This window comes from Dermacentor albipictus, chromosome 8 (assembly GCF_038994185.2).
Source record: "Dermacentor albipictus isolate Rhodes 1998 colony chromosome 8, USDA_Dalb.pri_finalv2, whole genome shotgun sequence".
Taxonomy (NCBI): Eukaryota; Metazoa; Arthropoda; class Arachnida; order Ixodida; family Ixodidae; genus Dermacentor; species Dermacentor albipictus.
Genome location: NC_091828.1, coordinates 26,684,817 through 26,821,916, shown reverse-complemented (window position 1 = coordinate 26,821,916; position 137,100 = coordinate 26,684,817). Strand labels below are relative to the sequence as shown.

The following is a 137,100-nucleotide window of genomic DNA, read 5'->3' as shown; positions in this document are numbered from 1 at the left end:
CGCACGAAAGCATTTTAACGGAACTATCGAACATGAACTGCGGACAGCGCACTTATGAATACATAAAATCCTTTCTAGACAACCGCACCGCCACGATAGGGCTAGGATCCACCCGCTCAGATGTTCTACAGACCCCCAAAAGAGGAACGCCGCAAGGTTCAATTCTTTCACCACTACTCTTCAATATAGGGATGAAAGGACTAGCGGTGAAACTACAACGGATCCCAAACTTAGGACATGCGATTTACGCGGATGACGTAACTCTCTGGACCGCAAAGGGGTCTTTAGGGGAACGTCAGGAAACCCTCCAGAAGGCAATTAGCATTGTTGAGGATCATGTAACAAAAGCTGGCATGAATTGCGCCCCGGAGAAGTCCGAACTAATCCGAGTAAGAGCGCCTTATACACGAAAGGACGATAGACTTCCGATAAAGCTTGCTCTGGGAGGTCAAACAATAGAGGAGGTATCTAAAGCTCGAATACTCGGACTATGGATACAGGAAAATGGAGCAGTAGGGCACACGATCGCAAATCTCCGGAAAACGGTTAACAGCGTGTCTAGGATGATAAATAGAGTAGCAAGAAACAGAAAAGGCTTCAAGGAGGAAGAGACGATAAGGCTCGTACAGGCATTTATCATAAGCCGTGTAACCTTTGGCCTTCCTTTCCAAAAAGTATCAAACTCAGAGGTAACTAAAATAAACACCCTTATACGCTCAGCTTATAAGGCGGCGCTTGGTCTACCGCTTTGCACTAGCACGACCCTTTTTAATGCAATGGGTATTACCAACACATTTGAAGAACTCGTGGCTGCAACACTGATTGCACAACGAGAAAGGCTCAATTCCACGAAGCAAGGTCGAACACTTCTTTGTCGATTAGGGTATCCACTCAGACCGGCACATTGTAACGACCAAACAGAACTCCTCCCACCGAACATACGAGCCCAGATCTCTGTGTCCCCAATCCCTAAAAACATGAGCGAGAAATACCACAGACAACGGCGCCTTGCACGGGCCAGGACACTCGAACGCAGGTTCGGTAGAAATCCGGAGGTTTATTACACGGACGCGTGCAAACAGGATAGCAAAACTTTCACTTTGGTAGCCACAAACGCACAAACTACTATTTCCGCAACAGTCAGAACAGGGTCGGTGGCCACAGCAGAGGCTACTGCGGTGGCTCTGGCTATACGTGACGCTGAAAATAGAGCACGTTCTGCGGTAATACTAACCGACTCGCAGTCGGCATGTCGCCTTTTCATGGCAGGCACCCTGCCCAAACTCACCATCAAAATCCTAGGAAGAAATCTCACGGAACACCACGCTATTACGTGGTGTCCGGCGCACGCCGGAGTGACGGGTAACGAGAGGGCGGACCGCCTCGCTCGAGAATATAGCATCCGAGCGACGGAACGCACTCTCGTAGAATCCCCGATCACAGCAAAAGATATCTTAGAGGCACAGAGACGAGGAAGGCAACAATATAGCTTTCCAGACACATCCTTGGACTCAGCGCAAATGCGGGACTGGCGCCGACTACAAACCCGTACATACCCACACCTACTCCTACTACACCACATGCACCCCACCCGGTATCCCAACACTTGCCCTTGGTGCGGAGGGCGACCATCTCTTGACCATATCACATGGTCGTGCCAGAGTCGGCCACAAGAAATCCAATCACCCCTTATGGGGCAAAACTCCAACAGTAGGCAGTGGGAGGTGTGGCTAGCCAGCACGGTGCGGGAGGACCAATTGGCCCTTCTCGACCAAGCTCGGCGTGCCGCGATCGCCAGTGGGGCCCTGGACTGTGGGACCCACCCACTGGACCTGAATGTGATTTTTTTTCTTTTTTTAAATAAAAGTTTTATACTACTACTACCCTTTGATAATGTGGGCTGACCGTCGCTCTGACCACTGGCTTAGCGCAAAAAGCCTGAAAAAGCATAGAATAGGAAAAGGCATCGCTACAAAATACCGGCCCTGTGTCGAGGGGACGCTCTTGGGTCAGCGCGCGTGATGTCCGCACAAGCTACGAGTGGCCCTCTATGAACGCGACCAACAGTTCGCGTTGGTGCGGCGACACGTGCGGGTCAAGTCTTAGATTATTGTGCGACGACATAACGATTCGCAGTCGATGAACAATGATCGCCAATTGAACTGCGTGCTCCCGCCAATTTGTTTTGGCGTGCGCGATACCACCTAGCGGACTAAACCAAAATATATGCCGCTTAAATTAGTTTTCTTCTCTCTCATCACATTTCGGACGCAGATTATTTGTTGCCACAGTAAGAGTTTTTTTCTTATATTACGTGTTTAATTATTAAAGCATCACAAACATTCTGCACTTAATATATCGTCCCCGATCGAGACCCAAATTGGTGACGCAAACTTCCGGGGCTGGGCTCGCTCGTTTATTGGCTGTGCTCTACCTCTCGTTCTCACAAATCTTGCGGACGGCGCACTTTGTGACGTCGCAGCCAGACCGAACGAACGGAAAAGCGAGCTGTTTGCGCGATCGCACCCAAGCTTTCGGCGGCACACGTTCGCTGTTGTATTGATAATAAAACTGTGAACTGCTTGCCGTGGAATAAACAGCATTAAGAGGAACCTATTTAGCTCGGGTGCTCTAATCTAAATACATGTAAAAGGAGAATTCGTTTTTCTGGGCAAGCAATGCACCAAGTTTGCTGACGTTTGTTGCATTTAAAAAGAAGATTAAAAATCTAGAGACTGTTGGGTTCGAATTTTTTATTTAGGCCGTCAATTTCTTACTATAAAGGGGCAATAATCGAATATTTTCAGAAAACCACAATATCAAGTTTGCAACGCTGTAACTCAGCAACTAGAAATGATGTAACAAATATGTGAATTGCATCTAATAGTTGATCTAAAGCGAATAAAAACTATTGCATACGAATCTATAATAATTTAGCAATATGTAAATACAGCCTATGCCGAACCCTCGGACACAACGTAAAAAATTCCCGTAAGATGTCAAATGACATCAAATTTGTCCGCTTTAAATGATCTAGGGGATATCGTTTTTAGAACCGCGATACCTGCTCTTGATGCACAGTCATTAATTTATAAAATTCGTGCTTCTATGTTTTTCATACTTTCGAATTTTAGAGAATCCTTTTCTTAACATTCTGGCCCTAAAGCGAAATTCCGCTTTAGCAGTTACTAGAATATAACTTTGTCTCTAAAATGCAACACATTTCTTTAAAATCGGTCCAGGGGTTATCTCAGAAAAACGTTTTGCGTTTTACATGTATTTGAATAGGCCGCGTCGGAGGTGGGCCCGAGCTAAAGCTTCCTCTTAATAAAAATCGAAAGCGGACTGTCCGCCAGGAACACGCTTACGGAGCCATATTGCTGACATCACAAAAGGCTACGTGCGGTCAGGTTGACTTTACAGACCTTCTTTTTCTGCGACAGTTACGCTTTCCGAGACCGTTTAATTGGAAAATGTTTCTTCGCATAGCTCTTACAGAAGCATGTTTAATGAAAACGTCTTCACCTAGATATTCTCGAGGACGGTTTGCAAATTACTCATTTTCTTTAGCAATTGAAGATCAATATTTGAAGATATAATTAACGTACCTTCGTTAATTACGCACACCACGGCTCAACTTATCCGTATATAGAGGTATAGAGGCAAGACTTATATTGGTAAGTATTTTTATTTGGTGCTAAACTGGTTAACCTCCCTGCCTTTCCTTCTCCACTTTTCCCTTCCTTTCCTCCTTTTTGGTGCAGTTAGAAACAGTTGGCATATTGACAGTGCAGTAGGCTTCCTAAAAAGCAAGTGTGAAAGCATGTTCACTAGGGTGGAGGATTGGGCGACTTGGTATTGTATTCTAAAACTGGTACAGCGCAACATAGAAATGAAGAAATAGTTGGAAGTCAGCGCTCTGTTCCTGTATCTGGCCGGCTCGGCATGTTTCTTCCTTCCTATGTTGCGCTATACCAGTTTTAGAGTGTGAAAGCATGGACAGGTTTTCTCGGTGCAAATCAAGTTCATGAGCTTAAACGCACGTGCCCAGCCGTGCACTTTTGCCTTTACAATAGATTCTTCTACATCACACAAGAAACTCCTCAGCACTACGGTACATCACAGATTATGTGCGAGAACATTGTGTTCGCTCCCAACTGCATTTGTGAGCATCGCTGGCATCAGGCTCGATTTCCTGGTGTCATTAGGAATGAAAAGTCAGGGGGACGCTTAAGCTTTGCCTTTAAGAGTGGGACGCGATAGCATTCAAAGATCCCGACTGCTTCTCACGCTTCCCGGCAACTGCAGCTTATGTAACTGTAATGTTCACCGGAAAACGCCGGCGGCGAATGCTGTGCACGAAGGCGAGTGTTCTGGTAGAAACGCGGCCTATTGCGTGCGCCGGTGCCGGAGATCGTGCACAGCCGCGCCAGGAAAATTGCATCATTTTCAGGTTTCTAACGTTGTTTCGCACTTTTAATATTTCAGTTTCAGAAGAAAGAAAGGATTTATGGAAAAAGAGAAGCAGAAGGCAGGGAGGTTAGCCAGAATGATGCCCATTTGGCTACCCTACACCGGGGGAATCGGAAAGGGGAAAACAAAGATGCCAGGGAGCGAGAGGAAGGAAGGAAAGAAGGAAATTAGCGATGAGTTCGCTGATGCGTGTGGTCTGATAGTAATTGCTCTAATAGTAACAGACGTTCACACAAGTCCGTCATCCTCAAGAAGCACGAAAGCGCCTTCACCGCTTTATGGGCCGATGAGCGATGGGGGCGGTGTTCCAGCAGTACCTGCAGAGAAAGCGGCCGATTGTCCAATTTTTGGAGATCGTTAGCAAGTTCTTTTCTTTTTGAGGCATATCGTGGACAGTAGCACAGCAGGTGGTCGATATTTCCTTCTGTGCCCCACACCTCACATGCTGCACTGTCGGTCACTCCAATTAATGTAGAGCATGTCTTTCTGAAGGCAACTCCTAACGAAAGGCGACAGAGAAGCGTAGCTTCATTTCGAGGAAGTGCGGATGGAGGTCGGAGTTGCAGTGAGGGGTTCAATCGATTTAGTCGGGTAAGTCTTCAGTTTGGCGAGTTCCACTCGGTCAGTGAGAGACTACGTGCCAGGCGTCGAAGCTGCCTTGCGGCGCCTGCCCTCGAAAGCAAAATTGGAACGCCGTGCTCTTCTTGAAGTGACGTGCGAGCAGCGTTTTCGGTGGAATCATTGGCGCTGATTCCACAATGGCCAGCTACCCATTGAATGACAACCTCGTCAACTTTTCGTTGGACGTGATGGCAAAGTTTCCCGATTTCGTATGTCAGCTGTTCATGGCGACTGCGTCGGAGAACGGACTGCGTGTACTGTATGCCTGTTTTGAGGCAGCTCCTTTTCTCAGTTTTAGAACATATAACATACAAGGTATGCGCTGTCGATTTAGCGAGGCATGGCATATACATATGCCCTACACCGGACAACCCAACCCGCTAATGGACGAACCTATTACCGAAAACGAAATGAGAGCGGTCATCGCAGCCACCACCCGTAACGGCGGGCACGGACCAGATCACGAATTCGATGATCAGAAACCTGAGCGACAAGTCTATCTCCGCGCTCACGGCCTTTGTCAACCAACACTGGGAACAAGGTACGGTGCCGGCGATGTGGAAACACGCACGAATAATCATGATCCCCAAACCGGGCAAGAAATTGGCAATTGAAAACCTTAGGCCCATATCGCTCACGTCCTGCCTCGGCAAGGTGTACGAAAAAGTTATAAACGCAAGACTACAGAAACACTTGGAAGATAACAAACACCTGCCGGACACCATGTTCGGTTTCCGCGCAGGCCTGTCCACACAAGATGTGCTACTCCAAATCAAGGAAGAAGTCCTCAGTAACGTTTCCCGCAGCGGCGAACACGTCCTCCTAGCAATCGACATCAAAAGGGCTTTCGACAACGTCAGCCACCAAGGAATCCTAGAAGGGCTGGCCAACACCAACTGCGGCGAGCGAACGTACAAGTATGTTCAGATCTTCCTGAGCCACCGCACGGCGGAGTTGAAGATGGGAGAGATCCAGACTCCAGTGTACCACCCTCCCAACAAGGGCACACCACAAGGTGCTGTCATCTCTCCCATGCTGTTCAACGTCGCCATGATCGGTCTGGCAAACAAACTGCAGGACGTAGCAGGTCTTCGGCACGCAATCTACGCAGATGATATAACACTCTGGACCAGAACAGGGTCCCTTGCTGAAAAAGAAGAACGGCTGCAAACTGCAGCAAATATCATCCAGGAATACGTCAGCCAACGGGGACTACAATGCTCCCCCGAGAAATCTGAGCTCCTACGAGTCTGGCGAGGCCGGGGTAACCACACAGTCCCCACAGACCCAACAAGAAGACTAGAGGTACGCCTCAACGGGGGCCTCATACCAGAGAAGCCATTGCTGAGGGTGCTGGGCATGTGGCTGCAATCTAAGCAGCCGGCCACACACACCCTTACACTCCTCAAAACCAGTGTCAAGGCGATATCACGCATGATCTCCCGCGTAACATCCAAGAACAGAGGCATGAAGGAAAGCGACACCCTGCGACTGGTCAGTAGCCTGGTGGTGAGCAGAATCACATACAGCCTGCCTTACTACCACCTCACACAGTCCGAGACGAAGCAGGCCGACACACTTTTAAGGATGGCTTTGAAGACCGCTCTCCGCCTGCCGATGAATACATCGACTGAAAAATTATTGGCGCTAGGGTTGCACAACACCCTCAGCGAACTGGCAGAAGCCCATTACGTCTCGCAACAACAGAGACTTGCGCGGACTCGCACGGGCCGGCAGGTCCTACAATCATTGGGGTTCCCAGAAATAACAACACGAACCCAAGAAACCTGTTACATACCTCGTCACGTTCAGGACAGGTTTCACGTTGCCCCGATACCGCGCAACATGGACGCTAACCTACACTCCGGCAGGAGGAGAGCAAGGGCCCAGTACATGGAGAAAGTGTTCAGATTCAATACCACGGCCCGTTTTACGGACGCTGCCATGTATGGCACGAACAACAAGGGTGCAGTTGCGGTGGCATGCGACTACCGAGGCCATGTTACCTCCGCTGCATCGACCCGCCCCTGCACGATTACGGAAGCCGAGGAGCTGGCCATCGCGTTAGCCATCCGCGAGGGCCTTCACGCAAACCAACCACTGACGATCCTCACGGATTCCCAGCAGGCCTGCCGCAACTTCCTACAGGGAAGAATTGGAAGACCTGCTGCACAAGTCCTAGCCGGAATACTCAAGGAGGACCCTGAGGACTTCACCATCCAAACCATCATCTGGATACCGGGCCACACAGGCATAACGGGCAAACTGCAGGCCGACAGAGCAGCTCGAGGATTTGTACATAACCGAGCACTCAACACGCCGGCTGCAGAAGACCTGGACCCTGTTGACCTCGAGTATTCAGCAATCGTCAACTACCACAGAGGGCGTCGTCTGATATATCCACCACCCCATCGAAATCTAAACACAGAGGATGCCGCTGCCTGGCGTAGGCTCCAGACAGGCACTTACACGAACTTACACATATTACATAGGATACACCCCACAGCCTACAGGGACGAATGCCCATGGTGTGGGGCCACACCAACCCTATACCACATTACGTGGGAGTGCGCACTACACAACATAGAACACCCAGACACGAACACCACGAGGGAGCAATGGGAGGCACTGCTGTCCAGCTCGGCCCTCGACGACCAGCTCAAGCTGATAAAGAGAGCTGAGAAGATGGCAAAAGCCAGCGAAGCCCTGGACTAAGGGCCCCGACCATTAGCTGTTTTTTTATTATTATTTTAATAAAGTTTATCTATCTATCTATCTACCCAAATATGTACGAAAATGTTTGCTCACTGACAACGCCGCCGACACTGACACGAAATTTTCTGAGACGCGGGGCCCTTAACGCTTTCGCGTTAAAACAGCTGCCTGGGGGAAAGCATTGAATATATTCTTCAGTACTTTGCAACAGATGGAGCAGTTCCCGGACATGTGCGTTAGAATAAAAAGTACTAATGTATCAGGATGAATTCTTGCGATATATATTTTGGCTGTCTAATGTTAAGACCTAAAAAAGTAAATACCGTGATTTTGTGACAGTTATTGCTGACATATGTAAAGTAACGTGAAAGATGAGCTCCGGCACAGTTCCCGTGATGGAACTTTCTCCTGGATTACAGGGCTTCATTGACACGCGAAATACTGGTTTAATAACTACCAGTAATCTCAATGTGTTTAGCTCTGGAATTTTTGGTATGTGTGCACCACTGTGACGTCTTGGGGGCCCCTCTTACCACGCGCAGTATTTGAAGCAATGGTACGTAATTATCTTTTTTTTTACAGGTGAGCTTCCTTTAGCTTCTCACCACACTTCCAAAGTTATCGCTTAGCTTGAGAGGCGCCTGCATGTATTTCAGGTATCCAGAATGTCATCACGGGTTCAATAGCGAGAGTAATCTAATCAGATTGCGCGCGTGAAGCGGACACTGGCGCATACATGCTCGATCACATTTCACCGCCCTCGATCGCGCTGCAATGCTCGGCCATTCCAACCTGATGAACCGATACCTTGATTCGCAGATGAGATTCAGAGGAAGCACTATTTTGCGCGCCATCGTTGGGCGTTGATTGTTATTTTCTTTTGCAGTGCCAGCTCGCCTTGTAGTGAGTTAAACTTGTGACTCACTCTTTTTGGAACAGCCTTGTTCTTCACATCTCTACGACTTGACAGTGTAGACGTGGTACATTTTCTTGAGTGAATACTGAGATATGGACTAGGATTTTTGTTGCGTGTGCGTTTACTCATTTATACAAATAATTTATCATTCACAACTAACTTCTTTATCTAAGAAGTTTCAAATGACAGCAAACTGGACACTCACAGAAGGTCTCAAGAAGAAAGAAAATTTAAATGCTTACTAGCCTGATTTCGCCTGATGGCAAGGAAGGAAATTGTAATAAAAATATAATCAAGATAATTAAAAGACTATCCACTTGAAAACGTTTGATCTGAGTTCCCCTTTGTAAGCCGATACCGACTTGAAGGTGTTTCGTATTGTGGGTCCTTGACGTACGTCCAACTTTCGAAAAAGGGTCATTCCTAATTTTTCGTTTCGGGAACGCGTGTTACCCTCCTGCTTTTTACTCCGGTTCGCAACCACGCTAGAGACAAAAGTTCCGCGTGAGTAGCATCGTTAGTTCAAACCCACGAGCTACTGTAACTCACCTCGCCTGTGTCGTTGTCATTTAGGCTTGGATATGAAATGTATTTTTTAAATCGCGGCATCAGGAATAAGAAAAAAAGCTGCCCTCGACTAGCACAGCAAGGTTTCTTTCATATCGTACTTCGTCCTGTGAGAGATCAGGCAGGCCACCGAAAAAAACAGAAAAATGTGCAACATACTAAAGAAAAAATTGCAGGACGCTTAAGCTTCGCCTTCAAGAGTAGAACGCGACAGCGTTCCCGTCGACCCGCCTAGGGGTGTAAGACTATGCGCTACGGCGCAGCGATCACTTACGAGGCGCCCCGCATCGGACGCGGTGAGCGTCGAGCAACGGAGCGCTCGGCGCGGCAAGGAAACGTGCGCCTGAGCAAGCGGAACGAACCAAAGAACTCTGTGTCTCGGAGCCCCGGGGAAACGACGCACGCCAGCCAAACGTCGTGATCGGCACGGGCACAGAGATAGAGAGATAGTGATCTAAAGAATGGAAGGACGCTTGATTCTGCAACCCGTGTGGGAGCAAAGAGAAACGTCGTCAGGGGAGAGGGAGTCCGGGACGCGACGCGCCTCGCACCTGTCCTCGCACAACCCCAATGCGCGCGTGACGCACCACCTGTCGGGGCAGCACCGTACATTGAGAGGAGGGGATCTTCTGTGTTTGCCGCAAGATGGCTCTGCGTGTGCAGAAAGCGCAAAAGAAATGTAGCCGAAATGCACTTCCCTACTCGTGTAACTGCAACTTCTGTAAGTTACATGTTCATAATTACCGATATACACCGCAGTATAACTTTCTACGGCTCGTTTCTAAGGCAACACCGCATTAACTAGAGGCGCTTTTGCACGGCTTTGAAGCATGGAACTCATGGCTGAGTAGTAGAGTCTCCGTCTCACACTCCGGAGACCCTGGTTCGATTCCTACCCAGCCCGTCTTGCAAGTTGTTTTTCATTCATGAAGTGCCTGCCGGGATTTATCGCTCACGGCAAACGCCGCGGACGCCGACGACACTGGCTTTTCTGCGACACGAGCTCCTTAACGCTATCGCGTTAATAGGCAGATGATGGAAGTGCGAAAGGGAAGGAGTTTAATTATGGACGTGATGCTCAAAAGACGAGACGCCGTGAGACCGACGAAGTGGGTCTGTGCCCTTGGCGCGAGCGAATGTCGGCCTGGTGCTCTGGCTCCAGTGTAAATAACCTGTAAATAGTTTCTTCAGTCTGTGTCCGTCTACACGTAGCATTCTGGTGGAGGTGAATGATCCCCGTCCTCGCCACGGAACTCTGGAGTGGTCGGTACATCGAGCTTGTCACCATGCCTCCCGGTGGTGAGCCCGCCTCTGCAACGGCTTCGGCTGGTCCGACTGCTCCAATCGTCATGGTTGCTCAACATCGCGACCCTGGTGTGTTCTCTGGCCTGGAGGGACAGGATGTTGACGAATGGATCAAGCTATATGAACATGCCAGCGCTAATAACAGGTGGGACCCTACCATTATGCTGACCAATGTCATCTTTTATCTCGGCGGCACCCCACGCGTGTGGCGCCAAACGCATGACCACGAGATAACCAGGTGGAACAGTTTAAAAAAAAAGCTACAGGAACAGTTCGGCGACCCCATTGGGCGCAAGGTTGCCACGAGAAACGCTCTTGCGTCGCGTGTTCAGACACTTGCAGAGCCATACGTTTTATATATCCTCGACGTCTTGGCTCTATGCCGCAAACCTGACCATGCTATGTCTGAAGCAGATAAAGTGGCGCCTGTGCTAAAAGACATCGCCAACGACGCTTTCAATTTGCTTGTTTCCGGCAACGTCTCAACTATCAATGCAATCATAAAAGAATGGCGTCGCCTTGAACAAGCTAAGAGCCGCCGTATCCCACACCACATCACGCGGCTACCCAACACTGCTGCTACGTCGACATGTGAGGCTCGACCGCGTCAGGCCTGTGACGACGTCACCTGTGACGACGTAACCCGTATTGTTCATTGCGAACTCAAGGCCGCCTGTTCGCCAGCTTTCTCAGCGACGCTTTCCGATCCACCAGCAACCACAATGACATGATTCAGGCCGTCATCAGACAGGAATTTGAGAACATGGGTCGGAATTCCGTGTGTTCAACTTCTCAACCCAGCATTCCCCAGTTCTCTAGCGGCCTTCCTCGTCCCCGGCAGTCTTTGTTGGCCACATCTCGCCGCAACCCCTCCGAATGGCGTACCCCTGATGACAGGCCGATCTGCTTCCACTGTTGTCACATCGGCAACGTCGCTCGTCACTGCCGCAACGGATGGCCACCACCTCCTCGGACATACACCGCCGCTCCCCCGCACCTTTGGACCTTCTGTTCCCTATAATACCCGCCATCAACCCACTGTCGCTGATGGTCCTGCTCCGAAGATTCACTACAGCCGCTTCCCCTCACCTCGACGCCATCAGTCTCGTTCGCCCCAACCCCGTCGCTTCTCTTCGCCGCCAATCGCCTCCCAGATCCAGCCGGAAAAACTAGGCACTGCAGCTTCTGGAGGTGAAGCTTCGTTGTCGACCCTGCACTCAAATCCTCTGCTCCAGTTACCTACGAACCAAACCTTTTTGACGTTGACGTTGAAGGCTGTTCTGTCACGGCACTCATCGATACAGAAGCTCATCTTTCTTTTATGAGTGCTGGCTTCCGACGACGACTGAACAAGCTGCTCACTGGAGCGTCGGCAGTCGTCCGCGTTGCGAATCGCGGTGCTGTGCCTATCACCAGAATGTGTACGGCACGTGTCAGCATCGCCGGCCGCCACACTCCTGTGCTCTTCACCGTGATTGCTCATTGCCCCCACGACGTAATTCGCAGGCTTGATTTTCTCTCCGCGTACTCTGCTCTTATTGACTGCTCTGCCAGTACCCTTCGCCTTGAGTTACCGATTCTAGCAGAACCTTCTGACGCACCCCAGTGCCGCTTATGCTCCGCCGGCTTTCTTCGCCTGCCGCCAAAATCAATAGCCTATATTGAACTGTTGTCTTCCCCACCAGTTCCTGATGGCGAGTACCTCGTCACTCCTCTGCCCGACATTCCACTGCAGGTTGACGTAACTGTGCCTCACAGTATACCTACTATTACTGCGAACCGCACTCGCATGCCTATCTTTAACTTTGGATTGGTAAAGCAAACTCTGCTGCAAGGTACTTGCTTTGCCACGATTGACTGTCTCGGCGACCGTCACGTGGCAGCCTTGCGACGCAGGCTGCCACGTGACGGCAGCCTCGCCCCCCCCCCCCCCCCCCGCATCAGCCTCCGGCGCCGATCCCAACATAAAGAAAATGGTTGCGACGGACCTTTCCTCTGCGCACGCTGAAAACCTTTGCCATGTATTGTCGTCCTACTGAGATATTTTCGACTTCGTATGATGGGCTCCTTGATGGACTATGATGGACTCCTTGCTCCTAGGTTTCAAACGGTCCACATGCCTCTGCTACCTTAAGGACGTCATCGTCTTCTAGCCAACGTTCGACACTCACCTTGAGCGTCTAACAACTATACTTCATATATTTAGAAAGGCGAAGCTGCAACTTAACTCGTGCAAATGTCGTTTTGGCCACCGCCAAATTACTTTTCTGGGTCATCTCGTTGACGTTTCCGGAGTGCAGCGTGATCCCGACAAAACACGCGCTGTACTATACTTTCCGGTTCCGAAGACAGCCGCAGACGTTCGATGTTTTGTAAGGCTATGATCGTACTTTATTCGTTTCGTTCCAGATTTTGCGGCCTTTGCTAGACCCCTCACTAATCTTTTGAAGAAAGGCGTACAATTCTCGTGGGGTACATCGGAAGCCGCCGCCTTCTCTCGCCTCCTCACTCTTTTGACCTCACCGACCATTCTCACCCATTTCGACCCTGATGCCCCTACAGAATTGCGTACAAATGCCAGCGGTCATTGCATAGGTGCCTTCTTAGCCCAGCGTCAGCAGGGCCAAGATCGTGTTATTGCTTATGCGAGCCGTCTCCTAGCACCATCGGAGCGCAGCTATTCCATTACGGAACGAGAATGCCTTGCTGTTATCTGGGCGGTTGCGAAGTTCCGTCCTAACCTTTACGGTCGCCCTTTTTCCGTAGTCACTGACCATCATGCTCATTGCTGGCTTTCATTGCTAAAAGATCCTACAGGCCGGCTTGGTCGATGGGCTTAGAGGCTAGAGGAATTTTCATATTTCGTGGTGTAGATAGATAGAGAGATAGATAGATAGATTTATTTCTCGCAAAACAGAGTACAGAAATGAGAGAGCACGGAAGGCTAAAAGCTGCCGAATGCAGCTTGAAGACCACCTACGCCCTACAGAGCAGCAGTGTGGTGAAAACAAAGGCATTGCGACAGGTTGCAAAGTATACACAGAAACAGAATTCAAAATTACAATACTCGTAATCTATTGCATAATTGTAATTTTACACGTAATCTCTTACATTGTCATGACTAATTTACAAAATTAACGCGAATACACAATTTCTTCGTCAATTCCCATTACACAATTCTAACGCCAACGTAGACAAAAATACAGATAAATGCATTGAAGTCCGCTACAATGCATTGTCATACAGTTACACAGGTGAGCTATTCGTTTGAAGGCCCGAAAATATTTATCAATGCCATGAAAGTTTGTGTAGAAAGCAACCTAAGAGGAGAACGATTGTCTTCGAGAACATTCAGGTACCTAGGCAGATTGTACGATAAAGATTGTGTGTGGTATTTGGTGTGACTTAATGGCAGGGTCCATGACAAAGAGTGACGTACATCATATGTAGGTATGTACATGACGTACAAGCTCAAACATTGTTAGCATAAGGTTATTGTTCGTTGCTACAGCAGTTTTGTAAATGGAAATCAGTTTGAACACATACAAGGTAGTTATACTTATACTATTGAACTGCCTGAAATATTCTCTGGTGTGAGCATTCCACGGTATATTAGCTCTCAGCCTTACCGCACGCTTTTGTGCAATTAGAAGGCGCGGTTGATTGTGTTGTGTCTTTGTACCCCAAACTGTGTGGCAATAAGTAATCACTGGCGCTATATATGAATTATAAATGAGGACTTTAACCTGTGTGGGAAGGGTTAACCTATGTTTACATAACACGCCATTTAACCTGTTCATTTTAGCACGAATATTTTCAATTTGTATGTTCCAATTGAGAGTCTCAGAAAATATAACACCAAGAGATTTTATACTGGATACAATATCAATCTTGTCATTACCTAATAATAGTTCGATATCACCACTTACTTTATTTTTTTTGTTCTATGTATCACAGCCTTTGTTTTATTCGTATTAACTTTACCACAACTTTTATTACACCCATGACGCAAATGTTCCAAAAATTCTTTGCCACGGATGGATAATTCAGCTAGTGTGTTTCCTGTGGCAAGCATTGTAATATCATCAGCGTAAGCTATCGTAAGCTATACAAGTCTGGCCTCCGGTACCAAGACGCTGACAGCTTGTCGCGTTACCCTGTTGACGACTCTGATTCCTCCAATATTACCAGTGCTGCATGCGTATTCTCTCGATCACACCTGCTTCAGTTCGCCGACGAGCAATGTCGTGACGCCTACATCAAAGCACTCATCGACCGTTTTGAACACTCTCCAGCCTATGCTACTCTACGCCTCTTCGTCCTCCGTGACGGTACTCTGTACCGTCGCAACCTTCATCTGGACGGCTCTGAGTTCCTACTTGTAATACCTAAACAGTTTCGCTCCACCGTTCTAGAAGGACTTCACGACGCAGCAATGGCAGGCCACCTCGTCATATCTCGAACCTATGACCATATACGTTGCCGTTTTTTCTGGCCGAGCCTTGCCCGTTCCGTACGACTTTGCGTCACCGCTTTTGAACATTGCCAACGACGCAAGAAGCCTTCCCAGCTCCCCGCTGGTTAACTGCAGTCGCTCGACATCCCTGCCGAGCCCTTCCATAGTGTCGACTTGGACCTTCTCGGCCCATTTCTGGAATTTACATCAGGAAACAAGTGGGTTGCAGTCGCGGCGGACTACGCGACTCGCTACGCCGTAACCCGCGCTTTTCCGACCAGCTGCGCCACGGATGTTGCAGACTTCCTCCTACATGATATAATATTGATGCATGGTGCTCAGCGTCAATTGCTAACAAACCGTGGCCGTATGTTTTTGGCCAAAGTGATTGACTACATCATGCGTGCCTGCTCAATACAGCATAAATTTACCACCTCCTACCACCCTCAAACGAACGGCCTCACTGAGCGTTTGAACCGCACCCTTACAGACATGCTATCCAGATACGTTTCAGACGACCACCGTGACTGGGATCTGGCTCTACCTTACATTACCTTTGCGTAGAGCTCTTCCCGTCTCGAAACTGCTGGCTTTCCTTGTTTTATTTATTCTATGGCTGGCAACCGACCCTACCACTGGACACTGTGCTTCCGTCCACCACATGTTCAACTAGCGATTATGCCCGTGATGCAATCACCCGTGCTCGCCAACTTGCGCGCTCTCGTCTACAAGTGTCTCAAGACCAACAGAAGCAACGTTACCACCTCCGCCACCGTGATGTCCATTTTGCGCCCGGTACCCTTGTGTTGCTTTGATAACCATCGCGTAACGTTGGCCTATGTGAAAAACTGCTGTCCTGTTTCACAGGCCCACATTGCGTGCTCCGCCAAGTGACCGATCTCACCTATGAAATCGTTCTAGCCACGCCGACTACGTTCCCCGCTGTGACAACCAGTGACATTTTCCACGTCACCCGACTCAACCCTACACTTCCCCACGCACGCTGGACCTGGATCTTTAACAGCACCATGATGGCGCTTTTGCTGGAGGGGGGGAGTAGTATTACGATATTATCGCGAGAAGCTCAAAAGACGATCCGGCGCGAGAACGACAAAGTGGGTCTGTGCCTTAGGCGCTCAGGGATGAGATCGTGAGAAACCGAGTCATTAGAGTCATAGGTCACTGCATGCGCGCGTAATACGGATTAGCTCAATCAGGTAAGTTCTCTGTCTCCACCTTATAGTGAAGGCGCTGGTAATGCCCTTCGCCCATAGCGGGAGTTGCAATAAGGCGTGTTGGCAGGGCGACACGAAAAATTCCGCAAGCGCAGCAGAAACCCGGCCAAACGAAGACACACGCATAATCAGGCCGCTTTAAGCACCTACTATTGTTTATTGCAGGGAACCAGGCGGTTATACTTATACCTTAGACGTAGCAATCACGTGTTAAATGCTGTGAACAAAAAGATAGTATTCAAAATTTGTCATCAAATGTTGAAATCGACGTTTACGCAAAACAATTACCTTCTTTTTCACGATATTCCTGCATGTTTCTTGATACACTCCACTCTTAAGCGTTATATCAGGCGGCGTATTCCGTGATTGACTATATTATGGCTGTCTATGTCAACTGATGCTGATTGGCTGGAGCTGTACGGGCGAGAATCGAACTTACTTAGCGCACCTGTTTCTAGCTGGCACACCAGCCCCGCCAATATGCACTTCAGAAGCAGCTGAAATTGACAAGTATCTACATGCACATTTGCAGAATAACCCCCCTGTCCTACGTTCAAGTATCTGAAAGGATAGCTCGGGCTTAAGTTTGCACATGAAGGCCATATCATTGATGAGGGCGAGCATTTGTCATTCCTATAAGTGACTTGCAGAGAAACCATCTTGCTTATACTGGTCTACTTAGTTGCCAAGTTCTCGCGACCTACCATTTATTCCCCTGCCTGCTTGACCAATGATACATTTCCTGCAGGTTAGAGGAAGGCGGTAGACCATGGAAGCTCTGCAATTGGGTCTCCAAACAAGCCGCGAACGAGATCTTATCAATTATTAATTATTCCTTAATATTCGCAGACCTGAAAGTTTGCTTGCCATCCACCCCTACATATCCCATATTTCTTTAATATGCAATCTTCTTTGTACTAGTTGTGTCGGAAAACCACGAAAACAGCACATGATATTATTAAGCGCTTCAGCCGTACTAGCACCTTCCCGGCAAAACCAACAAAAACGACAAAGAAGATAAGTAGGTCTTCCAGTGTTGCTCTCTCTTTCTCTCTCTCTGTTTCTTTTTAATTTTTGCTCCTTGCTAGCGTGTTATTTGTATTACAGGCCCTTTTAGTCGCAATTTTTCGTCCTCTTGCAGTAGTCCAACTTCTCCGCCAGAGTCGCTTTCTCGCCATCACTGGTGCCATCGCAGTGCACATTGTCGTTCGGGGCGAGCCAGGACACGAGGGGCTTCTTGGCGAATATTCCACTGGCCGTAGCCTGCAGTCCCAAAGGGGGCAGTTCGTCAAACGCTGCTTTAAGACTTGAATGAAAATACTCATGTATTGATTGGATTTAATACACAGCTATATCATCTATCTACAGTGCAAATATATTCATGCGGTGGTGACGTGGATTTATTATTTGTATTTTGCAAGTTATTTACAATCACGCCTCTCGTCTTGCCATCTGCCTTGTAAGAGTTTCAGGGCCCTGTAAAGTTGTCCGGAAAATTTTCTAATTATTCTTGGTTCCTGAGAATGATGACCCATCGTAGTGTGCTTTGTCTTATACAGTTGGTGCTTCATGACACACAGGTCAGTCAGCATGGAGTGGTGCTCCTTGGAAACTGCCTATAGGTGCAAGAGTGTTAAAGTGCAAGAAACGTCTACATCATGTTTAGAAGTTGAAAGTGTTATTGCTGGCCTTATTCGCGCACAGCGAACTAATCAGTCAAGGAAGAATGATGTGCAAACTGTCCATCAACGTTTTGAGATCTGTGCTTGTTAACCACGCAGTGTACAAGTAATTTTCTTGGCCAAATTTTCCATTACACCACATGTAGAACGCGTGCATTGCTTGCACCAGCCGGACACTTTAAACACAATTCTTGCTTCGTCACTGGAAAAAGAGTTTCGCTGTTTGCGTCCGTGCCTATCTACGAGTTAACCTAAATTCAGCTTAATTCGCTGAGAGGGTTCAAAGAAATAGAGTAAACCGCTTCATGTTTAAATAACGCTATTATCTATGCCACACGTTTCTCCAGTATCGACATCTTGTGACTTGTTAACGAGATTTCTGGGCTGCCTCTGTTAAGATATTTCGTGTGTCAAGCAAACTCGTACATCGATAACGCGATATCAATTCTGTTGTCAGGAGGGGCCCCTTTTCCTAATGTAAACGTTTTCGTGAAATACAAATTATTTGGGATTCGTTTCGCAACTGTACTTATCTGATTACACCCAACTGACTCATCCACTGCAATGGTGTCATCGCGCTCTCCCACTGGGCTGGTGCATTGAACCATGTGAACATGTGAACCGTGAACCATGTGAACGGGCAGTGTATCAGATAACCTGTGTAATTTGAGAGCAGTGCCAAAAACATCTTCCTAGACCGGCTATAAGCAGTTTTCTATGAGCGCTCTAGCGTACTTGCTGCACAAACGTACAGTAGATAAAATACGAATACAGGACCCCAGAAAATCCGAGCTGAGCCAATTTCGTTGCTCAGAAGCGGATGGAATATGAGTCACTTTTCTTTACTACCACAAGAATAACAAGCTCGGAATGCAACATGAATGCACTTTCAATTTTATTAGAACTGCAAAGAGCCCATAGATGACCATAAAAGGTTATAAAAAACAGGCAGAATGTTTCTCTTAAAATGGATAACGCGAGAGCTTTTCGAAGTGCCAGATTTATCAGTCAGGCGAGAATATTCTGTAAAATTTTACTAATTGGGCGATGATTTGTTTTTAAATTCCCCGAAAGTTGGCCAATTATTAGTTTTTTCGGAAATTTGGCGCCTTTGCGATTTTATTACGAAAAGTATGAGTAATGTAGCTTCCTCATAGTTTATTTCATTTTCCAACCAACTGACTTCTCGAAAAATTTTTAAGCCTTCTCCTTTAACCTAAATTACGCCACAAAGAAACCTATTCGGTATCAGTGACAGACGCCTGCTGAAGAAGCAAAGCTCGCAAATTTTCATATAACACTTTGATCGAGATCAGCCCAAGTTTCGGTGAACCAGTAGTTTTCATGGTTTTTGTCTCGTACACCACCAAATTTTTTTGGTGGTGTACGGCGTTTTATTTTCGCGTCAAACATTTTAATAATGAGAAACATCTGCAAGTAATGCAAACATACAAACATCTGCAAACATAATGCACGTTTGGTGCATTATGCTTTCCTGCTCGAAATCTCCCCAGCTTTTTCTAAAAAAAATACTTGATTCCTTTGTAGAGACACATTCGCCTACAACAAATAAAATGTTCTCAGATAACACAAAATATTGGGGACCCCTCAAGTGTATCCTTATCTGAACACGCCCTGCGCATCAAGAACCAGCAAGGGACCGACAGCCAACGCTACATTCTTCGACGAAGCCACGTAGCACAACCAGCGCGGGTGACCACATTCACTCTGAACCAAATTACGCCAACTTGGGCTCAGTCAAAAGCCCTCAGACGTTCTTTGGGTCCTTACCGAGTCCTCCTACGTATAAGCACACCGGACTCTGAGGCCTTGCTATAAGGCATTACGCAATCGCAGCGACGCCGCGCCCGACCTGAAGTCGTTCGCGTGGTGCCGCTTGAATAATTCTACGCGCACTAACAAACTCTGGGACTTTACACCTTTCTTAGCTTAATTTTATGTGTAGTACGTTTGATTCTTTTCGCCTTCTTGTGCTATTTCCAACATCGAGACGACACCTATAAAAGGGAGACATTCCCACAATTACTTGTTTCTTTTTACGGTGTCCCTTTTCGAAGGCCTAAACAAATTAGAAAGTCGTCGCTCAGCGCAAGAAGCGCCTTCCTGTAGACGAATTCTTTGGTATGTTGTTGCCGATTTGCTCTATTGTTTATGCAGTCGCTAAACCGTGTGCTGTACATTCTGGAAAGCACGTGAGGACCAGTGATGGCAGTGTAATGTGCTAGTAGTCATGGTTGGGCAGCTGATGCGCTTAGGCCAGGGATACGATTTCGACGATTGACAACTCAACTCACTGCTATCGTAGCGCTTGAGCGTTAGTTGCCTTTCTGGGCAAATGTTCGCCGTCATAAGAGCTGGTTTTGTGATACGCAGTTCTGCCGTTTGGTTCTTCGCCGTCATTGAAACGTGACACTACATGTTCCTCGAGAATATAAAGTCACCGGAATGCGGAGCTGCTTGAAAGTTATTGATGTTCTTGAGTTTATTGACGTTATTGCAGTCAACACACGAAAATTAAATCTCTCACAAATTTGGCCTATTCCGTTGTGGAGGCTCACTCGCCGAGAAACCAGTGAAGAACGTTTTGATAACAATAGAAGGCATAAAAATACAACATGCTGCATCAGCTTCTGCACACAACTCATTGTTCCATCTTAATCACTGTTCTTAGGCAAAATTAAAAGCATGTGATAATAAATTCATCCAAGCTCAGCGATGTATACGAGTGCCGTTTGATAACTTTTGGTGGCGCTAAAATTAAGGAAAATCTTGCACATGTCATCAAAAGTAACACAAGTACTTCAGAACACATATGAACATATCTTTTCTAAGGAAATCATGTATGCCTAATTTATTCCGTATAATAAATTTTATACCATGTTGTGCAATAACTTGCGATTCGCTTATGATATTGCCTTGCTTAGTAACTCAGGGGACCAATTGCAATGCATGCTCACTGACCTGGAGAGGCAAAGCAGAAGGGTGGGTCTAAAAATTAATCTGCAGAAAACTAAAGTAATGTTTAACAGTCTCGGAAGGGAACAGCAGTTTACGATAGGTAGGGAGGCACTGGAAGTGGTAAGGGAATAAATCTACTTAGGACAGGTAGTGACCGCGGATCCGGATCACGAGACTGAAATAATCAGAAGAATAAGAATGGGCTGGGGTGCGTTTGGCAGGCATTCTCAGATCATGAACAGCATGTTGCCATTATCACTGAAGAGAAAAGTCCATAACAGCTGTGTCTTACCAGTACTCACGTACGGGGCAGAAACCTGGAGGCTTACGAAAAGGGTTCTACTTAAATTGAGGACGACGCAATGAGCTATGGAAAGAAGAATAATGGGTGTAGCGTTAAGGGATAAGAAAAGAGGGGATTGGGTGAGAGAACAAACGCGAGTTAATGACATCTTAGTTGAAATCAAGAAAAAGAAATGGGCATGGGCAGTACGCGTAATGAGGAGGGAAGGTAAGCGATGGTCATTAAGGGTTACGGACTGGATTCCAAGGGAAGGGAAGCGTAGCAGGGGGCGGCAGAGAGTTAGGTGGGCGGATGAGATGAAGACGTCTGCAGGGAGAACGTGGCCACAGTTAGCACATGGCCGGGGTAGCTGGACAAGTATGGGAGAGGTATTTGCCCTGCAGTGGGCGTAACCAGGCTGATGATGATGATGATGATGCATAGATTTGAACAACAATATTGTTACGCGAACGAAGGATTAAAACTGGAGGCTACTTACAAATTACATTTACAAGGGAGAATGCAGTACTGGCCAGTTCATCCCAAAGCATCAGAGCCAGTGAACGTTCTTCCTCCTCTTTTCTCGAGTGATGACGCCCACGCGCCTCGCTCAAACAATCGAACATCAATGCGTGTAACAATATGTATAGCATTAATCCTCGGCCTACGAATTACTTCATGAAATGCCGCACTTTCCTTTTTGTTTCTGCATTTATTGTTTCCCCAATTCAATGGCATGGTGTGCATACAACACATTATACTATAATTTACAGGTATGTACTAGTTTTTGTTGTTGATAGGAAATACCCTGTTCATTCCTATGTGGTGAATCATTTGTAACCGTTTTTTTGATCTGTTCTGCGCCTGACTCGGAAGTCCGCTGTCGACGACGATTTTACGAAATTATCTTGTGTCCAATAGAAGGAAGACAATGAAATTTAAATTATGTTGGTCTTTTTTTGAGAAACAGACAGTCGCCTCTATAATGGTAAGGATAATGCGACTGGTTTACTTGGAGACATTTCTTTCAGCATCACGCGGCGTTATTTTACCGATTATTTCTTCTTCAGTTTCGTAACATAATAGGTCATGAGAACGTGCCTGAAAAGTGAGCATGACCCTGAGCTTTATTGGAGTCACCTAAGGTTATGCGGATCCGCGTTTTCTAGTTGTTAAGGCCATATGCCGGGTCTTCGAAATTAGGCGTTACGTTTTTCTTAAATTTAGGCACTGGGAGGCGCGCGAAGACCACCTGTGCAAATAAGTTACCTGGCCAGGAGGACACAAAGTGAGATGATAATTATCGCTGTCAGCAGCCCAATTAACTAAACTTGAGCAATTAACTTTTTGTTGACTGCAGTAAGTGAATATATTTGCATTGAAAAGTTAGGGGCAGTCGTGTTTCTACACAATATTAGTTGGGAGAATTCTCCTAGCGTGCCTGCGCTCCAAGATACCCGACTCCAATTTTTAATTGTCGTTCACGGGATTACGCAAGCAAGAGAGTTAGGATGGGCGCAAAGCTCCTCCCTCATTTGGCGCGGCTGTTGCGTGCGGCCTTTCGTCTGACAATGGGGCGGAGGCATTGGCAAGGATGATGACGGTCACCTTTCCCCTCTCGGCTGGCGAAATAAAAAGGAGAACCCGGAACCTCTGTCCTAACACGCGACCGCAAAGCCGGTAACGATTGCGGCCGTTGCCATGAACAGATAATGGCCCGAGCGAAGAACCCGGAGGGTAGTGCGGGGCGTAATGGTGACTAGACGAGCGGGCATGGTCCTTGCCTCGGCTACACAAATAAAGGGACTGCAGATCAGCGCAATGCTCCTCCGTGACGTGACGCGGTAGTTGCATGCGGCGTTTAGTCTGACAAAGGGGCGGAAGCATCGGCAAAGATGATAACTGTTCCCCTTCCATTATCGGCTGGCGTAGAAGCTGATTAAATGGCGCCATGTTCTATGCGAAATTCCGAACAAAACGCCGGAAATATGAGCATAGGCCCACAAATCTTCAAAGTTCTTTGATGTTCTTAGGCTACGGAAACTCAGCGACTGCTCGAAGTTTTTCAGGATCGGGTAGATCACCGTGCTTGGACACAACTTAGCCTAAACTAGTGAGCTCTCACGCGGTGAAGCAGCACTTTATGATGTTGAGTTGGAGGCAAGCGTTCGTTAAACAGGTCAAAAAAGGCGGAGTAGGTGAGTCGGAAAATCAGGCGAGAAAACCACGACATTGTCGATGTAACGAAGACACATACACCACCTAAGGCCCCGCAGCAAGTTGTCCATGAGTCGTTCAAAAGTGGCAGGAGCGTTCCAAAGCTCGAAAGGCATCACGTTAAATTCAAATAAGCCGTCAGGCGTATTTAATGCGGTTTTCTGGTGATCGGCCGCAGCCATAGGTACCTGTCAGCACCCTGAACGCAAGTCGAGGGACGAAAAGAATTCTGCTCCCGGAAGGCGGTCACGAGCATCGTCAATGCGCGGCGAAGGACAGATGTCTTTGCATGTTCCTTTATTTAACCGACCTGAGTGGACGCAAAGGCGAATAGACCCGTCCTTCTTGCGAATGAGAATTACAGGAGATGCCCAGGGACTGTGCGAAGGTTGAATAACGTCAAGGCGCAACATATCTTTGACTTGGGTGGCAATAACACAAAGCTCTTCAGCAGAGACGCGGTATGGTCGTTCACGAAACGGCTGATCCGAACTGATGTCAATGTTGTGCTTTACTTCCGACGTGCGGCCCAGTTGAGGTTGTGAAACGTCGAACGAACTTCTAATGTGTTGAAGGAGATCAAGAAGGTCGGTGCGTTGCGCGGGTGTAAGCGTACCGGTGATGGCAGTGGCAAACATATCCCCGGACGTCTCCTCAAGCGCCGAAATCGCCGATGGTTGGCCGGTGTCCGCATCAAAAGAGTCTACGGGGACTTCAAAGACCCAGAGTCGAGGTGTTCCTCGAAGCCAAGGCATTCACCAACGAGCAGCGTAATAAGCGCACAGAGGGGATTCTAGAAATATATATTGCTACAGCCGCCGGTGATGTCAAGCGTTGCGAAGGGTAGTGGGAGAGCTTTACGGCTCATGAAGACGCCGGACGATGTGAAGAGGAACGTTGCATCAGTGTTGACATCGCAGAATACGGGTACGAGGGCAAACGAGCCAGGCGCAATATCTGTGTCCTCGCGCACGGTAAGTTCAGAAGGGCAATCACGATCTTCGTGTAATGGGGCATCACACAGAAGGCAAAATTCAACTTCAGCACGTGCGCAGTTCATTACCGCTTTATGGCGGGATAAGAAGACCCATCCGAAGATGACATCATGCGAGCAGGCGGGAAGAACAATACACTCGACTATATAAACAATGCCATGAATAATCACACGTACAGTACAGGCTGCGTGCGGAGTGACGTGCTGCGGTACTTGCGGTATGAAGCGACAGTCCTGAAAGCAGCGTGGTCACCTTGCGCAGTGAGTAGCAGTTTGACGGCTGTGACAGAAACGGCTGCACCAGTATCCACAAGAACGAATGCAGGAACACCTTCCACAGAAATTTCCAACACGTTAGCAGGACATGCGCGAGGACTTAGACAGTTCGAACGGGGCAGAGTTTTCGCCTCTTCAACTCCGACGTTCAGTTTTTTTTGGGAGGTCAGCACGACGATATGGTTGGGGGGAAGGAGCGGCGTACTGGCGGAAGGGGTGACTGTTGTACTGGAATGGCCGAGAGGCGTCGCCGAATGCTTGAGCGCGACGGCGGCAATGTCGGGGGACGTGTCCGAGAGAGCAGCAGCAATAACAGATGGGACAATTGTCAGGCGTCCTCCGAGAATTAGCTCTCGGTGCGGTCTAAGATGCAGCATGGGCTTCTGGTGGCACCGGTTGGGATTGGGACGAGAAAGGCGCCGGCAGAGGCCTGCGTACTGCCTGTGCATACGTAAAAGGAGGGGCCACAGGCAGGACTGGCTGCGCATAGGTGAGAGGCATGTTGACAGGCTGCACTGCCAGCGTAGAGTTGAGATTAGTGGTGGTAGGCGGCTGGTGGTGTGCAGAAAGGATAACTTGAGCGACCTCTTCGGCAATGAGGGTGCGGAGCGTGCTTGGAATAGGGGAGGTGCGCTCGTGAGAGAAGGGAACTAAAGAAAGTTGACGGGAAACTTCCTCACGCACGAAGTCCTTGACCTGCTTAAAGAATGAGGATTTGTGGTACATACTGTCAAGGCTCTCCAACGAGTCGTCGCCTCACGGAGGATGCCGAGTTGAAGCGCGTTGCTTCTTTAACTCATCATAACTTTGGCATAGGCTGATGACTTCGGAAACGGTGTGCGGATTCCTTGCTAGGATCATCTGGGATGCGCCGTTATCAATGCCTTTCAGTACGTGGTGAATTTTCTCAGCTTCGGGCATGGTGGCGTTGACTGATTTACAAAGATCGACGACGTCTTCAATGTAGCTGGGGATCGTTTCTCCCATATGGTGTGCTCGGGCGCGCAAGCCTTGCTCAGCACGCAGTTTGCGAACAGTAAGTAGTTCGGCCGAACGCATTCGCAAAGGTTGTCTTGAAGACGGACCAGCTGGGTACGTCACTCTCGTGGTCGTGAAACTAGAGTTGCGCCACGCCAGCCTGATAAAGCATGACGTAGGTTAACTTGGCTGGGTCATCGCACTTGTTCCTCACCCGTTCATATGACGTAGGCCAGTCTTCCACGTCTTCGTCGTCTGCCCCACTGAAGATCTTGGGGTCCCGCCATCGTGAAGTGACGGCGCACGTGACGGACTGTAGCGCCGGCGCCGTTTGGGCTTAGCTGTCGGTCATGGAGGGCGCTAGCGTTCTTGATCACAGCTCCACGGTGTTAAGCGACGGGGTTTCAAGACCAGCAACTCCACCAATCGAGAAGAGGTTTATTTGCGGCACCTTATGCGAAGGCACAGCAACCGGGAATGGCGAGGCAGCTGTTTTATCAGGGTTTCGAAATAGAAACCGTATCTGAAGCGCCCTCGGGGGGGGGGGCACTTACGTACCGACGCCGAGCCTATTTAAGGCGTGTGCTCTACAATAAACTCTGTCTGCCTTGGTCTCCTTCTGCGTCTCTGCGCCTCTCTCCGGCCGCCGTCCAGGCGTGCCCGGCGTGGTGCTCATGGCGGCCGCGCCGGCGTAATAGTTTGGCGACAGGGATCCAACTACATCCAGCCTACCTGTGAGTGGTGGCTGCCAACTTCTTTTTGGAAGGCATCTTTTGCTTCTCCTGCCGTTATGGCAAGGAGTATTTTTCGCACTTCTACGGTCGCCTGATTTTTGCATAATACTGCTGCTAGCCCATTGTCCGACATTACTGCGGCGTCACCTAGCACCTGTCCTTATGTTCGGCTCAGCATGAACGCGACAATGACCCCTACCCCACCTTTCTTCTCATGCACCGGTATGCCGGTTAATCCATGGCGAAAATGGCGACGTGTCTTACAGGCATACGTCTACGCCGCCTCCACGAACGCTACGCCAGAACACAAGAATGCTTCTCCTCAACGTGCTAGCGGTGGAAGGCGTGAGCGTCTACTATAACAGCGTCGAGACGCACACTGAGGCCGACGAAGGGACAGGGCACGCGGGGCCATGTAACGTTTATGAAGAGGCGCTTGAAGTGCTCGATAAACACTTTTCGACTAAAGAAGATTAATTTTGCAGCCGCGTCCAATTCAAGTGCATAGTCCAGAGTCAGGCAGAGACTACTACCACGTTCATACAGAATGCGCAGCGGCTCGCCAAATCCTTCAAGTTCGAAGCCGCCATTGACCTCATGGTCCAAGATCAAATTCTCTGCGGCTTGCAGTCGCAAGAGCTTCGCAGCAGGTGCATCCAACTCGGCGAGTACTTCAGTGTTAAAAAGGCATTGGAGGTTGGGCAAGAAGAAGAATGTACTGATGAAATCATGGAGAAGCTCGGCGCTCTACATGTAGACGCCATTACATATCGCCGTCAACCTCAAGATGGCGGTCGCGGACAGTCCCGTCTTCCTCGGCACCTTCAAGATGGTGGTCTTCCCCGCCCTACTGCATTTCCAGAGGGTAGTCTTCCCCGTCCGACTGCATTTCAAGTTAGCGGTTGTCTTCCCCATCCGACTGCATTTCCATATGGCGGTCTTGTCAGCCCTGTGCTGTTCCAAGATGGCGGTTATCCTCCCCATCCGACAGCATTTCAACATTGCGGCCAACGGACAGACGCTTCCCCCGAACCCGCTGAGATGGCGGACGTCGAGAGCGAGGAGGTGGGCCTCCCCGTCAGGGATGGAGACAATCGGGCGCCTCCTCTGCCTCCGCGCCGTCAGCTCCGCCCGGCGGCAGTTTCCGCTGCGGCTCGTCGCAGCACTGGGCGAATTTTCCGGATTGTCCTTCCCCCACAAGTTCTGTCAGACATGTGGAAGGTGGGACATTTTTTCAAAATGTGTCGTTCGTCAGAAAGTACATCGGTATTAATGGACGAGCTGGAAACGCAAGAGAATACTACTGTAATGAGAGCGACCACTCTACCCTTTGAATACACTCTTGGCTCCCTATTCCTTATGCGCGTTCTCCTACAGGTTAACAACGTAGCTCTTCCCCTGATGATTAACAAAGGAGCAGTCGTCTCATTCATGAATGTTCGTGAGTACAAGAAGTACTTTTACATATCCGACTCCTGCGATCGCATTTAATCATCCAGAACTACTCGGAGCAAGAGGTGAAGAATTTAGGATTTTTCTCCGCAACCGTCAAGTATCAAGACAAGTCAGCTTTGGTGAACTTTCCCGTGACTGACCTTGGTTCGTCACTTCCGGGACTCGATGCTATTAAGGCACTCAAGCTAGTCATCGATGGAGCGACTTCGTCTTGCAGTCAAGCCTCATCTTCACCACCGGATTTCGCCATCGGTTCCCGCTGGACTGAACATCATCCGACTTCACTTAACTTGCACAGTACAGCGGACTTCGGCAGTGCACCGCATTCAAATGCCTGTTCGACGGCACCACCAGCGGTAGTGAACCAGTGTAGAGTGTTGGAACACTATGACTTAGTGTACTAACACACATCATTGGACTTCGGAAATGTGCCCTGTCTGAAGTTCCGTCCAACTCCAACGCCAGCAAGCGTCATCCCAGTTAAAGCGTCGCGACGGTAAGCTCCACGTAAAGCCCAAGTGGACTCTACATCACGGATCAATTTGCGTGTTGAGTGCATTCCTACCAAGTATTTCTATAGTCGCACGCATGCTAAGGCACGTACTCCTCTTACCAATTCTGTTGCAAAATAGTGAGATGCAATTACTTCAGATATGCCTTCAGTGAATTCCGCATTTCAGTGCAGTTCTTCTCATTCATGAGTGCGTTCTGATACATCTGATGAAGTAGCCCGAATGAGTGTTTCATGTTCAGCCGTAAGGCCAGGGAGTCAGGCACGATTACTTATGCTGACTGACGTCCACAGTCAAAATGCTCCGCTAACAGCACCCACTGCCGAGCGCATCATATGATCTAAGTATTCTATTCAGGCACCACTTTTGCGTCCAGCTGTGGTGCCCAGACAACATGTCCTTTCTCTTGATAGGCATCTAGCTGAACCGACTCATTCAATGTAGGGACCTTCTCAACGAGTGGCCGATGGGCCGAGTCCTCATGCTGTCCTTGAAACACGTTCATGTCTCCAAGCCTTCGTGCTCACATGCAGTTCTTCGTAAGTCTTCGCTCCCAGCTGTCTCTGAGGCGCTCGTCAGTCAATCTTCGGATTCTTTTGAATCTTGTTCTTCGCCTTCATAGTCGTATGACGGGAGCTTCAGAGAGCCAGAAAGCTCACATCCCAAGTCTTCATCTCCACCCCCAGTTTCGTCTGGTATGTGCTTAACTGAGCGGCAAAGCTCAAAACCGGAGTCATTATTGGCACCGCGACGATCAGAACGGCGGCGCCAGAAACAGCACCATTTACACAATTTTGTTACATGATGTGTCAGTATTTGATCACCTCATGGTGTATTTCATGCCATGTTAGTAATTCGCGTTAAACGTGGACAAGTGTTCAGTTCAGATAATTGACTGCTGGCCAATCCATAGTTACATGTTATCTCGTGTATGTGTTTAAATACCTATTTGCAAAAAAAGGTGTTCATGTATTGTGTTCAAGGGTACACCAAGTGCTTCATGTTCGGCTGTTGTTTGCCAGGGAGGAGAGCAAAGACCCAGTGTTATGTGTCATTCGGAAATGTGTATAGATGGCCCTTTAAAGGCCCTTGCGCCATTAAACACCACATATCATCATCATGCTTCCTTACTTGTGTAATGTCAGTCGGAAATGCGAATGCCATTTAGGAATGTGTAACAATGTTTTCTTGCTTATTATCTAATATGCTTTCTATCGTTGATACTGCGTAATGTTATAACGTCTCAGAATAACGTTTTTTTTTAAAAGTGGGGATGACGTTGTATCGCGGTTTCAAAATCAAAACCGTACCCGAATCGCCCTCAGGGGGGCTCTTACGTACCGACGCCCAACCTATTTAATGCATGCACATTACTATAGTCTCTCCGTCTGCCTAGGACTCCATCTGCGTCTCTGTGCCTCTCTTCGGCCGCCGTCCCGGCATTCCCAACGTCCCCGGCGTGACGTTCATGGCGGCCACGCCAACGTAAGAGCAGCCTAAAGCACCGTCCAAAACGAAGCCAGCAATCAGCAGCGCGAACCGAGCTGCGCCATCGCGAGGCGTCTGTACCGCGAGGTGCGTCTTCTTCGGCACTATATATATATATATTGTAGGGAAGAGTTTTTAGAAGAGACGCTAGTGGGTTCAGCGCTACTGGCTCTAAACGCTAGTGGGTCGAGCGCTCCTGCTCAGCAACGGCTCTCGCGCTTGGAAGCTCTGACTGCCCTGCCCGTCGACGTTGCGCTGCTCCCGAGCTCTGCCAAATAAACACCATTAGAATTGGTGGAGTGTGCGGGGTGACCTCAGACGATCATCCTGGAACTCCGGTCCCGTACCATACCATCTACCATGCCCCAAGACGCCTCCCAGCAAACGCCTCCTCCTGCGCCCACTGCGTGTCCCGGGGTGCCTCGTCATCGCGACCCTCCTATCTACACTGGAGCGGACGACACTGACGTGGACGAATGGCTCACGGCGTACGACAGAGTAGGCGACCATAACAAGTGGGATGAAGCAGCCAAATTGAGCCATGTTCTGTTCTACCTCGCTGGAGTGGCCAGCCTGTGGTATAACAACCACCAAGCAGAGTTCCAGACATGGTCGGAATTTAAGACTTCCCTCGCCGATGTGTTTGGGCGCCCTGCTGTTCGCAAGCTGCGTGCCGAGCAACGTTTGCGAGAACGAGCTCAACAGCCAGGCGAAACGTTCACCAGCTATATCGAAGATGTCCTGGATCTATGCAGGAAAGTCGATTCGACCATGGCGGAGTCTGATCGCATCCGAAACATACTCAAGGGCATAGAAGACGACGCCTTTAACATGCTGCTGGCCAAAAGTCCACGCTCTGTGGCTGAAATTGTCACACTGTGCCAGAGCTATGAAGAACTCCGCAGGCAGCGGTCACTGACCCGTCGATCTCTACCACGTGACGAACACCTCGCTGGTTTGTCTGCCATGTCCAACCAGGCAGCGTTGCTCGCAGAAATGAAGGCGTTCGTCCGCGAGGAAGTTGCCCGGCAACTCTCGTTGATGGATTTTGCACAGCCGCATTCGGTACACACGCCTACGCCAAGTTTTGCGCCTCCGCTTCGCCGCGTCATAGCGCAAGAACTGCACGAGGTTTTGCCTGAGCACCACCAGCGTGTTCCTGCGGCAGCGCCTCACAGCTACGCCGAAGTCGTGGCCAAGCCCCAACAGATGCCGACGGCTGCGCCACTCAGCTACGCGGAAGTCGTCACCCAGCCTCAACCACTCCATCAACGGGGACCTCTCACGTACGCCGAAGTCCTCGCTATGCCCCGACAACAGCCGGCTATGCAATCACTTCACCAGGCGCCACGTCCAACGCGTCCTTCCACATGGATGGGACCTCCCGCAACGACTCGGTGGCGTACAGCGGACAATCGACCAATATGTTTTGCGTGCGGCTATGCAGGCCACGTCGCACGCTACTGTAGTCGCGTGCAGTCGCCTAGCGCTACACCTTATGGGCCAAGTTCTATGGCGAGTTCTCCGCGCCCTTATTACGATGACGAACCTCGGGCTGCGTCACCACCATTCCGCCGGTCCGCTAACATCCGCCGCTCAACTTCTCCACGCCGACGCTCCCCATCACCGATGCGGCCTCGTCCCGAAGCTCGGGATGAGGAAAACTAATCGTCGCCGTCCATGAGGCAAGGGCTGCGACGCCGTCGAAACGCGGAAGTCCTCAACGTAGCCCGACCAATGTGATAGACGTGTTAGTTGATGGTGTGCGCACATCTGCCCTCGTGGATACCGGAGCCGCTGTATCAGTTATGGACGCAAAGCTTTGTTGCTTCCTTCGAAAGGTTACGACGCCCATTGGTGGATTCGCCCTCCGCACAGCAGGCGCACAGCGTATTCACCCGATTGCGGCGTGCACCGCTCGTGTTCTCATCGAGGACGTTGTATACGCCGTCGAATTTATTGTGATTTCCTCGTGCTCCCACGAAGTTATCCTGGGGTGGGACTTTCTCGCCCGCCACGATGCCGTCATTCATTGCGCACGGGCCGAACTAGAACTGTCGCCGATAGCAGATATGACGCTTGCCGATAATGCTCCTTTTGCGAACAAACTACTCGTCAGGCACGACACAAACGTTCCTGCCAACTCGTCAGTGATTGTGTCAATGCAGTGCAACAGCCTCTCTGACGCCATCGCACTACTTTCTCCGTCGGGCCGCTTTTACACTCGAAAACGTCTGCTGCTGCCTTTTGCGACTGTGAACGTCAAACAGGGCTCCACAGCTATTTTTGTATGTAACCCCTTCTCATACCCTGTGATGCTGCTTCAAGGCGAATGTCTTGGCCACGTAGAAGTGCTCGACGCCGTACACATTACGGATGTTCCCGAAGACACGTCCTGCGCCAGTTACAACACGCTCGGTTCTCTGTCGACGTCCGACCCTTTGCCCACAGGTGTGTTCGATTCATCTATTGCCGATGGCCTCACCCCACCTCAGCGTTCGCAGCTTCTGCGCATCTTAGAAGAATTTCGTTCTTCTTTTGATGTCGAGCAACCTTCCTTGGGCCGGGCGTCTGCTGTCACGCACCATATTGACACTGGCTCCCAACCACCATTGCGGCAACGACCATATCGCGTCTCTGCGACGGAACGTCGTGTGATTAATGAGCAAGTGGACGATATGCTTCGCCGCGAAGTGATCCGACCCTCGAACAGTCCATGGGCATCCCCTGTCGTCCTTGTTACGAAAAAAGACGGCTCGATACGGTTCTGTGTAGACTATCGCCGCCTCAACAAGATCACTCGCAAAGATGTATACCCGCTGCCGCGAATTGATGACGCCATCGATAGCCTACAAGGAGCAGAATTCTTTTCATCTCTAGATTTACGCTCCGGCTATTGGCAAGTACCCATGGCTGACGTCGATAGGCCGAAGACAGCCTTTGTCACACCCGACGGCCTATACGAATTTAACGTCATGCCATTTGGACTTTGTAATGCGCCAGCAACTTTTGAACGCATGATGGACACAGTCCTCCGCGGTTTGAAGTGGCACACGTGCTTGGGTTATCTCGACGACGTTGTTGTTTTTGCCTCTGACTTCACCACGCACCTTCAACGTCTACGGCATGTTTTGACTTGCTTAGCGAACGCTGGCCTTCAACTGAACCTAAAGAAGTGCCGATTTGCAGCGCGGCAGCTTATGATACTAGGCTATGTCGTCTCGAAGGATGGAATCCTCCCCGATCCAGCCAAACTTCGTGCCGTAGCCGAATTTCCTAAACCAACGTCCGTCAAAGAACTGCGCAGTTTTGTAGGTTTGTGTTCCTACTTCCGGCGCTTCATTCGAAATTTCGCCGCCGTCATATCGCCCCTGACGAAGCTCCTTGACAGCAACGGACCTCTCCATTCGTGGTCGTCCGAGTGCGACGAGGCGTTCACTAAGCTCCGTCGTTTGCTGACGTCTCCTCCCATTTTGCGCCACTACGATCCAACGGCACCTATTGAGGTACACACAGATGCCAGCGGTGTTGGCCTCGGCGCTGTCTTAGCACAGCGCAAAGAAGGGTTTCCTGAATATGTTGTGGCATACGCAAGCCGTATGCTTACTAAAGCCGAGACCAATTACACCGTCACGGAAAAAGAATGCCTGGCGATCATCTGGGCGCTTACCAAGTTCCGGCCCTATTTGTATGGTCGCCAATTTGATGTCGTCACGGACCACCATGCACTATGCTGGCTGTCGTCATTGAAGGATCCCTCAGGCCGTCTCGCCCGCTGGGCGCTTCGCTTACAGGATTACGATATCCGCGTACTGTACCGCAACGGACGCCAGCATGCTGATGCTGACGCCCTCTCACGTTCTCCCTTGCCAGACGACAATGCCTGTTGCGCAATATCCCAGCTTGACGTTTCTTCCGTCGACATTGGGACCATCGCTTCTGAGCAGCGCAAGGACCCCTGGATTGCCTCCATCATAGACTGCCTTGCTGATCCGTCATCGCAGCCAACCACTCGTGCATTGCGCCGTCAAGCTCGCCATTTCGCCATTCGCGACGACCTGCTTCATCGACGCAATTACACCTCTGACGGCCGCCAGTGGTTATTAGTTGTACCTCGAAGCCTGCGTTCTGAAATCTGCGCATCGTTCCACTCTGATCCACAGTGTGCGCATTCGGGACTTTTCAAAACCTACCAGCGCCTCCGACGACGCTACTACTGGCGAGGAATGTATAACTACATTCAAAAGTTTGTTCGTTCATGCCCCGACTGCCAGCGCCGAAAATCTTCACCCCACCTCTCGCCAGCTGGCCTGCAGCCTCTACCCTGCCCTACCCAACCATTCGGGCGCGTTGGCATCGATTTGTATGGACCACTTCCCCTGACGTCGGCTGGTAACCGCTGGGCCATTGTGGCCGTAGATCACCTGACACGATACGCCGAAACCGCCGCTCGACCCGCAGCTACAGCGCGCGATGTTGCATCATTCCTGCTTCGCCGATTCAATCTGCGGCATGGTCCACCTCAAGAATTGCTCAGTGATCGCGGACGCGTCTTCCTGTCGGAAGTAGTTGAAGCGATTCTCAAAGAGTGCCACGTTGTTCATCGCACAACTACGGCGTACCACCCTCAAACGAATGGCCTCACAGAACGCTTCAACCGTACGCTCGGCGACATGCTTTCAATGTACGTTGCCTCCGACCACACGAACTGGGACGCCATTCTGCCATTCGTCACGTACGCGTATAATACCGCTACGCAGAGCACCACTGGATTTTCACCCTATTTCTTGCTGTATGGTCGACAGCCTTCGCACACCATCGACACCATTCTTCCGTACCGGCCGGATGCATCCGAGTACGTCCCTATTTCTGACACGGTCCGATATGCAGAAGACTGCCGTGACCTCGCACGGGCCTTTACTTCCGATGTTCAAGAGCGCCAGAGGAGCACTCGCGGTGACGCCACTGCAACGGTCACCTTCGATCCGGGAGCGCTCGTGTGGCTCTCAGTCCCTTTAACTGCCCCTGGCCTCTCATCAAAACTGGTCCCTAAGTATGAAGGCCCTTATCGTGTTCTCGAACGCGCATCTCCTGTAAACTATGTCATCGAACCAGTTGAGCCATCTGAAGACATGCGCCGCCGGGGACGCGACCTTGTCCATGTCGACCGTTTAAAGCCTTACTACGACCCGCTCATCGTGAGGAACTGTTAGGTCGCCGGACGGCTCCCTTCTCGCTCCCGGGGGGTGGTTGTAGGGAAGAGTTTTTAGAAGAGACGCTAGTGGGTTCAGCGCTACTGGCTCTAAACGCTAGTGGGTCGAGCGCTCCTGCTCAGCAACGGCTCTCGCGCTTGGAAGCTCTGACTGCCCTGCCCGTCGACGTTGCGCTGCTCCCGAGCTCTGCCAAATAAACACCTTTAGAATATATATATATATATATATATATATATATATATATATATATATATATATATATATATATATATATATATATATATATATATATATATATGTATATATATATATATATATATATATATATATATATATATATATAAATATATAGAATGTGTGTGTATGCAGGAAAGGGACGACGACCTTTTTGGAAGACTTACATACTAAACATTTCCGGCTGGTGGATCAGCCTTCGTCAGAGTAGGAACAGCATATACACAGCTTTATAAGCACCGTAGCAAGAGCAGAGGACGCACTATCTGCGCCGGAGTAAATTAGCCTTCCAAAACGTTTGTCGTCTCATTCGTGAGTATGTTACGTCGGGTCCTACGTGCTGAACATTGAAGAAACTTCATATATATAATGTAGCAGTACAACGCGGACAGAACACAGGAAGACGTTCTTCACGAACAACCGGACAATCTGTTCAAAAACAAACAAAGCAGAGACACGTCTTCTTCGTCGTCACCCAATCTCGCTCTGACCCACTAGACAGAGTCCGTTAGTGCTTCTATCGTCGTCGTCGTCTGCATAGAATAAACGCGTCATTGGTCCCTGCCTACGAGAGCATCGCCCCGATGCTAGACAAGAAATGTCAGTTGCGGAAGTAAAGGCCGCTAGCATAGTTATTCACTCATACGGCTTCATGCGAACAACGTGCACAAGTTCAGGACGGTGGGTGCGGCGCGGCGTACAGTTCGGATTATCGGGAATGACCTCGTAGGTGACATCACCGAGTCGCCGCAATACCCTATATGGTCCGAAATATCGCCTTAACAGTTTCTCGGAGAGGCCTCACTGCCGTACGGGTGTCCATACCCATACTCTGTCGCTAACTTCATATGTAACTATTCTACGGTGAAGATCGTAGCGGCCTGCGTCGCAGCCTTGCTGCTGGCAGATCCGCAAGCGCGCGAGCTGCCGAGCTTCTTCTGCGCGTTGCGTAAACACATCGGCGTCCGTATCAGCATCGTCAAAGTCCTGTGGAAGCATCGCATCCAGCATCGTTCGTGCATCTCGTCCGTGAACAAGGGTGAACGGAGTCATGCGCGTCGTCTCTTTTTTCGGCATGTTATATGCAAAGGTGATATACGGTAGGATGTCGTCCCAATTTTTATGTTCGACATCCACGTACACTGACAGCATGTCTTCAATGGTTTTGTTTAGGCGCTCTGTTAACCCATTGGTTTGTGGATGGTAGGCGGTTGACTTTCGATGGGCCGTTCCACTTAGTAGCAAGACGTGATCTAAAAGTGCAGCCGTAAATGCAGTTCCTCGGTATGTTATTACGACGGTTGGTGCACGGTGTCGCAACACCACATGCTCAATGAAAAAGCGCGCTACCTCGGCTGCTGTGCTGCTCTGGATTGCCTTTGTTTCAGCGTAGCGTGTGAGATAGTCGGTCGCTACGATAACAAAACGATTCCATGCAGTAGAAGTAGGAAGTGGGCCCAATATATCCATTCCGATTTGGTGAAATGGTCTTTGAGGAACCTGGACGGGTTGTAGGAGACCGGCTGGTTTCGACGGAGGCGACTTGCGCCTCTGGCAGTCGAGGCAACTGCGAACGTGATGCTTGACGGTGGTGGTAAGTCTCGGCCAGTAGTATCTCTGCTGCACTCTGGCCAGCGTTCTCGTGTAGCCTAAGTGACCAGAAGTCACCTCGTTGTGACAGGCTTCAAGTACTTCCGTACGAAGAGCTGCAGGAATGACGAGCAGATAGGGGGACCCGGTCGAAGAAAAGTTTCGCTTGTAAAGAACTTTCGCTCGCAAGCAAAACGACAACAGTCCTCTTGCGAAAACTCTAGGCGGTTTCGCAGACCTGCCTTCTAAGTAATTGATGAGTTCAAGCAACTCAGGGTCCTCCCGTTGTTGTTGCGCGATGGTGGATGTGTCCAGAACACAAAGAAATGCCGAGTCTTCTTCGGGTGGAGCAGACGACTCTATCGGCGATCGAGACAGGCAGTCAGCATCCGTATGTCGTTTCGCCGACGTTCACTTGCCAATCATGTCTAACTCTTGCAACCGTAAGCTCCAACACGCCAATCGTCCCGAAGGATCTTAAAGGTTGGTCAACTAGGTGGTCGCTTATAGCTGTGAAGTGGCGGCCATCCAAATGGGGGAAAAATTTTATAACCGCCCATACTACGGCGAGGCATGCTTTCTCAATCGTGGAGTAATTAGCCTTTGTGCGTGAGAGTGTTTAACTTGCATAGGCAAGTACTCATTCTGTGCCCTCTTGCTGTTGCACAAGAACAGCTCCCAAGCCAACATTGCTTGCATCAGTTTGGAGCAATGTAGGAGCGGTCTCATCAAAGTGAGCAAGCACTGGAGGTGTCTGGAAACGTTGCCGCAAGTCGTTGAATGCACCTTGCTCTTCGTCGCCCCATACAAAAGCAACGTTGTCTCTCGTCAGGCGAGTTAACGGCGACGCAATGCACGCAAAGTCGGCAAGAAACCGCCGGTAATAGGCACAGAGGCCGAGGAAGCGCCTGACAGCCTTTTTATCGGATGGTACGGGAAACTGTGCGACGGCTGCAATTTTTTCAGGATCCGGCCGGACACCTGCGTGGCTGACGACGTGACCAAGAAACTGCAGTTCCGCGAAGCCAAGGTGGCACTTCTGCGGCTTCAGGGTAAGGCCGGCGGACCATATGGACTGCAGAACTGCTTCAAGCCGTTCGAGGTGTTGTTGAAACGTTGCGGAGAACACGATGACGTCGTCGAGTTACACTAAGCTGGTTTTCCGCTTCAGACCGGAAAGTACAGTACACATGAGGCGTTGGAACGTAGCAGGGGTGGCACACAAGCCGAAAGGCAAGACTTTAAATTCGTGTAGGCCGTCTGGCGTCAGGAAAGCAGTTTTTTCACGATCTCTCGGGTCTATTTCGGTTCGCGAATATCCGCTTTTTAAGTCCATTGAAGAGAAGTAACGTGCCTGTCTAAGCCTGTCGAGTGAATCATCTATACGGGGAAGTGGGTATACGTCTTTCTTTGTCACCTTATTTAGCTTTCGGTAGTCCACGCAGAAACGCAAGCTGCCGTCTTTTTTCTTGACCAGAACTACACGAGATGCCCAGGGACTTGTTGATGGTTGGATCACGTCATCTTCAAGCATTTTTGTCACTTGTTGTATGGCTTCACGTTCTCTAGGAGCCACACGGTATGGATTTTGGTGAATTGGTCGTGCCGCATCCTCTGTAATTATTCGGTGCTTTGTTAGAGGCGTCCGACCGACGCTGGACGTCGACGCAAAGCAGTCGTTGAACTTGGCCAATAGCGTAAGAAGGCGCTCTCGTTCGTGCTGCGACAAAGCAGTGCTAACGTCAAGTACAGGAGTTGGGTCTTGCATAGGTGCTTCTTCGAGTAGTGAGCAGCAGCGACGAACATCCGCAACGGCGTCAAAATAAGCCACAGCCGTGCCCTTGGGAAGGTGCCGTCGCTCTGTCCTAAAATTTGTTAGCAACAGGTTTGTGCGCCCGTCGGTGACATTCACGATTCCTCGTGCGACCGAGATACCAGAAGTAAACAACAACCTGGTTATTTGGTCGTTTACTCCTTCGGAACGAAACGGTATGTCACATGCTACCGAAACAAGGGCACACGATCGAGGGGGGATGACTACGTCGTCATCTGTTAGACGAAATGAGTTGTGTTGCGGCGGAAAGCAATGGACTAAACCGGAGCTCTCATAAAACGTCACCATGCGGTCCGGGATGTTAATTACGGCACCATATTCTTTTAGGAAGTCCATTCCAGTAATCAAATCTTTGAAGCATGCAGGAAGGACGATGAATGCGGCCACAAAAGAAGAATCCCCGATGTTAACTCTAGCAGTACATCTTCCTGTAGGCATCAGTAATTGGCCGCCTGCCGCCCTTATGTGAGGTCCCGTCCATGGCATCTTTACTTTCTTCAGGCGGAGGACGAGTTCCTGACTCATTATGAGAAGTCAGCACCAGTGTCGACTAAAGCTGTCACCGGCTACCCATCCACGAAAACATCAATGTCGGCGCTCACAATTTCTTCAGTGTTTATCGGCTTCACGTCGTTCTGCAGCGTTCATATTGGGGGCTTTTTAGTGTCTTGCGGCGGGCCTGCAACCTTGCCCCCAGAGGTCGCCGCCTTCAGTTTCCCAGACGGGAGCTGGGCGAACTTCGTCCTCGGAGCTCCGCAAAAGTACGTCCAGTAGATGAAGCCATCTGACGTGGAGGGGTTGGAGAGCGCGACCGACGGCCGAAATCGGACCGATCATTGGGCACGGATTCGTCATTCAGGTGCGCTATCGGTGGTCCCTGAAAAGCAGCGTCGTCGCGGCGTAGCATGGCGTCGTCATTTGCACGTCGACCATAGGACCACGGACGAAGAGGTCGAAATGATGTATCACGATGCCAGCAATGACACGGAATATGGTCGGCGCCTCCGGAGTGAAAACGCAGTGGGCGCCTATCAACAGTGCGCCATACGTCGGTTCTCCGAAGTTGCGCCCGTCGCGTAGCGTCATTTTGCGGCGGTGACCAAGACGTGGCGAACGACGGCTGGCGGTATGACTGTAGCGGCGTAACGGCTGCGCGCTTCGAAGCCTCCTCTTGTGGCGGCGACCAAGGAGCGGCTGTCGGAGGTTGGTGGTACGGCGATGTGGTTGCAACCGGTGGTGGACATTGGACAGCAGCGGCGCAACTCAGGGGTCGCTGGTGGTCTTGAAGATCGGTTACCGGGAACGCCTGCCGGATTTCGTCACGCACCACTTCGGCGATTGACGCGACGGGTCTATCAAGTGTCGCTGCCATGATCTTCTGAATTTCCTCTCTGATGAGCTCCCCGACTAGGTCACGCAAGGAGTTCTGATACTCGGCAGTCACTGCGGCGGCATTGATTGTAGTGCTGGTGGACAGTCGATCATATTGCCTGCATCTTTGATGAAGGGCCCGCTCAACAGCCATAAACTCAGCGACAGTGAGTGGTGGATTGCGCACAAGCCCCGCGAATAACTGCTCTATTGCGCCTCCCAAGAGGTAGCGCAACTTCCTATCTTCGGTCATGTTCCGGTCGGCTCTACGAAAGAGGCGGGCCATGTCCTCGGCGAACATTGTGACCGACTCATTAGGTTGTTGCACGCGTAGCTCCATTATTTGCTGGGCACGGTCGCGTCGGTCGGCACTAGCAAAAGTTTCCGTGATCCTCTGCCGAAAGTCATGCCAGCTCGTGAGGCTACTCTCGCGGTTCTCGAACCAAGTACGGCGAATGTCGTCAAGGGCGAAATAGAGATGGGAGAGCTTTTGCTGCTCAGTTCACTGATTAATCTAAGCGACGCGTTCATACTTGTCCAGCCAGTCTTCAATGTCTTCGAATACTGCACCGCGATAGCGATCGGGAACCAGCGGATGCAGAACGGTTGGAGTGGGAAACCGACTGGTTTGGGGTGCTTGTGGTGGAGTGGTTTCGGCCATTGCGAGGTGTGTGCAGCTCCTGGAGAGAGGTGGTTGAAGAGCGGAGAACTCCGGGGCAAGGCCTAGCAGTCGACGGCGAAAGCGATGCACGGGTGTCGCAAGTGGTGACAGTGCGTCCGGCCTAGATGAACGACTCCCAGAAGGACTCCGACGCATCAGACGCGGTCAATACCCCGCACCTCCACCAGTGTCGCGGTACAACGCGGACAGAACATAGGAAGACGTTCTTCACGAACAACTGGACAATCTGTTCAGAAACAAAGAGCAGAGACACCTCTTCTTCGTCATTACCCAATCTCGCTCTGACCCACTAGACAGAGTCCGTTAGTGCTCCCATCGTCGTCGTCGTCTGCATAGAATACACGCGTCAATATATAGCCAGAGTTTTAATATATGCCGATGCACTCCAAGACGACGCGACCGAATGCGTGTTGCTCTCTTTTGTGTGTAGTGTGTCACACATTTATTTTATTTTGCTTTATCAGATCATTAGTGAATATTAATTAACCAACTTGTGAAGAAACAAAGCTAGGAAAACAATCCAATTAGAAAGTTTCAGCGTGCTTTGCAAAACATCTGAACAAGCAGTTTCTGTCTTTCTATCAAGTATTGTTATTTTGCCGCTTACTGTGGATGCCCGCAAACTACGAAAAAACACCAGGTGACATTCCGGTTTGCTTGTAGTGGTTGCACTTCCCCAAGCGTTCCGCGAAGAAACAGACGCAGCACTTAACCGGGTGTGCTGCCGCTGCGTCTGCTAATCACTAACATGAACCACCGCGAGGGAAGCAATCGCTGGCGTAAATCGCACAGACAACGCCTTCGTCACTGCCCTGTCGCCGTTGAAGCGGCAGCATGCCCTGCTAGATGCTTTCTTCCTTCATACGTGGACAGTTTGGGAGTGCTGCAACCGCGGTGCGGAAGCGGGTATGTCATGTGCCATGTCGCGCAAAATCCGGCGTCAGACGTCATTTCGGCAAAAAAGATTTTCGAACCACATATGCGCAGGCCGTTCATGTGACGCAAGGAATTGACTGATATACTAATAGAATTTGCCAAGCTAAAATACGTGGAAAAAATCGTAAACTATGACTTACACACAACTTACGGACACGATAGCTCTCGGCGTGTAATTTGAATATATGAGAAAACCTAATTCTGTTAGGCGAAAACTCAAACGAGTCCCATTTCCAGCGTTTCTACAATGCATAGGCCTGAGACGACGTCCGCCATTTGCGCACGCCGCCACGTAAATATCTGATAGTCCACGGAGTGGTACGCACGCTTCCTCGAAGTACTTCGAGATGGCGCTCGCCTCGGCCGCGTCGCGCCCTATCCGAGAGGCCGAGTTTCGACCAGAATGCCCGCCTTCGGGAATAGCATTCGCCGCGAGCGTTTCCCCGCAAACATTACGGTTACATACGCTGTAGTTGCCGGGAAACGTGAGAAGCAGTCAGGGATCTTTGACTGCTATCGCGTTCCACTTTCAAAGGCGTAGCTTAAGCGTTCTCCACATTTATTTTTTGTATTGTGCATGCATGCGTAGTGAGCTCAAACATGCTAATACCTAATAGATTGAAAGTTGGCACTGTCTAATTGGACGTTTTGCAAAGCCCCCTACAAGTTTCTAATTGGAATTTTTTGCTTAGCGTCGTTGCTCCAGATGTATTTTAATTAAGCTTGACTGATTATATAATTAAGCAAAATACAAAATTAGCGTACAAAACTACATACAAAAGGGAGAAACATGCATTTGGTCGCGTCGCCATGGCATGCATGGGCATCTTTTTAAACTGTGGCGAAATTTACCTGAAACACCCTGCATATATATATATATATATATATATATATATATATATATATATATATATATATATATATATATATATATATATATATATATATATATATATATATATCCGTGACATGCTACTGCTGCAGCATACGGGGCCATATCTACTAGTTTTGCAGACGCGCCCACACGACGTACGATACGGCTACGTTGCCTTTGAGCGCGATGCGTCATCTTCTCTTCTGCCATACAGCCGACCTCCGTTCTCTCAGCGATCTGCACCTCCGGCCGGCTTCTCCAAGACGACCGCGTGTTCACGTACCTCGAGACGTCGCTCCCCGTCATCATTCCGACCGTTTCCCCAATAAGTCCAGCCTCTCAGATCCCTTTCCTCGCGGAAAACTATTCTGTGAAGTTTTTATAGGGAGACCTGCACATTCGTGAACTGTTGCAATTCGTCGATAGCGACCGTCAAGCATGCTATTGGTGTCTGTGGAAGGTGTGCGGTTATTGGCTTTGGTTCACAGGGGAACTACAATTTCTGTTATGACAGTATCCGTCACCCCATTCAGTCTGCCATTTTATTCGCGTGCGGTCACGATCTCAATTGAGGTTGGCAGTTCGGCTCGTTGGCGTCTGGTTTAATTTTCTGTCATCAGCGCATCGTACAAGCGATCGATACCAACGATACTACTAGTGTTTACGTACGACGATTACCTGTCTTCATAGCTGCCTATTTTAAACTCCCTCCCGGTCGCCAGCACTTGGTACCCTCTTGTCCGCCAACGTTACCAATACCGGTGTGTTTGTCACTTCGAAAGGCCGCTGTCTTTACCGGGGGTTGTCATTGCTTGAAGCCTGGTGCATTCAAAAGAGCGTTGTGCGTTCATCATAGCTGTGAATATAACCACAGACATTATTATTTTACTGCAAGGTACCACTGTCACTTGCTGTTTGCACACTCAACTTGTCTCCATTCTTCTCCTTGATGATTCTCAACCTTTCCCCCAGCCGGACATATTTGTTCCACCCTCGCTTCCATAATAAGCCCTCAATTGTGCAAAATAAAAAAAATATATTTGGTGAATCCTTCTGCTGCATTGCACTTTCTTGGGCAAATAACGTACGCCTCTTCACGCTATCAGTGTGAGAAGGTCGAACTTCACTAATGGCTGCAATCGAATGAAAAGAGATTCCTCAAACAAAACTTGATTACTGAACTTGACTAGCTTACTGCAAAAGCTGCAGCCGCTGGCTGCCATAGCAGTGGTGAAAGTAGTCACAAGTAAAGTCGCCTGTATCAGGAAATTGAAATGCGAACGACCACATCTACGCTAATGCTAACCGAAGAACAGTACGGGCCACGTCGTGACTGTGTAGGGTGCGGGAAGAATGCGCTTGTAATACATGCAGCGCCCTCTACCAAAGGAAGTTGGAATGGCATACTTGCTTCTCAGGATGCACTTTCACGACGACAATGCTCATCACTCGATATTACATACATGTGTTTCCATAGCTTCCGTTTGGGATAATTATATCCAATGACATAGAAAGCCTGGATATGTGCAAGGCAGCAGAAAGTATTCGGTTTGCTCTGTAAGTTGCTTCCACCGGGTACAGCGTTTAGCCGATTCCGGATATTCAATGGCAACATGGCTAACGAGGCAATTTTTCGTACTATGCATCTAGAGCAATATTTAGAACTATTGTCCTACGGCGCACTTTGCAACGTGCTCGAACCCCATCCGGATGAAATTATCAACAGCAACTAGGTCCCTCCCGCACTTAGCACGAACAGTGAGAGCTTCAGCCTTGGACGAAATCATGATCCAGTGCGCACCACGTGACACCCATATACAACAAGCAAAACACAACGGGAACGCGCACAGTCCTTCACCTTGGACCAGCTTGCTTCGTTGACACAACGCCTGTCATCTGCTCGTTTCTCGCTGCCCAACCGCCAACAGCGGGCACAATTGCGCGTTCACAATCACCTCCCGTTCTCGCTATCCGTCAGCACTGCTCCTAGTCCGCAAATTAGCTTCACGGTAGGCCACAGTAGGTTAGAGAGGTCACCAGCGGTTTCCCGAGATTGTTCATGCGGAATAGCTGTGATATAAGGCCGTTTTTGGCATGACAACGCAACCACCCATAGGCCGCCGAAAACCCAGCAAGTGTGGTTCCTGTGGCCTGTCCGAATCGTGAGAAAGAAGCAGATGCGATAGGGGCCTGTCTATGACCGTGAGGGTCGACGATCTGGCCACCTTTGAGCGCATGCTCAAAATCAATTATGTCTTTGCAGCTCGACGTCAGAAGGTGGCGCCAAACTTCTCAAAAGGCCGCCCCTCCGACACTAGACTGCCATGACAGGGACCGTACATTTCAAGAGCACGGGAAAGAGGGCCAAGGATTATTTAGTACCGGAATAACGAGACGTAGTTCCACTAACAATACCAGCGTATTGACCTTTAAACTCAAAGTTGTAACGCGACGGCACTTCTTTCTAGAAATGTTAATTCCCGTTAATCTACAAACACAATCATTCGTGCAAGAAAACTGGCGAAAGAGCACACTTAAGCTGTTTCGTAGTAAAATGGCAGAAAGAACTAAAGATAGCCTGGGTTTAGCAGAGAAATCACGCGCTTGATGGCACATATTTATTGTAGTTATGATGTTTACGTGATGGTTTTTATTGTGTAATTTTGTGGTCAACGCATCCTTCAACCGGCCCATTCGCAGTGTTTTGTACAAGTAGCTCTACGCATATTTAGATTCAAGTTATGTGTCAATACGGTTTTTGGCCAAGTCGAGCAATAACGTACTCTTTGTGGAACATATGATTGTTGAAGAGCAAGGAAGCCACTTCTAGGGTACAAGGTAGCAGCATAAATTCAGAAGAATTGCGTAAAAACTATTTTCTTCAGTTATTTAACACTGTGCTATAAAATTTTTCTCTGATATTTTGTAAGTGTATGTTATTCCTTTCAGAACGGGGCAGCCTGTGGCTTTCCAGAAGAAAAAAATATTATAATAATGCATCTTTAACGCGTGCACGTCACTTTGACGCGGTGAGTTTTTGTGGTCTTGGGATGCCGCATGACAGTCAGGTAAGTGGGTGCAGCCCGGAAGCTTTCAACCAGTAGCCGAGGGCTAATGCTGAAAAGGCGCCGAATCAGAAATAACCTTTGCTTTTTTTGAGTTCAATTATGCAGAACCAGTCTGTAGGCGTCATATGAGATTGGGAGCTATCGCGGTCTTCGTGACATCGCGTGACACACAGGCGAAGTGTGGGTGGTTCCAAAAAGTTTTTGAACAATCGCGCAGGGCTTATTGAAGAAATTAAATAGAAAAGTTTTAAATAGCTTCAAGTAGCAGCGCCCATAGTATGAAAAAACTCACAATAACTCTCGAATGAGCGCGTGTATCGCGAAAGAATAACACCAACCTCAATGTCGGGATCCTTGTCTGAGGTGATGACAGGTGTGGGAAGGGTTCTAGTCACCGACCGGACGCAGGAAGAAACATTGTGATCATAGATGCAGTTTAGGACCTGCGAAGAGACTGCTGTGTAAATAGCTTCTCCAGGTTAGAAATGAACTTTTATAGATGTATGCCAATATGACAATATAAAACATCCAAGACAGTGAAGATATAAACAAGTTCTCAAACCTTTTAGACCCTTTTGTTTCGAAGTTACAGCAGTTGCTCTTGCGTTCCCGGGTGCTCAAATGGTCCAAATATGTCCATCCCGTATCTTGTCTTTCGTGTGCCAATAAACAGAATTGGCTAAATGGTGTTTCTGAAGTTTTCATGTTGTACAAACGACATTACACAAGAAGGGTAATACTTTGAACTTGTTTGCTATGTGCTCGCCACAAGTACTTCTTTCGAAGACGTTAATAGACCTTTACAATCAGTGGGTGAACATCAGCAGCAAGTTCTCAATATGGAGGCGCTAACGTTCTTGTAGTGACGATGCCTTCTGCACGCATGAACAACCTTTCAGCTACGGTCAACTCTTCTCAAACTTCGCAGTATAATTTCTCGTCAGTCAACAGTTGGCCTCAGGCTATTCGTGATGCGCGATCACACTTGAGAACTATCTGAGCGGTACAGTCTTCAGCATTTCAACGTTCAACAAAGAAAAAGGAAAACTAGGTGTTTAAATCGTACATTACGAAAACCTCCAGGTGAAAAAAAATTGGCATCATATAGATCGCTCACCCGATCTATTCTCGAATATGGTTGACCCATCTGGAACCCTTATAAAATATCTGAGATTAACACTCTCAAATCAGTTCAAAATAAAGCAATTCGTTTCATATACCACCGTGATGAGTGGCACTTCTCACCCTCATCTCACCTTGTTGCACTTGGTCTACGACCTATGACCGAGCGGCGGGATCGCGAATGCCATAAAGTATTGCATAATCTCGTTAACACCCCACGCTACTCAATAATGAACTACTATCTGTCTCCTGATGAATTGAAACCTACAAGGAATAGCCACAGACTTGACCTTACACTATTTCAGCCGCGTATTTACCTATTTCGGTACAGCTTCTTTTCTCGTACAATGGAGAAATAGAACTTACTACCAGGTGAAACTTGGTCACTGCCTTTAGAGAAATTTTTGTGCAAGTTAACTTGATTCATGCTGTGTTTATTATTACTCGCAATATCTTTCAATTTGAAGTTATCCTGATTCCTACGGTGTCGAAGTTGATTTGAGCAGAAGAATGTTTTGTTATATGGAGTGTACAAACCCACTCCTGTGATAGCCCAATTGGGCTGCAGTATGTGTAAATAAATGAATCTCCAAGTTTGAAGTCATTCCTATGTTATGATTACATCAGCAAAAGCATGAGGTCATCTAAAACTGCCGCTCAGCCTTCTTAATTAGTGAAGATAAATTTATTTTTCAAGATTCACTGGGATTGCACTAGGAAGTTACAACACGAGCTGTGCTTCCCACCTTGCGATACGGATAATACTGTGTCCGGTGCTTCGAGAACACAGCAGGGTCACTAGGGTGCTTCATACAATCCGTTTAGGGTCCGAGCAGGCGTCCCAACAAGTACACAAGCAAGTTTTAGCGAACTGAAGGGCTCGTCTCACGCTCATCGTCCGTGTATATCCGCTGAACGGCGTTCACTGTCCGCGATGCAAATGCAAGCGTGCTCCGTGCAAGGTCTCTCAACTAGCGATAGTACTGCGGGAAAGGCGTAAGTGGAAGAGTCGGTAGCTGCGACGGCCGGCATGTGATGTTCGAACACGCGCAGGACCTCTTGGCAAGCTAGAGGATCCTTCGCTTGAGCAAAACTAGTTGCAGCAGCTGCATTTTTAACCATAGCGCTCTACGTGCAAAGAAGGGAAAGCATTGCTCCTATTTTCCCTGGAATGCGTGAGGAATGCTGAATGCGCGAATGCGTGAATAATTGAAAACAAGGCGCCGAACGGAGCAAAACAAGCGGCATCTGAGGATGTATTCATCAGGACGATTGGATTCGTCTTTGTTTGAAGCGGTGCTATGCCTTCATCGCAGACATGGATAGAGAATGGAACGACAATGACATTGAATGACCACGCTTCAGTCAGCTTCAAAACTGCTTTCTGGATGCGATAAAGGAATCCTTTGAGGATATATGTGTACTGTTGCTTGGTTTTTAGAACGTTGATATGAATATACTACAGGGCCCCTTTGCAGTCCGAAGGGATAATTGTCGTCATTCACTGGAGCTGCTATTCAAGCTGGACCGAAGCCTATTTGTTTGAACTCATGCGAGCACTGAATGAGCCATGCAACATCATCTACCGTCTGTAAAAATCAAGCAGCCTGTTAGAGGAAAATCTGAGGCGCACTTTGTTTAGAAAAAAAAAACTATCGACAGTGTTCGCAGAATACACACGTCTTTAGTTCAGAAGCACGATAAAAATGAATTCCAGGGTGTTGGGCAGTTGTGCTGTGAATATTGTAAGGGTGGGTTTGTACGTACGAAGCAGAAGGGAAGTAGGTCTGGTAGAGAAGGAAGAGGAGGACTATTTTTCGGTCTGGTGGCCTTGCCCTATCAAGTGCCTTTGGGCCGGGCGTTCCGAATAAACACCTCACGCCTTGTGATATTTTTGGTGAAAGTACTAGCTACCTAGTCCTACCAGGGAACCTTTGCCTCCCAATCTTCGTGGCAGTCGTCAGCTTGGCGGGCGTGCGTAAACGCTGCCCGCCATGGCCACTAATGCAGGTGCTTCGACGTCCACAACTCTTTTCCCTTACCATCCGCTGCGGGAGCCACGTTACGACGCAGGAAAAACTCAGCAAGGCCTCGATGTATCACTGACACATTGCGAAAGGGAGAGTAAAAAGCAACAAATGGGACTCGAAGCCACAACTTATAAATCTCGTGTTTTCGCTTGCTGACACGGCGTTCGTTTGGTACCAGAGTCATGAGGACACCCTGAAAACCTGGAGCACTTCGGTTGAAGAAATGAAACCCTGTCTCCTTGGGACCACTGCCAAGAAAAAGCGTGCTGAGCTGACTCTCGCCCAAAGGGCTCAATTTGCTGATGAGACTTGCACCACATGTATTTACGAGAACCTTATGTTGTGTATGCAGGTGAACCCTTGTATGTCAGAAAAGCTATTGCGGTTTTCGCGACGCCGCGTGACAGACAGGTTTTTGACCAATCGCGGAGGGCTGATTGCAGAATTGGAATAGAAAAGTTTGGAACAGCTTTACGTTATAGCGCCCAAGGTACTGAACAGCTTGAAATGGCAGACCTCTTTGGTCTACCTTTATGATGCCATTGTTTGTGCCTCAAAGATTACCATCACCCTAAGCGACATGCAACGTTACAAGCGGCTGTCATTTAAGCTGCCAGTTAAGGTTTCGGGCACGCTTTTCGTGCTGTGCACCAGACGTACTGCGTTCTTTGGAATTCCTGATTTCCCGGGAAACATTCTTAAGTCGACCTTTTATTGAGAACATACAAGGCGCGTCAACTGCACATTCCAAAGGATATTTCGTGCAAAAAAAAAATTGGCATATGACACGCACATTGCTGGGAAAACGTCAGTTTGTGAGCCCGCAACTCTACCTTTTTGCGAGCGTGTAACTTTAATGTTGTCCTCCTGATAAAGTGTATGTCCTAAAATGTCAAATCTTGCAGTAAGAAGGTACCAAACATGTTCTTTGGCTGACTTTGTTGACAGACCTACTCCATCGCATAATAAATACTACAACGAACTGAGCTATAATTCACTTCTTCAATGACGCCCAAGATCTAAAGTTTCGTATTGATTCCCGTTACTTGGGATAGGGCACCGAGCACGACAAAAACCGAAGGGCACCTTTATATAACAAAATCCAGAACATGGAATGGAGCGAACATTTCTTAACCAAAGTCCCTCAAGGTACCTGAATGAAATCTTTAAAGAAGTTTGTCGAAGTTCGCTAGCTGGGGCAGGAAAGCAATCGTTCAGTTGCTTCAGAACTTTTCTTTAGCAGAGAGGTCACTGTCGCCTTTGTGACTGAGGTGTTTGTGGTTTGAAGCATTCACAGTGCGATCCTTCGCTGTGTCTGCAGAGTAAAAACATTTTCGTTCGTTTCTATCATTAGAATCACCAAAGCGATGTTCTGCCAGATTTCATAAGCAAGTAACAAACAGCCGCATTCAACCAAATATTTTCCTTGCGAAGAAATGGTGTCACACTTCATGGCGTACTGGACTGGCTGAAGAAAACAACATTCACAGACAAACACCAAACTATAGCAGACGTATCCTGCCACTTGAAACATATTATTCGCCGATGCATGTATTTTATGAATTTACATAAAAGTTTTCCGGTCTAAGTCTCAAAGCTTTATGAAAAGTTTGCACTTACATATTTGACCAAAACGGAAATATATGAAAATGTGTAGTTGCAGCCGCGTTTGCCACGTGTGCTTTTCGTTATCTCTGTGCACGCCGCTCACCTCAGCCAAAGCCCACATTCCAGGTATTCCTCCTCCAGCCCCCGCCTGCATGCGGAGGACTCTCTGGCCGTTGCCTTTGGCGAACACGGCGACCATGGATGTCCTGGGCTGGCTGCCGCCTTTCAGTGCATTCGGCACGCCGGCTGTCGTTGCGAACGCGCTCATGTAGTTGTTCATGATAAGGCCTGGTACTGAAGCCTTCTTGCTTCCAAACCTGCACGCGCACGAAGACGCGCGTTCTACCGTCGTTCTTCGTGCGTCGCTGCGCACTTAGAGTGGAAGGCCAATCGCTCTAAATCTCGTTCAGCGTACGTTTTAGCGATGAGTGAAAAAAATGCGACATATTGTAACCGCTTACTTCTGAACGGAGTTTCGGGTAAAGTGAGAAAACTAAAGATTCTGCGTTCGCTATGTGTCTTATAAGAATAAACAGGTGAAATTATGGTCCTTTTAAATGTTAGCTCTTTTCTGCAATCGTTTTGGAGATATCTGTACCTGTTTTTGAGCACATAACGCCAAAGGGCGGAAAAAAATGACGAAGAAGGGTAAATACAAGGGACGGGCGCAAAATTTGCATTATATTTCAGACATTGATAGTGGGCCTACACCAAGACAGACCAAGTCAACACGTGTCACACAACTTTCATAAACTACACCTATTCGTTTGAACAATCTTCCACACACTTGTATGTTAGCCGGCGTTCGAATGCGTGGGACACACATCCAAAGTTTGTATGTGAACCTTGGTGATATATATTGAGGAGCAACCAGATAATTACAGATTCTTTCACTTACTTGCCACGCAAGAATACAAAATGCGCAAACCATTCAGCAACATAACCGGTACAACATTGGGTTAGAAGATGTCCATTAGCTGCAGCAATTTCACGGAAATTGGAACATAGATGACAAATTTTCCGTTACTATAATTTAAAAAAGAAACTTGAAGAGCTCTTTTATTCTGAATTTCTTGTATTTCATGATTTATTGTGGGACATATATCCATATCAAGTCTAAAATATTGAGACACATGTTTTGCGTATTCCTGAAACCTGACTGGAATATGATTAAGAGTACCAGCAGAGCGAATAAGTAAATATCTTGAAACGGTGTTATGGCTTTGCTTAATATAACCAGGCCAGGACATCTGTATCATCTAGATATATTGAGAGCAGGTTTCTAACGCAATTTTTTCTTCGAACATAACGGTTATATAAGCATATAAACAAAACAGAAAAAGAGAAGCCTTCGGTCAAAAAAAAAATATGCCTGCATGTGTAAAAAACGTTGTTTTTATTCCTCCAGTCATTCATTCAGGTATTCAACCTAAATTAAAGGTCGTCATCGTACCTACTGTGTTGTTACACTAGTTACTACTTTTATGTAAGCCGCGGTTCACACACTTAAGAGTAACTAACGCGTATTAAAGAAATTGGTCATCGTAGTTAGTACTTCATAGTCACACTACTTACAACTTTTATCTAACTCACATTTCATATACCTTGGAGTAACCGCACATATAAAGGAAATTACCCGAAATTCACTAATCACCCTCACAAATATTCATCATCATCATCATCATCATCATCATCATAATCAGCCTAGTTACGCCCACTGCAGGGCAAAGGCCTCTCCCATACTTCTCCAACTACCCCGGTCATGTACTAATTGTGGCCATGTTGTCCCTGCAAACGTCTTAATGTCATCCGCCCACCTAACTTTCTGCCGCCCCCTGCTACGCTTCCCTTCCCTTGGAATCCACTCCGTAACCCTTAATTGCCATCGGTTATCTCCCCTCCTCATTACATGTCCGGCCCATGTCCATTTCTTTTTCTTTATTTCAACTAAGATGTCATTTACCCGCGTTTGTTGCCTCACCCAATCTGCTCTTTTCTTATCCCTTAACGTTACACCGATCATTCTTCTTTCCATAGCTCGTTGCGTCGTCCTCAATTTCAGCAGAACCCTTTTCGTAAGCCTCCAGGTTTCTGCCCCATATGTGAGTACTGGTAACACACAGCTGTTATACACATTCCTTTTGAGGGATAGTGGCGACCTGCTGTTCATGATGTGAGAATGCCTGCCAAACGCACCCCAGCCCATTCTTATTCTTCTGGTTATTTCAGTCTCATGATCCGGATCCGTGGTCACTACGTGCCCTAAGTAGATGTATTCCCTTACCACTTCCAGTGCCTCGCTACCTATCGTAAACTGCTGTTCTCTTCCGAGACTGTTAAACATTACTTTAGTTTTCAGCAGATTAATTTTCAGACCCACCCTTTGCTTTGCCTCTCCATGTCAGTGAGCATCCATTGCAATTGGTCTCCTGAGTTACTAAGCAAGGCAATATCATCAGCGAAGCGCAAGTTGCTAAGGTATTCTCCATCAACTTTTATCCTCAATCCCCGTTTTCGAGGGCACAAGTTGTCCCCACAAAAGGCTAGTTTCGTCAGTCCAGGTTTTGCGGCTTTCTTCACTGTCACTACTACGTGTCAATAGTGTATCATTAGTAATAGGTACAACGGCATTTTTAAGCGAGATTTTTATGAAAGAATCAGAGGAAAACAGTCTTCCAGACATCCGGCCGGGTCAGCACCCATATCCTTATTAGGTATGTTTATTTGACATGTTCAGATTGTTTTTTATTGGTTGTCAGCGTCACACAGTGAAGTAATTTTTTGCGAACTTACGGTTCGTTGATGCCGGATATGATAGTCACGGCTTCGAAACCCTTGATTATGGACAGGTGGACACCACCGTAGTCTGGAACAATCTTGTACTGTGAGTTCGTGGCCGCCTTTCCAGACAAAGAGCTCTGCTCTATTTCATCCACAAGTTCCGGAAAGTCCTGCAAAGTGTGTTTGCTGAAGTTTGTTACAGAACATAAACACGCGCTGTGATTTAGTGTTCATAGACGCTGAAAACGCGGACCTGTTTTCGTCGGGCTCTCTTATTTACTGAAGTGTCCTCTTGCGTTTGTTGTTATATTCTTTTAAACTCACATATTATGAAAACTGATTTTGTCAAGTGACGCGATTGCACCTGTTCATGTAAACCTAAAGAAGGGCTAGTGTTCTGCAATAGTGCAGGTAATCAACCTAAAAAAGGGGTATCTATTTTCTGCGCTGCTAGAAATCTTTTTTAAAGAATCTGTTCAAATCGACTGTCAATGCGCATTTGTTCAATGTTTTCATATCACAGCGAAGGAGCCCAATGTTGCTGTCTGCATTATGTATCGCTCCGCAGACCGGTGGATCTCAAGAATATGTTGCCTTGTGTTCAATACATGTCTGTGGATTTATAACATCATCAGTGTATTGGTCCTCCCCTTCATACAGAACAACAAAGCATCTCTTCCTTTAGCAGTTACCAATAAAACAGTTCGGCCTAATTTATTATAAATATTTACGCAAGATATAGGTGGAAGTGAATTGAATTTAAAATGAGAGGGAGATATTTCTGAAAACTTTTCATTTAAGTACACGATAATGGAAAATTTCTTGGTGGAGGGGATGGGGAGGACTACTTCACTGATATTGGAGGCGTCTGTTAAATCTAGAAAGAAACGTTCAGGTTCAGTGACTGCAGTGAGTACATTTTCTAGAATATACATTTCTTAAAATTCTAAAAAAAGGTGCAAAATTTTCAGAAACACAAGTATAAACAGCAACCTAAAATAACATGACAAAGTTGTAGTGTCCACGCGACATTATGTCAAATGCGATATAAAAGCTTCGATATTCCAATAATTTGAGGATAGAGCTTTTCACTCTTAGTCAAATCTTGCATACTGTCCTCTTAAACCCTGTACTTAATGCTGCCGGCACCGCATATAAACGTACTTTCAAGCTCGTTAACATAAGTCAAAACAGAGGTGACCTGCTGGTCATGGCTGTATGCGGACGATGGGCGAACGGAGCCTTTGTGTGTGGCCCTGCCAAATTGGGGCGACAAAATACGTGCCAACGCGTCGAGAGAATGCAAAGAAGCAAAAGCTGAAGGAGCGGAGATGGTGATGCTAACTGTCCTTAGGAGAGCAGTCTCAAAAGCGAAAGAAAGGGAAAAGGTGGACAGACCAGATACACTAAGAAACGAGTAGTCGCCCATGTGCGCTGTTCAAAGTAGCGGATTGGCAGAAATTAGGAAAGAATGCGCCGTTGGAGAAGATCAAAATTCTTGCGTGACCTGGGGGAAGAGCCCACTGCTGTCACTGGTAAATGTTGCCATTTCGATGAGCCAGTGACCTTACGGTACTGCTTTCGTGTTGAGGAGTCATCTGGTCGCGTAGATGAAGGCTCTCAGTGATATAAGCAATGCTACTGTGAAATTTCAAGCCAGTGCAACCTCTACAACATTTGTATGTGCTGCAGCGACACAGGGGTGATCAGTGGTGGCCGGCAGACATGTGTGCTGGATTAGGTGGGTGCAGATGTGCGTGCTTATTACACTGAAGCAGCGTCGATTCAGGAAGTCGATTATCGCTTCCGATACGCTATGCTTGCTAAATGCTTCATTTCTGGCATCGCATCATTTTGAGCCCACAGGTAACGAATCTCGACAATTTAAAGTCTTTACATGTACTGCGGACACCCTTGTACGAACACGCCAATCAAAGTTTATGCTGTGTCAACTTGCCTTAACTCACCTCCCCCCCCCCCCCCCAAAGCTGAGATCTGTTTCTGTTATCTCCAAATGCACTATTTCAGCAATCGTTTCTTTTGTGCAGCCTAATAACCTAATCGTCAAAATTTAATGTGCGACTGTTTATTTCCCCCAATCTACGGTTGTAAGCAAGAAGTATTCTGTTTTTATGAGCAATTTGCTGCAAATCGACAAAGAAGTTCATTGCATTTTGTACTTAATGTTTGGCAAAGGACGCTAACGTTTTGAAACATCTCTTACTGTGTCACGTAATTTATTCTGTGTAATGTGTAGATTTTCGAAGATTTCTTGCTTTCCCCTCTAATAGGTCGGGTTAACTAAAATTCATAGGGCAATTGGCTCCGTGCATGCTTCACGCGCACATGATAATTCATCTCCCATGAAGCAGCAGCTCCGAAATGCCGGTTTGCTCTAGAAGAAGAATCATCCACGCATGTCTCGGAGATGAGCTGTACACTCGTTACACGTAAAAGGGGCGATGTTTTATGCCACAGGCAAAATTCTGAAAGCGTGATATCTGACGTGCAGTGTAGCAATTTTAACTTCCATGGCTGACTGAAAAACATATGGTTTTCAGTGCATTTGTTGTCTCGTATTGTTGCCTAGAAACTGCGCTGCATCGCTAAAATTATTGTCAGAGAGAAAAATATCACCAAAGCGGACATTTTGCATTTTGTGAAAATATGTAATGTTGATTTTTGGCTATCGGACATCAGCTATCCCAAACATATACCTTAAAAAAACATCTGTTAAGGACCTGGGTTTCAGAAAGTGTCAAATGTCACACTTTTGTCATTCTCATCTGAGTATTTTTGCATGTAGGAATAATGTGCCAAAGGGCTACAGTTGTAACAACTCCATCAGAGGAAGCAGAACCCCCGGCTCTCCAGTGAATGTTTAGAGTGGCCCAGAGCACTGTTAAGCGAAGATCCGGCCAGGGAATGTTCATTGCAGGGAGCAAAGCTCGCATGCGTATGACGAACTGCAAGAAGAAAAAGGTGATAATTTGTAGCACATGACTAGGGCGGAGCTGAGCAAGCGACGTGTTTGCAAGATTGCTCACATGGTGATAACAATTAGGGACGTAGATGCGCTGTAATATCACCACAGGTGCGGAAACATTGGAGAGCCATCTCACTCACTTGGGTTTATTTCTCAAGAGTTCATAGTAATTGACTTAGCTTAGTTAAGTGTGAATGGACGAAACTGTAGTTGAATGCCAGTTCGTGTAAGGGGGAAGAAATTAGTGTGCACAAGCGCCAGCTGACTCGATGACCCGACTAGTCATTACCTGCAAATGTTGACAAATATGCCTGAAAAAAAATAAGGCCAAGCGCGGGGATAAGAATTTAGAGGGACCAGCTTTATGGGATATCTATTATGCATACGGTGTGTAGAAAACACAGCTGAACGTATTTGCCTCCTTTTTTGTAAATTGCTCATAGCATTAAGTCTGTTGCTCCTTATTGGTATCACTAATTACTTTGTTTACAGCAGGTATCGGGTCTTTTAATTCAGATCAAGTAGGAATAGATTTGGTTCTTATTAATGCAAGTGAAATTTAAATTGAACGCTTAAACTTTAAAGGCCCGACACACTCACATGTCATTCAGTAGATGAGCCGAGATATAAAAAAGGAATGAAATGTACACAGCAACAAGATCCAGCAACTTCGCATGTGTCAGGTGGCCGAGCAATGCGAGGTTGTTGCGGACAGTCTGGACAATCGTTCTCTTCTCCAACATGGCGCTGTCGAGAGTGGCTTGCTAGGTACACCAAAATAAGGGCAGTCACATTAAAGATCTCAGATCCTGTTCGTGCTACCTCAGAAGTATACGATAAACAATGAGCCAGGTTTCGCGCAAAATTATTTTTGTATCGGTTTTCAATAACTATTGAACACAGCCCTAACAGGACCTAGGTGAAACAGCATCTGGCATTGTCCAACAGCAAGTGTGAAATGTCTTATTCCTTCCAGGTACGACTATCAAATTAAGGTCCATGGACCATCAGGACAAAGGCGCTTGGACATCTACGAATACTATCTGTTCCTGATGAAGAAGTAATTGTATCAAAATAAATGCATATTTGGAAAGGCTTCTTTCCCTATTAGCATCTCGCTCATAACAATTTCACTTAGAAGTCTGTACTCTTACGCAAACACTGCAACATCTTAACAGGATGTGCTCCACAAGGTTAATTTCTTATGTTGCTTGTCTCTCAGATCTTAATTCGAAGACGTGCATTTTTCATGCAGCACCTATTTATTTTCTGACACATGTCATCGATCTTTTTATTAGAACTACGAAGACTTACCCGTCTAAAGCCTCCATAAATGACAAGTGTATTTAGACTTTAATAAAGCAGGCAAGAAATTTGGCAATCAAGTACAGGGTAATTGGAAGTGTAGCAATGCAATTTAGACCGGATTATTATTACCTTTCACAACAATGATCGTTCCTGACCTTCCGGCCTCCATGGAGACCCGCTTCATTGCCTTCTCGCCTCTTTACCAGGGCATTGCAGATGTCACGACAGGCCGCTCATTGAAATGTCTATGTTGAAACATCGGAAGAACATCGGCGACACCAGCCCGCTTGACTGACAACCTACCGGGCCTCTCCTACTGAGCGCCAAGTCATACTGAATGAAGTCGACAAGATGCTTGCCCGAGATATCATTCTACCTTCTTGAAGCCCTCGGGCTTTTCCGATCGTGCTCGGGAGAAGCAAGGATGAGAGCTGGCACGTCTGTGTCGACTATCGCCATCTGAACAAAGAAACAAGATGGACGTGAATCAGCCGCGGCGGATAGCTGAGGGCCTCGTTTGTTTAGGTGGGGCAATTGTTTTTCTTCGATAGTCATTCGCACCGGTCACTGGGAGATTGCAGTTAACGACATGAATCGTGAAAAAACCGCTTTTATTACACTTGATGGCCTCTAACAGTTTAAAGTGTTGCCGTTCAGACTATGTAATGCCCCGGCTACATTAGAACGTATGGTAGACGTTCTCGTTCAGGGTAGTTCTTCTGCCTGTGTTACTTTGATGACGTTATTACATTTTCACCAAGTTTTGCCACACACAACGAGCGTCTTTAGGCAATTATTTGTTTTCCGCAATTTCTGCTCAATTCGCCCAAATGTCACTTCTGCCGCCGGCAACTTGCTGTGCTCTTACTCCTCATCGATTCTTCCGGCGTCCGCATCAATCCTGAGAAAGTTCGCACAATCAAGAATTTCACCGTGCCGACTTTTTTCAACCATGCTCGAAGCTTTGTGGGCCTCTGGTGATAGTTCCACCGGTTCGTATGCAATTTCAATAACGTTTCGCGTTCTTTAGCAGAACATCTCAAGAAAGACGTGGTTTTTGTCTGGAATCCGGAACCAGCTACTGCGTTCACGGAGCTTACCGTGCAAGTAACTTCGCCACGCATTCTCGCCCATTCTGACATGGCCTCTTCAACGGAAGTTTGAAGTAAGGCCATCAGTCACGGAATAGGCACGGTTTTTGCTCAGCGCCAGCGAGGTTTCGAGCGTGTTATTGTGTATGTTAGCAGTCTTCTCTCACAAGTGGACCGCAGTTACTCTGTTACTGAACGCGAGTGGCTTGCCATCGTTTGGGCAGCGGGTAAATTTCGACGCTACTTCTACGGCTGGCAATTCCCAGTTATCACCGACCATCATGCCTTCTGCTGGCTTTCATCCCTCGAGGATCCTACTGGACCTATCGGTCGATGTGCTCTACGACTCCAAGAGTACTCAAGCACAATTGTTCCTAAGAATGGCTGATTCCATGAAGGTACAGACTGGATGGTACGCCATCCAGTAGACCCACCGAAGCTTCCCCAAAGCTGCGAGTATATGTGCGTGCTGTCGCTTACTGCGTTTCAGAGGATCAGAGATGAGTAACGACGTGATATGATACTTGCGATACCTCATTATCCGGCTAACATGTGAGACACCTTCCCCTTCTGTGCGTATTTGTGCTGTAGGATGGCGTCTTGTACCGCTGCAGCATGCACCCTGACGGTCCTGAATCGCTATTCGTTATTCACAAACATATGCATCAAACTGTCCTCGCAGAGCAACACGATGTTCCTATGGCGCATCACCTTGGACATTCTAGGACGTATGAACATGTTCGGCATCGCTGCTTTTGGCCTGGTTTTTACAGTTCCCTCTGCCACTACACCGCAACCCGTGAGCAGTGCCAGCGCTACAAGAAACCAGCAGTTCTCCAAGCAGGCCGCCTTCAAGCTCTGGACGAACCATCGGAGCCATTCTCTGGAGTTGGTCTCGACCTTCTTGGTTTTTTCAGCTATCTGCCTACGAAAATAAGTAGATAGCAGCCCCTACCGACTACACGACCTGGTACGCGATAACTCGGGCTCTCCCAACCGTCTGTGCAACTGATGTCGCAGACTTCCTTCTCGAAGACGTTATCCTTCAGCACTAGCCTCCTCGATAGCCCCCTCACAGAGCGGGCCCGCTATTTAATATCAAAGTTTGTCCAAGACCACTTACGCCCCGGCGCTACAAGACAAGTGGACAACAGTGTACCACCTTAAGACCAACAGCATCAAAAGCCATTCTAATGGTATCTTCGACTGGTCGCCTGTATGCCCCGAAGCAGAGTCGGGTAGATCGGTCGTTTCCCGAGCTCAAAGGTAGGGGACAAACGCGCAAGCCGAACGTGCGACTCGCTCTCGGAGGAGGAAATTGCTGATGTAAACCACGTGACTACTGCCGACGTCCGATGTTTCGCCTATCAAAAGCTCCTGGCGCTGCCGGAAAAACCGGCGGACGTGCCGGCGGGACGAACGTTTGTCGAGACGCCAGCATGCAGTGGCCTAGGTTGCCAAGGTTACGGTGGGCCGTCGCCAACAGCAGCGACGCAGCGCTGCGATGACGTTGCTCCGACGACAGGGCTCGGTACGCCTCAGAGCGCTCCAAGATAGAGCAGAGCAATCGAGAAGAACCAGCCGAACGCCGGGCGCGCACCCTCTTTCAACTAACCGAAGACAACGCCGCTCGCGAGAGCGCTCCAGAATGCTCAGAAAGGACCAGCCGAAGATAGCATTAGAGAGCTATCAAAAACGTGCTCGCTCTGTATGTTTCTGGCGACCATCATTACTGGGACGCTGCTTTGCGCTCGTAACAATTGCCTATAATTCCTGCCGACATGACTCTGCGGGTTTACTATGTCTTATCTCTTGTACGAAAGAAATCCAATGCTGCTATTGGACACGCTCCTTCCCGCCGTTCTTGACACGTCGTCGCAATGCGCCCGTCAGGCCATCTTCATAGCTGCAGATGTGAGCCAAATTGTTTGCCTTCGCGTTATCACTTTGCAGGAAAATGAACGACGCTTCTGTGATGCCCGCCACCACGATTCCCACTTGAAAAGCAAGATTGGGCCTCTTTCACAAATTTTATCACTCACTACTTCATCAGACCGACATCACGCCCGCGCATCACACTTCATCCCGTCATAGTCATTCAAAGGCTGTTTATCCCCCTCCAGCTCGCACGTCGACTCATCTTAACTCTTTCTTCGTTCAGACAGCGAAAGGCTGGAATCATCTACCTGCTGAAGCGGTGCACCACTCCAGTCATTCATCATTCAAGGCATTTTTTGAAAATATTATATATTGAAATATTATATTATATTAGCAAGAGGCTGAAGACGCGGGTCCCACAGCTGGCCAGGAAAATGTCCGGCTGTTTGGCCTCGGGTGAGTCGTTTGCCCGGAAGAATACGTTGACTTGCTCCTCGTAAATTTGCCAGATGGACCCATCTCCCTCGAACGGCTCGAGCCTTCCATACAGCGGCATGGCGACAGCAATGGGGGGCGGTGTTTCACCGCTCGCGGCGGCGTGGGACGATCCGCGGGTACTCGTCGCCATCCTCGTCGCCAGCGTCACGATCCACCCGGGCTCGTGAACAAGGGAGGGCTCGAGGCACCCTCCGATAGACGGACGCTCCGCAGCGTGGTGGTGCTGAACGATGATTGACCACCGAGCAGCCGTGCTCGTCGGTGTTTATTGCGGTGCGGTGATCTATGTTACCTGCCGAACTTAGCAGGCCACCGAGCCCGGCGGCGAACGAACATTATGCCTGAGGTGGCGTCACATGCTTGCTACACATAGTGCGACTAGCTTGCAATGCAAGAGACTTACAGAGGCTCGCCAATATGTGTGGAACCACAACGACAAAACTAGGCCTCAAATTTAGTACAGAGAAATCGGGAATTATGATCTCTAATGGATGAAACGAGTAACAACGCGGTGTCAATTCAACAGCAAATCATGCCAATAACCAAGCATTATAAATACCTCGGCGTATATGTAGATGAAGGGAACACGTCCTCAAACACCCACCAAGACGACCTGAAAGTGTAAGCTATCCGGAGTGCAGAAATAATGAAACATAGGGCACTTTAGGACCACAATAGATATGAGGTGGTGCGTGAAATGTGGAAAGAAGTCATGGTGCCTGCACTGATATTCAAAAATATTAATTTGCTTATCAAAATTGTATGTATTGTCGGGGTAGGAAGTTAATCAAAGATAGGGTTGGGTGGCCACATGACCAAAGACAAAATGAAGCCGGTTGCCCTTGGGAACCCATGGCAAGACCACAGATCAGGTAGTTCAAGGGTACATAGGTTGGGTCTCTAGTAGTCAGAGAAGCGCAGAGCAAAATTAATTTTGATGAAAGACTCAGGAACATCGATCAAAATTAATGGGTGGCTGAAGTGCACAAGTATATTTATCTAAAAATCGTGGAACAAGAATCGACGAAAAGGGAAGAAAGTTTGCACCCAAGTACAGCTTAATTGGAAGTGTAGACAGACAACTAGGAGAGATCAGAAACTGCGATAGACTGGGACTGCAAATTGGATGCCAAGACTGGAAACAAAACAGACTATGCAGATTTACAAGCGTGAGAAAAAAGAAATTAGAAGAGCAAATCTGTACAATAACACGAAGAGAAGTGCCTTGCTAATGGAGGGTCGAGCTGGTTGCCTTTCGGCACAAACATACCGCGCAAATATTCAGAATTGAGTGAGCCATGGTGTCTACTGAAACCAAAATCCGCAGACCACTCAGCACATCCTAATCGAAGGTGAGGGAATTCAACTAGCTAGACCCGCACGTAGCATACAACTTCGAGAAATGCTTGGATTTAAACTAGACGGAAGGGTATCAACCGGTCAACAGTCGAGATAAGCAAGGGAAGTTTAGAGTATTGGTGCAAAACAAGCAGGGAGGATACTAACACTACCGGATTCATTGCAGGCATAGGCTGCAGCAGAAGGTAAATAGAGAAGATTAAAGAGATGTATACAAGAATGCCAGCGGGAAAAGCATTGATAGCACACCCGAATAACTCATCAGGTTAGGTAAGGATTTGTCCCTGCCCTGTTTCAAAGGAGGTGCCAATAAATCATCATCACCATCAAGTGGGAGTGAGGAACCCAAATGCATACACGTTTCGGCCTTGTAAGTGCATGTCATTACGTTGCTACAATATGAATGGCATTTATGTCGACATTCATCACTAGATGTGTTCTGCCCATCTTTTTATTTCCTTTCTATATGCATGCAGCACTTTGCTGTTCCGTGAACATGGAAGGCTGTAAAAGACCTTAAAAATTCAGTCTGTAGATCGATGCCCAGTTTATATTTTCCACTATTTACGCTATGTAATGCCGGTATCTTACTTTGTCGGGTGCTTCTGCATCGAGGTCTGGTAACTTTGCAAGCACGCTGCTCATTTCCGTCTTCAATCTGCAGAAAGAAAGGAGTAGAATGCGCGAAAATAGCACTGACCGACAAGAGCGCAATATTTAATTGCAGGCAATTACCGTCAACAGAAACCCAGTGCCTCTATAGTCCTATACCTTCTTTCTCTCGCTCTCTCTCCTGTAAATGTCTCCAAATTTGACTAGGTATGTTAACACAAAGGCAGTTCCACGAAAATAAGTTCCACCTGTGGCATGAATTTGTACAACGTAAGGCTAGTCATCACATAGGAAAAGTTTTTTACAACAGACCTCCTAGTGATTATGCATTAAATTGTGAAAATACCCCGATATTCGTAACATGTAGGTACGCTGGTTAGGTTGCGCATGTGATAGTACAAGAAATTATAACAAATAACAGCAGGGATGCAGTTAAACAGATTGTACTTGTTATCTAAGTATTCATAAGTGACGGTGACTGGCGACCACGGAGAGACTCATGATGACCAATGTTCTACCAGGCAAGCGCTGCCTGCCCATCGCTAAACCAAAATGTTTGGTGATTCATGCCGTTCTTGTCGTTCAAGTGGGCTCGCACCGCCACCGCCGCGTAATATAGACACCGGCGTATAAAGACGTCCTTCTACTGTGCCCCTCATTGGTTCAGAATGTTTCCCAATGCAGCCGTGTCTCGGGAAAGTTGACCAGCAATCTCAAGATCCGCTTTCCACCCAAGACGATCATTTGCAACTATTTGTGACCCGTTTGCGACTGTTCGTGACCGTCTCATTGCGACCAACTTCGTCGGGTGGCCTGAGCGTGTCGCCAGTATGAATGAACCCTCAAAATGAGCCTTGCGTTACTTTTCCTGCAAAAGTGACTTATGATATTTTTTTCTTTGGTCAACTGCTATCTCTACACGCAGCGCTATGTTCAAGAACATTGTCTTGTGGTGCTTTAAAGAAATATTCAGATGTAGTTGCCCCTACACGTACAAAAATTCGCGAGGGAAGTTGCTAGAAGACCGATGATGGTACATCAGCTGCTGTCTCAGCGAGTAAATGCTGCAGATCAGGCCACATAAAATAAGTACGTGTCCCGAAGGATTGAGGAAGAACAATCAAAATCTTGATATCACCTTTAATTTATTTCTAAACTTTTACTTGTGCGCAACCTGCGAGGAGCCGGCGCACACGGGTCTCAGGCGCTGCACAAAAGCCCGTGGAAGTTATATCTACGGTAAATATTTGACTGCAATTATGTAAGAGGACTGAAAAGTTCTCCAAGTTGCTTTTCGTTCACTGTGAAAACGTGCGTATATTGAACACGGAAGAAAACGCGTAATCCTATGTACACAAATTTATCAAGAACGCCACTTATCAAAAAATAAAGAAAACAAACTGCACCCCTACAATGAACCAGATGAACATAGTCGCAGACCATGGTTGTATCACCAGACGCAATAAGATTTGAGCCTCTCATTGTCTTTGCTCAGTAACTGTGTTTATAGGTGTTCATCGTAGCGGTGTTGTTTGTTTTCTTTACTTGTTTTTCATCGGGCTTCTTTTTAAATATGTCTATATAGGTTGACATGATTTCTGCCAAGCGGCATGGTGAGTCAGCGCTCGTTCGTGTGGTCCGTCCATCCTTGTTCAATTGCCGACGTTTTTCACAATGGATGACTTGTTCAGTAAAATTATGTACGCCGCGGAGTACCAGCACAAAAATCTTGGATATTCTTTCGTCTAATAAGTAGGTACTGAGCAAAGATGGGAAACCGCGGACATTATCAATAATATCTGGACACACACAGAGAGATTTTGCAATTTTTAAGGAATGAAAGCTTACGACACATGTGATTCGGATTTTGCGTGCCACATAGGGTAAGATATCACCTGAAGTTGAATGCCATGGTGAGTACAAGCACATGAAATATACAATTACAATTGAAAGATTTAAAACCTCGTCAATGGAGACGACCAAATTTTTCGAGACACGACAGGTAACTTCGAGAAATGTTAACACCAGGTGCAAGTAGTTTGATAAATGAATGAGCGTTGGGCTAACACAAGCATCGATACATTTTTCGAAAGCGGATAATGCGGCAGAAATAGCACGGTACGGGTAATTACCGAAGCTTTATTCATAGCGCAACATTAGATTTAGGAGAGAAAAAAGAGGTGTATAACTGCATGTGAGGTTTTGTAAACACAGTCCGCCACGTGATCGCACGAAACGGTGACGAGGGTGCCAACGAACGACATCTGTTTTGATGATTCTCTTGCTCCATGTACGAGCACGATTGCCGCGTGCCATGTTATGGCCGCCCACATTTCGTAATCCAATGACGACGAACTTACGCTGACGCTACTTGCCGCTGTACTAGACGCGGCCGATCAATTTCTTGCCTAAACATCATCAATCGCCTTTCCAACGTGGTCACCGAGCTTTATTAGCTGCTTTGGCTTCTGCAGCTACCGATAGGAGGTGACCCAAGTATATGCAAGATATATAGTAGCATTGCCTTGGCAGCAGCTAGCTTTGTTTTTAGCTAGATCCAGTCAAGTAAGGATCTGAAGTGTTATGATTAACTATTTGCACAATGAATGCGATCTTACAAAATTTTAGTAAGCACTGAGCAGCGGTGGGCGGAATTTGTTTTATTTGCCCTTAAGTATAAAACCCTTGAGCAGGACACGCTGGGACGGTGTTCCGCCATAAGCAACAGCTGAGGAAGATTGGAAGCGCAGCCTGCATAACGGCACAGCATCGCACTCAGGATTCAAGAATCAGCAAAAATTGAAGCAGCATGGCCTGCTAGGCTGACGGTGTGCAGACCTGCACTAAAAAGTAGCCGCATAACGCTGTTGTTTGCCCGCAAATGTTTACGATGCATCACATGTTGAGGTCGACGTCGCCGACTGCTGCACGTTGCAGTCGACTGCCCGTACCTACCTTACAATGAATTGACATTAGTTCCAAGCTCCATTCTTATTATGGATATTTTGTAGTGTGTGTGTCCCCAGAAATGAATCTCGCCATTATATCGACTGCTAAATTGTTTGTCAGCCCTCCTTTAACCACTTCAACACGGGAAAAAATGGAGGCAATCCAATGAGTAACTATGTCTACGAGTAGCTAGGACAGTCTTTCAGGAGCTGACAGAAAAATAGGTAACGTTATATATACAATAACAAACGTTCCGAAGTAAAAATAACACGTCAAAAGGTCAAACCTCAACATCAGAAAACGTTGCCTGAGCTCCTCGCAAGCAACTTTTTCTTTAAGGGCCGCCTCAGCTGAGATATGGCGTCCTTCTCCGGAAGTTGGGCAATCCATTTTGCAAAATGCGTAATGGGCGCGATTTCATTTCAAGAAAACTTTTGAGAAGATCCGCTTCAGTTCAAGAGTGCCCAGGTTTGTCTACAAATGTAGGCACTGGACGCGAGAGGTTAACGCAGTAACGAATTTTATTGTGCAGGACAGCACCTTCAAACTATACGTCCGATAGGGGAAACCGTATTAGAAATTTATGCAATGATTATAACCGCCAGCGAACCATTCGTCCCTAGAATTCACAGTCATGGCTATGAAAAGTTTGTTCCATGCATTTTTTGCATTTTCTGTGCCAGCTTTTGTCATATTTACTCGCCACAAGAAGTTGCAATGAATAAAGAAATCGTCATACGTGGTGGAGTCTCTGTTCTTATATAAACGTTCTTCCAGTTCAGAAAGTTGGCCTTCACCTTGCTTCAGCGTCTGTGAAAGTCTGCAGTTTGGAAATAAAAAAAAATTATCAAGAGAAGCAGTGAAGGTGAACAAAAGTGTTAAATTGTTAATACAAAACGTTGTGAGTCATCCCCCTTTTTCTATTGGAATACATCCCCCAGGACAAGTGACGGAGTAATAGCTTGATAACTTAAATAAAGGTTAGGGCCTTCATTTATTTATGCATGGTGCGTAACTAGGGCCATGTCGATATTTTAAACTTTCGAATACCAAATCAACTGTACCTCTACTGGAATCAATCTTCAAATCAAATTGTCTATTTGTAGATAGTAATAGTCTTCAAATCGCTTTCGAATATAGTATATCACCAAAACTGCTCGCCCAATCGTGCAGTCTTAGAAAAAGTACCATAACCTACATCACGGCCACTGCAGTAGATACAAAACACAAGCAGGCGGGAGCACGCAACATCGCTTAGTGCGCAATACTATTCTAGTTACACGGCTACTTTTCGCAATCACCAGCCTTTCGTGCGAGATCAAATTAGGTTCTCGAATTCTTTCAATGCCCCATTTATGCTTTAATGTGGAACACTTCGTAAGGTGTCATGTATTGACAGAAACTTGCTCATTTTGTGAATGCACTAGGCTAAGAAGATCCTTTTATATCAAACGTGAGAACGCCACTTAATTATTCTGTAAATATTTGAACAGCAAACAATATTTGAATCGATTAGCTTTTGGCGCTATTCAATTCTTATTCGATTCGGTTTGAAAACTTGTTATTCGGACACCGCTCAGCTTTACATCGCCATTAGACGCAATGCTATGAGAGACGTTGCAATAGGTGATTCCGTGAAAGTTTCTACTACCTGGGTGTCCTAATGTTCCCCTAAATCTATATATTAGAAATATTACTAATTGATTTATTTATTCAGCGGTAATTTTGCATTTTTCTATCACATGTACCTAATAGTCATCCCCATGTAGAATGCCCTTGCGAGAGTGTGACCGTAGCGGAACACAAGCTTCTGTTCTGAACGCGAGAAATGCCACGAACAGGCTCGCGCATATAAAGACGGTAGGTAAATGATTATTGCGTAAAATTTCCAGTGGGACTTTTCAGATGCTACCTTAGCATCATGGCCAGTCGCTCATCGACTTCATACAACGAATGATTTAGTGACCGAGTTACTGGAGCCATGGCTCACTGTATCGTCGAGGATGATGCAGTGTGTCTCAAATAAGACCTGCTGTGGTTACCAATTGGTGAATCGAATTATAGTGAAATAATTTTAATAGGGTAAGTTATGTAAATGTAGTTATGCGAGATTAGGTGAGTCATTTAAATGGGAAAGAACCTTAATTACTCCTACTAATCTCGACTAGACTAAAGTAATCCTAAATACGCTCATTTAACCCTGATAAAATGCTTTCAGCTTAACGTTTTCCACCGAAATTGCACTTCAATAATCGTAAGTCCCCTTTACTTAACCTTCAATAGGCCTAAATGATTTAACCATGTAAGAATTTATTACACTAATAATTTAGACCGACCTATCTTTAATTAGCATCATTATACCTAATGGTGTTGGGCTGCTGAGCACGAGGTCGCGGGATCGAATCCCGGCCACGGCGGCCGCATTTCGATGGGGGCGAAATGCAAAAATACCCGTGTGCTTAGATTTAGGTGCACGTTAAAGAACCCCAGGTGGTCAAAATTTCCGAAGTCCTCCACTACGGCGTGCCTCATAATCAGAAAGTGGTTTTGGCACGTAAAACCCCAAATATTATTATTATTATTATACCTAATCACCCTAAAAATTGCCTTCAAGCTTAAGTAACTTCACCGTAATTCATAACGGTAAATCAGACTTCCACCCGTTCGTAGCGATTGCTACAAAGGAACCCATACGGATTCCTCGAAAGAAAAGACTCGCAGTTGACGAAAAGTCGACCTGGTCCGAGACTCGAACGCGGGACCACCGTCTTTCCGGGGCAGCCGCTCTACGATCTGAGCTAACCAGGCAGCTAGCAGATGACAGGACGAAGTTGAATTTCTCAGCAACTCGAACCAAAGGCAAGAGTTTCACGTAATAGTTCTGCGGAGACCCGCAAGATGGATGTTTTAAGGTGTCTGATTTTCCCTTTACGGATTGCTTGCCTCCACCGGCGTTAGAATTGCTTGCGTATCTATCTTCCTTCCCGCTATCCCGTGGTGGCGGTCCCGTCGAAATGTCACGCATGTCTAGTTCCCTCCGGCTCCTCGGGGCAGCGGTCCCATCGTGCGCGGGAATGCGTTTGAAGATCACAGTAAATTAGCTCATAGCTAAGTTCAAAATTCTGTGTCACCACCGTGTCGTGTGCTAAACAGCTTCGCTCGTTATCCACCATCGCAGATTATAACGGGACTATAATTTTTTTAGAATACTGCGATACGTTTACAATCAGTGCAACCTAATTGCAGCAAACGCCATATGTATTTACTTTCTATAGTGAGGATAATACTGGTTCAGTAAGGATACGGAAATCAGGAAGATATTGACGGTTTAAAAGTGTCTGTGCAGCGTAATAGCGTAACATGATACATTAGAAAACCGATTTAAACATTTTTATATGATTCTTATCGTGCAATAACGCCTCGAAAACAAATTGACGGTGGTATTTATGCCTAGTTGAAGCGTTGATTATGGAACTGTTGAAAATGTTTTTCGACATATGTTGTCGCGGTACAACGCGGACAGAACACAGGTAGACGTAATTCAAGAACAACGGGACAATCTGTTCAAAAGCCAACAGAGCAGAAACACGTCTTCTTCGCCATCGCGCAATCTCACTGACCCACCAGACGGAGACCGTTAGTGCTCCCATTGTCGTCGTCATCTGCGTCGAATACACGCGTCAATTGTCACTCCCTACGTAAGAATCGCCCCTATGCTTCACAAGAAGTGTCACTTGCGGAAGTAAAGGCCGATGGAATGGTTATTCGCTCACATGTGGCTTTATGCGGACAACGTGCACAAGTTCAGGATGGTGCGTGCAGCGCCGCATACAGTTGGGATTCTCGGGAGCGACCTCGTAGGTGACATCACTGAGTCGCCGCCATACTCAATATGGTCTGAAGTATTGGCTGAACCGCTTGTTGGAGAGGCCTCGTTTCCACATGGGTGTCGAAACCCACACTCTGTCGCCGACGTCATATGTAACTATTCTGCGGTGAAGATCGTTGCGGCCTGCGTCGTAGTCTTGCTGCTGGCAGATCCGCGAGCGCGCGAGCTGTCGAGCTTCTGCGCGTTGCACCAACACATCGGCGTCCCTATCAGTATCGTCAAAGTCGCGTGGAAGCATCGCATCCAGCATCGTTCCTACATCCCGTCCGTGAACAAGGGTGAACGGAGTCATGCCCGTCGTCTCTTGTTTCGCCGTGTTATAGGCAAGCGTGATATAAGGTAGGATGTCGTACCAATTTTTATGTTCAACATCCACGTACATTGATAGCATGTCTTCAATGGTTTTCTTTAGGCACTATGTTAATCCATTGGCTGGTGGATGGTAGGCGGTTGACTTCCGATGGGCCGTTCCACTTAATAGCAAGACGTGATCTAACACTTCCGCCGTAAATGCGGTTCCTCGGTCTGTTATTACGACGTTTGGCGCGCCGTGTCGCAATACCACATGCTCAATGAAAAAGCACGCTCAGCGCGCTTTCAGCGTAACGTGGGAGATATTCTGTTGCGACGATAGCAAAGCGATTCCCTGCAGTAGAAGTAGGAAGTGGGCCCAAAATATCCATTCCAATTTGATCAAATGGTCTTCGAGGAACCTGGACGGGTGGTAGGAGGCCAGCTGGTTTCCTCGGAAGCGGCTTGCGTCTCTGGCAGTCGAGACAAGCGCGAACGTGATGTTTCACGGCGGTAGTAAGACTCGGCGAACAGCACCTTTGCTGCACTGTGATTATTGTTTGCGTGTAGTCTAAGGGACGAGAAGTCACCTCCTTGTGGCAAGCTTGAAGTACTTCCGCTCGAAGAGCTGCAGAGATGAGGAGCAGATATGGGGGCCCGGTTGAAGAAAAGTATTTTTTTTTGTGAAGTACCTTGGCCCGTAAACAAAACGACAAGTCCTCTTGCGACAACTCTAGGCCGTTTCGCAGAACTTCCCTTCAAGTAATTGATTACTTCAAGCAACTGAGGGTCGTCCGCTTGTTTTTGCGCGATGGCGGATGTGTCCACAACACAAAGAAACGCTGAGTCTTCTTCTTCAGGTGGAGCAGACGACTCTATCGGCGATCGAGACAGGCAGTCAACATCCGCATGTCGTTTCCCCAATTTGTACGTGACAGTCATGTCAAACGCTTGCAGCCTTAGGCTCCTAAGCGCCAGTCGTCTAGAAGGATCTTTAAGGTGTGTCAACCAACATAGTGAATGGTGGTCGCTGATAACTGTGAAGCGTCGGCCATAAAAATATCAGCGAAATTTACCATACCACGACGAGGCATTCTTTGTCAATTGTGGAGTAATTAGCCTCTGTACGTGAGAGTTCTCTACTTGCATAGGCAAGCACTCTTTCTGTGTCCACTTGCTCAGGAAGAGGACCTTAGTGTTGAAGCAATGAACGACAATCTTATGGGCATCATTAAGGAGTGTGCAATAGAAGTCAGTGGCAACTCCGTTAGACAGGATACCAGTAAGCTATCGCAGGAGACGAAAGATCCGATGAAACGTTAATGTATGAAAGCCTCTATTCCTACAGCTAGAATAGAGCTGGCAGAACTTTCTAAGTTATTCAACAAGTGTAAGACGGCTGACAAAGAACTATAATTTGGATATAATTGAACATGCTCTGGGGAACAGAGGAAGCCTAAAAGCAGTGAAGAAGAAACTAGGAATAGGCAAGAATTAGATGTATGCGTTAAAAGACAAAGCCGGTAATATCATCATTAATATGGGTGATATAGTTCAAGTGGCTGAGGAGTACTTTAGGGATTTATGCAGTGCCAGTAGCACCCACGACGATAATGTGAGAGAGAGTAGTGTAGAGGAAGTTTAAATCCCACAAGTATCGCCGGAAGAAGTAAAGAATGCCTTGGTAGCTATGGAAAGGGGGAAGGCAGCTGGGGAGGATCAGGTAGCAGCAGATTTGTTGAAGGATGGTGGAAACATTGTCCTAGAAAGACTGGCCACCCTACATACACAACGCTTCATGACCTCGAGCGTACCGAAATCTTGGAAGAGCGCTTACATAATCCTAATCCATAAGAAAGGGGACACCAAAGACTAGAAAAATTATAGAACAATCAGCTTACTGTCTGTTGCCTACAAAGTATTTACTAAGGTAATCGCAAATAGAATCAGGAACACCTTAGACTTCGGTCAACCAAAGGACCAAGCAGGATTCCGTAAAAGGTACTCAACAATAGACCATATTCCCACTATCAATCAGGAGATAGAGAAATGTACGGAATATAACCAACCCTTATATATAGCTTTTTTTATTGCAGCCTGTCCACCATTGGAATATGAATAGGACAGGCCGCCATTGGAATATGAACCTGGCAACGTTTAACGCTAGAACGTTATCTAGTGAGGCGAGTGTAGCAGTGCTATTGGAGGAATTAGAGGGCAGTAAATAGGATATAATAGGGCTCAGTGAAGTTAGGAGGCTAAAAAAAGCATATACAGTGCTTAAAAGCGGGCACGTCCTGTGCTACCAAGGCTACCAAGCCGGTGGTAACTCCGTTAGACAGGACACCAGTAAGCTATCGCAGGAGACGAAAGATCTGATCAAGAAACGCCAATCTATGAAAGCCTCTAATCCGGCAGCTAGAATAGAACTGGCAGAACTTTCGAAGTTAATCAACAAGCGTAAGACAGCTGACATAAGGAAGTATAATATGGATAAAATTGAGCATGCTCTCAGGAACGGAGGAAGCCTAAAGCAGTGAAGAAGAAACTAGGAATTGGCAAGAATCAGATGTATGCGTTAAGAAACAAAGCCGGCAATATCATTAATAATATGGATGAGATGGTTCAAGTGGCTGCGGAGTTCTATAAAGATTTATACAGTACCAGCGGCACCCACGATGATAATGGAAGAGAGAGTAGTCTAGAGGTATTCGAAATCCCACAGGTAACGCCGGAACAAGTAAAGAAAGCATTGGGAGCTATGCAAAGGGGGAAGGCAGCTGGGGAGAATCAGGTAACAGGAGATTTGTTGAAGGATGGTGGGCAGATTGTTCTAGAGAAACTGGCCATCCTGTATACGCAATGCCTCATGACTTCGAGCATACCGGAATCTAGGAAAAACGCTAACATAATCCTAATCCATAAGAAAGGGGACTCCAAAGACTTGAAAAATTATAGACCGATCAGCATATTGCCTGTTGCCTATAAAGTATTTACTAAGGTAACTGCAAATAGAATCAGGAACACCTTAGACTTCCGTCAACCAAAGGACCAGGCAGGATTTCGTAAAGGCTATTCAACAATAGGCGATATCCACACTATCAATCAGGTGATAGAAAATTGTGCGGAATATAACCAACCTTTATGTATAGCTTTCATTGATTACGAGAAAGCGTTTGATTCAGTCGAAACCTCAGCAGTCATGGAGGCATTGCGGAATCGGGGTGTAGACGAGCCGTATGTAAAAATACTGAAAGATATCTATAGCCGCTCCACAGCCACCGTAGTCCTCCATACAGAAAGCAACAAAATCCCAATAAAGAAAGGCGTCAGGCAGGGAGATACAATCTCTGCAATGCTATTCACAGCGTATATACAGGAGGTATTCAAAAGCTGGATTGGGGAGAATTGGGGATAAGGGTTAATGGAGAAAGCCTTAGTAACTTGCGATTCGCTGATGATATTGCCTTTCTTATTAATTCAGACACCAATTGCAATGCATGCTCACTGACCTGAAGAAGCAAAGCCGAAGGTGGGTCTAAAAGTTAATCTGCTGAAAACAAAAGTAATGTTTAACAGCCTCGGAAGAGAACAACAGTTTACAATAGGTAGTGAGGCACTGGAAATTGTAAGGGAATACATCTGCTTAGGACAGGAATTGACTGCGGATCCGGATCATGAGACTGAAATATTCAGAAGATTAAGAATGGGCTGGGGTGCGTTTGGCAGGCATTCTCAGGTCGTGAACAGCAGGTTGCCATTACCCTCAAGAGAAAAGTTTATAACAGCTGTGTCTTACCAGTACTCACACACGGGGCAGAAACCTGGAGGCTTACGAAAAGGGTTCTACTTAAATTGAGGACGACGCAACGAGCTATGGAAAGAAGAATGATAGGTGTAACGTTAAGGGATAAGAAAAGAGCAGATTGGGTGAGGGAACAAACGTGGTTTAATGACATCGTAGTTGAAATCAAGAAAAAGAAATGGGCATGGGCAGGACACGTAATGAGGAGGGAAGATAACCGACGGTCATTAGGAGTTACAGAATGGATTCCGAGGGAAGGGAAGCGTAGCAGAGGGCGGCAGAATGTTAGGTGGGCGGATGATATTAAGAAGTTTGCAGGGACAACATGGCCACAATTAGTACATGACCGGGGCAGTTGGAGAAGTATGGGAGAGGCCTTTGCACTGCAGTGGGCGTAACCAGGCTGATGATGATGAATTGATTGCAATAAAGCGTTTTTGTTTTCAGTCGGAACCGTAGCAGTCATGGAGGCATTACAGAATATGGGTGCAGAAGAGCCATATGTAAAAATACTGAAAGATATCTATAGCGGCTTCACAGCCACCGTAGTCCTCCACAAAGAAAGCAACAAAATCACAATAAAGAAAGGCGTCCGACAGGGAGATACGATCTCTCCAATGCTATAGACGCGTTTACTTATCTTTATCGGGCGACCACGTTTCGCCGCCTAACAAGTGTTATCGCACAGCGCGGGACGCACCTGCATGTATACCAAGTTTCTGGAAAGTTATCGATGCTTCTATTCGCTGTCTGTTGTCGCCGAACCCTACGTTATCTGATTTCATCGCCCGCCGCGAATGGTGTAGAACTTTGTGGAAGGCACGCGGGGCCCAACGATTAGTCTGGAATGTTCTACGACTGCTGTATAAAAGCCGACGCGCTTGACCCGCTGATCAAATTTTCGACGATCGCCGACTGTGTTCGCCGCTATCGTTGTGCTTTAAGTGTAGCCTGTTTTGTTGGCACAGGTTCGCCCAATAAAAGCCAGTTTTGTCTTTCAGAGTACTGTTACTGTGTTCTTTAACGTGACTACCACGTGACATCTGGTGGAGGTGCTGGGTAGAGTTCGTGCGTCGGTTGAATTGCCGGTTCCGCATTTCGAGTGTTTTCTCGATGCCGGTAGCCTCACGAAGGAACTCTTCTACGGTCTTCGGTGGGCTTCGTATCATTGCACCGAAAATTTCTTCCTTCACACCACACATGAGAAGGTGGACATTCTTCTCCTCGGGCATATCCGGGTCGGCGTGGCGGAACAGACAGTCCATTAGTTCCGTGAAGATGGCAACCTTCTCGTTGGGTAGCTGCACTCGGGCGTCCAGCATCACTTCGGCGCTTTCCTGGCGCACGACGCTCGTAAAGGTACGCAGGAAGCCGCTACGGAAGAGGTCCCATGTCGTCAAGGTCGACTCCCGGTTCTCAAACCACGTTCTGGCGGCATCTTCTAAGGCAAAGTATCCATGCCGCAGCTTGTCGTTGGAGTCCCAGTTGTTAAACGTCGCGATTCGTTCGTAGGTCTCCAGCCAGGATTCTGGGTCTTCAGTCGCTGCTCCATGGAAGGTCGGTGGGTCCCGAGGTTGTTGTACGATAACGGGGGACGCTGGGGCAGCCATTGGGGCTGTTTTGACCACGATCCTATTTGTCGACAAAGGTAGAAGTCCGTGCTCTGGGGGCAGTCCTTGCAGTTTTCGGCTAGCCGGTCGTTGTCAAAAGCGGAAGGCAATTATTCTACCACCGAAAAGGAATGCCACGCCATCGTTTCGGTTACAGCGAAATTTCGCCTTTACCTATATGGCAGGCCATTCAAAGTGGTCAGCGGCCATCACGCGTTGTGTTGGCTAGCTTACTTAACGGACCCTTCAGGACGGCTGGCACGGTGGAGCCTTAGACTACAAGAATATGACATCACTGTAACATACAAGTCTGGACGAAAACACTCATATGCTGATTGCCTATCACGCGCCCCCATTGACCCGCCGTCGCAAGATGACGAGGATGACGACGCCTTCCTTGGAATAATAAGCGCGGAAGACTTCACCAAACGGCAACGAGGAGACCCGGAGCTAAAAGCCCTAGTCGAGTATTTGGAAGCGCACACCGACGTTGTCCCTAGGGCATTTAGGCATGAATTGTCTTCGTTCGCGCTTCAAAACAACCTACTCGTGACGAAGAACTTCTCACCAGTCCGCGCCAGCTACCTTCATGTTGTTCCGTCGGCACTGCGCCCAGAAGTACTGCACGCCCTACATGACGATCCGACCGCTGGACACGTCGGTCTCTCCCGGACGCTATCGAGGATACAAGAAAGGTATTACTGGCCGCACCTAACCGCCGATGTCGCCCGTTACGTCAAGACATGCTGAGACTGTCAGCGACGCAAGACACCACCGACAAGGCCAGCGGGATTACTGCAGCTGATCAGGCCTCCTTACCGACCTTTTCAGCTGATCGGGATGGACTTGTTGGGACCGTTTCCGACTTCAACTTCCGGAAATAAGTGGATCGTCGTGGTGAAGGGCTATCTCACCCGCTTCGCTGAAACTAAAGCTCTACCGAAAAGCAGTGCAGCCGAAGTGGCGAAATGTTTTGTCGAGAACATCCTGCTGCGACATGGTGCTCCAGAAGTCCTCATCACTGACAGAGGAACGGCTTTTACAGCAGAGCTCACGCAAGCCATTCTGCAATACAGCCAGACAAGTCAGAGGAGGACAACTGGCTACCATCCGCAGACGAATGGTCTCACGGAGCGCCTGAACAAGACCCTCGCCGACATGCTAGCAATGTACGTCGATGTCGAGCGCAAGACGTGGGATGCGGTCCTGTCGTACTTAACATTGGCTTACGACACGGCGGTGCAAGAAACAACACAGATCATGCCATTTAAGCTGGTTTACGGCAGGAACCCGACGACGATGCTCGACGCCATGCTGCCGCACGTCACTGACGAGGAAAATCTTGACGTCGCTACCTATCTCCAGCGTGCCGAAGAAGCTCGACAGCTCGCCCGCCTACGGATCAAGAACCAGCAGTGTACCGACAGCCGACACTACAACCTGCGACGACGCTTCTTCGAGTACCAGCCCGGTGACCGTGTTTAAGTATGGACTCGATGCGCCGACGAGGACTCAGTGAGAAACTATTCCGACGCTATTTCGGACCCTACAAGGTCATCCGACGTATTGGCGCTCTGGACTATGAGGTCGTGCCAGACGGCATTTCGCATTCACAGCGGCGCCGCGCACGATCTGAAGTGGTCCACGTGGTGCGCCTTAAACCCTTTTACGGACGCTGACGAAATTCCTTATTTTTGTTGTTGTTTTCTTTGCTACGTGTGTTTTTATTTCGCTTGTATGTAGCATCGGGTCAATGCTTTTTAAGAGGGGGGTATTGACACTTGTACTTATCTTTATCGGGCGACCACGTTTCACCGCTTAACAACTGTAATCGCACAGCGAGGGACGCGCCTGAAGGTATCCGATGTTTCTGGAAAGTTATCGATGCTTCTACCCGGCTGTCTGTTGTCGCCGAACCTTGTGTTATCTGATTTCATCGCGCAACGCGAATGGTGTAGAACTTTGTGGAAGGCACATGGGTCCGAACGATTAGTCTGGAACATTCGATGACTGCTCTATAAAAGCCGACGCGCTTGACCCGCTGATCAGATTTTCGACGATCGCCGACTGTGTTCACCACTATCGTTGTGCTTTAAGTGTAGCCTGTTTTGTGGGCGCAGGTTCGCCCAATAAAAGCTAGTTTTGTCTTTCACAGTACTGCTACTGTGTTCTTTAACGTCACTACCACGTGACACTATTCACAGCGTGTTTACAGGACGTATAGCGAGACCTGGAGTGGGAACAATTGGGGATAAAAGTTGATGGAGAATACCTTAGCAACTTGCGCTGCGCTGATGATATTGCCTTGCTTAGTAACTCAGGAGACCAATTGCAATGGATACTCACTGACATCGAGAGGCAAAGCAGACGGGTGGGTCTGAAAATTAATCTGCTGAAAACTAAAGTAATGTTTAACAGTCTCGGAAGAGAACAGCAGTTTACGATAGGTAGCGAGGCACTGGAAGTGGTAAGGGAATACATCTACTTAGGGCAGGAATTGACTGCGGATCCTGATCATGAGACTGGAATAACCAGAAGAATAAGAATGGGCTGGGGTGCGCTTGGCAGGCATTCTCAAATAGTGAACAGCAGGTTGCCATTATCCCTAAAGAGAAAAGTGTATAATAGCTGTGTCTTACCAGTACTCACGTATAGGGCAGAAACCTGGAGGCTTACGAAAAGGGTTCTGCCTGAATTGAGGATGACGCAACGAGCTCTGGAAAGAAGAATGATGGGTGTAACGTGAAGGGATAAGAAAAAAGCAGATTGGGTAGGGAAACAAACGCGGGTTAATGACATCTTAGTTGAAATGAAGAAAAAGAAATGGGCATGGGCAGGACATGTAATGAGGAGGGAAGATTTAACTATTTAACAGCGTTTTCGCGTAGAAGCAACGGTGTAGAAAGCAGCAAAACTGTAAGTGACTAAACGCGTTTATTTAGGCCAACTTGTGCCTTCAAAAAAAAAAAGGGCACGCTAAAAGAACAACGAAAGCGGCAAACATAATCGGCGATCGTCAAAAATTTGATCGGGTGGTCCAGAGCATCGGCTTTTATGCCGATGGAATGGAATGTTCCAGAATAATGACTGGTGCCCGCGTATCTCACAGAAAGTTCTACGCGATTCGCCTCGCGCATACATGCAGTCAGATTACACAAGGTTTGGTGCTAACAGACAGCGGAAAGAACCATCGTCAGCATTAAAGAAAGTTCTGACACGTGCAGGCGCGCCCTACGCTGAGCTATAACCTTTATCAGACCGTGAAACGCCGTGGTCCAATAAAGCTAATCAAGTACACGTGTCAGTATGTATTATGTAATCTGTATTCCTTTATTTGGTTATGTTTCTTTTTTTATGTACTGTTATATGTCGTTGAATGTGTATATAATTTGATGACGTATAATATTGTTACGCTACGCGGCGGAGCCGAAGCGGAGATACAAGAACTGCGTGTGGTGTAGAAAATGCCCGACTGCCTGCGATCTCGTCTCTACGCCCCCTCGATCATCTTGTAAATAAATCCATCTCATCCGCAACAACTTTGGTGGACGGGGCTGGGTAATCGCTCGGGAGAGCCTTCTTCTACGCACCCTCCGACGAAGCCTGTGCTTGCTCGGACTACCGCCTGAAGACACGGATATGAAAGAACCGCAAGCAGCTGGCGGCAGCCATGACACAAGCATGCAAGATGACAGTGGATACCTGTGGATGACAGTGAATCCTTCAGAAAGAACCGCGCACCTTTTCCGGCAAAGCTGATGAGGATGCTGACGACTGGCTGAAGCATTATCAAAGGGTAAGCGGTCACAATGGGTGGAACGCAACGGTGCGGCTTGTTAACGTAGTTTGCTTTCTCATTGGTACCGCACTTCTCTGGTTCAATAATAACGAAAACACGATGAAAACGTATGAAAGGTTCGTAGACGAAATCAACAGCTGCTCCGGAAAATCACTTTCAAAAAGAAAGCAGGCTGAGCATACGCTTTCGCGTAGAGCACAGTTGCCCGGAGAAACATGCACAACTTACATTGAGAAGTATTGAAACTGTGTAGAATTGTCAACACGGGCACGTGGAATGAAGATAAGGTTGCATATCGTCTGAAAGGCATCACTGAAGATATCTACAATGTCCGTATATCAAAGGAACACCTGCGGACTCCGTTTTATCTCAGAAGTGAATGCCATGCTTCTGAGGCACTAAAGGCGCGTCGCGCATTGCCAAAATTTGGTAGAATTGACAATGTGACCACGTTCACAAGCGTGGAAGTCTCCTCTTCGCAGGAAACCGCCTTGTTGGTACGTCCACTCGTTAAAGAGGAATTGGCGCATTTTCAGGCCCAAGGTGGAGGAAGAGATTCTGGGTAGGAGTATCGCCAATGCATGCTTGACGTACGCTGTCCTGAACAGCCGATGATTTGCATAACAAGTATTTTTATGTTTGTATTGTTACACAAATTGCACCACGCTGTCTTGTTCCTATTTTTTATTTATGTGCGTCTTCTTTCTATAAGATGCTGCGCTTCCGATGTGTGCTTTGGGAAAATTTATTTACCCCCTGTTCTTGTGTGTACTTATGGTACAGTGAAAAAAAAAGAAAGGAAGAAAGTCCACAGCGTGAAGCTGGCAGCCACTTTTGTCCGTGGCTTTAGCCGTACCTCAGCGTCGAACGCGACCATGGTTTCTTGCGTAGATACTAAAAAAAACATTCTGGCACAACCAACGCCTCCTGAAGAGCACACGAAGAGCGTACGACGAAGAGCGCACTTCGATACATGACGCCATCCCACTCGGCCCGACTGCCATAGATTCTAATTGGTGTGCTCCTGAGTAAGTTGGGTTGATTTGACGTGACGCCGGGCTCATGAACAGAAATTTCGGCCCCCATTGAATGACGTCGTAAAGCAGAGTGCACAGGAAATGTTCGCAGAACCAATTACACAATGATTGACGACGTTACGGCGATTTGTATTCGAGCAACGTAGCAACACACCAAGCTGCTAAAGGCACCTAAAGTCGGAATGTGTGGTGTTCATTTTGAGATTTTCCCTGCACCGGTTATATGCGACGTACAGTGTTTCCGGGATCGGCCTACTTTGCAATCACGCTACTTCACCATTGTCGGCCAAGATGATTTCCGTATCACAACAACTTTGCAATTACGACTTCATGACGATGATAGAATTCTGAAGAACAATAATGGTATGATTACAATGAGATGTTACTTTTCAAATGATGATGGTACAACGACGGTAGCGCGACAACGATCGCATGGGGCGACCATGACAGCCTGAGGACGATGGCCTGATGATAATCAGAAGATGAAACTGGAACTCCGACGATGAAACGACAATAGTGGCATCATGGGGACCACATGACAACGAGTGCATGACGACAGTGGCATAAAAACAGCGGTGTAATTTAGATTAGATGTCGATAGCATGATTGCAAGATAATATTGAAGAAATCATGTCGATGGAATGAAGAAGGCGGAATGATGGCGACGCCTTGACGACAGTTACATGACGATGGCGACATGGCGTGAGTCTCATAACGGAGTTAGATTAACAATTATGGAATGATGAGAACGGCATTTACACGAAGCGCACATACCAAGTGTTCGAAGCTAATGGGCATGTTGGGAAACAAAAGGGCATAAGAGGATCGAGAGACAGACAGACTAAAAATGCCAGATATAGGCAAAAATGCAATAGCCTTAAAATACGAGTTTAAGTAGTTCGTAATAACAAGCCAGCTTGAACAATGTGCATTGGGAACAATTTTAATAGCAGCACCCGCGAAGAGAAAACGCAGCTGCCTCACAGCCCACTCTTACTTCAGTGCTAAGTATTACATGGAGCTTTGGGTGATGCGCACAACGTTGCCCATTGCTGCAAATATGTGATAGACGCCGCTGTGCCTTAACGGCTTCTCGGGCGACTTCAGTCTTGTGTCAACTGTGCTAACGAGGCTGACGTCGGTGGCGCCGCACCAATAAGGGCAGTGTAAAGGACTCCACACTCTCCAGGTTAAGGCATGAGCATGCCGATCGACAATGGAAACAGTGTTGGACGGGCCACGAAACATGCACTGTGGGTGGTTGTGGTGCGCGGAGTACAGAGAAAAAAACAATTTAGCACAGAAGGCGAGAACATTAACCTTGATATAACCAGCAATGTGACCGGCAAGATGAGCTGGTCGTGCGATACTTGTCGTCATGCATATCAAGCATGCGCTCAATACAACGTGGAGGTTGGAGCAAAGGTCGAGCACGCAAAAGGAATGGCGGTGGGTACGACTAGCGCGCCACCCTGCAGGACGTGTACGTCCTACGAAGCTTGAAGCGATAGATGCTAAGAGCCAGGTGTAGCACGAGGGCGTGATTTGGTCAGCGCGAGGCGTACATGTGCTCGAAGTCATGAGCACGTCGGAGCTCCAGGAACAGCTGCTTAGGCGCAAGGACCTGTACGGGTGACCGCGAGGACGGTATTGGCCGTTGGTAGCATGGCGGATATGTGGGCGATGCCCATAAAGTGCCGTGGCATGGCGCCAACTCGCTGGCTGGCTCGTCAGACAACGCGCACGCTTAAAGTGTTGATTCGGTCGGTGGGGCCCTTCCAGGCGTCAAGGTGTTTGAGATAAGGTTGTGTGTGGCACGGAAGCTGGCAATGAGTGTGGTGTCACCGCTTTCGCGGGCAGTCGACGGAGAAGGGAATGCCATGTAGATAACTAGTACTTGTAATCAACCTGTACCCATAAAGAGATTAGGGTGCGTGTGCTGTGATAATATAGTCGGTATGTCCGATGCACGTGCCGAGGACCACAAAACAGCACATCTCTGGGCGCTATGATGTCTAAAAGAAGCTTCGCTCGTTCGGCGTGGTGGCTGGCGCAGGATGAGAAGCAGCCAGTGCTCTAGCTGAGCCTGTTGAGGCCGAAAGAGTTGTGGAGACAAACGGTTCTGCAATTTAGCCGCTCATTTAAAGCGTTTATATTCCTGAGACTTACTAAACTTCTCTGAATTCAAAAGGGACTAGTTTATTTGTGGCTTTATTGTAGGTGCGCAGAGGCAAACCGACCTATCGGTCTTTGAGTGACCCAACCCCTATTCCAGTTCGGACAAGACACCTGGTTTATGCACAGAATGCAATTTGCAAGCATTAGCACTGGCGCCATTACTCCTTTCCAAATTCTCCCACCGCCTCCTATTTATTGTAATTCCCATGTGTTGTATGCTTCAATATGTACGCGTTCTACTTTCGCTTCAAGTTTAGCTAAACCTGGTGGAGGCTTTAGAAGCTATTTCCATCATTTACGTTTACCTCCAGGTGCATTATGCTTGACCATGGGTAAACCTTGCTGTTCAATTGATACCATGGTATTACTGGTGTTTTCAATAAAGATATTAATTTTCAATAATGACATTATTTTTAACAAAGACACTAATACAATAAAGACACTAACTTACAATAGAGGCACTAAAGCGATTACGACTAAAGGTGTCGTAATCGTCGCAGATTTTTTTTTTCCGTTTTGATATTATACGCAAATAAATCAGTGTTAGCCGGCAGCTCCAGTAGCAGGTGCCAGAGCGATCAGCCGGCAGCCATCTCCTGTTGCTTTCGGAAAGCGCAGTCTCTGGCTACTCAGAAAAAATGATTAGTATTGTTCAGCATGCTATTGCATCTTTAACGCGTACACAGTCACTTTACGCACTGAGTTTAGGCAGCAGTTTAGGCAGAGACGAATGGCAGAGGGCTAACGGCGAATAAAAGCGACGAACGAGAAACAAATGATTGTCTTCTCTTTTGTCTAACGTGATGATGAAAAGCAGAAAAGATGGTATTCGATTCATCCGTACATGGTTGTGGCTCCTACGCGAGTCTCGAGCGGTTCCGATCTAATACGTGGGCCAGGATGGCCTCAAATAACCCCTATTTCCTTCGTTGTAGAAATCCATTGGCCAATCACAAACGCCGAATCGTTCACCACCTCTGTCGCCCCTCACTATAGTCGACGTCTTTTTGGGCAGCCTGTGGAAGCAGCTTGGGCCGTCGTGCTCCTGTGCTTCGGGTATTTCCTTTCTCCTTCCCTTTGTGTCAGCTCGGGGAACAAAAGGGTTGACGCCGTTTTGGAAAAGAGGGCAATTATGGGGACGTGGGGACACCCGCTTGAGCGCTTCTCATACTTGACAGGTCAAGACGGCCTTAATAAGCACTTGCGGTCTTATGGTTGCCGTAGTGTTCGCGTGGAGCCTGTGTGAGCATCAGTGTATTCGTCAGGCTCTGTTGTCAGCGGCCTGCAGCTTTTTCGTTTGTCTTTTCTTCATCCGTTCCTTTGTGTCAGCTCGGAGAAAAAGGGGTGACGCCGTTTCGGAGAAGAGGGCGGCACATGACAGGTCGAGGTACAGGCTTACCGTAACAGCTTCTTCCGGGATGAGGCAAATCATCTTACCATGGGAATGTACGCATGAATGTCTGCAACACCCGATAGGTTGATCACAAGAATGCCCACTGAGCTTCAACAGTCACACCCTCACCAGAACAGGAATTTGCCTCCCTGGTGCAGTATTCGGCCACTACCTCCCTCATGATTCCTACAATTAGCCCATGGCCCTCATTTCCCAACAGCTGCGGAGCACCTGAACAAGGTGGTGGTCAGACCCGTAACCAGCAAAGGGCGCTATAAGAATCGCTGTACCCTGACATGCCGCCAATAGAAACTGACCCTTGCAACGTTTAACGCCCGAGCCCTCTCGAGTGAAGCTACCCTAGCAGGAGTCTTTGAGGAAATATCAGCCACTGTTTGGAATATCATTGACCTTGGTGAAGTTAGAAGAACTGGTGAGGCTTATACAGTGCTGACTAACGCCACGTCCTATTCTATAGAGGACTCCCAGATAGGAAGTTATACGCGGTAGGATTCCTAATACGTAAGGACATAGCGGGAACATTGAAGACTTCTACGGCACAATTGAGAGGGCAGCAGCAGTAGTAATAAATCCTAATTGATTAAAGGTACTACAAACGTGTGCGCTCTAACCTGCAGTCATTATTATGAGGAAGTAGATAAGTTTTATCAATACGTGGAATTAGCCACGAGAAAAGTAGTAAGACACCTGTGAAGAAAGGGGTCAGACATGGAGACAAAATCTCTCCAGTGTTATTCACTGCGTACTTGGACGAAGTATTGAAGCTATTAAATTGGGACGGCTTAGGGGTTGGCATCAACGGCGAATATCTCAGCAACCTTCGCTTTGCAGATGAAAACACGGGGGTCTAGTTACAACAAATGATTGAGGACCTTAACAGAGAGAGTGCAAGAGGGAGGTCGAAGATTAATGTGCAGAAAACAAACATAATGACCAATAGCCTGGAAAGGGCGCTAGAGTTCAGGATCGCTAGTGCCAACCTCTAGAGTATGCGAAGGAATGCGTTTACCTAAGTCGATTCCTCACAGGGGACCCTGTTCGTAAGGAAATTTACAGATAAATAAAATTGGGCAGACATACTCAGATCTTTATCGGAAGCCTACCATTATCACTAAAAAGAAAGGTGTACAATCAACGCACCGGTACAATTACCGGAGCTAACATATGCGGCAGAAACTTGCGAGTCCGACAAAGAAACTCGAAAACAAGTTAAGGACCGCACAAAGAGCAATGGAACAAATAATTATAGGCATAATATTAAGATACAGGAACAAATCGGTGCGAATCAGAGGGCAAACGGGCATAGCCGATATTCTAGTTGACATTCATAGAGAGAAATGGAGCTGGGGAAATCATGTGATGCGTAGGTTAGACAACCGGTGGACCGTTAGAGCTACAGAACGGGTGTCAAGGGAAATGCAGTCAAGGACGGCAAAATACTGGGTGAGGTGATCAAATTAAGAAATTCGCAGGCGCAAGTGGGAATCGGCTAGCGCAGTACAGGGGCAATCGGAGATTGGAGGGAGAGGCCTTCGTCCTGTAGTGGACTTAACATAGGGTGATGGTGCTGATGGAGAGAAGATGGTTGCAAAATGAGCCCGCAATACGCCCACCAGCGGTAACGTAAGTAACACATGCCCCCGGCCTATAATACGTAAATAGGTGTTGACTGAAACACTGCGCCGGGAAGTTGGTGCATGTTAAAACTACAGAAAAGTGACTTTTGCATTTGGCTACGTCTGATTCTGCACCTACAGCACCTACACAATTAGTAGCATGCAGAAGACGTTTCACGTACCCCACTCCCGCTAGGTCACTGATACAACCTCGACAACTAATAACGTTTCTTTTTTTTCCGCAAGAAGTCTCCTGCAACACAAAAACGTGCCGCCATGGCATAGGTTAGACTAAGGCACCTGCTGACGCAGCTGGGAGTGTCCGATAAACCGGCATCCAATACGTGAATATTAGCATTGCACATGCTTAAAAACCGCATATGGTAAAACTTTCAATTACATCCACACCTAAATTCTAACAATTTCCAGAATATGAGTGGAAACTGGAGCGCAGGTTATTGGAAATGTTTGGCTATTGCGTGTAGCTCCTGGGCACACCACATTCCGTAGCATATTATTAGGGGCAGGGGTGGGCAGCAGCACTTACTTGAGCACTCCTGCTGGAATCGCTGCGAGGAACAACACACCACTGGATGGAAACGGTGGAGCGTAAAACTTGTAGAGAAAATATTTTGACGCCACTGGCAGAGACCAGGTAGGTTTGTAGTTTTTGAAGTCGTCCTCGGTCAACACGGCACCTGCAAGACAACTAGAACATGTCAGGGCTTTATTTCTTTATATTGTCGGTTAAAGATAGAGCGGATGTAGACTGCGCAGGTTGCCCTTGCCAAAGGTGCACTTCTCTCTGTATTGGTGCCTATTGCTGCCAAGTTCTGTAGCCAACTCGGACGAGACTTGATATTGGAAAAATGACGACAAATTAATAGTGTACAACCCTGAAGCAATCTTGGCGAAGCTTGTGCAGCGGTAATTCTATGGATGTTTCATCACCAGCCTTTAAATGGCATTGAAGCAGAGGACGGGTGCACCTAGGGCTTAGCATACGTGACATCAAACCCAACAGATGTTCCACGTCCTGCCGCGGGTGAAGTCCAGTAGGTCATTCACAGAAGATGCGCCGCTTTTCAGGGGTCAGTTTGCTGCTTTGAAAGCTTCACGTTATGCGGGACTTTCTTTCCGAAGGCGTGAAGTCTTACTTCAAACTGAGAAGTCCCCACGGAGTTTACTCTCCATCTACTTTCCTTAGCACACTATGCACCTTACGATACTAATTTGGTTGCCGTTGCAATTTTAGTAAATATACTAATTGTGCTTTGCTTTCACCATTCCTGTTAGTAAAGCCGCTTCGTCATGATTCCTTGCGCTGAGCTTTAAGACTGAGAGAATGAAACAACACAAGAGGCATAGACGAAGCGCGAACTACCAACTCTTCTATCTTGTCAGTGAACACGTCTCATTGTCTCATATTTTTCTGCGTTAAAACTCCGCACAATGCAATGGAAGGCGTGCAGCAGCTATCCCCGTTTACCGCTTTCCTAAATGGTGCTACACTTGGAAACTACAGCGAGAATATGGACAACTACCCAGCTTTCGAAATTATTTATCCTAATAGGTTTTTTTTCGACAACATTTTGTTTGTTATCACAGGAAAGGCATGTAAGTGCCGTAATATTATGACTCAGAAGGTAGCGACCAGCACCCAGAAAACACCGACATATATTTGAGCATTCTAGCCGTTATTAGAGCAGCATCCTGTCCAGTTATCTTGAAGGCACAAATCCTGAAATATGCAGAAGTCTTCGCAATACTTGAAGTTTTCCATGCGTAATAGTAAAGGTGCCATAACAGATGCTTTGCACTGTCACTGTATGTATAGCACAATACAAGGTAAAACACTTACCTGCATTGATTACACTGATTACACTGCTCAATAAATACAGTAAACTGTACCTCATATTTTCTCCCTTAAATCCCAGATTGCGTAAAAGCCATTTGATAAGCCGGCAGATGCACCTAATTATTGGAATAATTTAGGACTCTTTTCATGCTGTATTCGCGAATTACCATATCCGGTGGTCGCTGCATAATGCACAATTTCCTTGATACAGGGAAGTTTTATTCAAAGGTTCTGTGCACTGGCCCCCGTTAAAAAATGGCTGTGGCTTAGGTAAGGTTAAGCCCAGGATGCGAAGCATACTAGCCTTTATTTTAGTTGTTGAACCACTGTTTAGCCTGGTGAACTGCTGTTGCTTGGCTATATTTGGTTCGGCTAGACGAAGAAACAACTCATGCATTACTTCTTCGCCTTCAAGAGTGGAACGCGACAGCGTTCCCGTCGACCCGCCAAGGGGTGTAAGACAATGGGCTACAGGGCAGCGACTACGCGCCCCGCATTGGACGCGGTGAGCGTCGAGCAAAGCAGCGTTCGGCGCGGCAACGAAATGTGCGCCTGAGCAAGAGACGCACGCCTTAGAAACAGCGCGTTTCTAAGGCAACACCGCATTCACTAGAGGCGCTTTTGTACCGCTTTGAAGCGTTGTACTCGTGGCTCAGTGGTAGCGTCTCCGTCCCACACTCCGGAGACCCTGGTTCGATTCCCACCCAGCCCGTCTTGCAAGAGTTGAGCCAAAGCCACTTCTCCTCTGTCGTGACGTCACGGTGTCACGTGATTTCATGGTCACCGCCGCGCCTGAGGAGCTGGGTTGAGCCCTCGTAATATGCTTCGCATAAAAATTATCTGCTTTCCGAGGTCTTGAGTTGTCTGACAAAACCAGGACTCGGTCATGAGACTAGCCGTAAAGGGGGGCCTCAGGAAACTTCTGCCATCTGGGGATCATCAACATGCCCCATATGAACGGAAGATGGGCGTTTTCGAATTTCAGCGCAGCCGCCACGACGGGATTTACTGGCCACGGTGTCCTCATTTATGCACTGTCAGAGTTCTTTGTGTGACACCATGTGCTTGTACGAAAGAACCGTTGAATAAAGCACGCCAAATGTCGGAAAAACGGAAACTGTAAAAGCTCAACATTACCCATAGTGCAATATTAGACCATGAATATTTACAGTAATGCCAAAGGAAATTCTGATGCTGAAATCGGTCGGCGTTCGTTATATATTCTAACCAGCATGCCAATGCTTTCGAGTACATGGATTGGCCGAAACATCGTGCTTTAACTTTTGAGCCGTCTTCACCGGTCGCATTCAAGTGTTCTGGAATGTTGTGGCGGTGGGCTTTTCGTTCGGCAGCCAATATGAGTGAACTCTCGGAACGTATTTCTCGTTGCTGCTTCATAGGACCACGCTCCTGCTAAGACGTTGCCAGAATTTACGTGAGCAGGGGGGGGGGGGGGGTGAATGCAGCGAAACAGTGCCGCCGGCAATCTTACCAGGCGTTCGAGAAGCTTAGCGTCTTTCCTTGGCAGGCATGCACTCTACAATTTGTAATTCACTAGGCGCCTAAGCAAGAAAGGCGTTCGCGGAAAGATGGATGCTTGAAGTGATTAAGCCTTTAAAGACGCCACCAATAGATACGATGAAAATGGGCATTTTCTTTCTTACTGTGCAATATTCATTGATCAGCAGCATTATCAAGAAAACAAAAAATGTTTTTTCATGCTTTTTCAGCAACAGGACGGAAACACCGAGATGAAAGCTCAGTGCCCTTCAACCCGAGCCACCACTAATGTGTGTTTCGAATTTATACAGAGAGCTCTCGATATATGTGAACTGTAGATAGACATTCAATTTACTTTAAATCCCGTGTGTGACACCACCACAGTTGAAGGTGCCGCATTGGTTGGTCTGTTCAACACGTGCTTCCAAAGTAATGCGAGTCTCGTGCCCAACTTCTTTCTGCTCACCCTGTTTTCCAGCAAAGGAAGGCTGGTGCCTGTCATTCGGCGTTGGCCTTAAAGACAATTAGCCGTAATATTAACATTCAATACCAAAACTCAGCATGAAAAACGAATTCTCTGGTATGTTGTTTTTTGTATGTTGTTCTGATAGGCAACATGCATCACTGTGGTTGAGCAAAAAAATGACGCTTGAGCCAACGTTTTGACGTGGGTCTAGTCTACGTCAGGGCACCAGGGTGGTAAGGCATATGGAATATGGTAATATGGAATCTCTTCCGAAAATAAAGTTATCAACATGGGTTTCTTGATATTAGAAATGGGTGTTTCCGGAAATATATTTAGAAAGACTGAACGCTCTCGTAACAAAGCTCTAAGTCACTAGGCAATTTGATTACTTCATAGAGGTCCCATTGAAATGAATGTATACACCAGAAACAGTAACTTCATTAACTGTGAGCTGAAACATTCCAAAAGTCCTTAACTGGGTCTTTTTCAAAGATCAAGGAAGCCGAAATTTATAATTGCGTATTGTGGAGAGCTTCAATTGTTGCACAGCGGTGCCAAGTCAGTAATTAACGCGAAGTGAATTACGGTCGAAAGCTTCTCGTGCGACTCATGCCCCCCATTTCTGGCTATGCGAGACATCAGCGGTGAGTAGCAGGCTTCAACAGTTCTCGAGGCTGGCCTCTTCGGTTTTCTCTCATAATATATTTCTCTAACTCAATAACATTACGAACAAAATTAATCTTTAGGATAGAAAGAATATTCAGGCAGTGTGAGTGCTAGTCCATATGCATTCGTGAAATTCTCGCATCTCGCACACTGGTCATTGCACCTGCATGGAACATTGCACCTGCAAAAGCCGTCTGCTTTTTCCAATGTCTGACACCTACTCTGACTAGATCGCTTAAGAGCCACTTATTTATTCATCAATTGACTCTACCTTGAGGTATTGTCTCCGTGTGCTTTTGGTAAAAAGTACAAGAGTAAAGTACAGACACTTATTGCACTACCTCCATGAACGGCGACATCTAGTAAGCGTATTGACCCTGGATTCAGTGCCATGGCACCAGGGTTCATTCCCGTACACAACCGAATGCGCGATCACGTAGGTAACGTGGTTCAGATTCTACCTATTGCTACCTTCCTTAGCAAGTAGGCAAGCGCAATGGTTCGATACACTGTGCCGAATAAAATCAATTTTTAACGTTTCACGATAGCTTTGCTTCTTAGATTTTAAGATATGGGTGGTATATCCATGCACTTTTTTTTCATTGTTGTGCTTAGGACTAAGACATTTCTAAAGGAAATTTTCGCGGAGTAAATATAACACACACGCCAATCTAGCCTAAACTTACGGCAAAAAAAAAGTACGAGCGCTATGCGAATAAATACAGTACTATAATGCAATATTTTTTATATATTGTGGTACCTTTGTTTTTACAAATTGAAAATTGCATTAAGTTGCATGGAGTTTGCTGCAAGAAACTACCCGAGAGAACTCTGACTCCCGTGTGTACAATTTGTGCAAGTAGAGAAGTTTATATTGACACGGTTATTAAACGGATTTGACTGAACTTCATCCTTTTGGCTTCAAACAGCTCAGGGACATTGAATTCTACATGCAACAATTCTCTTTAATTATACGAGTGTGCAGCAACCTATTGTTGTTTGCGCGTTCAAGAAATTTCGATTCCTTGGAAATAAAGAAATATAAACCACAATAAACTTACGAACCAGCCGAGGCCACCACAAAGAGGTTCAAACAAATCAACGTACTTCCTATTCTTGGCATGGTAACCGAACGTTCGTGCTCCCAGATCACATTCCTTTAATTTTCGCTGGAAGCTGTTGGTAATGATAGAAGTTCTGTTTTTCAAGTATGGTGGACTGGCGGAGTCCAACTCCGGGGTTCCTCTTAAATGTTGCCGAGAAAGGTTGAACACAGCATAAAGCAAATACAAGCGGTTAGCTTCACTGCGAGAAAAAACGCCAAGTCGCGTTATTTCTCAAGTAAAAAAAATGTTTCGGTGCGCATAAGCACATTGCACGTCTACAATACCAAAAAAGAATACGATTGTGATCATGAAAGGTGGCTTCAGCGTCTACGATATGCTTGGTCATGGTATCATTTGCCGTTGTGGTTAGCAGCGTGTGTGCCACTTCGTGTGTTTCCTGGTGTGCCTATGAGGTTTGGCAATTCGCCGATGGCATGACACAATCGCATGTATCTTCGCTAATGACATGGCGATTTCCAGCAGGTCATGGAAGACAGCTGTCGCTGACACTGACGATCATCTTAGATGGTTTTGGTCAGTTTTGTCAGTTTTTGTCAAACTCTTGTGCAAGTTAATTGTGAATAGAATAAATATTTTCATTAGATTAGAAATACGTAACGTTACACTCACTTACCAGGGCACTGTGGTTTCTATGTGAAATTTAGGGGAATAAAGTTGGACATGACCTTGATGTTTGTCTTCGAATAACTAACCTCTTTGCTGCGAAATTTGTGAAAACAGGGGCACTATAACGCAAAACTATTCCAAACTTTTCCAATTCTGCTATCAGCCCTCTACGAGTGGTCAAAAACTTTTTTCGACCATGCCGACTTCACCTTTCTGTCGCGCGACGTCACGAAAACCGCGATACCTCCCCATCTGATATCATGTGTACAGACTTATTATGTATGATATGACAGAAAAAAGAAAAACCGTTATTTCTGATTCAACCCCTTTTCGCCATTATCCCTCGGCTATTGGTAAAACGTTTTCGGGCTGCACCCACTTTACCTGTCTGTAACGCGACGTTTACAAAACCGCACAAACTCACCGCGTCAACGTTACGTGTACGCGATAAAGATGCATTAATATGCCGAATAAAACTGAATTTTCTTCGGAATAGCCGCAGGCTGCCCCGTTCCGAAAGAAATAAAAGATGGCTGCCGCCGATCGCTGAGACGCTGGCTACTCGCACCTGCCGGAGAGCATGGGTGTATTTGCGTATAATAAAACTTCTTGCGTGGCCGTGTAACGTTTTCGAGCCCTTTCAGCACGTTTACCACCTCATTCTGCCAACTCTTCTTTGCTGAGGGTCAGTTTTAGCGTCATTCTTAAGCTTCCGTTGCATGCCGCCGTGATTTTCGACCACCCACCACAAGCTAAGTAAGGGAAAGCCGACCAATCGCAGAGGCTGGCACCACCCTCTTCATCCAGTTATCAATTTTCAGTGCACTGGCTCTGCCCCAGTGAATCCCTCTCCACTTGAGCGTTCTCCTCGCCTGTTGTCAGCCAATTAGATACGAGAAGCCGCTCAGTGTAGGCAATGTTACTCGTTCTTCAAGCAAACAAATGTGACCTCCTCTAAACGAGGAGAGCGTTTGATTGGTCTGTTCAGACAACCCTGCGGGTGACCGCCCGGTGCTTGCGTCGGTGGTTCCGCAAATTTGACGTCAGGAGATTGGAATACAAACATATTGGAATAGCTTTACGTTATGGGCCCCAGTACCGAAGATTTCTTTCTAAAGTGATTGTGCAAATAAGTGACATAACAGGCACAAAGTGCCTCAGAAAAGGTTTGCCTACGTTTTTATGGTTGGACTTATCTTTGTCGAAGTAGGTGTTTCCCAGTAGGATGCCTATAGTACTCTAAGGGGCACAGCAACGAAGCATGAATGTGCTTTTACAGCACCAGGGCTAATAGCGATTTACCCAGAGATGACACAACCTTTACCTGTTCCAAGGCCGCTGACAATTTCTTTGCCGACTTCGGTGTAGAAATGTTCTGCGCCTTTCTTTGAAATGTCCTCCAGAAGTTTTGCCAGATCCGGTTGCACAAGCTTGTCGCCTTCTTTGCTGACGTCATTGAATATTTTCCTAGAGCGATGAAATGTACGGCATTCACCACATCATCATTTCGCTACAATTTAAAACAAGCAAAACAAGATCAACGACAACATCCACGACGGCAACAACAACCAGAGAAACAAAGACAACAACTGCAACGAAAGACCTCAGCACACCTTATGAACCCCTATTAAAAGGACTCCCAAAAAAGGGAAGAAAAAAAGAGGCAAGCGAGATCGAGATACAGAGAGAGAGAGAGGTTGAGGGGATTCAACGAGTGGCACAATTTCTCCCTGTCCGTCATCGTTGTCTGTCTCATCTATGCCTGGTAATTTCTTTTCTCTCTCCCTCAGCACTCTCTATAGCTTCGAAACTTAACCAAGCATCCCATAATTATTCGCGGAAAGTGGAAAAATTGTCAACATGCGGTATCTGGATGCAGTATCTGGCGACACATCTAATTTATAGCGATAGGCTAATGACGATGAGGAAAATTCAGAGAATATCTATGATGCATACTTGATGTCCGTATTTGATAATTCAGTTGCGTGCTTGGCGAGAACTTTTGCAAAGTGTTTCTTGATGGGAAAGCCTTCCTTGGCCAACTTGATAGCAGGGGCGAAGAGATCTTCCCACTTCATAGTTCCTTTGAGCTTTTTGTGAAGTTCCTCGTAGCCTCGTACTGCTCCCGGCACAATCGACGCCTTCGCTCCTGCGACGCACCAAGGTGAGAAAACGTGTCATGACTGCTGATTGATTTGTTTTCCCGAAACCCGGAGGTCTCGAGGACGTGGTTGCTATCAAAGCCGGTTCTTGCAGCCCGTTGGTATGTTAAGAAATTACAAAAAAAAGGCATTGTGAGGAGAGTTTTGTTTGCTCAGTTCATACGCGTTCGGCGTACCACAGCCCTGCCTGTCTGTGTTTGTAACCTATGCCGAAATGGGTAATTTAGTTACTTCAGGATGCCGTAGCCGGACGCAAGAGCTATCAAAGGATCTCAGATGAGAGAACTTAAGAATATTTGCAGAAACTGTAATATTACTGGCACCGGTGTAATCAGCGTTAATATGATGCAGATTTAACGACGTTGCTCTACTATAGACTGCGTTATCCCGGAAGTGGACTGCCTGGCCTTTGGTTAAAAAAAACAGAAAGTTGTCTCAACCAAAGTCTCCAAACTCGATGTGAAAGAAAAGAACGTTAACTTACGGCAAGCGCGAAACAAAGCGAACGAGAAAGCTTGCGCTAATAAAATAAACAGACGGTTGACAAAAAAAATTTCACCTCCGACCGTGGAACGAATAAAATAAGGCAAATTATGCTAAGATATTGTGCCACATTGTAATGTTGAAATATCTATAATGTCACTTCCCCGAATTCCAGTACATATAATTACATATAGCGTATACGTCAACGTTGTCTTTGTACTCTTCGACTTTCATGATTACGCATTTTTGATTAGATGCCCCACAGTGACCGAAGGAACGTTCATGAAGTCAATTTACTTAGGTTGTATTTAGAAAGAAGAACACTCATTTGCAAGTTAGTCCCGTGTACTTATGGAACCTATGGGAAGCGAGAATATGACCGTACGATTTGAGCATACAAGCGGAAAGATTAACAGTGTCCTCGTGCTCCTTTTCATGAAAACTGCTTTTTTTTATTGAGCAAATGAAAGAGGATAATGTGTAAGATCGCTAGCGTTGCCCGTCGTGGCCTAGATGCCACGGCCCTGCACTGTTCTCCACGGTGCAGGCGTTGGATTGCTGAAGCGGCAGCCACATTCCCATACAGGCCGAATTCCAGGAAAAAGGAATGAATACTCACGCGCTCCGCGCCTTGGGCGCTTGTTTACCGGATAGTGAATAAAAATTTTGCCCCCAAGCATTTTAGCCCTAATGAAAGCTGGGGTGCCACAATGGCCAAGCGAACGCTGTTTTTGGAAAGAAATCCAAGGAAAATACTATATTTATTTATTTGCTCATAAACTACAGCAGCTAGCGGCCCCATCGTGATAGACAGTATGTGACGCTAATCCCGAGAGATTCTGTTGCCGAGACTTCCGAGATCATTCCGTGTCACTGAAGCAATCTGGGAGGCCACGCTGCTGCTTTCGGTTCTTTCCCATCGACATCACCAGCCATAATCCGCTGGCTCGCGTAGCCTGCGCCTCGGCCCCCTTCGAAGCAGCATGGGTGGTGGCGAACTGTTCGCGATACGCAGCTTCTTTGTGTCGTTTTCCTGCTGGAAATATCTCAGGACACATATGAGAGGGGTGCGAACGCGGGAGCGGCTGTACTACGCCTAGAACCGACGTCTTGCACGTGCGATAGTAAAGATTCTCATGATTAATAGGATAAAAGAAATATTTTGTGGTGATGTTGCTTCATTTTGCACGAACATTGCCTACGTGAGCGTACAACATGCACGAGCGACTAACATGGCATGCCACAAAGTGACGTCACCCCTGACAGTTGTCAATAGGGCCGGTAGATATAGGTCGATGGGCGCTGCGACCAACAACGCTTGCAATCCAGGGGAGGTATTGCGTAAGAGTGCACCTAGCGTACATGTCCATTTGGTCTGCCCGTGTGTGCTGATGGGGTGTGGCGCCTGGTTGCTGCCGACGCGCAGCCGAGCCCAGCCAATCAGAATTTCAACAGCAGACCAAATGGACATGACCAGTAGGCGGACTCCTACAGAATACCTCCCCAGCTCAAACTCGTCATAGAGCAATTATTTTTTTCCAGACGACTAAGGGTCTTACAAGTAGGTCACGCGTAAACCATGACAATTCATTTTCTCGACACAGCTGATAGGAAAGCAAACATACAGAGACGCGCCGCTGAGACTGCCGGTGTGCGCTGCAGATCTTCGAAATTCTCTAGTGCTGTGGCTACCGATCTAGCCAGTGGTTGTATTAGTTTTGGGCTCAGCTCAGTAGAGTGATCGTGCGTTAGAGGATGATCTACGTACATAATCACGATGATTCGCGGGAATGCGTCGATGGTGAGTTGCGGGAATTCAGTGTCTTCTTTTTTTACTATTATATTTTATTTAGCTCAGTTGCCGATACGTATATATACACAAGCAATTCGAGGAATTTCCGATTTCGCCGAAAGGCGAAGCACCGATTGCAATAGCAAATTCATAACAGCTGTACGAAATAATGACAGTAGCTTTATCACCCGTGGAAGCATGGAAACACTCGCTAATAAACTAAATTACCAAGCAAGGGGTCAGCGCACACGTACGAAAGTGAACACATCACACTCGATGACCACGGACACTCGTGTTCAAAACGCTGTCGTAGGCAAGCGCGGAGAGTAGCGAGCGAAGTCACCTTCGTGTTGTCGATCGCTTCAACACGAAATGAGAAGCGAGAAAACACCACCCCATAGCAATGAGCCACCCGCCCAACTAGATTCTGCCTGCAAAGTACATCGCTGTGTAGATAAAGCCCGCGCGATCAAATGCGGTCGCGGCTGGCTACCAAGTACAATGCCTACCCCCCCCCCCCGCACCTCCCTGCTCCCCTCCCTCGGGGTCCGTGCGCGCGACAAAGGACGGTGCGCTTCCACCCCACTTTCCTCCCTTCAGCGCACAAGGAGGAGCCGCGATCGTCGGTTCTTCTTGCGTTCTGTCTCGAAATACGCACTTGCAGCACGAGAACGCCGCCCTCTGCCTCCCTCCTTTCCACAGCGTTTCCTGTACTAGATTAAAGTAGGCTCCGCTCGCGTGCTTTCACCCGCACTAGGGTGCCTCGATGCCTGCCCGCCGCGCCGCCGTTCAGGGTGGTGACAGCCCCGCGGCGCCGCCATATTGGTTTGAAGAAGCGCCTCGCGCGCCCGCCGAGCTATCGTTGCAGAGGGCAGGATTCTCACCAATCGCATCGGAAGCTGAAAATTTCTGGCATGTGTGGAATTATGCTTTCGGGCTGAAATACAGAGCTCATATTCTGTTGTAAAAAAGCACAGTAGTCATGTTGGCAGAGCGCTGCGGTGTTACAAGGAGAGGCGATTGGCGAGTCGGAATGTTAATTGAGTTTTCACTGTCGCAATATTATTTCGTTTGGACGGTGGAAAATTTTTTGACAAAACCGTTTGAGAAATTACACAACGCTTATCTGTTCACGTGTTGGTAGGCTCCCTCGAAACTTTGAAGCACATGTTTCGTTTGCTGCGTTTAACAGCAGTTCACGGCCTTATATCACAGAGTCCCAGCCGTAACACAGACGCAACACTAATTTTAAAGATGTTCTTGTGCACGCCAAACTACAGAAAAAGAAGAAGTTGGGAACCAATCCCTGTGGTCGCCCCAGGTGCTCTACATGCAAACACATTCAATCCACTACTACAGTAAAAAGTACAGCGTCGAATTACACACACAAGGTAACTTCGACTTTCACCTGCACATCAAGCAATGTAGTCTACTGTCTAGAATGCGCCGCTTGTAGCAAACAATACATAGGTGAGACCGGACAACAAATCAATACAAGACTCAATGGTCACCGCGCGGACACAAAACACAATTTACACAAAGCAGTAGCCAGCCGCTTTAATGAACATGGACATATGTTTGACAAAGCAAGGCTCTATATACTACAAACAAATTTCCGTTCCCCTCGCGAAAGGAAGTACACGGAATCATACCTCATACACAAGTTTAATTGCCTACACCCGACAGGAATTAATTTGGCACGCGGCAACTTAGAATCTTTAAAAGCTGTAACTTAAATCTGAAACTCTCATATCATCAACCAATACACAAAACACATTAGGCCACCAGCCAACTTTAATTCTTAACCTCACCTACTCTTTCATTTCGGAGGAAAAAAGGGGAGGGAGGAGGGAAAAGAAAAAAAAAGAAAAAAAAATTTCCTGCCTACTACTCAATTTAATGTACTCTTTCAGGATTTTACGTCTATACCAAGTGTACGATCCCCTCCTTCCATGTACACGTGCCCGTGCCCGCCTCTGCACGCGTCACCCTCCTGTTTGCTATACCGATTTCGCCCCCCCCTTCCCCCTGCCCCCCTTTTTTAGTCCTTTTTTTTGAAACCCCCTCGACAACACATTCCGAAGTCAATATGCCTTTTTCGGCGCCTCAACCCAGAGTATGGCCTTCTGGATGCCGCCGTAACGACACCTACGTTAAGGGCGTGGGGCAGTGCCCCTTGAAAGACCATGCCGCTGCCTTTCAGTCTCTCCACACATTGCACCGCAGACTCCTCGTCGCCACCTTAACTATTTCAAAATTACTCGACCTATTGCTTTACCGGCCGTTCTAATGCCTCAAAAACATGCCGCCAACGACTCCCCCTGAATTACTCCTAACCTTTCGCATCCCCAACACGCTCCCAAGCCCCCGTATTGCTTAAAGATTTCATTTTTCTCTTTCTTTTTCTTTCACCCCCCCCCCCCTTTGTTGTGTCTTGGTACGGCCCTGGCTCCCCGCTCCTTTTTTTCCTTTTTCCCCTTTTTTCTGCTTCTATTTCTTTTCTTTCCTCTCCGCGTGCCCACTCTCACGCTCTTGTCCCTTCGTCTTGAGAATGAGGCTCACAGACGTCGGACGACAGCGCCTGTTCCCTCTTGTAATCTCTCTCTTTAAAACCAGCCGCCAGACAACACCCGCACGTGACGTCACTGCACTAACCCTTTAAAACTAACACGCCGAGGATGACGAGGCCGCCTTTGACGAAGATAGGTCCACCTATCGAAACGTTGGCCAGCCTGTCTGAGGTACTTCAACCCTGTTTAAAAAATTTTATACCACAGTGTGCCATTCCATCTGCCAGCCCCTTTCTTGTTTTTGGACGATAAGAATACTGTTACACTGCAAGAGCGTGTGCGAAAATGTTTTCAATGTCGGTTGCTCACGAGAGCACGAAAATGCCGCCTCACCAACTCGTCGACCGCACGGGAGACACGAGCAGCGGGCAGCAACGTCGAACCAATATGGCGGCGCGTCTGCCGAACGGCGGCGCGGAGCGGTACAAAGGCTGTCACCACCCTGAACGGCGGCGCGGCGGGCAGGCATCGAGGCACCCTAACCCGCACCTAGAGCATACGCCACGCCGCGGCGGTGCTATCGCCCTTGAACTTTGTGAGGAACCTCACGGCGACGCGTACGGGAGAAAATTCGCACGGAATTTCCCCGCAATTTTTATTGCAATAAAATATTCGCATTGATGACTAGTTACTGTTCGAATAGAAGACGCAATCGTATAGAATAGGTTTAGATTATTTATTCATAGTTTCAAATATTCGCATATACTTAGTACGGTAACCCGTGAAATTGACAAGCAAGCTATTTCCTTTAGTGCGCATGCGCGCACTCTTTCTATTACACCTTCCCTCTCCCCTTACCTTTGCTTTATATTTCCGAGCGCGAATAAACCCGGCGTTCTTCGGCTGGCACGATTGTCTCGTTCACTACGGGAGGGGCGTGGTCTCCGCCCGTCAACCATCGTAATACTGAGCTATATGCGTCTAAGCTCGTCGAACTTGGAGGCTGTGGTACGAGCTCGTACGATATATAGGTATATATAGGTATATATAGGTAAATATACCTGGTAGCGAAGCTTCCATAGGAGCCCACACGTTCAAAACATAGCGGTCCATCGGCGGTTCATGGGGCTTAGCGCCATTTGTATGTAGTTGTAACCGGAAGAAAAAATGATGTGACGCCATGCCCGTTAAAAGAAGAAGTGACGTCATTTTGTTTTCGAAGGCGCGAAATTTGTTTTGTTGGTCTCATTTTGGAGCTACATATTCAAATGCCCCGCCATTCGACTTGACGGGCGTTTCGAGCTTTCAGTGCGGAAAGAGATGCAGGAAAACCCAGCCGTACGGTTGTCAATATCGCGCCCCTGCACAGAACATACTTCCTTTGGAGGCCGACGAAAGCTTTAGGTGTAGAGTGCTGATTCTATCGTCGGATGCCAAGCTCGTCGGCTGCTTCAGTCGCACGAAAACAACTACACAATTGTCTGGCGGTCGTAACTCACTACTTTTGACTGAACAGATTAAGAAGCGATGAAGCTACCCGCGTCACTAAATTCAGACAAACTTCGACAAGCAAGAAAGCACAAACTGCGAGGGGGGAGTATTTCAACAGGTGAACTTTACGAGTCGCCTTTCTGCCCATTTCAAGACGTACATAGCATTGCGAGTGATAGTGGCGTCAACGACCCCTGTAACGATGGGCGCCGAAAATAAATGCAGTTATTAATAATGGTAAAATTGAATGAAATTGTATTTCCTGAACTCGTCACAAGTATATAAAGTTGACCAGGAATTTTATTTTCGTTGAATGAATCTAACTGTGTCTCGCTTGATATCTTCAGCAGCGCCAAAGCAAATCGATCCCCGGGTCTACTTAATTTTCCTTCAAATGAAAAGCAGCGCACATAGCAACACAGTGGTCATTGACTGTGTAAAGTTTTCTTGCATAGGAAAATATATAAAGACTCGAGGCAGATATCCGGCCTAGTCGCTGGCATCAGCGCCACCGTCGACTTGATGTTCCGTGCTAAATGCACGCGCCATGATATCGCTCCCGCGCACCCAATGCTTAAGGCGCGAGTGAAACTTTGCAAGGCTGAACTGGGTAGCTTGTTTTCAAGATCGCGTGCGTGCAAGACAGGACGAAAGGGAAAAATTGGGCGGGTTTCCGTCACACGCAAAGCCGCATGGGGGGAAGGAGGAGTAGGAAGGGTGCAAGGTATAGGAGAGGGTAGGGCGAGCATTCAGCTCCAGCAGTGGTTGCGCATAGCACTTCTGGGAGTGACAGCGCTGGCCCTTCCTCCAAGACGATCTACGGTGGATACAACGCCCACGCCTGCTCAGGTCTAAGTCTGTGCTCCATTCTCGCCGCTTAGTTCACATTGAAGCAAGAGGCATCGTGAATGACAAAGTCGGATGGGTTAATGTTTCCCTGTGCGCACGTGACACCAGGCTTGGTAATTTAGTCAGTTACCGAATGTTTAAAAGTGTATACGGTTGATAAAACTACTACCTTTACTCGGATATCCCTCTAATAATTTTCTATCGCAATCGATGCTTTGCCTTGCGGGCACAATTACAACACTTTTTTTTCTTTCCAACTTGTACGTGGCAAACTTTTTTCTAAATATTTATTTAGGTTCCTGGCCCATTTAGTGAAGTTACTGCTATAATTTTCTGTTGTGTTGGTCATTACCACTTGAAGGCACTCAAATATGTATCAGCGAACAAAAATGTACCTCGCTTGACTGCGTTCTCATCCACGTTGGTCACGTCAGCTGGCGATACTCCAAGGGCATTCAAAGCTTCGACTTTATCGCTTTTGCTGCGTGTGGCACAAATCAAAAGGCGACAAATTGAGACTCTTCAACAACCACTCGTCCTTTCTAGACTAATCTCTCGTGAGGAGTCATGCCTTAAAATAATTTTAGGATTGGGCTAAACATTATTCACAAACGCTGATTTGTTTTTATTGAATAAATTGGACCACTGGGAACTTGTTACGTAGACGAAATAAAATATTGCCCGGATGTGCAAAATGCACAAACCTGGCTTTCGTTGCAGTTCGGAGTCAATTTCTTAAGTAAAGAAGACTAAACGTAAATGGTAAGTTGCGCAAAGTTTAGTCTCAGGAATGTAAAGTCATACATTTCTCGTCCCGTCACCTTTTAGCTTCGAATAAGTATAGAGGTGGATTCATGTAAGCCTAAACACACACTTGTACGATAGGTTGTCCTTTCAGGTGCACTAGGCAGCTCCGTTAGTAGATACAAAGTAGTTTGGCGACCCACAAGGCCACAGTTCTCTTCTCAAAATTCCCATTAATGTGAACGAGAGAACAGTCCCCACCGATGCTCTAGTGGTAGCGCAAATCTTTCTAATCTTGACGTTGTGGCTTGCAATGCTACCAAAAGCAAGTTGTTTATTGGTCCACTTTTATTTCGCTTATCATTCGTAAACTTCAGTTAAAAACCTACTCATACTTTGCCCTAAGCTTTCCTTCGCTTCATTACGAGCTAGCTTCAAATGGTCGTGCGTAGCAGCAAAACGTTCCCGCTGTTCCCCTTTTTCTCGACTCGAGCTAGTTGGTCATAACAGAACAGAACTACATGCCGTGGATGAAGGAAAAGGTATCGTACATAGCACCACCATAACAAATGAAGCCTAATAACGAACTGATGCTACGAAGTATCTTGCTAAATAGGCCTTCCGACAGGTATAGGCAAGCGGTATGTATTTGCTATGGAGCGCAGCGAAAGTATTGGGGATAGTACAGTGGAAAACATGTGGCTAGGGTCAATTCCGACGAGAGCTTGAGATCGATGAAAATCTATGCAGAAGCTCGAAAGGTCGGTCAACGATGTGGCTCCCATTCCCCCAACGGTGAACGCACAGACAGTTCCAGAAAGAAAGGGAAGATGGCGTCAGATCACGTTTGCCTTGGCGAGGCTTGCTGCCCGACGTCATTCTGCCTCTTATTTTCTTATCCTTCGTGTTTGGTAGCCGGGCACGGAGGAGACCGGCGGAAGGCACTTCGCCCGCGCGTTCACTGCGTCCCATGTGGGCCAATATTACTTTATTTTTAAATGTATTCACAAGCGGGTATCGGGTCATTGCGCCGGCTGCCATTTCTCGAACTTAATTACAATGCAACAGCGAAACTCAATGTGCTTTTCAGAAATTATATTTCAAGAGGGCTTCAGAATTTCAACAACATTCAGTTGATGAGAAATGAAAAATGGGCGAGGTGGCACGGAAGCATGGCTAAATTAAGAGCGCAAAGTACTGGTACGCAGGCCAAGGGAAAAGAAAGAGCCGTGTCCTGTCTTTTCTTGTGCTTTAGCTTGAGTTACCCGCCGTGGTTGCTCAGTGGCTACGGTGTTGGGCTGCTGAGCCCTAGGTCGTGGGATCGAATCCCGGCCACGGCGGCCACATTTCGATGGGGGCGAAATGCTAAAACACCCGTGTACATAGATCTAGGTAAAATCAAATAAATCAATTTTTAGCTTTAGTCCCAATAGTTCGCGCAATGAATTTAGCCAAACTGTCAATTGGCAACGTCCAGAAGGTATGTCTTTTTAATACTTCGCGCGTTTACGGCACTTAGTCGTAACTTTGCTGCTGCACTATAGGAGTCTTTAAATCGTTACAAAGATTACGCTATAACACAGCAATGACGTTATGACAAAATGCCGTAAGTACGTGTATTATTTCAAGGCCGTACTAAAATTTGGTTCGTCAACTGAAACATGTTTTTGTGGAAACACTGCACATTGATTGACGCTGCCACACTGAAGTGAAGTTCAGCAGATAGCCGAAAGGCCAAGTGCCTAAATTCCAGCATCTGTGTTAAGCAGTCTACCCCAGTACGGCGTGGCTGGCTTCAGACGCTTTTAGAGCCAAGAGACTATGCAGACGCGGCTGGTTAGCAGTGGTCAGTCTCCCACAATGGTTCATACATTACTGAAATGGCGTGTCAGATGCCATTTTTTCCTTCTCATTGCATAAAATCATTTTATGGATTGGCAGGCTATGTAATCAAGCGTTACTACTATATAAGCTAGAAGATAAATTACTTGGTTGACGTAACTTCGGGCCAATTTTAGTCGTCCGTACTTGTTCCTTCTCTTGCATGTGCTTCTTGTATGTAAACAATACCGATAGCTGTATTGAGGTAAAACAGTCTTAATATCAAGGTTTCATCATAAGAGTGCATTATTTGCGCCGAAATTAGCCATTTAAGCCACGTTTTAGAAATGTCTGTCACACCCTTCCCCACCTATGCCCATAAATATAAAGCACGGTTTGATCTCAACATTATACTGTTCAATACGTTTAATGGAAGAGGCTGAAACGACGGCGCACAGAAACCTAACATTCCGCCGGCATTAATGTGCTTGGAGTGAACCTAAGACTGCAAGGAAATTTTATTGTATAACACATAGAGTTTCCTATTGAGTATTCATAGAGTCTGGTCCTGCCATCGTGCTGCAACTATGAGAACGACGGTTAGTACTTAGATTTATCTGATATTCGTGCTTGCAACTTCTGTCGCTCAAGTGGCTTTAACAGGCTATAGCTCCGTTCAATGGGCTCAGTTTGTAAGCAATTTAGCCTTTTCGAACTGCAGTAGACCCTGCAAACACGCATAAACGCTACAAATTGCAACGGTTTCAGTGGTCGAGGTCGAAAAACGCCAAGTGTGTAAACGTGCTGGCTTCCCCGCGAGCAATTCTTATTGGTGCTGTGTGCCGCTTGACAATGCATGCGTCCGTGTCCTAATGGTGTCAATGTCGCCTTTGTGTGCTAGAGGTCCTGTGTTTTGATCCTGCAGGCGGACAACTTGAATAATGCTCACTTAAACAGTTACAACACAGTACTTTGTTGAAAATGAAGAGTTTGCACAGTCGTGAAAGCGCTTAAAAACAGAGAAACGAAGTGGAGCCAAATTCATGCACTAACCCCAATTCCCACCCTGCCTGAATCACCCCACTCGCAGATCCCGCTGACACTTGCGCCATAGTTTGCTCAAGTAATTATTGTGCGTACCTATAGTGTCTTCGACTTCTGCCAACTATTGGTGGAGCACAGCTATGGCACCCCATCATCCATCACTGCATTATACCACCGGATTGCCCGACCGAAGCACGAGAGGATGGCTTTTTTACAGGAGTTCATTCCGGGCATCCTTCGCATTCCTAGGTCAACCTAGGTGTTTAACTACAAAGCAAGACCTAAGGCATCTATTACACCAGCTGTTGAGCAAGTGGAGGGGAACACAAGGGGGTATCCTAACTGAGCTGCGATACACGTCTATCTCAAACACGTGATCTGGTCCTGTCCTGCGACAGCCAGCCTCTGGGACGAACACCGCTGACCTCTAAGGGTGGCGTGGTAGGACCAGTGGGTGGCACCGCAAGGAGGCACCGCCAAACATGCTTGACTTCGCTAAGGAGGCAGGCATGCTTCGTTTCACCTGCTACCTCACCCCCATCTGAGGCTACAGGCTATCCTTTCCAAAAACAGTTTCCATTTTCTATGAGCGCTAGTCAAGACAGCGCACGATTTCGTAGGCAATGTCCGAGGCTTTGCATTTCGCGGGATGCCCGAGTCATTTGGCCAGCGCCGCTTGTGCTTTCACTCGTCATAGTAGAGCGCCAGGAATCCCCCGCCGAGGCCCATCAGGTGCGGTGCCGCGACACCCATGCAGAGAAGCGCGGAGACAGCGGCGTCACCGAGGTTTCCGCCCTTCAAGAAGACATCCCTGCGAGGGAAGGAACGGACCAGCATTGGCACACATGAGACTAAATGATTGATTCGCGCAAAATAGACTCCTAAAATAGCCAAGGTGGCTATGATAGACGCAACAGAGCAAGACCGTATTCCAGTATTCCAAGCAAGCGTTCTTAAATAAGAATTCTGAAGCTACATTTCCGACTTATTATTGCAGCCACAACCGCTGATAGCGTACTGTTAAGCGGTGGTTCGCAGTCGTGTTCGTATGGCGGCGTGCTCGGTAACACAATAGCCAGCAATGAAACATTCGTCGTAGTTTTCAGTTTTTCGAGGATTGTATGAGCAGAAATCATAGAACACAGACGCAGAAAAGGAGGAACAGATGCATATCATGTGAAACATGCAATTTTTTGCTTGCACTCAAAATAGTGGTTTTACGTGCAAAAGCTCAAGTTATTTTTTTGTCAGTAACAAGGGCGGCGTGCTAACGCATTGGTCACGGAGTCTGGTAATCTCGGCTGCCTCGATTATCTCGTGGACCAGCTGGTCATTGTGTTTCTTCAGCACTTCACAGCGTCTGAATTCTGCGGCGCAAGAGATTGCCCCTCTATGGCTTACAAGTTGAAAGCGTAAGTTGAACGACGAATCGGAACTTTTTAGTATGTCCTTTCTCGTGTTTTACAGAATAAATTTTTTCGCGCTCATTTCAGCATGTCAATTTAAAGGAAGCATTTTTTTTTGCTCTCTGGCTAACCTGTAGCAGTGATATGCTGTGTTTTTATACCACGGTACTTTTAGAACACTAATGACGCGTGTTCAGCGAACAAAATGTTGGAAATGAAGTGTAAATTTTTTTTTTTTGAGCATCTGGCAGTCGGAGTAGGCTCGTTTGCGTTGTGGTTACCCCCAGACTAAGGGGCAGTAATACATGTGGGCGTCAGAAGGAGATTTATAAACTAGCAACTTCTCTGATTGCGGAAGCACTCACAACAAGGATAGCTTTCCATTCTGTGTCATTCTGCAACGCCGTCAGTACTCGCCTCCAATCAGGCATAAAAAGGGGCGCTGTGTGTTTTGAGTAGGAACGAAAACAAAAGCGCAAGCACTCCAAGGGAATTTGTGCGTTTTGACAACATCGTAGTGAATAGTCCGGAAAAAAAAATATTTTGTTTACCAACTAGACATGTTTCCTCGCCCACGAACATTACAGAACACTGCATCTGGTTTTCATTGTCAAAATATGAATAAAATGTTAAGCGTGCCACATTGATATTCTTGCTCGTTCGAACAATGCATTTAGTGATGCACGATGTTGTACCGATTGCAAAAGGATGGATAGGTGGGCTAGTTGGTAGTGCATTGTAATAAAAACTTAGAGCGCTAAAAAAAAACAAAGGACGTCGAAAAAGAAACACACACCACGCGCACTGGTGTGGTGTGCGTTTCCTTTTCTACGTCCTTTGTGTTTTTAGCGCACTGAGTATTTATTATTGCAGGTATTATTCAGCGACCTCAGAATCATATTCGCTTTCCTCGTAAACAGCTTGAATTGTTTCTGGATGACATTTTCCCTCCATTGTTGCTGCCTGGCACGTTCAAAGAAGAGGTGATGTCCGCAGTGCGCCTCATGAAATCTCTGGGCGAGCGTCGCTACTCTTGGCGACAACGCGTATTACGTCATTCGCACGCCTGCTTAGACAATAAAGTGCCCTTATGTCAAGCTCTTTTTGCGGTATGCACCGGTGTAATAATTTGAACACATGTTCGCGACCGCGTGGCCTATGACCGCAATCGGTATTTTTTCTATCAAAGGCGAGGCTGGCTCTCCCTCGATGCACAATTTCCCATGACACGGCGGCCAACCATACACAAAAACAGAAATCACTGTACAAACGTTTCATTACTTTTGCTTTGCTGCTGAAACTACAATAGGAAGGAATGCAAGATAGTGACAACGATACACTAATAGCCCATTATCCAACATTTATGTTGAAAATGGGTCGCCATTGTTTGGGCAAAAAGCCTTCGCAGAACACCCGGCTTTGCTCTTAAGGAAGGGCCCGTTGTATCTTTCCAATTTACGAAATTAGAGAGGGGTTCTTAAATACGCCATATTTTTTGAAATGTCAATGTATGCATTCAATTCTTAAGGTATATCTGTCTTTTTCCGACCTGCTTTTTACTCAGTTATCTGTCAAATTAAGTAAATTATTTGTCAAATTGAGTGAATCAAAGCACGCACCATACAAAGAGCAAATACAATACGTCCTCAAGCTGGCACGCTTTAAAGGAGCACTGAAACCCATTTTCTTGAAACAAGAGTGATGTGCTGGAAAGGTACGATGTCTTTTCTAAAATACAAGCAAGCTTGTTTGAAGGAGCTGATATTGACGGAGATATAGTCTAAAATGTTTCCTTCACCATTAACCTTGAGCTCATGAATAGCTCTCAACGCGACGCTTTTTATACACTGTGACACGTTCCACACTACCCACAGCCCTCGTATTGCAATTCAAGTGAACGGAGATTCCTGCCTACTTGACGGTGTCATAGACAGCTTCGAGCATAAGTTTTTTAATACACGTTGAAAACGTCTTGGTGGCAATAACCGAAAATAATGGCTATCAAAGACAAGCAATAACCCCATAAATAAACAATTTGCGCATTCTACCCCAAGAAGAAGAAAACGTGACTTATGCATTACGTGCGAGAGAAAGCTTGCTTATTATTTCTTCAGCGCTCGTTAACTTTCCGTGGATCCCTGACAGGCTATCCTGTTTGCACCAGCAATGCACGCTGCATCGTTCTTCATTGCGTTGCTATCATCGCAAAGTTCTCATCGTTGGTTTTGCAAGAATTGGTACGACATTTAAAAGGAAGCATTTGCTCTGAATGTACTATAAGTTTCTCATCCTAATTAACATAAACAGAAACAGCCGAAAAAAATAGCATTGTAAGTCAGCTATAGAACACGTTTTAATGAAACTTCTTTGGCGTGAGGGAAGGTGAATACTTCAAATGCCAGGAAGCAACATTTTCTTGTAGTCTAGATAATTTCCAATTGCTTACACTTCTCTAGTTTGAAGAAGACAGAGACAGTAGAAAGTGTAAGGCAGATTGTTAACCAGAGAGGGAAATCAGGTTTGTTACTCTACGCTGCGGAGAGAGGAAACTAGGAAAAGAAAGAAGGAATCACAGAGACACAGTGTGAGGGGGATCACTATCATCACATAATAAAGAAACACAAAGTTAGCGAAGTGGTATTCTGTGCCGTAAGCAGGAACCACACTACGGTAAAGCGCGTCTTTCAGGTAATGTCAACCAGCAGCATATTTGTATTTATTTACACCTTAAGTGAAGCTGTTTTACAACATTTACGAAGGTACAGCGGAAATCCTAATATAACATCGCGGTACAATTCAATGCAACGCGTAAAAATAAATCTCATATACTTTTGAAGTTATTGTGCGCGGATGTCGGAGCATTCATACATAATTTTGAGAGTTGTAAACCTAATGCTTGATTCTTTTTTGAAATATTGCATTCAAGAGAATGCTCTTATAGCGTTGTCGGCGTAAATTGAAAATCCACTCTATGTATTCGTAAGATTTTCATATTTGCCATTTAAATCCAAGAAAATTCATGAAAGTCAGCACATTGGTATCCGAGATAAACTTATTTGTGCGCTCCCGTATATTTCATATGATCTCCCCAACAGAGGCTTCTTCCTCATGGACATCGAAACCTGCCCAAACTTTTCCCAGCTTCCTCCTCCTTCACAGAGAGTCTGGCTGTGATGACCCACCTGACGACCGACGAGCACTCGTGGACGTCAGACACCGTAGCCCACCCGGCGAACTCGTACTCCTCTGGTGTCAGCAATTTCATGACGTCATGACCCATTGTAACGAAAGCGCCGAGAAAGAGCACGACAGGAAGAAGACACGCGCAGCAACAGCAGGCGGCGATCAGGCAAATGGCCATGTTACTTCTTTTATCCGGCCTTGCAGCCCCTTCCATCCCATCAGCTGCCATTCTGGTTTCCCGGTCTGGAGGGTTAGGCTGGCTGTCATTGAAAAAAATAAAATAAAGGGCATGTCACAACCACAGCAAGACGCACTGGAAACGTTTACCAAAAAGGAAGAAAAGCAAAAGTAAACATTTGACGGCACAAATTTTTTGGACGAAAAACACTCTATCATTCAAACATTTTTCGTTCAGTTTACGCTGAGCAATATACTTCCGCTTTATTACCCCATATTGATTCGTCTAAATTAAAACAAAAAATAAATTCAATAAAATGAAAGTTGTTCTTTGTCCTGCTATCTGCCATTACCTTTCGTGGGCAGCTTGAGCGTCTGTACTGTTCACTCCGTTTCTTCCCGCCCGTATTTCCCCTCAACGGCACCACGTGATGCACCAACTGGCCGAATACTCTACGCTTCTTAATCAGCTTTCCATAAAAAATGGAGCAGTCGCCCAGACCAGGCAATGCATTGCAAGCATGCTTTTATACATATAGTGGTGGAGCTGGAATTTGGATGTGCTACCTAGCGGCGGACATCTTTTGTACGGGTGTCTTGTCACTAGGTATAAGCTCTGAAGCTGATTGTTTTGTTACAGGGGCATCGCAGCATTCCACACCTTCATACTACATGACAGGTGTCGTTCCAAAGGAGGTAAAGGTATTCTCACATGTGAGGTAATATGGCGAAGTTAGTTTTGTTTTGCAAAACGGTGGGAAACATCATTAATTCAAATCAGGAAAAGATGACAGAAATGTTAATTTCATAATAAAAGACTTCTTTGAACTGAAAGTTATTCGCAAAAGTTAGTTTAGGCGGAAAGGGGATTTTTAATTTGTGTGACCGATTAATCTTTATAGTATAATAAAGAAGACAAATGTAATAGATACACTGAGCGAAATAAGGTACGACAACCAAAAATGCAGAACACTCTTCTAATTTATTTTTTCACAGAATGTTTTATAGTGTGGCGATAAATATTTTCAGTACGTCGCCCTGTAAACTTGTGATGCCAATGGTACGAATAATCTTATTTTTTTTTTCCTCCGAGCTAGTCGTACCCTTTCGCTGCAATGTAGTCTGCAATCTTTGGCAAATGTCGACGTGGCGCTTGAGATCTCCCACAATTCCTTCATGCTTAGGCTACCACTAGAGCACGTGAAATGAAGAAAAGTTCACACCCACACGTTTGTAGCACAAAGCTGCAAAGGAAACCCACGCATGTTTCTCAGAAACAATGCTCCGCAGTTGAAGAAAAATTCGTCCTGGACGGGGCTTCGAACCTCTCACTGTGGCCTTTCCGGGATGGTTGCCATACCATCTGTACTAACTATCAGGCTAGCAGATCGCAGTGTGACGCAGAATTCTACTTTTCTTTATTTACTTAAAGACCCCACACGCGGGTATTATATAAGACAGGGGAGAATTATTCGACAACTCGAAGCACAAAGACAATTAATATGGCAAATCAGTTCTGTGGTATCCCGCCAGGTGGCAGAAGGTTCTTGAAAGGAAAAGTTCACATGTACCCACATGTACCACGAAGCTACAAACGGAACCCGCACACTTTTCTCAAAAAACGAAGCTCTGCAGTTGAAGAAAAATTCCTTCTGGTCGGAGATTTGAACCAGGGACCGACGCCTTGCCGGGGTGGTCACCGTACCATCTGAACTAACCAGGAGGGTAGCAGATCGCAATGCGAGGCAGAATTCATCCACAACTCGAAGCACAAAGACAATGAATATGGCAAATCAGTTCTGCAGAATCTCGTGTGGTGCAGGAAGGTTCATGAAAGGAAAAATTGACAACTACCCGTATGCAACACGAAGCCACAAAGAAAACCCACACCACTTTCTCAGAAACAAAGCTTCATAGTTGAAGTAAAATTTGTCCCGGTCCAGGATTCGAGCTCGCGGCCAACGCCTTTCCCGGGCGGTTGATCTACGTTCTGAGCTTCGCCACGTATGGGTGGATGCCAGTTTTTCCTTTCATGAACCTTCCTCCATCTTGTGGAATATCGCAGAGCTGGTTTTCCATCATACCAGACATTGGCTTTAGTCTGTTGCTCGAAATACACCCAGAAATGATAGCGTAAGCTATTCACACGGGATATAAACATTTGGGTATGCCGAACTGCGGAAGTTTTGTAAACAGTTCCTGATGGTTAGCTGTGAAGTTGACAGTATCATGATCTAGACCATTTTGTGGCCCAGGACGACTAAAGGCTCTTGTAAAATTTGGTTTAAGCACCGTTAATTTACATAAAAGTCAGGTTTGCACCACCGAGATGCAAGTGACGTTTCTGCCAGATCATGTCTGTATCAGAAGAGTGGTTTTCACGGCAAGGAATGCACGTGAGAAGACGCTTAGTTTGACGAAGTTCACAGAAACGCAGCCTTCATCATCTAAGGGGGCGCATTGTAGTAAACAGTATATGGGGTGTATCAAATTATCAACGGGCCAGTCGGTAATAACGGCTCACTCGAAAAGCGATTATAACCTTGAGCTTAGCTTTCTGCTTGAGGAAGATGTGTAAGATAAAGCACGCTGTACACGATAGTTCCATCATTGCAATGCGTTTTCCATGTCGCGTCTTCTTCAGGAACATATTGCAATCAGGCTACCTAGGCAAAGTCCGGTATAAATGTTTCTAAAAAATAATTGCTGTAAGAAACTCCGGGGTTAGTGTCTACGAGAGCTCTGTTTTGTAGATCAGCCAGCCCGGGCATGATAGCCCACTACATGAATGTTTTTTTTTGCCCTCCTCGTACTAGCGTCGAAAAGACGCGTCCTTTGTTCCCGATAATTTGCAATATTATAACCTGACCACTAGATGGCGCCACAAGCGCCCATGCTTCCTAGCGCTCTAAACAGTCTCCGCAGCGCACTGTCCACGTGCTCACGCGTTCCCGTTCATAAAGGACCACCGCGTACTCATTGATATTTAGGTTCAAGTTGGAGAACATCACGTGGTAAAAATTATTTCAGAGCTTCCAATACCGCGTGCCTCATAATCAGATCCCCGGTTCTAGCACGTAAAACCCCACAAATCTGCTTCAACAATGGCGCGTCGCGTTCTATATGGAACTATTCTCAATTATCACGCATGTACAGACAGAATAATTATTCTGCCCTGTCTCGAATACTATTAGCCCTTGGAAATTTCCGAAGAATTGAGCGCAATAAATAACTTAGGAACAATTACTCAAGCCGAATGCACGAACATCAACAAATACATGTGCTAACCTTGGTTCTCGGGGCACCGAATTAATCGCGAGCATCAGGACTTTTTATAGCGCTTTTTGCAGTTACGCAGCTTAAAAATAGGCGCTAAGACCCAGCAACTCTATCAGGGCACATTGAAGCACCTGTCAAATTGTCCTTCTGCGATTCTGTCCAGTGGGTCACGTCTGCGTAACTATGGGAAATTATTCACCTACAAGCGCACCAGCATATTATTCGAAATTTTGCCGCAACTTCTACCAAATCACGAACACAACGGAGAAGCGATATCGCACTCAACGCGAATAAGGCATTTCCACTGCGGCGCATTCAAACATGGATTCTGAGTAAGTGATAGATGCTTTTGTTCATAGCTGAGCAGCCACTAGAAAAGACTCGACTCGTAAGGCAGTCTTTCACTCGCTATGTTGGAATTTTACCCTAAATGCGAGCTGACGGTTATGCGGTTGCCACACGGGCCCTTCTGGCGACATTCGAGCCTCATGGGGCGGAAATTCCACCACTCCCGATGGACGCGTCCCGTAGTTTGCGCAAGTGATCCAGTAGCAATCGAGAACTTGAACACCGATTGTGTGCGAGCGCAATCGGAAGTGAACCTTGTGACACCCTTTACGAGTTCGCATACCCAGGACAATGCTTGCCACAGATACGTTCACTTACTCGCTAGCCGCGTCCGTTGTCATTTGTGGTCGTGGTTGTATGTGGTTCCTGAGGATCTGCGATGCGGGTCCCAGTAGCGAGCCCTTCTTGTTCTGTTCCACGCCAGCACCCGACACGCGCCACGCGCACGCTCTTGCTCCTCGCACCAAGACGCTTACCCACTGCGGCGGGTTGTGACAGAAGGCGTTGGTGAAAGGGCGGAAGGGAGATAAAACGCGCGAAGGCTAGGTGAGGGGAAAACTGAACAAACGCGACTACGGCTTAGATAAGCGCCACTAGCTCTCTAAGTGTGTAATAGCGTGCTTTGGATCTAATTACTCAACAATATCGAGCGTGTTCGTCGAGGGCGCACTTAAATTTGCCTGAGTAACGCCTCTGTAGATATCGAAACTATTTTCCTCGTAACCTAGATTTTTCCGTTAGATGCCGATAACACTCCTGATGTCTGCCTACAATGCTATTGAGAAAGGCGTTGCCCAGTGCGGCATTAAAGATTTCTCTTTCAGCATGGCAGCCTATATGCTCTTACCTTTAGGTCGCAATTTCGAGAGAGTCTCCAAGCGTGTGGAAGAATATGTCGCAAACAAAATGTAGGGAAACCGTGAAGAATGGTAGATCAGTTAGTAGATACGCATATTGTACTTCTACAAAAAACTTTGAGCCCACGAAATATACAAAATGTAAAATCTATAAATATACGCTGGTCAGTGCGGTCCATCATCGTTATTTGAAAGCTGCTGGAACCTGGACTATGACTCCGATGCTGCAGGCTGATTTTGTTAACATGGAGCATTAGAACTTAATAGCCTGATTTATTTTGCCTAGAGAAGAAAAATCCCATTGCAGCTAGACCCACTTCTATGCGACGAGTGCCGTTGTGGCGCGCGATTCAAAGGCTTCCCCCGTGCGCGCTGCAGAGAGGGCCAAGGGCCCGACAATATATATATATATATATATATATATATATATATATATATATATATATATATATATATATATATATATATATATATATATATATTTATGCTCGCATATCTTCGAGCTGAGAGAACGCTTGTCAGGTGAACCGAACCGCACGTTATGACATTCTGCAAAGCAGTCGTCATGGCAGAGATGACGGCGTCAGTAGAAGCAGCTCACTGAATGTAGCCGTACGAGTTTATGTGTTTTTCACCCTCCCTGGAAGGTATATGTGCACGGCTTTCTTTCCTGAGCGAGATATCGCGGCACGCCGCCGCATTTTTTACAGCGGAACTGTTTATGGCTAGGATTTTGTGCAGTTTTGTGTCCGTCAACAAATCCACCAGCAAAAGCTATCATCAGCAGCAATGGCTCGTGCCACTGCTCGCGCTTTCCTGGTCGTCTTCTACAACAGCTGGCTCGTTGGCGCCTCTCGGCGTAACCGCGTGAACGCGCTCGTGCTACTGCTCGCGCGTTCGGTGTCGTTGTTTTCTTCCACAGCTGCCTCCGCTACCGCTCATCACGCTGGCGTTCCCGTGCTGCCTTTCCCTCTGCGAAGCCACTGAGGGCACTGGCCCACTGCCAGTCAGTCTCCAGTTCTTTTCCTCAATACATCGCGAAGTAAGAACACGAGGGTATATAGCGAATGTGCAGCACGAATAAACGCGGATTGGTAAAAATGAATGTGTGCGCGTACCTTTCGCGACGATTACCACCGAGTAAGACAATAAATGTGTTCGCACCTTTGTTCAAACAAAATTCTGTGTCACCACTTTGTCGTGTGCTACACAGCTCTGCTGGTCATCCACATTTGCACAGTGCAATGACTCATGGTTTTTTTGTTGATTGCAGTACGTGACGTCAAAATGAGGATTTCTGTTACCCAAGGGTCCTGTTCGGATTTATGAGCTCGAATTAACTATGTGGCGAAATTGTGAAAAAAAGGCTAGAAATGGTTAAAGACCGCGTTTGGCAGATGGCGTTATTCTGCACCGTTGACTTGAGTGTATTCGAAGCGGCGGCTGTAACTGCCAGAAAAAAAAATCTAAATGCGTAATCGTCAAATAAAAGAAATTATAATAACAATTGAAACATTAGTTTATGGCAGTTAAATCAATGAAAGTATTCCTACCGGTCACCTAGCAACGCATATTTACTTGGATCAAATTCTTAGGATGACACCGCGATCAAGATGAGCTCGATGAACCCTACATCAAAAACAGTACCGTTGTACTTAGTTTATTAACAAACCACCTTTCCATGCACTGAAGCACTAAAGTAACCGTACCCAGGCGGCACGTCAGGTTGGGCCAACGTTGGAAACATATTGGCACTTCTTGGCCCAATGACGGCCTAAGATTAACAGCGTGGTTCTAATATTGGCAGTGCCATTCTGATTCCTGGCCCAATGATGGCCTAAGGTTAACAGCGTGGCGCCAATATTGGCTGTGCCATTCTGATAGAGATACAACGTTGGCCCACGTTACATAGTCAGTAACCAATATTGGCTGTGCCATTCTGATAGAGATCCAATGTTGGCCCAGTTTACACAGTCAGTAAACAATATTGGCACTGCCGTTTAAGAAGGCGGGAATTATTGGACCGACTTTCGTATGGATTTGCCAATATGGGTTACTAGTTGGCTTTCTTTGGAGGACATTGGCCCGTAATAAGCCAATTTTCGCCTTGTCGGCTTTTAGTGCTCTACGACTTGCTGAGATTGAACAACGTGTTTTGAAAACTAACGCACTCATCACAGGCACACTGCGCAGGAACCAGAAATATGGGGTGCGATCTTGTACGCGTTCCAAAATAGAACGGAGGCGGTTCGTTCTTTTCGTCACGAAATAGGCGGTATGTTCCGTTCCGTTCGTCCGATAGCAGACTACACGGAATGATCGACAGCAGATATCACGTCACAATTGACGTCATGGCGTTCGGCAAGGTTCAAACTGACGAATCGTATTTGGCTCGTTGGAACGAACCGCCTCCGTTCTATTTTGGAACGCGTACAAGATCGCACCCATGTTCTCCCATGTCAACTCCATGAATGGTACACCGCCATTATTGCACTTCTAATTTACCGAAATGCGCCCCCTAAAGAGAAAAGCCAGTGTACCACGTAGCAAGCAGGGGAAGTCCCATAAATTTAGCCGCTGCTTTATTGATCGTGAATAAGAACTTGAGCTTTCCATAAGAAGCAACGGTATTGAGAATTTGCCTGTGCATTGTATATTTTGCATGTACGCTAGTCGGCTTTAGTGGGTCTGAGGAGAACCGAGAATTACAGTGCCTCAGAGCTGACGGAACCATTTTATATTACATCGAGATGGAGCGCATATGTATTAGTGAAACTATTGTTTGTTTGTTTAGCATGCATAGCATGTTGCGGCGACATAATCATCATGCTCCTATTATAATATATTTGTTTGTTCGTGCATGTGTAGTAAGCTCCATGTATGAATGCCCCTGACAGAAAAAAAATTAATTGCATGTTTTGACATTTGCGTGTCAACAACCTCTTGTCTTTGCCTTTAGTAGGCACGGCGCATTCCGGATTTCTTTTTCGGCCTAGCTTTCCGTCCTTCAGCCCCCCCCTTGCCTCTCCCCCACGCACCCAGGTGAGCCTGGTCAATGCTATGAGTCAAGCGTTCAGACAGCCATAAGCTGCTGTGTCGAATTGGGTGCTCTCGGAAGCATGGGGGAAAGCGGCGGGGTCACTATTGTCCTCCTTGTCGCCCTCCGTCGCTATCACCCCAAAATGCGGTCGGGCTAGGTCCAGCGGGGGTAAGTGGCGTTTACGCCGTGTTCTTCGTTAACCCTTTCCTTTCACTCTTTCCTTCTATGCGTCGCTAGCACGCCGACTGGGTGCAACACCGCCTGAGTGCTTGCCGTCTTGTCCGTTCTTGCCAGCGCACTCCTCTCGTGAAAAATGCTCGCTTGCGTTCGTCATTCTTACTGAGAAGCCTACATCTTGAAATACGCAGCAATGTGGTCACGAATTTTTGTGAGTGTTAGAATTAATATAGGCGAAACAACAATTAGAAAAAAAGTCGGCGCCCGTGGCCACCGTCTTCGATGTAGGATGAACTCGGATACAAAGAAACATGGATCTTACAATGGTGAGTGCATTTGCTTTGCGCATGTTATAAGTTTTATAAGGAGCAATATCACCCAAGCTATATCACCCAAGCATTATCACGCGTTATATATATTACTGAAACAGGCCTGGCTAATGTAGAGTGCCTGTAATTAAATAGCTCTTTTTATTTGCAGCCTTTGAATAGTGCCTGGAGTAGAACCACGTGTAAATCTCTGTGAATTTCACCCAAATTCCAGGACTATGATTTTATCAAGCCACGCGCGCGGCCTGATCCTGCTAGTGATACCAAGGAACCACGCTTCTTCTCACTGTTATAGGTCAAGCATCATTTCCAGCTGACAGTATTTCGTTCTTTTCGTATAATAAATGCCTCTTTTACTAGTGTTTCCTGACGGAACTTCTCGGTTTCCACATTAAAAATTTCGCACGAAGGCCGCATTTTGTCTACACAGTCTGAAACTAGGCTTTTTGTGCTGCAGCAGGTTTTGCTGCGATTTTTTAATTATAAAGTGCTACGCTGACTAGGTGTGGGCTGTAAACAAAGCGGACGGACCCTGCGCATTTTATGTCTGTTCTAAATATTACGTTACACCTTGTACAAGGTATGCCATATATGCCGAAATATTAAGAAGTGTTACTTGACAAATCTCTTGCAAGAAAGTTTCTTGATTCGCCCCTTCGAAGTTTCTGCTCAGACTTATAATATTGTTGCAGTATTGCGATTTTTCAAATGAAAACGCTCCCACATACATTTGTCATACCAACATCTCTGATAATGTTTCTTTTCATTTTACAGTGCAAGCATTTCCTCCAACTAATGGTGAAGTCGCTATGGGATATGGTAGCAATATCAACGAAACCACCACGTTATCGTGGTCCTCGGGGGCCTGATAAGCCCGCTGTCATCCAAGCACTGACAAATATGCCTACCGACGTCAGCTCCCTGCCCTGAAACCCCTGGCCAGCCCACCGCCTTCGGCACCTTGCCCAATTCCTATCCTGAGGGCAGTGCCTGTAAATAAACTGTTTGAAGATAACCGAGCGTCACCCATCTAGGTCCACGGAAAATGCCTGTTTGTGAAAATTTATTCGCAAATAAACTGTCATAAACGTCAATTTCAGTATTCTTTTATTATTATTTGCAAGCATATATGACTTCTGCTTCTTGACATCTTTTTGTCGAGCTTTCCTAGCTACTATTGAGGAAGACGGTAAGGGGACAATTGCTACAAAAAATGCCGCTAGCAAAAGGTTTGCGGTAAGAATGTGTGCGTGCTCTAAAGCCAGCATAGCTAGAATATTCGTCATGCAAAGGGCATTGGCTCAAAACTGGCATTAATAATGGCAAGGATATGGCTCAACACTGGTTCTACGCTGGCAGCACGATGGCTGCTGCATTGGCATAACATTGGTACAATCTTGGCTTTAACGCTGGTCCTACGATGGCTGCTGCATTGGCATAACATTGGTCCAATCTTGGCTTTAACGCTGGTCCTACGCCGGCAGCACAATGGCTGCTGCATTGGCATAACATTGGTCCAATCTTGGCTTTAACGCTGAGCCAGCATTGGATTCGGTTGCACTTTGCCAATATGCCAACATTGGTCCAACCTTGGTACCGATTTCTGCCAGCATTGGGCCATGGTTGGACCAATGCTGGTGTCACAGTGCAATGACTCATGATTTTTTTGTTGATTGCAGTACGTGACGTCAGAATAAGGATTTCTGTTACCCAAGGGTCCTGTTCGGATTTATGAGCTCGAATTAACTATGTGGCGAAATTGTGAAAAAAAGGCTAGAAATGGTTAAAGACCGCGTTTGGCAGATGACGTTATTCTGCACCGTTGACTTGAGTGTATTCGAAGCGGCGGCTGTAACTTCCAGAAAAAAAAATCTAAATGCGTAATCGTCAAATAAAAGAAATTATAATAACAATTGAAACATTAGTTTATGGCAGTTAAATGAATGAAAGTATTCCTACCGGTCACCTAGCAACGCATATTTACTTGGATCAAATTCTTAGGATGACACCGCGATCAAGATGAGCTCGATGAACCCTACATCAAAAACAGTACCGTTGTACTTAGTTTATTAAGAAACCGCCGTTCCATGCACTGAAGCACTAAAGTAACCGTATCTTCCATATATTTCGTTGCACAGGTTCAGAATGAATATTTCAAAACTGACCTAATCCTGAAAATTTGTATCAATTGCTTACGCCTAACAATCTCACCTACTACAATCCACAACTTCTTATGTCTGCTGTAACGTAACTGTGTAAACGGTAAATGCTGCACTTTTATATGATTAAAATTAATTTAGACTTCGCCAGCAAGTAATGTTCGTGTCTGAGTAATTTAGCGCAAGAAATTGAATCAAGCTAGAGGCGATCTTCTAAGGCACTGGACGGTTTCAAGAAAGCGTGGTATAGCAGCTACCGCCATAGCAGCTTTTGCAAGCGCGTTCTCCTCAAACTATACACACATGAGCTTTCGCACTCATCTCCTAAAATTTGACTGACGCCATAGATGTGTGCCAATCATTATCGGCAAGCTTTACGATCAATTCGAGTAGCCACTACATAAAGATATGGCCGTGCGTACTGAGTCAAATGTGGTTTTATAACATCAGGATTGTCATCGTGAGCCTTATAGTAAGTCCACCAAGAGACGAAGGCCTCTGGCAGTGATTTTCAATTACACCTGCCTTGCGCCAACTCACGCTACCTTAAGCCTGCAAATTTCTTAATTTGGTCACACATTCTAGTTTTCTGCCGTCATCTGTTGCGCTTCAATTCCCTTGGCACATATTCTCTAATAGACCATTGGTTGTCTGTGCTGCACATCTCTTTCCCGAATTCATTTCGTACTCATGATCTAAACAAGAATATTGGCAACGTTCATTTTCTCTTCATTCCATATCGCTTTGTTCCGATCTCTTCACTTTACCGCTATAATTTTTTCGTTACAACGGACATTCTGTGGTCGGTAGCTCTTTCTCCGTTTTGTTTGTTGACCTCTAACTTTCTCCCCAATATGTTACAACCAATACGATTGATCTACATAGAGATATTGCAATACTACAATATTTCTTTTCTATTCTGGGACAGTGGTGAGTTGTTAGTCATAAATTCATGAGGTGCGCAATGTTCGCCTGAACGCATTTCTTTAAAAACGAAAGCTTTAGATGGTTCATGGGTTGAAAAATCCGAGGACCGTTAGATGTTATGGGGCCTAGTTTAAAGCGCATGCGCCCGTAAGTCATCAATTTCTTTATTAGTGAAAGAGCTCGATTATCTCTGTTCGAATTGAACGGACGTCCTTCTAATTAATCAGTGTGGCCACAAAAGTGTCTCCGTGGCGTCTGTGCTGCCTTGTTTGCTGGGAAGACTGCAACGTGTGCACGTGTATTATGACTTTTTCAGAAATATACGTAAGCCTGGCAGAACTGGAAATAAATCTGTTGTTTGAAGTTAGAGCTCTTTGTTTGTCAAACTTACCGTTCCGTGTCCCTCTCACCCTACCGACGCTACAAGACAGATGACAAGTGTATGTAGCAACCCTCGCCGAGTGAAAGGCTAAAATATTTTTAAAAATCATTCAGTAAACCTGCATATGTGTCTCAATGGTTTTCACAGACTTGCCACGACCATACTAACGTGCCATTAACCACGCAGAATCAGTGGCGATGTCTAGGCGACCGACATAGAGAACAACTAAAGTGAAAACCATAGGAAGTAACAACGCTTTCGAATGAGAATTTCAAATTTCTTCAATGAATGACTTCAGCCTTCAGACTTTGTCCTCTTCAGCATGTTCTAAAGTGACTGTCAATTTACTCTTCTGTCAATGTCATTATCGTTATTTGCTTGCCTTGTGACTGATTCATCTACATTAGCATACTCTTCCACCGAATCTAGCCCATGACCGCCATTCACTCATTCACCATTTCTCGCTCACCTATTTAACATCACTTTAGTCTTCTGCGTAGTATCCTTTGAACCTGACTTCACATTTGTGAGCTAAGGTCCTCGATCAATTCTTGCAAGTCATATACAGCAGTTTCGAACCGAAAAATGTTCTGCAGAGCCAATCTCACAATAACTGTCGACGGTGACGCGTTTGCTTCAAATTAACATAGCGGCACAACGCATTGGTACCTTAAAACGAGTTATTTAGCAGGCTTGCACTGGAGTGGGACTCCCCTTTCCCGCTTTCCTAATGACGCTCAGCGCCATCTAGCGCCGCCACCGCGAAGCCTGTGCGTGGGCTTATAAATTCACTGTGCCTGAGAAACGCGTTGTCTAGCAGCCGTGCTCCTATATTGCTTCTATTTCTGGACACGCTGCGCCATCCCGTGGCTCTACTGCCAATTCCGCGCGTGGCCGCTGAAAAGAGAATCGGTGCGCGCCGGTTCCTGAGAAAGCTGAGAATAGCTACCGCGCATGCCGTACACTCAGTGGCACATAGCCAGTGACCCAAGTTGGCGAGAGGTTCATTGAACAGCGGCGCACACCTAATGCATTCACGGTGCAGCTCACTCAAGCGTTTGAGTGAAATGCGTTCGTGGAAACGCGGCACATGTCCAACGCATTGGTGGCGCAGGCTCCTAAAACGTTGAGCTTCTGTTCTTGAGGAACCCGTGTGACGTGGGTTAATACAGCTCTCCATTGGAGGAATTTAAAGGGCTTTTTTGTCATGTGAGAGCCGAACATTCCTCGTGACCTGTACCTACTTGCCCAAGTTGACGTCAAAGACATTAATTGAAGAGCGGAACACTCATGCAGTCACATAAAGAGTGCGCCAAGTAGGAACAGCGGTTCGTACTCAGTCCCGCATCTGCAGCGACCCTTGTCCACCTGAAAACGGTTCTCTGAAAGCAGCACGTATGTATTCAATGACAGATACAGAGTGATCCAGGATGCTACCATTCGATAACTGACTAAGCAGTGACACAGATAGGCGGCAAAATAGATAGATAGATAGATAGATAGATAGATAGATAGATAGATAGATAGATAGATAGATAGATAGATAGATAGATAGATAGATAGATAGATAGATAGATAGATAGATAGATAGATAGATAGATAGATAGATAAGTAGACAGACATACTCTGGAATGTGCATGAACTACCCAAAGAATACGAATGCATTAAAATGTGGGCAAGTCGCATGTTGCTTATATGTTTCCTATTTACGCTCGCACCCATTCCTTCCTAGTATGATTTTGCGTATCCCATCTCATCGATCCAGGAATTCAAGTTGGACGCCTATGTAGTATAACCATACCCTAGCAAGAATCGCCCTTTTTCTCGTATAGCAAGAAGCTAGAATGGGTTGCCTGAAATTGCTGCCGCCATGATAAGCGTCACGAGTGTGGTGACAGGTCAGTGTGCATACAAAAATAACGAAAGAAAGGACACCAGTGAACGAGTAACCGGAATGAAGAATGGAAATGCGCAACCGCTCAATGTAGCGACATATCATATTACTGAAGTCATGTTTATTTAATTCGTACAGTGGTAGTTATGAGAGCTGTTAACTTGGCTATATGCCACACATATTGACAACACCTTAACCCGCCGTGGTTGCTTATTGGCTATGGTATGAGCTGCTAAGCACAATGTCATGGGATTTAACCCCGGCCACGGCGGCCGCATTTCGATGGCGGCGAAATGTAAATACACCCGTGTACTTAGATTTAGGTGCAGGGTAAACAACCCCAGGTTGTCCGAATTTCCGAAGTCCCCCACTACGGCGTGACTCAGACAGAGAGAGAGAGAGGTTTAAGGATACGAAATGTGGAGAGGTTGGCCTGACGTATATTCCTCTAGCCAGCTACTCGGCGTCGGGGGACGGGGAAAAGGGATAGAAAGAGAAAAGAAAAAGACGCATGATGGGTAACAATGACGAGAGATGGAGGATGTAAAACATATGGCAAGCAATTTGGCATGCTCATAACCTGCAGTTCAGGCCGGTACTTTTTTAAAAATTTTGTAACGCTTGGATGGCCTTGAAAGTCAATTGAGCGTCTGTCCAAGGGCCTAAAATAACGTCCTGGGACAACGGTGGGCTGTCAAGACGCATAAAATCATTGTTCAACTTTTTACGCTCTTCCACGTACTTAGGGCAGTCACAACGCATATGACCTATAGTCTCATTCACATTGCACAACTCACAGTCTGGAGACTCGGTGCGTCGCACGAGGCGCACGTTATCATCATCAGCCTGGCTACGCCCACTGCAGGGCAAAGGCGTCTCCCATACTTCTCCAACTACCCCAGTCATGTGCTACTTGTGGCCATGTTGTACCTGCAAGCTTCTCGATCTCATTCGCCCACCTAACTTTCTGCCGCCCCCTGCTATGCTTCCCTTCTCTTGGAATCCGGTCCGTAACCCTTAATGACCGTTGGTTATCTTCCCCCCTCATTACATGTCGTTCCCATGCCCATTTCTTTTTCTTTACTTCAACTAAGACGTCCTTAACTCGCGTTTGTTCCCTCGCCCAATCTGCTCTTTTCTCATCCATTAAAGTTACAGCCACCATTCTTCTTTCCATAGCTCGGTGCGGCGCCCTCAATCTAAGTATAACCCATCCACGTTTCTACCCCGTAGGTGAGCACTGGTAAGACACAGCTGTTATACACTTTTCTCTTGAGGAATAATACTGTTCATGATCTGAGAATGCCTGCCCGTATCCGCGCGTATCCGGTGCACGTTTCCACACGTACACGCTACTTTAGCCTGTGCAGAAGACTGGCACAGCTGCGTTAAATTATTGGTGGTAGCCTAAATTTCATGGTAGCATCCAATCTCTGGAGTCGTCTGTGGCGATTATCCGGACTGGTCCAGTGCTTTTCTGTCGATTTTCGAATGACACTGGAGAAGAGGCCGTTGGCATCCGCTCTTTAAAAATGAATTGCAAGCAGCGACTCTGGTTCTTCGAGTGCTTTCTTCGCTTCGGCATCGGCCAATTCGTTGCCGTGTATACCAGTGATTGTGAATACACTTCCCTCGCCCAATCTACCCTATGCGGTGAGCATTTATGCGGTGACCATTTTCTTTAAAGGGCCAACACTCTTTTTTTTATGGGGTTTTACGTACCAAAACCACTTTCTGATTATGAGGCACGCCGCAGTGGAGGACTCCGGAAATTTCGACTACCTGGGGTTCTTTAACGTGCACCTAAATCTAAGTACACGGGTCTTTTCGCATTTCGCACCCATCGAAATGCGGCCGCCGTGACCGGGATTCGATCCCGCGACCTCGTGCTCAGCAACCTAACAGCCAACACTCTGTAAGCGCTTTCTGTCAACACCGCTCTAAGCAGTTGGAGAGCCGATTTTCTCTCACTGAAGATTGTCCATACTTGAGGAGGCCGTCGCAAAATATATAGAACGGCCTCTCTGATTGCCACTAATTGCGTAGATGTTGTAGTCGTCTTGTTACACAGATGAAAGCGTGGAATGACTTGATGCGCAGGCACGACGAAAGCCGCACCAGACGCATACGATGAGACCGATCCGTCTGTATGCACATTCACCGAGGAGTTATATTCTTTCTACATATATTCAAGTGTTAAATGCCTGAGGCCGACGGTAGATATTCCCGATTTTTTTTTTTAATTCGGAGAATAGATAGACTTGCCAGTATTTCAGCAGAGGCAAACTATGATGGTATGGCAAATTCTTGGCATTTAATGGCTCTTGAAAAACTGGAGTCCGGCTGTATGTCGGGAAGTGTCGATGAGAGGTGGTGACCAGGACGGCACCACAGTCGCAGGAATACTGGAAGAGGTTCGCATCGTAGATAGACAGGTAAAGGGGTGACGCGAGCGTCCTCAATTGTTCTGTAGTTTGAGGTGCAACCTGGAACACCGGTACATGTTTTAAGCATCTATGCCTGGGCACTTTCCAGCGTACGCAAACATGACCGGCTCATACTTGATAAAACCGGCAGGCTATACCGAATGTAGCCGACCTAGATAGCCTGGTACAGCCGGAGTAGCGAATGCTCAGGTGGACCCCACTTCATACTGGCCAGTAAGCGAAAACCGTGAGCAAGCCCAGTCAATTTTTGCTGGAAGATTGCCACATGCTTCGACCATGAAACACCGCGGTCAGTGACAACGCCGAGGTATCTGTGGTGGGTAACATATGGGATGACATTGCCATTGATCATAGTTGAATACCAGTACACAAGGTTCTTTGTGAACGCTATCGCAGCGCACTTATCTGGGTTCATTTGCGGTCATTGGAACTGCAGGTACTGAGACATTAAAGAAACAGCTCGCTGCAATGTTGCGCGAATTTGTGGTCGCGTGACTGCTGACGCCCATGCGCATATTCGTCTGCGTAGGTACTGATGCGTACTGCATCAGGAATTATTTCCGCAAGGTTAACAAGGGCAACATTGAAAAGAGTCGGGCTGAGCATTCCTCCTTGAGGCACTCCACGGCCCACAACGTGTCCTCTCGTTTCGCCATTGTTCGTGGACATGAAGACTGTGCGACCATCTACGTAATTTTCTACCCGCATGTAGAGACGGCCGCCGATGCCCAAATTACTGAGGGCATCAAGAATGGCTTCGTGCAGTACATTGTCATAGGCTCTTTTTATGTCTATGAAAACTGCTCCTACAAATGGGTGTCACCGTTTTTTCAGGTTCGATCGTGGACACTAGATCAATGGCCCCGTCTATCGCACACTGTCCACGTCTAAATCCGGTCATCATTTCAGGATAAAGCTCATTCTTTTCTATGAACCATTCTAATCTCGTGAGAACCTTCCTTTCCATCACCATAGCGACACAGCTACCTAAAGCTACTGGCCGGTAAGATGACATTTCTTAGGGCGATTTTCCTTGCTTTAGGAGGGTCAACAAACGGCTGGTTTTCCACTGCTTCGGGACTATACTGGATGACCACGTGGCGTTATAGTACGACAGCAGGACTTTCCGACCCGCCGTGTTCAACGCGCGCAGGTGCTAGGCGGAACAACTCACATCGAGGTAATAATAAACACAAAGTTGGGCACGTCCTGAAGGAAATTGCCGAGGGCGTTTATAGCTACCTAATCCCAAAAGAGAACTTAACCTCTGTCGCCGACGTGATCCGACGCTATCAAACCTTTGAATAGTTCAAAACGAGGCGCTTCGTTCGAGCGTTTGGCAAACTATAGCCAACGTGACGACCGTTGCAAGCACTGACGGTAACCAGTAGCTCGATCTCGCAACAACGCTACGGCAAACGGTTCGGGAGAGTTCAACCTGCAAGCTGTAGTGTGATAGGCTCGGATACTTGTCACTCCAACCGGCCATGCGTTGTTGAGCTCACTGCTTCGTCATTTTCGGCGTGTCATGTGACTAGGATTGAGGATCATTGAGTAGTGTGGCGACAACGGCCACATATCTACCACAAAAGGCCGATTTATGACCTCGGCTCATGAGCATGCTAGGTCATGACCAGAAAAGCTCCGCCTCTGCTACCCATATTCCGTTTACGACCAGCGCAACAAATATGAGGGGACATCAGAGGCAAGTGATTAAATGGGAACAAATGTGCTCGTCGCCCAGAGGGACCTTACATTGGTTTTTAGAAGTATGCGAACCGCGACACTCCTGTGTCCTATGTTGGCGGGGTCATGGGTATATAGCTCGGTATTCTTTTATTGGTCATCGCCGTGAATCACGAAGGACACGAACAATTTGCGCGCCACCAGGAAACTGTAGTTTCGACAATCTGTGGAAAGCCGATATGCTTCCAAGGGGCTGCATCTTGTACGAGAACAAACGTGGCGATTCGCCAGCATCCGACCTACCAACTTGACACCACCCGTCCGTGTCCTCGCTGCACTGCTCAACCTCACGTTCGCCGGATAATTAGCATGCGGGACCAATTGAAGTAAGGTTGCTGGACGGCCTTTCCCTGAAATAGCTCTGTCTGTTTTCATGCTTAAAAGAAATTGAATGTGTTAATTGACGGAATAGCGATTATGACTTTAGGTGATGCTAGAGTGACTGCGTATGTGCTAAACGTCGCTTCCAAAAACCGCTTTGTCCTCAAAGTTATGTTCTCTTCGGACAACGCGAGGAGTAAAAATAAGGCGTGTGCGGCGTCGCGGTGAAAGTTGATAAAGTTTCTCGCTGTGCTAACAATGCTCGTAATACTACATATGGAAGTACACATTATATTGCACAATATCTGCGGCAGGTGGAACCATACCATGACGGAGCATTGCGAGAAGCCCACCAAGGGCCTCAATATAAGCGACGTTGTGAATTCGAGCTGCCGCTTTGAAGTGCGGAGGTTTAAGCCAAGCAGTGTTTGTCAATGAATCGTTCACTTACGCTACCTTTGCTTGGTGGAATCTTGCGCATTGATTCAAGAGTTGTAAGCGTTAGGATAAACGTTATCCCCCCCCCCCCCCCCCGGACGTTTGCGTTCATGCAGCCAGTGCCACACCGAGACCTGCGTTGGATAAGCGGAACAAAAAAACTCATTTCTGAAGTTCCGAAGCCTCTTATTTATATGCAAGCACCAGGATGGTTTCATGTGCTTCACCGCTTACTGCCACATTTGTCGTGTCTAACCTTGCTCTTTTTTACTCAAATTCAGAGTACTCCTCAGCCTCAATGCACGGCGATCACTTTCTTGTATCACGCATAACAATTCTAGATCCTGCGCAATGATGCCCATACAGTGGCAGTCTATCCTATTCAGTGTACCAGTATGGCTGGTCGGGACATAGGTTGCCCAACGTAGATTGCTTCTCCGAATCCTGAGCAAGAACCCACAGCGTTGTTAGATCGCAGCTTGCTTTTTCTCCGAAAAGATAACCTTTCTGAATCTACTGACTTCCTCAAAGCAAGCTATAGTGCCGTGTTTTAAATTCCATATATGCTGCCAGGCAATAGCACAATAGCCCTCAAAGATCTGAAACTATTACTGGTGCATTATCCACTCAGAAGGAAAACGACGACCCAAGCTCCTCGCCATATCAAGATCAAGCGCTCGGGTTTCCGCCGAACAGTCTTTAGATCCTTGAGTGCGGACCTATCGTGGACCTATGTGGAACTATCGGAGCCCACGTGGTCGAGCTCCCTTTAGATTCATGGTTTTTGACTCCCGTGTACCACGCGCTCAGCCAAGCGTTCTGCCTATTTGGCTCTCCCATTTCACGAGCGTATGTTTCGGTTCTCGTCTCATTGTAGTCAGCAGCTCCATATTTCCGACGCTTAGCGGTGACGGGTAATAATTCTTTTTCGGAATAACCGAAGACTGGCCCGTTCCGAAATGAATTGAAAATGCCAACCCGCCGATCGCTCTGGCACTGGCTACTTCGAGCTGGCGGAAATAATTTACTTATCTAATGTACGTATAATGTACTTATGTACTTAATGTAAATAATGTACTATATTGTTCGCGGTTTATACTTGCTTTAGAATTATAAATATCGTGGAAAAACTTTTGTCTGATATGCCTTCTACGATCCTTCAGCTCTTGCCATTTAAGTTTAAGTCTGCTTTCTGTCATGCTAAGCAGCCTGCTATAGTTACCAAGAACAAATCTAACTGCTCTATTCTGAACTTTTTCTAATTTATTTATAAGCTCAGTAGTATGTGGGTCCCAACAAACACATCCATATTCAAGTATTGAACGAACATGACTGAAATAGAACTGCCTTTTTAAGTTACTCGCTAAATGACTAAAATTGCGCCGCAAGAATCCTAAAACTGATGCTGCCTTATTTCCAATATACTTAACATGCTTCTTCCATCATAAATCAAATGTAAAAAACACACCTAGATATTTAAATTCTTTGCTCATGTTTAGAGTTAAATCATGAATTCTGTACCTTTACGGATGATTAGCTCATTTTCTTGTGAAGGTGCCGTGAACAGCCTTATTTATATTTAATGACATATCCCAACGCCCACACCAGTCTGCTATAGTATTTAAATAAACTTGCAGGACTTGTGAATCGGAAATGGCATCTACAACTCTATAAAGAACACAATCATCAGCAAACATCCTGAACGAAGACTGTATGAGTCCACCCATAGTGCCCATTGTGCATAGCCAGTGTGGTAGGGCTTTTTTCGGGGCCCGAAACACCCCTCCACCACGTGCACAGCGGTCTCGACGAAAACACTCGTACGCGTCCAGAAATAGTTCAGCGTTTGCGATAGTCGGGTCAAGCCAAGATTCTGTTCCCAAAACAATGGTCGGTTGGATAGTACGAAGAAAGAAAGTGAAAATCATGAACTTTATTTTTTACAATGCGACATGTTGACTCACAGAACGCTGACGGGGCACATCGAAGCATTAACAGTACTTTGTGTTTTGGGCTCCCGTGCAACACCGGCTTTACTGTCCCATTGAAAGCTCCCGCTCCCCAATTGAAGCGTATGAAACTTCAGAACTGGTTTCAAGTCATTTTCGCTGTTTTGTTTGACATACGCCCATAATTTATTTTGCTTATCACGGACAGTACGGGAAAGGTCTTCAGATATAGCAACGTTCGATCCCTCGAGCTTGAATGCTTTTGCAAGCACGGCTTGGCAGTCTTTAAAATAATACAAGCCACGAAACAGCCACATACGTGTTGTTGCTGCCATGGTTATTTGTTCAACTTGGTAGTCTCGCCGCACACTGCTTCGCATAACATCGATTCCCACAGGCCGTGCGATCAGCCGGCTCTTTGCTAAGCAATATACAAAAAAAGACTATTTGTTGTAAATAGCGCCACTGCCGACACTTTACACCATCACTCAAGTAGAACACACCTAATCACTGTAATAAAAACACTGCGTCCGCTCTAAGTAAACACTGCTTCAACAGATGGCGCCACCAACCCTAAGGTTTCATTTTTTTTCCACGTTTTGTTTTCTGTTTTTGTTTTACTTGATTTTCGCGTTTATTCTATATTCCTTTCTTTCTGATTGGAGCTGAATATATTACTCGCCTGCTACGAAAGCCACAAGTTCAGTGGCTGTGCTCCTTGTGAAAAGGGCTGTCATGCACGCAGTTATTTCGTCGCGTCGCAGAAGGGAAATTAAAAGTTTACTCGCGCATTGGTCTTACCATTCTGAAAAACGCACGCGAGATTTGGACATGCACGGCATGGGCTCGGTGGCCGGCACCACTTTCTCGCTGCGTTTAGGCTTGGTGCGAGCCGAGCCTTACCGACTCCTTACCGCCTAGTATGCTGTGTGGGAAGCATGTGGGAAGTATTCCCGTACGGTAACTTGTGCGCATGTGCAGTCCTCGGCCTGTAGGGTATAGCCGCAATAACCGTACGGTAGCTTGGCACTGCTAAAGCTCTTTAATTTACCGGCACAACGTATTGCTACCGTGGAAACGAGTTAAGTATGACGGGTATACTGTACCGGAAGCCTTCTTTCACACCTCCCGAAGAGCGCTCGGCACCATTTCGCATGGCCTCCAAGTCGCACGGCGCACCGGTGCGTGTGAACGCTGAGATAGGGGTCATGCGGAAAACAGACTGCTCTCTCACGCTTGTAAGGACGTATAAAGGTTGTGGAACAACCCTTATGTACACTTGAAAACGTGTAAATATATTCTACGTAAGCCGTCTCTTACTGAGATCGATTTACGTGAACCTTGAGTGTTCAGCAGAGGTGTGCCTGGTACAACTTAAGAAGTTGTGAGTCGAGTGAGACATGGAAGGTATTTCTTGATTAGTTGATATGTGGGCCACTTGATTAACTACTAGAAATAGAGCTTTGATAAACAAGCTTCAAAACTTATTTGATCTTCATGATTTTAAATCAAGAATTCTAATCAGTATAAGTCATTCGGTAAGCTACACCTGAAATCACATTCCTTTCAATATGCAATAAACAGTATACGCGGTCAAACACATTTAAAAGTGAAATTCCATATTATCAAATCAGCGTTTAGATCCTTCGCAGCATTTGCGGCACATTACTCGTAATTCAGAAGAGTAACGGTTCTGCTAAGAATTATAGCATAACATAGAAGGAAACCTCCCAAAAATAAACAGCTTCAACACAGACACAGCACGGCCAAATGCGACTTTTTATTGACCAGTAATTTTCAGTTGATATACAGAATGTACACTATATTGAACAGTGCACTGACTGATGTAGACACGCTGGAAACCCAAATTACGGAGAACAGGATGCTGAGTAGGACTGACCATATAATCATCCGTACGTCCACAACCATGCGTCTGTCTTGCAATAACCGTTTTCACACTGACCTGGTGAAAGAGAAAGAATTGTGTATGTTGTGAATGCCTTCAAGATCAGGTGAATACAAACCAGAGCAGTTTGGTATACTGTAACGTCATGCGTAATGGTTCGCACCTGGCACGACGTAAGAGTTCAGTTATTCCTTCAAAATACATGAGCGTCGAGCATTTACCGGGTGCCAATTTCAGTCCGTGTCGTCTTGGTCGCTACATCTGTCGAGAAAACAAAGTGCGAACATCAATCGTGAAATTAATTCACGTGCCTGCCTTTATTATTTTATTAGGCGAACTGCTAAATCGATTACTTTGTGAGAACTAGCGCTTTTTGTGGCAGCGCAATTTCTTTATGAGTGTGTGCCGCCCTATTAAGAGTCAACATTTTGCTCAACCACAGACCGCCACATCAATCCAGGTTGTCCTGCTCTTGTATCCTAAAGATGCTTCTATAATTTTTTTCTTTTCGCATCCTATAGAGAACAACATGAAGTAAAGCGATACATCCAATAGATGCATGGCTAATCAATGATATTGTTGACTCACAGGCACAAGTGACACATGTGTGGAGCTGTCAGCGGGCAAATATGCCAGAGAGTTCGCATGGTTAGGATGCTGGAAGCCTACATGCACTCTGACACAATCAGCCTGGCAATGTCAAGCCTACGCGTTATCCATAGCCCAAGAAGTCTTTGCAATTCTGTTTCATTTTTACATTTGTGTGTGCTGTGCCCTTGGCTGCGCGAAAACAGGAAGGGAGAGTAGGGCACATCGAATGGTTGGGCGACTAGCAGCCCTACTGTAGCGGTTAGTGCACTGAAAAAAAAATGATTACGTTCGCTGATAGTAATGCCGACTTGATAATTTTTTCAGTACTATTCATTAGACCTTTCTACCGCCGGTTGTCATAAACAAGCAACCCTTTTTTCTTTGTCTTTATCTAGTGCCCTCCCTTCATTTCTGCATAGAGACATCGCCCTAGGGCAGTGCGCCCTTGTTAGACTGTTTTGCTATAAATATTTTATTATGTCTATTGCATGCTTCTACATTGTTGAGCTCAGGAATGTACAGTCACATACAGAGTGTTGGAGTAATTACGCACAAGTTTCGTAAAACAGAGATCATTCAGCGCGAATAAGATCAAGTGCGTGTTTTTCGAAGTTCCCGAAATTTCAGTCCCCGACACCTAATAAAAGTAATTGGATAAACTTGATTGCAGCTTTCATTGCAAAGATGTAAATTAGGCAGTTGTAAAGAATAAGAAAGGCCAGAATGAAGTGTATCCGGCAGTTCAGCGAAGTATGAAAAATTACACGTACCTAAGCACCCGCTTGCACGTGATAGCGGCGTCGCTAATCATTCTGTTTCAAAGAAGCGTGTTCTCGTTATTCGGCCGAGTGGTAATAATAACAGCTATACTTTTCTTTCTACGACGTGCAAAATACTTCCGGTGATTATTGCATACAACAAGTATACTCTTTCTCACTCATTTTTCTTCTTAGGATTAAGTTGGGTAGTATTTTTATTGCGATAGCAATTATATGGATACTCTAGGCGCACTTCTGCCATCGGCGTCGCTGTTAGGTTTCGCATAAGGTCCAAGGGCAATAAAATCGATGTCGCCCGCCCTATGCCATGTGTGCGAGTAAAAGCATGCGAGGGTGAGCCAACGAATGCGGTTCGATCACGCGTGCTAGACCGAGGACCGCGGTAAGGAAGCGTGCCCTCTCATGTCGCGCACGAGCAAGGGGTGTTAGGCGAAGGAGGATAGGCGTTCTTCTACTGCGGCAGCTAGGGTGCTTCTATATCCTCCTCGCCTACCACTCCGTGGAGAGTGGAGACAACCGCGGAGTCTACTACGGCGTTAGGCAGGCAATAGGTGGCCACCGTAGTAAACGCCTTTTGCGGACGCCGCAGGGACGCATTGCCGGCGCTCGTGCGTCTCGACAGCGATCTGTGACGTGCCCAAGTGCGCGCCCGCACGGGCGTCATCTTCAAAGCGATCTGCGATGTTTGCAGAGAGCACGTAGTGCTGGTGGCTTCGTATGCGCTCTGCTTTCAACGTTTCGTTCGCGTTGAAACGAGAGATGCACGTGGGTCAATTCGTTTGTTTTTGCCGCAATTCCTCACCCCAGCATTTTCCCAGACAGTTTCCGCTGTCATCGAGCGAGATGTGTTCATGGTTATCTATGCAGATGTGTCACCGCGCTTGTCAATTTAGTCAAAACACGTTGGCGGTTTAGTTTTATTTGAATCTATGATAGAATGTGTAAGCGCGACTGAACGGGGGCGTAGAAAGAAGCAGACACAAAAAGACAGTGCTGTCTTTGTGTGTTTGTTTCTTTTTACGTCCCCGTTCAGACACACTTACATATTCTATCGTTGTTAATTTAATTAGCAAGCGAATGTTTACAAGTTGATACGACCACTGTAGCTACTATCCTTACTTCACGTACCTAGCCACTAATTTGCCATCGCATTTGGTGCTTCGCCTTTCAGGCGAAACTGTGACTTTTTTCATTACCTAAGCTGATATCCGCGACTTATTGAAGGTTTCTCGATAGGACTGCGAATAACATCAATTTGGCCTTTTTTGCGTTGAACTATCGGAGCTTCGTCTGTGGCAGCCTGGACAATGCACATTTCAGGGGCAACAATGTTACTAGACGAAATATTGGTTGGAAAAAAGCAGAGAGGGAATTCTGATATGCTCGCTACGGAAATATAACCACACAACTTGTCAGTAACAATTTATTTTGGATTATATTTTTGTCGAATCAAGTACAAAATTTTCATGTCGGAAAGAAGGTCAGAAAGTACACCGGTTCTTGTCAGTGTAGTAATCTAAAACGCGGAATCCTACAAATACGCATTATCAAGCGGTACATAGGGGTTAACACGATAGAAAATTTTAAGCACGTTAATTAATTATTTAAATATTAAATGTATTAATTTAATATATATGTAATGATAGCCTCAGGTTCTGAGGCAATGATAGTATTGTAAACAAATTCAAAAATAATTGCATGTAGCGCCTAGGAATACTCATAAAAGATATTCACAATTGTAAATACATAGGTATCATAAATGCAGGATAGTGTACACTATGCGACTGCTGCTCCTAGATTACAAAACAAACTCGGACCACTTGAAAACAGTTCACCAGCCATGCAGTCGGCAATATTATGTGGCAAAAGGTTTCCGCCTCGGTTTGTGCAGGAAACAAAGAATGACACTAAGTGTTTATGTGAATTAAGGCTTGCGTTGGGGCTAGTTAGAATATTGACACGTGTACATGTTTATCTTTATCGGGTGACCATGTTTCACCGCGTAACAAATGTTATCGCACAGCGCAGGACCCACCTGCATGCATAGGAAGTTTCTGGAATGTTATCGATGGTTCCATCCGCTGTCTGTTACCGAACCTCGTGTAATCCGATCGCGTGTATGCGTTACGCGAATAGTGTAGAACTTTGTGGAAGACATGCGGGACCCAGCAATTAGTCTGGAACATTCGACGATTGATGCATAAAAGCCGACGTACTTGACCCATTGATCACATTTTCGACGATCGCCGACCGTGTTCGCCGCTATCGTTGTGCTCCTTCTCCTTTCTCATGGTCAGGGTTCCCTGTGATTAGTTGACCTAGGTAAACGTACTCCTTCACCTACTCTACAGGATGACACGCGATCCTGAACTCTTGCTCCCTTGCCCACTTATTCATCATTGTCGTCTGCATATTCTTCAACCTCACTCTTACATTCACCGTGTTAAGGCCCTCAATCATTTGTTGCAACTTGTCTGCAGTGTTGCTGAGTAGAACAATGTCATGGGCAAATTGAATGCTGCTAAGGTATTCACCATCGATCCTAACTCTTAATCCTTCCCAGAATAATAGCTTGAATACTACTTTTAAGCATGCAGCGAATAGCATTGGAGATATTTTGTCTCCTTGTCTGACCCCTTCCTTTATTGGTGTCTTCCCACATTTCTTGATTAAGGAGGCTGTGGAATCTCTGTAGATATTTTCCAGGGTATTCCGTAAGCGGTCTGTACTCCATGATTACGCAATGCTTCTATGACTGCCGGTATCTCTACTGAATGAAATTCTTTTTCGTAATCTATGAAAGCCATATAGAGGGGCTTATTGTACTCTGCAAATTTCTCGACAACCCGATTAATGACATGGATGCGATCCATTGTAGAGTGAAGGCAGCCTGTTCCCTTGGTTTACTAAAGTTCAGTGTTGCCCTTATTCTGTTGGAGAATATATTGGTAAATATTTTATATAATACTGGGAGTGAGCTAATGGGCCTATGATTTTTCAGTTGTTTAACGTCTCCCTTTATGTGGATTATTATAATGTTTGCATTCTTCCAGTTTTCCGGGACCAATGACGTCGATAGACACGTTGCATAGAGAGCCGCCAGTTCTTCTAGCGTTATGTCTCCTCCATCTTTGTTTAAATCGACTTATTCCATCTTCACCTGCCGCCTTACCCCATTTCATGTCTTGCAAGGCCTGTTTGACCCCATCTCTAGATATAGGAGGAGTTTCTGTATCCTGTTCATTATTTTTTCGAATCGAATACTCCTGAGTCCTTTGGGTACTGTACAGGTCAGTATAGAATTCTTCCGCTGCGTTTAATATACCTTCGAGATTGCTGATGATTTTACCCTGCTTATCCTTCAGAGTATACATCTTGGTTTGTCCTATGCGATGTTTCCTGCTCACTGATTTCGGCTGCGTCCATTTTTTAGGGCTTCTTCAGTCTTCATCACATTATAATTTCCAATATCGCTCATGTTCGCCTTGTTGATCAGTTTTACATTTCCGCGAACTCTATCTTACCCTCTTGATTTGGACACTTTCAATTTTTTCGTTTCTTTCTTAGGTCCTTTGTTACTTAGGATAGTTTGGCCACTGGTTGCATGGGTGCCTTGCCTCCCACTTCAATTGCTGCCTCTGAAGCCAGCCTCGTTACAGTTTCATTCATTACCTTTATGTCATCATCATCTCTCTGCTCTAAGGCTCTATATTTGTTTGCAAGTACCAGCGTAAACGTACCTGCTTTTACACTTACTGCCTCTATACCGACCTGTTTCTTCTTGACCAATTTTACTCGTTCTGTGTTCAAATATAGATGTATCCTAGCCCTCACTAACCTATTATCACTGCACTTTACCCTACCTATAACTTCTACATTCTGCACTATGCTGGAATCGACAGAAAATATGAAATCAATTTCATTGTTTCATCATTGGGCTCTCCAGGTCCACTTTCTGTCGCTACGTTTCCTGAAAAAGGAGTTCATTCTCAGCTTATTCCTTTCCGCGAATTCTGCCAGCGTCTCTCCTCCAGCGTTTCTAGAATCGACGCTGTGGTTGCCAATTGCCTGTTCAGCTGCCTGCTTTTCTCCACTTT

The 137,100-nt window shown here is 46.7% G+C and overlaps 1 protein-coding gene across 1 annotated transcript; it reads right to left on the bottom strand.

The window, feature by feature from the left end:
- Positions 1–17,293: 17,293 nt before the first annotated feature.
- LOC135907760 (glutathione hydrolase 1 proenzyme-like) lies at positions 17,294–113,553 on the bottom strand. Its single transcript, XM_065439486.2, has 13 exons — positions 113,380–113,553; positions 109,257–109,517; positions 105,357–105,479; positions 101,455–101,540; positions 93,729–93,921; positions 93,097–93,239; positions 86,097–86,247; positions 66,650–66,730; positions 62,941–63,007; positions 53,242–53,399; positions 50,552–50,765; positions 46,027–46,131; positions 17,294–17,551 (listed from the first exon to the last, which is right to left on the bottom strand). The coding sequence occupies exons 1-13, from the start codon at positions 113,400–113,402 to the stop codon at positions 17,402–17,404; spliced, it is 1,755 nt and encodes a 584-aa protein (XP_065295558.2). The 5' UTR covers positions 113,403–113,553; the 3' UTR covers positions 17,294–17,401.
- Between the last annotated feature and the right edge of the window lie 23,547 nt (positions 113,554–137,100).

Bases quoted from the DNA above. Each gene is read 5' to 3' on its own strand.
- LOC135907760 (XM_065439486.2), bottom strand. From the start codon at position 113,402: ATGACAACGGACGCGGCTAGCGA. The intron at 86,248-93,096 runs GTAAAGGTTGTG...GTTGTCTTGCAG, and splicing joins TGTCAGCGGCCTTGGAACAG to GTGCCGTGTTGACCGAGGAC. The intron at 50,766-53,241 runs GTAAGTTCGCAA...GTGCGCGTGCAG, and splicing joins ATATCCGGCATCAACGAACC to GTTTGGAAGCAAGAAGGCTT.